The sequence below is a fragment of the Podarcis erhardii genome, assembly GCF_964252035.2.
Source record: "Podarcis erhardii genome assembly, chromosome: 5".
In the NCBI taxonomy this organism is placed as follows: Eukaryota; Metazoa; Chordata; class Lepidosauria; order Squamata; family Lacertidae; genus Podarcis; species Podarcis erhardii.
This window is the reverse complement of record NC_138509.1, coordinates 99,692,761-99,836,939: the sequence shown is the minus strand read 5'-3', so window position 1 is coordinate 99,836,939 and position 144,179 is coordinate 99,692,761. Positions and strand designations below refer to the sequence as shown.

The 144,179-nt window shown below is 47.2% G+C and overlaps 2 protein-coding genes across 8 annotated transcripts in view; one reads left to right on the top strand and one right to left on the bottom strand.

Annotated features, from left to right (window-relative positions):
- Positions 1-14,470, top strand: part of P3H2 (prolyl 3-hydroxylase 2) — a 117,650-nt gene extending 103,180 nt beyond the window's left edge. For both annotated transcript variants that reach the window (XM_081862420.1, XM_081862421.1), the window contains exons 9-15: positions 2,588-2,715; positions 3,325-3,420; positions 6,564-6,714; positions 8,185-8,302; positions 9,356-9,431; positions 11,575-11,715; positions 14,310-14,470. In XM_081862420.1, the coding sequence (XP_081718546.1) occupies positions 2,588-2,715; positions 3,325-3,420; positions 6,564-6,714; positions 8,185-8,302; positions 9,356-9,431; positions 11,575-11,715; positions 14,310-14,402 (803 nt within the window). In that variant the 3' untranslated portion in view covers positions 14,403-14,470. The remainder of the gene's footprint in view (positions 1-2,587; positions 2,716-3,324; positions 3,421-6,563; positions 6,715-8,184; positions 8,303-9,355; positions 9,432-11,574; positions 11,716-14,309) is intronic.
- A 26,231-nt stretch (positions 14,471-40,701) lies between these two features.
- Positions 40,702-141,225, bottom strand: LOC309342170 (tumor protein 63; the record flags this gene model as incomplete). 6 transcript variants are annotated; one of them, XM_081862506.1, is made up of 12 exons in its annotated part: positions 141,044-141,225; positions 117,459-117,713; positions 71,656-71,842; positions 69,927-70,042; positions 67,524-67,633; positions 66,451-66,644; positions 62,836-62,918; positions 62,341-62,483; positions 46,391-46,548; positions 45,354-45,498; positions 43,621-43,714; positions 40,702-42,872 (listed from the first exon to the last, which is right to left on the bottom strand). In XM_081862506.1, exons 1-12 carry the CDS (start codon positions 141,083-141,085, stop codon positions 42,576-42,578), a joined length of 1,824 nt encoding a protein of 607 aa, XP_081718632.1. In that variant the 5' UTR covers positions 141,086-141,225. The 6 variants fall into 6 exon arrangements, with proteins under 6 accessions (XP_081718632.1, XP_081718633.1, XP_081718634.1 ...); XM_081862507.1 differs by having other exon boundaries at positions 66,463-66,644; XM_081862508.1 differs by having other exon boundaries at positions 66,451-66,587.
- Between the last annotated feature and the right edge of the window lie 2,954 nt (positions 141,226-144,179).

Genomic DNA, 144,179 nt, shown 5'->3' with positions numbered 1-144,179 from the left:
ACTCTCAAGAGTCTCTTCCAGCACCAGAATTCAAAAGCATCCATTCTTCGGCAATCAGCCTTCTTTGTGGTCCAGCTCTCACTTCCATACATCACTACTGGGAAAACCACTACTGGGAAAACCATAGCTATATGGGCTAGGGTTAGGATTAGGCCCCCAATACCTGAGAGACCTTCCCCATCCCTATGGACCACCAGCATTTCAAAGTCTGATAATCATTTGTGCCACCATCGCCCCTTGCTGCCTCCTTGCCTCTTTGTACCACGCTAGGGAACCCAACTGCGCCCCAGGGGCGCTGCAGTCCAATTTGCAAACCACTGATCTGAGAAGCAACACACTGTGTGCATAAGCAGGGCTTTACTTGTGAGGAGGCCTCAGCTGGCCGCTGAGAAGTGCCCACTGCCTCAGGGCCCCCACCCCTCCATACAAAGGCCTCTGTCTCCTTCCTCTTGCACCTGTGGGTGTTACAAGGATGGGGCATCTCTGGAATGTGGAAAAGCTCATTGTCAAGAATCCCTTGTGTGTGTGTTGCTGGTGTGCATTTTGCAGATTGCATCCCGCTCTGTTGATACCTTGAACCATAGCAATACCCCACAACACTGCTGGGGAGGAAAGCCAGCCCTCCTCCCACCCAGCTATGTGAGAGTTTTGCCCAAGACCCCACATGACCTCACTGATCAGTATTTCAGGCCACGCTGGGCTCTTTGTCCAAATCTGCAACCCCTGCACAAAAGGCAACGCGGTTCAGCTAAAACGGAAGATGGTTTATACTGGCCAGGGTACAAAAAGTCCATTAGCTTTGTGTGTGTGTGTGTGTGTTCATCTCTGTGTGTCTGTCTGTGCATGTTCTCTCTCTCCTGAAAGATTCCAGGCTGAGCATTTCAGGCAATGTGGACCCATCTGTTTTCTGAAAAGTCAAAGGGGAAAACAGAAAGCCCCAAACCTCTTCCCCCAGATTCCCATCCTGCTGTTTCTGCCTCTGATCTTGGCTGCAGTTCCAGGTCCTCTACTCAACAATTTTGGCATAATGTGATATTTTTTTCCTGGGAAAAGCCTCTCCTCCAATATGCTGATTTAGCAGCCTTGTAAATAAATGCACAAAAGCCAGCTGGCTGCTGTTCTAATTGCCATTGTTTTCTTTTTTAATTCTTTTGGGAAGGTTTTGCAAGTATCCTTCCTCTCTGCCCCATATTCTGCACATAGAATAATAGAGTTGCACAGTAGAATCATAGAATCATAGGGCTGTAGACCTGGAAGGGACCGTGAGGATCATCTGGCCCAGCCCCCTGCAAGGCAGGAATCTCAGCTAAAGCATCCATGGTAGATGGTTATACAACCTCTGTTTACAGACCTCTAAGGAATGAGACTCCACCACCGCCCGAGGGAGTCTATTCCACTGTCAAACAGCTCTTACTGCCAGAAAGTTCTTCCTAAGGTGTAGTTGAAATCTCCATTCTTGTCATTTGAATCCATTGGTTTGGAGGTCCTACCCTCTGGAAAACAAGCTTGCTCTGTGATTTGTGTGGGATGCAATCCTCCAGAATGAAGGCAGTGAAGGTCCTGTGTGAGTGTCTGGAGGCGGTTGCAGGATGGATGGCGGCTAACAGATTGAGGTTGAATCCTGACAAGACAGAAGTACTGTTTTGGGGGGGACAGGAAACGGGCGAGTGTGGGGGATTCCCTGGTCCTGAATGGGGCAACTGTGCCCCTGAAGGACCAGGTGCGCAGCCTGGGAGTCATTCTGGACTCACAGCTGTCCATGGAGGTGCAGGTCAATTCTGCGTCCAGGGCAGCTGTCTACCAACTCCATCTGGTACGCAGGATGAGACCCTCTGTGCCCGCAGAGTGGTGCCTGCTTTGGTTATCTCCAGCTTGGATTACTGCAATGCACTCTGTGTGGGGCTCCCTTTGAAGGTGACCCAGAAACTACAACTAATCCAGAATGCGAGCTGTTTGACAGTGAAACAGTCTTCCTTGGGAGGTTGTGGACTCTCCTTCCTTGGAGGTTTTTAAGCAGAGGTTGGATGGCCGTCTGTCAACAGGCCTCAACTAGATGACTCTTGGAGCCCCTTCCAAGTCTACAACTCTATTATTAGATTTAAGCTACCGTGAGAGCATCATACAGCAACAATGCAACTCTGGTCCAGCCACAGCTGTGCTTGAGCCTCCTGTTGACTTTCACTGATGCTTTCGTGGCCTGATCCTCACCATGTGAACGCCTATCGTCACCACCACCATCATCATCAAGTTCTGAAGTGTGTGATTCAGATCTTGGTCTGTTACTGAAAACTACAGGTGTTCTGGCATTGTTTGCAGAGGAGGAAAATTGCTCGGCTCAGTGATGGCTGAGAGCCCTGTATGAATCGTAGAATGTTAGAGTTGGAAGGGACCCCTGGGGTCATCTAGTCTGACCCCCTGCCGTGCAGGAATCCCCAAAAAGGCATCCGAGTCAGTTGAATGGCTCATGGCCTTTGTCTTGCTCCTCTGCGTAAGCTGCTCCCAGCTAAGTACCTGAGGGTAGAGAGAAGCAAAAGCGAGCTCCTCTTGCAAAGTGATTTTCCATCTCTCTCGCTCTGTCTCTTCCCAGGTGGTCCCCTCCTCTTCAGCGATGTAAAATTTGTGTACAACTCAGAGCAGCTGAACGGGACCCAGAGGGTGCTGCTGGACAATGTGATCACAGAGGACGAGTGTCAGGAGTTGCACCGGGTTGCCAATGTGAGTAACTGGTGACTCAGGGTGCAAGAGAAGTTGGGGGAATGCACAAGAATGCACATTATTTCTGTTATTCTGTCCATAACTGGGGCATGGAGTGAGGATGTTTGTTGCCTTGGCTGTGACGGATGACTAAAAGTCTCGTGGGGCTTTAAGGCTTGCAGATTATTGCAGCAGAGCCAGCCTTCCCTGACCTAATGGTCTCTAGGTGTTTTGGCACCCAACGCCCACCTACCTTTGCCAATTGGTGTGGCAGCAGTTTTCTGAATATTTGCTGAAGAAATTGACGTACTGCCCAGTGTCAAAATACCACAGGACTGTGTAGAACAAAGTGGAACATCCATACACAACACAATATCCTTTAAAAAAAACACACCAGTTGTATAAATGCAATACAATTCACAGTAATACCTGCCCTAGACATTCTGCAGTTTGCGCCCCATGGGAAAGGCTGGTTGCTCCCTGCAGAATCTCCCATTAATCTCTTTGGGGTTTGCAATGACCTTCCAAGTGGATGGAATCCCTTGGTGTCATCCTTGAAGCTTGGAAGCTGGAAAGTCCAGTGTTGCGTCAACATATTGGAATAATCCTGATATCCTTTTTCTGCTTCAGGGAATTCTGCTGGCTGGAGATGGATACCGGGGGAAGACGTCACCCCACACACCCAACGAGAAGTTCGAAGGGGCCACCGTCCTCAAAGCTCTCAAGGTACGAGGGTTGCTGCTCAACTTGCAGTCAACTGGATTCTCTTCTTACCTGGGATCTCAGGATTCCTCTTTTAGCTCCTGATCCAAGCACAGTGGCATATGGTTTGGGGCAGGAGCACAGAAGCAGTGGTCTATGGTGCAACTCCATTCAGAATGCTGTGGGCAGTTCTGGTTGCCTTGCCTCGAAAAGGATACGGCAGAGTTGGAAAAGGTTCAGAGAAGGACAGCCGAAATGGCTGAGGGAATGGAGTGAAGAAATAATAATATAATAATATAATAACAATAATTTATTACTCATACCCCACCCATCTGGCCGGGACTCCCCAGCCACTCTGGGCGGCTCCCAACAGAATATTAAAAACACTATAAAACATCAGACATTAAAAGCTTCCCTGTACAGGGCTGAGTTTAGATGTCTTCTAAAAATCAGGTAGTTGTTTATTTCCTTGACATCTCACGGGAGGGCATTCCACAGGGCGGGCGCCACTACCGAGAAGGCCCTCTGCCTGGTTCCCTGTAACCTCACTTCTCACAGGGAGGGAACCGCCAGAAGGCCCTCAGAGCTGGACCTCAGCGCTGGCGTGAAGAAATGTTGCAGTGTTTGGGACTTTTCGGTTTATAGGAAGGGTGAATAAGGACACATCTATGCCTAGAATGAATGGGTTTGAGAGGCTTTGCATTTGCCCTGCAGCTTTTCCTGGGGAAACTCATTCTTTAGCGCTGAATCAGAACAAACAGCAATCCACATAAAACCCAATTTCCATTTGGTCCGATTCAGCAGTAAACCACAAGTTTCCCCAGGGAAAAGTGGTGGGGCAAACAACGGTGTGGATGAGCCCTTTGAGGTGACACGATAGCACAGGGGTCAGCAACCTAAGGCCCATGGGCCGGAAGCTGCCCGCAGAGGTCGTTTGACCAGCCCACAAGCCGCCCCCAAACCGAGCTGCCCACTCGCGCACTGCGCTAAAGCAACACGGTGCAGGGACTCACTTCCGTGGTGCCCAAAATCACATCTGCTCAGATGCCGAAAATTGTGGGCTCACACACAGGTGCAATCCAGCCCACAGTGGGATCTCTGCGGGACTGATCTGGCCCAGGCAAGATAAACCTTGTCGACCCCTGTGATAGCACTTTAAGAAACTGTGCATGGCACAGAGAGAGGGGATAGGGAGAAATTTTCCTCTCTCTCTCCGAACACTAGAACTTGTGCACATCCAACGAAACTGACGGTTGGAAAACTCGGGGTCGATAAAAGGAAAGTCCTTCTTCAAGCAGCACAGAGTTAAACAATGGAACTCCCTGCCACAGTGATGGCCACCAACCGGGATGGCTTAAATTGAGGATCAGATAGATCCATGGAGGAGAGGTGTCAGGGAATGGTCTGATGACGACCAGCTTCTCTCTGATTGAGAGCTGGAGGGGGAAGCGTCCCCCCCCCCGTCCATTGTGTGTTCAGAAGCAGAGAGAAAGACAGAAGCTGAACAAATTAGGGAGGAATTACCTAGTTGCGAGATAATGACAAGGGAGCCAGAAGGGAGGGGACAGCTAGAACAGACATCAATCAAGAGTGTGGGGGACCCCCTCTCACCACAGACTCAGAGGTCCGGACCTATCAGAGAGCAAAGGAGGCAGAGGGAGGGAGGAACTCCCCATTGATGCCTAAAGTGCTGCAGAAGTCAGAAGGAGGGTTTAGAGTAGGCAACTGCCCTCCTTGCGGAGAGCTGTATATTTGTGCTTGTAACATGACACCGTAATAAAAGAACTACAGTGGTACCTCTGGCTGTGAACAGGATCCATTCCAGAGGCCCGTTTGAAACATGAATAGAACACAACCCGCAGCGGTGCATCTGCGTACGCGCGGGTTGCAATTGGCCGCTTCTGCACCTGCACATGACATCATTTTGTGTGTCTGTGCATGCACAAGCAGTGAAACCCAGAAGTAACCCTTTCTGGTACTTCTGGGTCGCCCCGGGACGCAACCTGAAAAAATGTATCATGAAGCAAACGTAACACGAGGTATGACTATATAAACATATCAACTGCTTGTTAGTTCTTATCTGTGAAGTTACCAAAGGGAGAGGAGGACTCTCCATGCCTTACAAGGGGGCTGTCAGTGGCTCCTAGCCAGGATGGCTCTGCTCTGCCTCCACAATTGGAACAAAATTAAATTTAAAAAATCCTTCCAGTAGCACCTTAGAGACCAACTAAGTTTGTTCTTGGTATGAGCTTTTGTGTGCATGCACACTTCAAAAGCTCATACCAAGAACAAACTTAGTTGGTTTCTAATGTGCTACTGGAAGGATTTTTTTGTTTGTTTGTTTTGACTACAGCAGACCAACACGGCTACCTACCTGTATCCACAATTGGAGGCAGTGATGCTTCTGAACCCCAGTTATTGGCAACCACAAGGAGGGGGGAAAGCGCTTTTGTGTTCAAAACTTCCCTTGGGTTTCTTGCCGGGAACTGGTTGGTCCCTGGTTGGGAACGGGATGCTGGGAGAGTTAGGCCCTTGGCCTGATCCTGCAAGGCTCTTCTTGTGTTCTGATGTAGGAGAAGCCCCATAGAGGCAAGAGGGGGTTAATCATGAGCAACATGGCTTTGTTTTCCCCAAACACCCACCAGCTACTTCTTCCTGAGTTGTGTCTCTCTCTCAGGGCCGTCTTACCCATAGAGGCTAGTGGCGCGGGGTGCCAGGGTGCCAAGTTCTGGAGGGCACCAGGGAAGAGGCGGAGGCTGGATGCGGCACCTCCTGGCATCAGCTCACCGCCCTTGCCCGCCTCTGCCATGCCGCGCTGAAGCAGCGCCCCACCCGGAGCCGCCGTCTGCTGTGGCCACCGCGGCACAAAGCATCCAGCTGAGCCGGGAGGTGCCGCGACCAGCCTCCGCCTCTTCCCCGCCAGAGGAGCCGCCCTCCAGCTGCTGCCCACCTCCTTCAGCCCCGCTGGCAGCGCCATCCTCCCTAAAAAAAGGAAAAAGGTCGACAACTCTGGAAATCCGGTGTGTGTGTGCGTGCGCCGAAGGGAGCTTTGCATCACGGCGCCAGATATGCTTAAAACGGGCCTGAGGAGAAGCTCTCCACATTCTTGGTTGAAGGTGGGCTGGATTTGGAACTGAGGGAACAATTGCACTCTGGTTTGCCCGCAGTTTGGCTACGAGGGGAGAGTTCCCCTGGGGAGCGCCCGCCTCTTCTATGATGTCAGCGAGAAAGCCCGCAGGATCGTGGAGTCGTACTTCAGGCTCAATTCCACCCTCTATTTCTCCTACACGCACCTGGTATGCCGGACGGCTCTGTCAGGTAAGGCCTGCCTCAAAAAACTTTCCTGCCAAACCTCACTCCTGCATGCTGTTCAGAGATGTCGATTGAATTACGTTACGTAGAATGCAGAATTGCAGAATTATCTGTGGCAGAGGCATTGTTCAGGCTCGAAGGCGGTTGCCTCCTCACTACACGTTTATGTGGCTTCCCCCCAAGAATTTGTTGGTTCTTGTTTGCTGGGATTTGTAAGCCATTTGGAGATTTCTGTGGAGATATGAAGCGCTGTGAGCATTCACTAAGCAAATGAAATAGATGAACTTGGGAGGGAATCTGCTTTGTGCTTTGTGAAACAACATGTAAAGCAAAACACAGCTGTCCTCTGAAATCCTCCAGAAGAATGAGACACATTTCTCCAGGTAAATAAGGTGAACAGAATTGTGTGTATTAAGGGAAACCTTGCATAACAATACATACATTACTGAAAATATGGCCAGTCATGACTCAGTAGTTTGCACAGCAGCAATGAAATACCGTATTTTTCGCTCTATAGGATGCACCCGACCGTAGGATGCACCTTGTTTTAGAGGGGGAGAACAAGAAAAATAAATTCTCCCCCTCTCTGCCCAGCGCCCCTTCAGCGAAGCGGCAGTTCAAGGTGCGTTCAGTCACTTTCAGGTGGCTACCTTGGAAGCCTGGAGAGCGAGAGGCGTCGGTGCGCACCGATCCCTCTCGCTCTCCAGGCTTCGGGTTCCTTTCAACCTGCTCTTTGGGGCTGGCGGGGGGAAGCCCACCGCCAGCCCTAAAGAGCAGGTTGGGGAGCAGCGGAAAGGCGCACAGTCTTCTGGCTGTTCCACGAGCTTCTCAGGGCTGCCGGGGAAGCCCGGGTTCCCCCTCCCAGCCCCAAAGAGCAAAGAAGCTGCCATAGATGCGTGGAACCTCTCCAGCCGGGAGAGGCTGCACGCGGCTCTGGTTTCTTTAGCCCCGTGCACTTTCTCCCAGCTGGAGAGGTTGTACGCAGCTAAAGAGGCTTCTGCCATAGCCCCACACAACCTCTCCAGCCTGGAGAGGCTGAGCGGGGCTATGGCTTCTTTAGCCCCGTGCAACCTCTCCGGCAGGTAGAGGCTGCACGCGGCTACAGCAGTCCCCCCACCTCCCACAAAAGCCCACAGGAGCCGCACGCCCTTTAAGGAGCGCGCGGCTCCTGTGGGCTTTTCTACGAGGAGGGATAAGGGACTGACTGGCCGCGTCAGTCCCTTCTCCCTCCTGAGGAAAAGCCCGCAAGAGCCGCGCAGAGCTTGTGTGCAGCTTTTGGGGGGCTTTTCCTGCCTGCCTGCCCCCTGCATTCGCTCCATAGGACTCACACACATTTCCCCTTCATTTTTGGAGGGGGGAAAGTGCGTCCTATAGAGTGAAAAATACGGTAATCTGTTGCCGTTTATTTAGTGAGACCCAGGATGAAATGAGAGATTGCCAGCAAGGCTGAACCTCCCTTATCTCTGCCCTCTGCAGGCCACCAGGAGCGGAGGAATGACCTCAGCCACCCTATCCATGCTGACAATTGCCTCCTGGACCCGGAAGCCAATGAGTGTTGGAAAGAGCCCCCTGCTTACACCTTCCGAGATTACAGGTAGGTTGGGAACCCGCAATTTCCATGGGAAATTCTCTGTATAGGAAAACAATATATACTGTCTAAGTCGTTCATGCGCTCCCCAACCACTTTCTGCCACCCCATCGCCTAATAATAATAATAATAATAATAATAATAATTTATTATTTATACCCTGCCCATCTGGCTAGGTTTCCCCAGCCACTCTGGGCGGCTTCCAACAAAAGATTAAAAAAAATACAGCATTAAATGTTAAAAACTTCCCTGAACAGGGCTGCCTTCAGATGTCTTCTAAACTTCAGATAGTTGTTTATTTCCTTGACATCTGTTGGGAAGGCGTTCCACAGAGCAGGTGCCACCACTGAGAAGGCCCTCTGCCTGGTTCCCTGTAATTTCACTTCTTGCAGCAAGTGAACTGCCAGAAGGCCCTCTGTGCTGGACCTCAGTGTCCGGGCTGAACGATGGGGGTGGAGACGCTCCTTCAGGTATACTGGGCCTTTGAGGGCGTTTAGGGCTTTTAATGTCAGCACCAAAGCCTATATCTTAATCCAACCAAGTCCTTGAAATGTCATCATCATCATCATCAATCTTTATTACGGTCCAGAGACCCACCAAATCGTTACAAAGCAATACACAATTCATGCAGCCTACCTCCAGGTTAAACAAGCATTTTGTTCAGAATATAGGGATCATTGATTCTTGCAACCACCGATAAAAACTTTGCCACTGCTAATGTTCTAGCGTTTGTCCGGTCTTCCAATAGGAACCTGAAAGACCGGACAAATGCTAGAACATTGAAATGTTGCTTTAGTCAGCAAATTTTTACTGTACATGCAGACTCCTTCTTGTGCCTTCTCTGTAGATTTTTTTTACTTTATCAGTCAGTGTTCCTCCTAAACCGTTTATTACCAGTTTTGTGGTTAGACGGCACTTTTCCAAACACAACGGGGGCCACCCTGATAATGAGACAAACAGAAATTCCACTTCCGGCGCTATGAGAGGGACTTTCTTCAGAGCAGGTCGGAACCAGGCTCCCTCCGCCGAGTCTAACCTTCCCGCTTTCTCTCCTGCTAGTGCCCTCCTGTACATGAACAGCGATTTCGAAGGGGGCGAATTTATCTTCACCGAGATGGATGCCAAGACTGTGACGGTGAGCATTTAATTTGTATGCCGCCTTGCCATAGTTTGAAACTATGCTCAAGGCGGCTTACAACATGGCAAGATTTACATAATTACAAACATAGCAGAAGTCATAAACAATAAAAAACACATCAAAAAGTACACAACCAAGTGGAAACAACTTCCATGTAAATCATAAGATCTAAAACTAAAGATACAATGATAATATCAATAACAGCAACAGCTCTCTCAACCCTCCAGCCCGAGAATCTGTCCACCAGCCTCAGTTTTTGTAGCTGGAGTCAGTCCGCATTCCACTTTTCCAGGCCAGATGGGAAAAGGCCAGCAAGGCAGAGGCCTCCGAATGATCTCAGGGGGAGATTGCCAAGGGAGCATTGTGGAAGAGCTCTGTGTTATGTACTGAAGTTCTCACCCTGGGCCAGCAGTGGTATACTGTAGATAGTTTTCACTCAGGTCCACATATGCAAATAAGGGATTGAAAGTGACATTCAGTGATTGGATAGTTACAGAAAATGGTTACTGTTGCGTTCTAGTGGAGCTCTGTATAAGCAGGCTGGCTGAACCCTTCAGTTCAGTTCTGTTCTGGCCTGTGAATAAATAAGAGCTGTTTGAAGAATCGCTGTGTCGTCTGATACGTTCACCCACAACTTAACACTCTGTGCCAGATGCTAACCATAGATTGCTCTCCTACCATGAAAGGCAACAACATTTGGGTCTTTGGAGTTTAAGGGAAAACGGTGCAAGGGGACAGAGGCACATAAGATTATGCATGGAGCAGATAAGAGCTTTCCAAACACGCTTTTTAGACATGCTTCGTTCCACGACATAGTAATTCAGTTTTGCTAGCAAACCTGAGGCTGAACTAACCCCTTTCCAGGGAGGAGCGCAGGGAACATTCGCATGACAAACCCGCAGCCGACGCACTGATGTGTCTCGACACACAGTTTGGCAAGCTCTGGTGTAGAGGGATTACAGAGAGAGGCGGTCTTCCTCCCTCTCTCATAAAACTCAAACCCAGTGGGGATCCTCCAACGCACCTGAAAGGGGGGGGGGATTCAAGACAGATGAAAGGAAGTTCTTATTTGCGGTGTTAAACTGCGGAATTCCCAGCTGCAAGATGTAGGGGGGTGGCCACCTATTTGAATGATTTTTTATATATATATATAATAAATTTTTATTAGTTTTTTTAACATATTATTTCGAACAGTAATTGGACATACTTTTACATCTTATACAATTTTTTGACTTCCATCAATCACATCTGAAAATTTTCCAGTCTATTAACTTAATATACATTTCTTACTTTGACTATTACATTTAAGTCTCATAACTAATATCTCTATTCTTTCTCTACTTTGCAATGTTTCATGTATTTCTCCTTACAAAACTTCTTGTAGTCCTAATAGTGTAATTTGTTGATTACAGTTGCTCTTCAAATAGTTTGTATATTTCTTCCAATCTTCTGTAAATCTCTGGTCCTGCAGATTTCAAATCCTTCCTGCCATTTTATCTAAATCTGTGTAGTCCATTAGTTTTGTGTGCCATTCTTCTTTCACTATTTGCATGATTTTAAGGCCCATGGTGACTATAATAATAATTTATACCCCGCCCATCTGGCTGGGTTTCCCCAGCCACTCTGGGCAGCTTCCAGCAAAACACTAAAATACAATAACCTATTAAACATTAAAAGCTTCCCTAAACAGGGCTGCCTTCAGGTATCTTCTAAAAGTCACATAGTTGTTTATCGCTTTGACATCTGATGGGAGGGCGTTCCACAGGGTGGGTGCCACTACCGAGAAGGCCCTCTGCCTGGTTCCCTGTAACTTGGCTTCTCACAGTGAGGGAACCGCCAGAAGGCCCTTGGCACTGGACCTCAGTGTCCGGGCAGAACGATGTGGGTGGAGATGCTCCTTCAGGAATACTGGGCTGAGGCCATTTAGGGCTTTCAAGGTCAGCACCAACACTTTGAATTGTGCTCGGAAACGTACTGGGAGCCAATGTAGGTCTTTCAAGACCGGTGTTATACGGTCTCGGTGACCACTAGTCAGGGCAGTCATATGCCGACTCCAGGATCAGAGGCTCCTGATTCCAAACCCTTGGGAAGAGAAACAGGAATGTCCGCTAACATTTCCTGCCCTTTCTCTGCTTCCCAGGCCTCCATCAAACCCAAATGTGGCCGCATGATCAGTTTTTCATCTGGCGGGGAGAATCCTCATGGTGTGAAGGCTGTGACTAAAGGCCAGCGGTGTGCGGTTGCCTTGTGGTTCACCCTCAACCCTCTCTACCGGGAACTGGTGAGTTTTTCGTTATCATGTTTACATGGGAGAAGAGAGCTCTCTCACTCGATGAGAAAGGCCGTCCAATGAATCCGGATGGAAAGGAGAGAGCTGTCAGACCCACGCTGATGCTAGTACACCAGCAATTTATTTCACTATCTTCATTCTCCTCTTTTTTAAAATAGGCACAAATCTGTTGCAAAGATACTGCCCTCGCTTAGGTACAGTGTCTCTCCTATTATAGCCAAAGGGAATTAGCAGAAAGATCTTCGACTCGTTCACATCCCAAGCCAATTTTTTCCTTTTTTCCTTACAATCAAGATGTGTGTCCATTTTATGAAATAAATGAATAAATGTTGCACAAACAATATTCAGTGGCTGGTTTTGATCTGCAAACCTTCTTTTCAAAACTGATCCATGACATAATGGAAACCAAGTTTATTACTACAGTTATACCTTGGGTTACAGGCGCTTCCAGCTGCATGCTCAGATGTGGCGCTGTGGGTTGCGAATGCTGTGGGTTGCACACGTGCCTCCCGCACGGATCATGTTCGCAACCCGAGTGTCCACTGTACAGTACTGTCAATTCCAGCTAGTATTTGATAGGGCATCACTTAGATTCTTCTTCTTTGGTGATCCCTCGTAGCTGAGTAAGATTGTCTTCCATAAACACGGTTTTTTTAATAATAATAATAATAATAATAATAATAATAATAATAATAATAATAATTTATTTGTACCCCGTCCATCTGGGTGGCTTCCAACAAAGATTAAAAATACATTAAAATGTCACCCATTCATAACTTCCTTAAACAATCAGTCCATAAGTGACTGTGGAGGCCAATTCTGGATCCACACGTCCTTCCACAGTGGGGACATTGGTTTCTGGGTGGGAGTTAATCATGGTGAGGGTTTGCCAAGCGTGCCTTCCTCTTAGCACATGTCTCCCTTGCGTCCTGAGTTTGAGTATCTTCAAAGCCCAGGACACCTTTGGGAAAGGCTGTTCTCCAATTGGAGGGCTTACAGGCCAGTGTTTCCCAGTTGTTGGTGTTCATACTACATTTTTAAAGATTTGCCTTGAGACAGTCTTTGAACCTCTTTTGTTGACCACCAGCATTACGCTTTCCATTTCTAAGTTCGGAATAGAGTAGTTGCTTTGGAAGACGATCATCAGGCATCCGCACAACGTGACCAGACCAATGAAGTTCACTTAGATTAGGGTACTGCTGACACCTGGTGGTCTGTTTGTAGAATTAACCCGGGACACATCTCCCAAAATGTACATCACTATATAGCTTTCTTTTGAAAGAGAGTGCAATAGGGAGTTGTGGACCAACACACAACTTGATGAGAGCACATTTGAGTCACACAGAGCTCTTCAGCAAGCAGAGACGAAGAGTTCTGAGCTTAGTCTGTGGCTGAAAATGGCAACACTACGTGAACAGCAGCCTTATTGCAAAAGCTGCAATGCAGCCAAATTTAAGCACTTTTAATTTAAGCGGACCTCTCCAAACTATTCACTATCCCTGCTGTAACATTATTATTATCATGCAATTCCTGCGTTGTAGCAGGGTGGACTAGATAAGCCTCAGGGTCCCTTCCAACGCTGCAGTTCTTTGATGATGATGTTGATGATGATAGGCACCCCACTGCTCTGTGGAGGCTTGAAAGGCTGTCCCCGAAGCCAAAACAGTGAGAAGGGGTGCTGCGCAGCCCTCTGTCTCGCTGTTCTAGCTTCGGGAAGGCTGCGCAAAGCCTCTGCGGAGGCTTGAAAGGCTGTCCCCGAAGCTGCGCTCCAAAGGCTTCAGGGATCTTTGAGGTTGGCGGTGGGGAAAAGCAGCGCTTCCCCCCACCGCCAGCCCCACAAGCTTGGGGGGCAACGGCAAGGCTGCGTGCAGCCTTTGCGCTGTTCCCCAACCTGCTCTTGAACGCACCTTGTTTTTGAGGGAGAGAACAAGAATTTTTTTTTTTTTCCTGTTCTCCCCCTCCTATGGTTGGGTGCGTCCTATAGAGCGAAAAATATGGTATATTACTTTTCCAAGTTGAGGTCTTCACTAAGGTAAACTCCCATGAATTTAAAGGAAGAGACTCTCTCCACACACACACACCCCAATATACAACGGGGCTAGTTCCCCTCTCTTCCTCCGAAAGTCCAACACCATCTCCTTAGTCTTGCTAATATTTAGGTGCAAGTTATTCTCTAGGCACCATGCAGATACTTTTTGAACCTCCCCCCGTACGCTGATTCATCTCCACCTGTAATTAGACCCATTATGGTGGTATCATCTGCAAACTTAATAATTACAGTGGATAGATCAGATGAAATACAGTCATATGTGTACAATGAGTACAGGTAGGGACTCAGCACACATCCCTGTGGGGTGTTGGTGCTGAGCTTCAGGGAGGTAGATGTAACAGGCCCAATCCTCAATTTTGGAGTGATTCTGTGATTCTATGATTGCCCCCCGTCCTTAGGACTGAGAGACCCCCTTGTTCACCACCACATCCCCCAGCCACAGAATCCCTTGGGACGTGGTGGACCCTCCTTCATAACCCAGCCTCCACGCTCCCTGGCCCTCCTGACTCCCTCTTCTCTCTCCCCTTCCCTCCAGGAGCGGATCAAAGCTGACGAAGTCATTGCGGCCTTGAACCAGGAGCGCCTCGGACCCAGTGAATCCGGCATCAACCCCAGAGACGAGCTATGAACTAGGCCACGGACACGCCATTAAAAAAAAAAGAGAGAATATTTATTTAATATTTGTTCTAAATCTTATCAGCAGAACCCTTTATTTTTGTACAAATCCTCGGTATAAATTAACGGACAAGTTTCACAGGGGATATTGGAGGGGTTCCCAGGCTCTCTCCCCCTCCTTGTCCTCCTGCGCTGGGCTCAGCCCTCAGCTCCCGGAGACACGCTTCTCCTGGCGATCCCTGGAAGTCTCTGCTTGGGACCCCCTGCACTTTTCGGCACCCCACACTCTCAGCCGTGGACCACCGCTCTCGCCTTTGAGTGGCATCAGGAAGAAAGAGGCTCTGGACCTCCAAGCTGCCTCCTTTCTCTTGGACGCCTTCCTCCTAATCCCAGATTTCGGCAGGGCTCAGTTATGAGTGTCTCCACTGGCAAGGAACGACTCCTTTCCCAAAAGCCCAAATGCACTCTCTGCTCTGGCCCATGAAGATGGAGCTTGGGAGATTCAGGCCAGAGGCCAGAAAGGACTTCTTCACGTAGCGCAGAGTTAAACCAGGAGGCAGAGATGGCCACCAGCCCGTGTGGCTATACGAGAGCAGGCAGGTCCAACAGGTCGATTGCGATCTACCAGTCAATCCTGGGACATCCATGGTTGATCCTGGTTGATTGCATGATCCAGATCGACTGACCCAAAAGAAAAAGGGAAAGAAGTTCAACAGCTGTGGTCAACCCTCCCCTAAAGAAAGCTTAAGAGCTTTGGTGAAGGCTCTCCCAAAAAAAGCTCAAGAACTTTGGTCAATCCAATAGGTAGATCGCTGCCAATTTTTTTAATAGTGTGAGTAGATCACAGTCTATTGGAAGTTGGACATGCCTGTACTAGAGGACTGGACAAATTCATGGAGGAAGAGAGGGCTTGCCAAGGGCTACTAGCTGCAGGGGCAATGCATTCAGGCATCTGGTTGGCCGCTGTGAGAACAGGATTCTGGACTAGATGAGCCAGTGATTGGATCCAGCAGGCTTTTCTTAAATCCTTATGGGACCAGCTGGCACTTTGAAGGTGGGCTCAATAGTCTGACTTGGTTTAAGGCAACTGCCAATGAATTTAGAGAGAATCTTCCCTTTTGTTTTTGTTCTTCCAATTCTGGCACTTTGACAGACTGCCTCTTTGTACACAGTCATGTGTTGTGAGATCTACAGAGCCCATGGAATCATCCGATCCTTTGGTAAAGCCCATGGCATCCTGCAGCAGTGAGTTCCATACAGTAACCGTGAGCTGAATGAAGACTCTCCCTCTTGCGTTTCTTCTGATCGTTATGCCAGAATCTCATGGGATGGATAACCTGAAAATTAATATGAACTCTCTCCAGTTTGTAAAAGGGAAGAGTTTGAGGCGGGGGCCACACCTGTCTTTACCTCTCTTAGTGGATGAGGAATTAATCCCAACCAACAGTTCAGGAGCATCAGATGATGTCATGCGGCTGAAGCTTTTCCTTACGCAGGTGGGAGGAAACATAACACTGGAATCTTTACGTAAAATGCACCGAGCCTGTGAAGGAAAGCCATTAGATGGCATTGCTATTCACAAGACTTTTCAAAGTGAAACCTCCTACCTGTGGATTTGTGTTAGCACACACACGGTCCTTAGATCTGGAGACACAAACATACCCAAATTCTTCTGCATAAGCTCCACTTCTGCACAAGCTCCACTGAACGTAATAGAGAAGGAGAGATACTTTTCTTAATCCACTTTCTCCCTCATTTCATAAACCTCTATCATTTCACCCCTTACCCACCTTTTCTCTTAGTCCCAAATGAATTAGCCACTCCACGCCCTTGATCGTTTCGCTGACACTTTTCTGACTGAACGTTTCCCAGCTCCAACAATTTCCTTTTTAAGGTGAGCTGAGTGAAATGAATGAGAGCTCTTGCACACCCCATGAAGCTGGACCTTCGGAAGATTCAGGGCAGACAGAAGAAAGCGCTTCTCCCTGCAGCCCAGAGTGAAACTATGGAACTCACAAAGAACTGCCTGCCAGGGGCCCTTCTAGTCCAGCTTCCTGTTCTCACTGCGGCTGACCAGAAATCTGCAAACGGGACTCCAGCACAAGAGCAGCCCTCCTGTGGTTTCCTGCAACTGGGATTCAGAAGTTAGTAGTTACTGATGGCCCTCACCTCCATGAAGAGGCAGAGATGGCCATCAACGTGGATGGCTTTAGAAGAGGATTGGACAAATTCAGGGAGGAGGAGGCTGAGTCCTGTTTTAGGGTTTCCCATTGGGCATCTAGTCTGCCACTGTGAGAACAGGATGCCACAGTAGGTGGGCCATGGGCCTGATCCAGCAGGTTGCTTTTACTGTTCTCCAGAAAGCCCACAGTTCAGTTGTGAGAGCCTCTGCCTTGCATGCAGAAGGTCCGTTCCTGGTGATGTCCAGGCCGGGCTAGGAACGAGTCCTTCCTGAAACACGGAAGAGTCTTTCCCAGTCCGGATAGCTAGCTGGATGAACTACCTGACTCAGTAGAAGGCAGCTTCCGATGGGAAGCTTCTACAAGAGGGCAGGATGGAGTAGAATTGTGCTTCTCAAGCTGTCTCTTTGTGTCCCCCTCTGCTGGCCATATTTGCATCCCTGCATCCAACAGCTCAGGTAGCTTTCTCATCATGTGGCTGCAATGGTCTTTCCAACCTTCAGTTCCTTGTCATTTTCTCGGCTGGAGGGTCTTGGCATCACTGGTGTAAACAGCCCGCAAGCCCTCATTCCTCATTCCCCTTGTCTTAAAACCTGCACACAACCTGGCAACCCATTTGCACCCACCCAGCCCTCTGTCTCCTCCATGCCGCAGAGCTAGCCAGAGTCCTTCAGAGCTGCTGAGGAGCGTTTGATGTCAACCCCCAGAGCTGTGTCTAAGCCCGGGAGGAATAAACAAAATTCAGAAAACAGACCTACGTGTCCCCTCTGTTTTTATTGTTTCTTCTTAGTTCTTGGCAAAGGGAGAGAGGCAGGAGAGCCCATCATGGTGGCACGACCATCTTTCCTAGCCTTGAGTGAAGTGAGCAATGGTGAACTGTATTGAAGGGCGTTGTGTCGCTATTCTGTCCACAGTCAGCAGGTGGCACTATTACTGCACACAGTGCACCTGTAAGGAATACTGTGGATAGAAGGAATGTGTTGTGGCGGCGGTGTGTGTGTGTGCCTCGGAGGACCATGAGCAGTTGTGCAGGTACGCGCTCTGCTTAATCGAGCCCCAAGGATGGAAAACGCCCTCCCGGCCCACAGAGCTCCAGGGTGAGGAAAGGAGCCTTCGCTGTGAGGTTGGGAACTCTGCCGAACTGTCTGCCACACCTCGAGAGGATGAAAGATTTATTTACAACACAGTGCATTGAGTCTGAAGTCAACGGATTATTAAATCTGTCCCTGGGAGGTAAGCCACGGAGCGCTGCAGGAATCTAGCTGATCCCAAATGCAGCTCCACCCTGGGCTGAGCGGGGCAGGGCAGGACCCGGACTGGTTTGGTAACTTCGTTGCACAGCTACTGTGTGGATGATGGAGGGGGAAAAACACACCACAATGTTTTTGGGAGTTTGGGAACAAAATGGCTGAGTTTACAGGTGAGAGGGCAACCCGTCGCTGCTTGACTATCGAATTTGGATCTGGGGAAATCACTGATGCAACCAAGACAGAAGATTCTGCCATTTTGTGAGGCTGGGGGCCACATTCCGTGCCCCATTTTGACCAGGATGTTGCTTTCAAAGCTTCCTAATTCCCACCACCCTTCTGAGTAATACCCCTGCCCACCTTCTCACTATATAGAAGGGTCTGGTGACTTCTGTTTCAGTGTATCTGAAGAAGTGTGCATGCACACGAAAGCTCATACCTAGAACTAACTTAGTTGGTCTTTAAGGTGCTACTGGAAGGAATTTTTTGTTTTGACTATGGCAGACCAACATGGCTACCTATCTGTAACTCCTAATACCAGATTCTGGAAGCCACACGAAGGGAGAACTGAGCTCCAGTTCTGCTTGTGGGTTTCTATTTGTCGGCCATTGTGAGAACAAGCGGCTGGATTACATGGCCATGGGCCTGTTCCAGCAGGGCTTGTCTAATGCTTTTTCAAGATCTTTGTCCTCCCTCCTGCTTTGCCAACTCATCTCCTGGTTTTCCTTTAGTTGCACCTTCTAAAACCTAGGTAAAGGGACCCCTGACCATTAGGTCCAGTCATGGCCAACTCTGGGGTTGCGGCGCTCATCTTGCTTTATTGGCCAAGGGAGCCAGCGTAAAGCTTCCGGGTCATGTGGCCAGCAGGACTAAGCCGCTTCTGGCGAACCAGAGCAACACACAGAAATGCTGTTTACCTTCCCGCCAGAGTGGTACCTATTTATTTACTTGCACTTTGACGTGCTTTGACTGCTAGGTTGGCAGGAGCAGGGACAGAGCAACGGGAGCTCACCCCATCGTGGGGAATCGAACCGCCAACCTTCTGATTGGCAAATCCTAGGCTCTGTGGTTTAACCCACAGCGCCACCCACATCCCTACATTAGAAAAATAACGATAATAATAATTTTCTTATGGCCAGTGAAACGTTTTGCAAGATAGCTTTGCTCTTCCACCAGCTAATTAAGCTAAATCTGGCAGGACCCGAGAACACAAAACTGTAGCTTTGCTCAAAATTACGATTGGCCTTGCCAAACCTGAGCTACCAAACGGCTCACATCTTGGCCTTGCAACCAGCTGCAACTTTACGCAGCCTGTTGCAGCTTCGCTTCTCAAAGGCCATGTTCTGGGCTCTTCCAAAAAAATGTTAGCAGACCTAGTCCTTTGCTTGAAAATTCATGGTGTCTTGCTTAACCCAAACAGAAGCTGTTTCTGTGGTGGGACCATGAATGATGAGCTGACCCTATATATATATGGAGGTGGGAGGAGATGAGCAGCAGACACAGCCAAGGGAAACAGGTTTGCTCACTTCCTCAAGAGATGAGCATCTGCCTGCTTGTATTTCCAGCCTAACCAGGAACTATTTCTCCTGTGAAATCTCCCCCCACCATCTCCAGCTTCCTTGCCCCCGGTAGCCTCGAGAGGGGGGGCGCAAATCCTCACGCAATGTGAAAAGCCAGAACCGCTGAGCTATTCCAAAGTTCACATCTGAAACCCGGCCGCTCCTTGTCCTCTCCTGTCCAATCTCTTGGGTGGGAAATGGAGCCTTCTCAGTGGTGGCACCAGGCTGGATTCCACCGGTCCTGCCATCTTGAAGCGCAGAGCAATCCATTGCTCCTCTGCCCTGCCCCAAGGGATCCTGTGGGTGGGTGACATGGGGACAAACAAGGGGGTATCTCAGTCCTAAGGACAGGGGACAATTGAAGAATCACAGAATCTTAGACTTGTAGAACGGGGAGTGAAATATACTCGGAGTTGAGTGTGGATTTCATGCTCTTTATTCAGCTCATAGTAGTGAGGAATGAAAGTTCCCCCAAAATATCTGCTTTATATACATTATTTACACAATGGGCTGCACGTGATTGGCTAATTCTGGGATTCTCCTGTAGGCCAATCAGGTTGCGGATTCACTTCCACCTGGAGCTGGATTGGATGGCTCCTGCAGACCAATCATACTGCTGCATTGTTCTAGGACCAGACAGACTGCTCCATTCTGAATCCTATTGTTCTAGGACCAATCAGACTGCTTCCTTTTGGATCCTATTCAACCCAGTACATAACAGGGAGGGACCTCAAGGGTCATCTAGTCCAGCCCCCTGCAGTGCAAGAATCTCAACTCAAGCATCCCTGACAGTTGGCCACCCGACCTCTGCTTAAAAGCCTCCATTGAAGAAGAACCCACCGCCTTAAGTATAAAATGTCTGCTTTTCTTGCACTGTGGTTTTTCAGTTACAGATAGGTAGCCGTGTTGGTCTGAAGAAGTGTGCATGCACACGAAAGCTCATACCTAGAACTAACTTAGTTGGTCTTTAAGGTGCTACTGGAAGGAATTTTTTGTTTTAACTGTGGTTTTTCACATGCTCTTATTGCTGTTCTATAGCGAGTGCTGGTGCTGTGGTCTAAACCACTGAGCCCTTTGGGCTTGCTGATCAGAAGGTTGGCGGTTCAAATCCCCACCACGGGGTGAGCTCCCGTTGCTCTGCCCCAGCTCCTGCCAACCTAGCAGTTCGAAAGCACACCAGCGCAAGTAGATAAATAGGTACCACTCCGGCGGGAAGGCAAACAGTGTTTCTGTGAGCTCTGGCTTCCGTCACGGTGCCCCGTTGTGCCAGAAGCGGTTTAGTCCTGCTGGCCACATGACCCAGAAAGCTGTGGACAAACGCCGGCTCCCTCATCCTGAAAGTGAGCTGAGCGCCGCACCTTACCTTTTTATCATCAAGTTCAGTGATGCCTACACTGACTGACAGCAATGGGTCACCAGACCCACCTGGAGGTGCCTCTGGGAATTGAAATGGGGACCTTCTGCCTATACGGAAGATTCTCAAACCCTGTTTCCTCCCCAGTATTGCTACTTTGCATAGTGCAGTAGGAATACCTCCGCTTCTGCCCCTTTATCTTGTGATTTTTCAAGCTACTTTCCTGCCGACTCCTTTTTTTTACTTAGTTTGCTTTTCTTGCACTGTGGTTTTCCACATTGCTGTTCTTCACTCTGCAGCATGGGCTTTGCAAATCAGGATCCTGCAGGAGGGGTGCATGCATGGCGGTACCCGGGTTAAAAGAAGAGGAAGAGACCCAGAGGTTTGTGTACTGGTCAGAGTGTTGGACCAGGACCCAGAAAAACAGTGTTCAAGTCCCTGCTGAGCCATGAATCTCACTGGGTGTGACCCTGGACCAGTCACAGCCTCTCAGCCTAGCCCACCTCAAAGGGTTGCTGTGGGGGTTAACTGAGAAGGGGGAGAACCATGTACACCTCCCTTGAGCTCCTTGGGGGAAAATGATGGGATTTAAGTGCAATAACTAAATAATAAATAAAAAGAAAGACAATGAAGGGCATGTGACCTAAGACCCTCCCACCTTCCATTGCGCTTTGCAAAGGCAAGGGAGCTCATTACAAATGATTGGGGATTGTATCTGCTGAAAAGGGCAATGCAGTGATGCCTCACAGCAAGGGATCTACATAAGAAGGAGGAGGAGGAGGAGGAGGAGGAGGAGAGGAGTAGTAGTTTGGATTTGATATCTTGCTTTATCACTACCCTTGTACCTACGGGACCGCCTCTCCTGGTATGTCCTATGGAGGACCTTACGGTCTTCAAACAAAAACATCTTGGAGGTCCCGGGCCACAGGGAGGTTAGGCTGGCCTCAACCAGAGCCAGGGCTTTTTCAGCCATGGCCCCAATCTGGTAGAACTCTCTGTCACAATAGATTAGGGCCCTGCGGGACTTGACATCTTTCCACCGGGGTTGCAAGACGGAGCTGTTCCACCAGGCCTTTGGCCAAGGCACAGCCTGACCCCCCCCCCCTTTGGCAATTCTTCACAAAACTTGAGCCCAATGGTTGCCATCCATCTGATTTGAACTGATTTTATAATGAACTGATTATAGAATGTTGTATCATTTTACTGTTGTTAGCCTCTCTGAGCCTGGCTTTGGCAGGGGAGGGCGGGATATTAATTTATTATTATTATTATTATTATTATTATTATTATTATTATTATTATTATTACCCAAAGGAGTCTCAAAGTGGCTAACATTCTCCTTTCCCTTCCTCCCCCACAACAAACACTCTGTGAGGTGAGTGGGGCTGAGAGACTTCAAAGAAGTGTGACTAGCGCAAGGTCACCCAGCAGCTGCATGTGGAGGAGCAGGGAATCGAACCCGGTTCACCAGATTACGAGTCTACCACGCCTAACCACTACACCACACTGGCAGTGTGGTGCAGGCAGCCCCCTGGCTGCTGTCTCTTCAGAAGGGTGGTGGCCAACCAGGAGATCCATGATGTGAGATCCTGTCGTGATCGGGGTGTTCTGCCTTGCTGGCATTTTTATATCTGCCCATCTCTGCAGGCCCTCCGACATTCTGCACTCCTGCGCTCCTGAGTAAAAGTGGAGGAAGGAACAAGGGAGGAGAGGGGGAAGCAGGAAGCCTTGAAACCAGCTGAACACCTGACAACTCGGGACTTATGTGGTGCCAGCATCAAAGAGCTGAGAACCAGCAGCTGCCCTTAGTTACAGGACTGAGCAAAGCTTTCATGCTCCTGCCAGATAAAGGAGCTGGAAGAGATTCAGGGAGTAATCTGCTAAAGCATGATGAAGCTTCAAAGTGTGTGATCTTAGGAATAGTCAAAATGGTCCATTATTGGACTCCAATTCCCATCTATACTGGATCAGTTTAGGTCAGTGGTTCCCATTTTGGACCACCACCAGCCCTTGGTTCCATAAACTCTTCTCCCGTTCCCCATGTCCTATGAAGAGTCAGAACTGTGGTCTGCACTACCCACCAAGTGATAACGAAATAAACTTCAGATCAGTTAATCGCACATTTATTCAAAAGCCAGTTAAAACTATTTAAGTCAAGAAATGTTATTAATTTGAACCAGCGATGCTAGTTGTGTGGCGAGTTCCCGCCTCCAGTGGAAATAATGACACATGACACAATTATTAAGGTTAATGGGCTAAATAAGTCCACAACATTATTGGGTACAGGTGATGAGCAGTATTGGCTTAGGCATTGGACCTAACCGACTATATCTGACTTCAGCCCGTCCGCTTGAAGTCCGGGAAGGGTTAACCACCAGTAGGGGGAGTTCTGCTAGGAGCTCCCCCCGGGGTCACCAATAGGGGGCGTGCCTTAGGCCCTCACCTCCCCAGGCTTTGGACAGGGCCATGCCCCCTGGAATCCTTTATCGGATTACCCTTCAATATGTGGGGCAGGTGATGGCGTTACCTCCCCTCTTCCATCTACAGAACAATACCAATGCCTAACCGCCAATACCCAGAAAGTTGTGATGATTTGCTACAAGGTAGGAGAAAACCAAGTGGCTGGCCCCAATTTGCCAAGTGGAAAAATTCCTACCAGGCCCCTCAACGGCGACCAACCAAGGTCCATAGCAAGGTCAAGGAACGGAAACCTTATAGGGCGGGAGGGTGGGAAAAGCAGGAACAGCTGGCAGGCGGAAAAGAGGGAGATCCCCGGCCGCGTCCTGCTTTAAATAGGGCAGGCCATACCCCCTGAGCCAGCTGATTGGCTGGCCAGGGGGTGAGGTGGCCAGGAATCCCCCCAATTGTGCAGGGGCTGGGGCTTTGAAGCCCGCAACTCCACCTCCTCCAATGGGCGGAAGTGGCTCTTTCCAAAGTCTGGTACCCATTTAAATGTTGGCATCCATCTGTCTCAGGAGACAACGGAGCAGTGCACCTTTGGGGGTTAAGTCACACCGTTGGAGAAGTTACAGTGCTTGCTATAGAGATTGATACAGGAGAGACATGCTTTGTTGCAGCTGGGGCAGAGGCAGGCGTCTGGTTGGGCTGCTGCAGATGAACCATGCGTTTCTTCTCTCTGTGCTCCTCCCAGCAGTCATCCCTCCTCTGGTCACTGCTATGGATGCACAACCTGACTGGCACTGCAAGGGAATTCCCATATGGAAGCAGGGTGGATGTTGCCGGCATTCCCATACCGTCCAACTTTTTCAGATAGAAAACTGGAACATGCATCTTCTGGGATGTGCTCCTGGGTGAGTCATGTGACCTGTGCCATGATCTCACCCTGGGAAAAAAACACGCCTTTTTTGGGGGGGGGGGCAAGAGCACAGTTCAAGAGATCGCAGCACCCTTTCTTCTGGGACAATTGGCAGGTATGCCTTCATGTCAGGTTTGCAGACATCTTTGTTACACAGATTTGCTCTGCCAACAAGCCTGATGCTTGAAACCTGTTTCCCGTAAAACACATCCTTGGGGATCCTGCCCTCTTCCATTCTGTGGACGTGACCAAACCAGTGTCGACATCGCTGAAACAGGAGTGGGAGAGCACAACTTCGTTTGAGACTCTGCTCTGCCACGTGACGCCCCAAATCTTCCTGGTAGCCATTTACCCCTCCAGCATCTCTCTCCATCTCTGTCTCCTCTTGCAACACCCATATTTAGCATAAAGATGTTCCGCTGCTTTGACAGAGACGTACGATATCCCTGGAGGGTTTTGCCAAGAAGCACAAGATTTGGTAACCTGTAAGGTCCCCAGGGGCAAAGCAGAGGAGCCTAACAATGGGTGACGCATTGCAAAAATCCCATCTTTTTCAGATTAGCACACCATAGAAGGAACAGAGGGGAAAATCTGCTGATGAGATGGATGTGGGTGGTTGAGAAGCAGATTGCTCTCTCGCTCACTCACTTCATAGTTTAGGGGTGAGGAACAGGGCAGGGAAAGAGGCAGATGGATCAATGCCTGAGGATTTACCTAAAGTGTCTCATCTGGGGTGTTCTTGGCCATCTTACTAGCAACCAACCATCAGGATACAGCTTCCAAAATTGCCCTCTGAATGCCCACTCCAAGTCTGCTGAAGCCAATCACCCTCAGACTCTCCCTTTCTCTCCAAGGATGTGTGAGATTTTCTCCCACCCCACCCATTCAGTTTCTCAGTGGACACCATTAATTTTTAGCCTGGGTCCCTCAAGCCACACACGCTTCTCAGGAAGTGAGGAACATCTTGAGAACTTCATGCATGGCCTGGAGAAAGGTGATAGAGAAAGGTTTTCCCCTTTCTCATAGCAGTACAATCCGTGGGCATCCCATGAAGCTCAACACTGGAAGGATCAGGGCAGAAAAAAGACAGTCCTTCATGCAGTGCATAATCCTTCTTTTTTATTTATTTTTTGAGATTTTTCAAGTTAACAGAAATTACCTAATAACGAACAAGACACATAAGACACAACACCATAAGCTTAACCCCAGTCAACAGTGTGATGCAACAGCAAAAACCAGTATTGCTGTTCTAGGCTGCATCAACAGAAGTCTAGTGTCCAGATCAAGTGAAGAAATAGTAGCATTCCATTCTGGCTTGGTCAGACCGCACCTGAAGTGCTGGGTCCAGTTCTGGGCACCACAATTTAAGATAGTTATTGGCACCATTGCTGGCTGCCATTTTGACTTCTTTGCAGGTGTAGTTAGTGGTGTCAGGAACACAGGAACATAGAGTTTCTTCAGATGGTGGATAGAATAACCAGATGCACAAATATAGGATGGAAGACATCTGGCTTGACAGAAGTATGTGTTGAAAGAGGCCAAGGATCTTGGTAGGACACCACCTGGGCATGAGCCAATAGTGTGATGCAGGAGATTCAGAGTCAAAGCAGCTGAATGGTGTGACACATCACCAAAAACAAACAAACAAACAAACAAACAAACAAACAAACAAACAAACACAACAACTCATGGTCTTCTAGGCTGCATCAATGGAAGTCTAGCATCCCAATCAAGGGAAGTAACAGTCCCACTCTATTCTGCCTTGGTCAGGCCACACCTGAAGTCCTGTGTCCAGGTCTGGGTGCCCCATTTAAGAAGGATGTTGACAAGCTGGAACGTGTGCAAAGAAGGGCAACCAAGATGATCAAGGGTCTGGAAACTAAGCTTTATAATGAATGGTTGAGGGAGTTAGGTATGTTTAGGCTGGAAAAGAGGAGACTGAGAGTCATCTTCAAATATCTGAAGGGCTGTCCCATGGAAGATGGAGTAAGCTTGAGGACAAATGAGAGCAAAGGCAAAGAAGAAAAGGTGTGGCGCTGTTCTTGTTGTTCTCTGGTCCTACTTGTGGGCTCCTTATGTAACAGGAATCTGATTGGCTACTGCAAGAACAGGACGATGGTCCAGAAGAGCCCTTCTTTGGCCTTATCCAAAGGCTCCTTGCATGGTGAAAATGGGTGGAGGAATTGAGCAACTGAGAACTCAGCCCCAGGAACCAAAGGATGCCAAGAGGACTTTCACACTCTGCAAACAGGTTCAGTAAGTTTTCGGCAAGTTCTTTGGCTGTGCCAAAAATATATGTGCTAATCTGGAGGCAAACAACTAAATTTTTTTCTAAGCACCTATCCCCTGGTGGTCCTTCTCACCTCCCACAGCTGACGGAAAACCTTTGCTTGTCTTTTAAGAGGTCTTTTTACCTCCTCAGAGGAGGAGATCAGCTGCTGTTTAGGCCTGGCACAGCTGTGGGAAAGGTGGTGGCATTCCCGATGCGGAAGGTTGCAGCCAACTGCCTGCTTACCCAAATCCTGTGTGTGTGCCCACCTAGGTGAGATGGTATAAGGCTTAGGGACTCATAGAATTGTAGAGGTTTTTTTTGGGGGGGGGGTTCCAAAGGGACATCCAGTCAAACGCCCTGCAATGTGGGGGCACCTGCAGCTCTGCTTTTGCTCAGCAGTAGGTCACCTCCATTGGTGAGGCTGCGGAGGGTTGTCAGGTCTCCAGGGCTGACCTAAAGGCTCCAGTTTTACCTGGAGGACTGCAGGCGGCAGGTGTGTGTGGGGGGGGGGGTCGAATCTCCAAATGGGCAAGAGTGCAAGATTCTATACCCTTCAAGTTTCCCAACTTCCCCAATTGTCCCAGTTTTTCGGGGACAGTCTCGGAATTATGAAACCCACCCCAGCTTCACATTGGATGGTCTCAATCTACTATCCTATTTATGCTTGTTATTTCAACAACCAATATTTTACTTAACGCCATTCCTTCAAAGCAGTGCAAAATGGGGTGCAAAAAAGATAAACTCAGTTCTAATTCCATGCCCTATTGAATATCCCGGTGTTTTCTGTACTGGAGCATCTCAGAGGATCAGAATCTACATTTCACCCTTGGGAAACAGCCACCATGGGAAACTACCCAAGCTGGAATGAAAAAAGTTGTTGCTGTTTTCATCCCAAGGAATTAGAAGTTCATTGAGGGGGAAACTAGGGTTTATGTGGATTTTCACTGGTATTCCATCATTAAGGGGCTTTAGGCATCTGGGTGCCAATGGCTAGAAGCCACAGGAAGCGAGAGTGTTGCTCTTGTACAGGGGTCAGCAAACCTACTGCGCCTCGGGCCGGTGTCTCCAGTGCCAATCGTGTGGCGGGCCGGAGGGCGGGGGAGTGCATGCCCATACACGTGCGCACACGCTATTTCCGATGCACTTCCGGGTCGGAGGAGCACCGGAAACAGCTTGTGCGCATGTGCACGGGCCTCCTCCGACCCGGATGTGCACCGGAAATAACTCTTACACATGCACAAATAATGTTTGTGCACGCGCACAAGCTATTTCTGGTGCTCCTCTGACCTGGAAGTGTGCAGCTTTGCTGCGCAGCGCAGCGCCGGTAAGAGCGGGTGGTGGCAGCAGGCGGCGGGGGTCACCACGGGCCGGATAAACGAGTCCCTTGGGCCTTATCCCACGGGTCTTAGATTAGGACCCCTGCTCTTGTGCTTGGATCCTGCTTGTAGGCTTTCCCCTGGGTGCGTCTGGTCAGTCCCTGTGAGAAGAAGATGCTGGACAAGATGGGACTTTGGCCTGATCCTGTAGGCTGTTCTTATGTTCTGAAAAGCAGAGAGCATTTGCAGGCAGAGGGAGCATGTTTTTGTAGCTATCATTGTTGGCTGCCTGTGTTTGTATGTGTGTGTGTACATGTGCTTATGTGTTTAAAAGGCTTTTGTGAGTGGGGTTCCCAAATGCTCCACCTACGAGTCTTCGATGATGATTGGCACCCCTTCTAGATGCATGAGCTGTCACAGGAGACCTGGATGAAGCAACTGGCAGGTCCCGTCCCTTCTTCACGCCCAGGTTTTCTTCCTTTCTTTTCTTTTTCTTTCCCCATAAGAACATAAACAAAGGCCAGGACACCAAGAACAGAATGGGAACGATCAGCCTCCACCCAGTTCAAGCTATGAATCAAGCCAAACAAACCCAGGAGTTGGCATGCGCTAGGCAGACGTTTGCCAGATCTCCACTCCCATCCCTCTTGCCCCATGCCAAAGGCAGAAGAGGGATGGAACAAGATGGCTGGGACTGGTTTGGTGGGAAGGAGAGCAAGAAGCTGCCTTGCACCGAGTTGGATCGTCGTTGGTCCAGCCTGCTTGGCATTGCCAACCTTCGCCAGGGCTTCATGGAGGGTTGTTGTTTTTGTGTGTGTTTTTTCCCCAAGCGCTGCCTGGAGATGCTGTCAGGAACTGAAGATGGAACTGTCTGCCTACAAAGAATGTGCTCTACCTCTAACCTATAGGCCTTCCCTCCTGTGCTGGTTTGAATTCTCCTTCCAGGTTGAAATATACTCAGAGTTGAGAGTGGATTTCATGCTCTTTATTCAGCTCATAGTGGTGAGGAGGAATTGAAGTTCCCCCAGAATGTCTGCTTTATACACATTATTTACACAATGGGCCCCACGTGATTGGCTAATTCCGGGATTCTCCTGTAGGCCAATCAGGTTGCGGATTCCCTTCCACCTGGAGCTGGATTGGGTGGCTCCTGTGGACCAGTCATACTGCTGCATTCTGAATTCTATTGTTCTAGGACCAATCAGATGGCTGCATTCTGAATCCTATTGTTCTAGGACCAATCAGACTGCTGCTTTCTGAATCCTATTGTTCTAGGACCAGACTGCTGCCTTTTGGATCCTATTCAACTCAGTACATAACACAGGTGAAGCCATTGCCCCAAATAAAATAAGTCACCCAAACTCCTTACCTAAAGCAGTGTCAAAAATATGGAGATCCACATATATGGATTCAGAAAACCTAGCAAACTACCAGCCAGTTGCTAATCTCCCTTCCCTGGGCAAGGTTCTGTAGCGAGTGTCACAGACCAGATCCAGGCGCTTTGGGAAGAAACTGATTTTCTGGATCCGTTTCAATTGGGGTTTAGGCCTGGTTTTGGCACAGAAACTGCTTTGGTCACCCTGCATGATGACCTCTGTCAAGAGAGGGGGAGGGAAATGTGTCCCTGTTAATTCTTCTCAACCTCTCAGCAGCTTTCAATACTATTGGCCATGGTTTCTGTTATGTACTGAGTTGAATAGGATCCAAAAGGCAGCAGTCTGATTGGTCCTAGAACAATAGGATTCAGAATGCAGCAGTCTGATTGGTCCTAGAACAATGCAGCAGTATGATTGGTTGGCAGGAACCACCCAATCATGCTCCAGATAGAAGTGAATCCACAACCTGATTGGCTTACAGTAGAATTCTGGAATTAGCCAATCATGTGCAGCCCATTGTGTAAATAATGTATATAAAGCAGATACTTTGAGGGGACTTTCATCCATTCCTCCTCACCACTATGAGCTGAATAAAGAGCATGAAATCACTTTGCAACTCTGAGTATATTTCAGTTTCCTTCTGGATCAACTCTCCGAATTAGGGCGGGGAGGCACCGCTTTGTGGTGGTTCCAGTCCTACTTGGATGGTCGTTCCCAGAGTGTGTTGCTTGGGGAATGCTTTTCAGCCCTGTGGAACCATCCATGTGGGGTTCCACAGGGCTCAGTCCTACCCCCCATGTTGTTTAACATCCACATGAAACCGCTAGATGGGGTTATCTGGAGGTTCAGAGTATGTTGTCAGCAGTATGCCTGGGTATAGACCTCCGGGTATAGGGCAGTATAACAACAACAACAACAACATCTCGAAATAAAATTTCAGCATCCTGGATGATTGGTTGGCATCTGTCTTTCTCAGGAGACAATGGAGGAATGCGCCACTGGGGGTGAAGTCAAACAGCACCTGCTGTGACTATAGAGACCGATACAGGAGAGACATGTTTTGTTGCAGCTGGGGCAGGTGAAGGCGTCCGGTTGTGTTGCTGCAGATGCACCACAGTCAACTGGTTGTCCCAGTGGGAAGTCTGCAAGCAGGGACCTGGGTGCAAGAACACTCTCCCCTCCATTTGGTTTCCAGCAAATGGTATTATTCAGAAGCACATTGATCCCGGTCATTGATGCTGTGTGGGGCTCCTCTCCCTCAGGAAGTCAGGGAACCAAGCCTCACAGCTCATGAGGTCCTTTGGTTGGTGAAGTATTTCCCCAGGAGACTCCTTAGCGTAGTGATAAAGTGGGATATCAAATCCAAACTCTTCTTCCTCTTCCTCCTCCTCTTCTTCTTCTTCTTCTTCTTCTTCTTCATCATCATCATCCCAGTTGCTAGAAACCACAGGAAGGGATGTTGTGCTCAGATCTTCCTTGCTGCTTTTCCACAAGCTGATTTCAGACTAGATATGTCATTGGCCTGATCCTGCAGGCCCTTCTTACATTCTTAACCCCCTTGTTTAACTCCCCAGCACTGCAAAGGGGTGCAAAGTCCTCTTTTTCACCCTGGTGTCTGGTTGCAGCTTCTCCCACCTAAGATCTTACACCCAGCAAAATTAATTCAGCGTATCTGGGACAAGACTAGGTGGCATAATCTATATAATGGCATTTTTATCCATGGGTATAACTAAGCAAGGTGAGAACTTTCCCAAACCACCTCCAGCTTTGGAGAGCAAGCCAACACCCAAACATGGCAGATCTTCTCAGAGTAGGGAAGACGCTCTGTGACACCTGGAAGCTTGCAAAATCACTACGAGGAGAGAAATGCTTAGGTCCACCTGGAAATTTAGGGAGCGTTGAGTTCAGTTCAAGCTCCTTTGTCTGAGAAGGGTTTTTATTATTTTCAAGTCACCCACAACCTTTGACTTCACGCCCCTGGGACCTCGTGCGTCACGACGATTCCCTGTTCTTGGAGAAAGGTTCTTGCGGGAAAGGTTATTTGAGTCCGCAAGATGCAAATTGCTTTACTGGCAGATGCCAAAGAATCAAAGGGGATGTCAATGTGTTTAGTTTTGTTTTTAATTAGCCAGCTTTCCCCTCTGGCAAAACTGTTTCGGCTTAATCAGCATCCTCCAGCAGCTGAGCGTGGTGGGGTCAAATCGGTTTGTGGTGCAAGGCCTTATGAAGCAATATTACCCCCTTTGGGGGAAGGGTGTCTATTCTGCCCCCCTCCCCAACGTTCTGTAGTTCAGCACAATCTTTTGGTTATGAGTCACAGCTGCCGAAGGGAATGGTAGTTCTTGGCACCATTGCTGGCTGCCATTTTGACGTCTGTGCAGGCGTAGTTAGTGGTGTCAGGAACACAGGAACACAGAGTTTCTTCAGATGGTGGATAGAATAACCAGATGCACAGATATAGGATGAGAGACACCTGGCTTGACAGAAATATGGCTTGGAAGGGGCCAAGAGTCTTAGTACAACCTTAGCATGAGCCAATGGTGTGATGCAGGAGATTCAGAGTCAAAGCAGCTGAATGGGGTGACACATCAGCAAAAAAAACAACAACACGACAACTCATGGTCTTCTAGGCTGCATCAATGGAAGTCTAGCATCCCAATCAAGGGAAGTAACAGTTCCACTCTATTCTGCCTTGGTCAGGCCACACCTCAAGTCCCGTGTCCAGTTCTGGGTGCCCCATTTAAGAAGGATGTTGACAAGCTGGAACGTGTGCAAAGGAGGGCAACCAAGATGATCAAGGGTCTGGAAACTAAGCCTTACGAGGAGCACTTGAAGGAGCTGGGCTTGTTTAGCCTGGAAAAGAGGAGATACGATAGCCATCTTCAAATATCTCAAGTGCTGTCACATGAAAGAGGGAACAAGCTTGTTTTCTCCTGCTCCAGAGGGTAGGACTTGAACCAATGGCTTCAAGTTATGAGAAAAAAGAGTCTAACTAAACATCAAGAAGAAGTTTCTGACAGTAAGAGCTGATCAACAGTGGAACGGACGCCTTCAGAAGGTGGTGAACGCTCCTTCATCGGAGCTTTTCCAACAGAGGCTGGATGGTCATCTGTCAGACACACTTTGGCCGAGATTCCTGCATTGTAGGGGGTTGGAGTAGATTACCCTTGGAAATCCTTTTCAACTCTACAGTTTTGATTCTAGAAAAGACCACTCATTGACTGGGTTGGGAAGACATGGCCAGAAGGACCACAAATTTGTTTTGGGGGTATTTGGATCCTTCTCGGATGCCAAAGATGATGGCCCAGAACCAGTGCAATGGGATGTTTTGCAGCAACAGCCCCTTTGAAAGAAATAGGAGCCAGGCACGGACAAATCACCCAGGGATCATGACCACTGGTCTACCCAAGCATCCACCTCCCAAGGCTAAGCTGCACAATATGAGAGAGGTCTTTCTACCTTCTCCCTACCCTTTGCCCTTGGAAGGCTTGCAAGCTGCTGCAGCAGAGGGACTCTGATCAACATCGTGGAAGTGGGGGTTTCTAGGACCAAGCAGAAACCGTCAAGTTCCCTTGTTATTTTTGCTGTTGGGTGTTGGATATTATGCATGCAATCTTGTTATATTTATGGGACTGACTTGTTTCTTTTTTGTGCGTTGTTATGTTTGCTATTGCCTTGTTGTCTTCTTGCACCAGTTTGATTTTGTTTCCTGTTTACTTTGTTGCTAGTCATTTGGAGCGTTTTGTGTGCATTGAAAAGCGGCATGCAGATAAAATTGTGAATGAATGCTAAGGTCACTTGAGACCAAACACAATGCGCCATCCTACTCAGCAAACATTGCCAACCTGGTGCCCCCAGCACTTCCATCCCAAGGCACTTGTGCCCAGGTAAGTGCGGGAGAGCTGGCAAATATCTCCAACATATTTATAAAAATAGATCCATTAGATGCACTCCCAGGCATGCTCACACACGTGTGTGTGTGTGCTTTAACATCCTTCACCCTTTGAGTGCCTATTTTAATTAACTTATCTTTCTCCCTCCCTGAGGGAAAGTCTACCCCAATTTTTGAAGAGCGTTGGAAAGGCACTGTTTTTGCTCATGCATTTATTCATTTCCAAATAAAATATATATTTTGATGGTGTCCTGTTTTTGCTTCTCGCTACCTTGCTCCTGCCAACCTAGCAGTTCGAAAGCACGTCCAAGTGCAAGTAGACAAATAGGTACCGCTCTGGCGGGAAGGTAAACGGTGTTTCCGTTGACTGCTCTGGTTCGCGAGAAGCGGCTTAGTCATGCTGGCCACATGACCCGGAAGCTGGAGGCCGGCTCCCTTGGCCAGTAAAGCGAGGTGAGCGCCACAACCCCAGAGTCATCCATGAGTGGACCTAATGGTCAGGGGCCCCTTTATCTTTTTACTGAGGAATAGATAATATTGTTGCAGAGCTGTTGATTTGACCATAAAAAGGTAAAGTGACCCCTGACCATTCTGTCCAGTCATGACCGACTCTGGGGTTGCGGCGCTCATCTCGCTTGACTGGCTGAGGGAGCCGGTGTACAGCTTCCGGGTCATGTGGCCAGCAGGACTAAGCTGCTTCTGGCGAACCACAGCAGTGCACGGAAATGCTGTTTACCTTCCTGCCAGAGCGGTACCTATTTATCTACTAGCACTTTGACGTGCTTTCGAACTGCTAGGTTGGCAGGAGCTGGGACTGAGCAACAGGAGCTCACCCCGTCACGGGATTCGAACTGCCGACCTTCTGATCGGCAAGTCCTAGGCTCTGTGGTTTAACCCACAGCGCCACCCGCATCCCCTGATTTGACCATACTCCTGTCTATAAGTTTCTCCAAAAAGTAAACCGAAGATCAGGAATAAGGAACTTCTGACCTGCCAGATGTTGCTGGACTCCAGCTTTGTGGAAGAGACATTTGTCAATGGTCACTAGCCAGGATGGAGTAGGCTACACTCTGCTTCCGCAGTCAGAGGCAGTGATCCACAGACACCACAACCCAAACAGTTTGATTGCATAGACATAAGAATCATAGATTCATAGAATCACAAATTTGGAAGGGTCCACAAGGGTCATCTACCTCAGGGTTCCATCGTCTCTCCCATGCTTTTTAGTATCTATATGAAGCTGCTGGGAGAGATCATCAGGGGGTTTGGGCTGGGTGTCCATCAATATGTGGATGATACCCAGCTCTACCTCTCTTTCAAATCAGAACCAGTGAAGGTGGTGAAGGTCCTGTGTGAGTGTCTGGAGGCGGTTGGAGGATGGATGGTGGCTAATGGATTAAGGTTGAATCCTGACAAGACAGAAGTACTGTTTTTGGGGGGACAGGAGGGCTCCCTGGTCCTGAATGGGGTAACTGTGCCCCAGAAGGAGCAGGTGCGCAGCCGGGGAGTAATTTTGAACTCCCAATTGTTGGTGTTTATACTACATTTTTTAAAGATTTGCCTTGAGACAGTCTTTAAACCTCTTTTGTTGACCACCAGCATTACACTTTCCATTTTTAAGTTTGGAATAGAGTACTTGCTTTGGAAAACGATCATCAGGCATCCGCACAACATGACCAGTCCAACAAAGTTGATGTTGAAGAATCAAATATATACCATACATAAAAATATGCTAAGGGTTGGTGAGTTACAAAATTTTAGCAGTTGGATCCTTTCAGCTCTTCTGGAAGATGTGCTGAAAGCTGAAGCTGGTGATGGAGGTAAGTTTGCCAGCCACACCCAGGGAGTTGCCCTCGCAACATAGCCTTTCCTGGAGCGTTGGCTACAAGAACATCACACCCGGGGCATGAACGACTCCCTAAAGCTCTGCTGCATTTCCACCCCTTACCCCCCTTTCTCAAAAGCATCTCTTGCTTCATGGAAGTGTTGGTTGGTTCCCAAGAAGTTCAGGCCCGAGGAACTTAAGCAGGAACTTGGTGTGGGATTTGGCTCTGGGACAAAAAGGTTCTGATGTACCTGTTCTTCCCCTCAGGGAAGCCAGCATGGGCACCGCTTGTGGGAGAAAGGAGTGCCAGCTTGGCAGGTTGGTCACGGAAGGGCAAAGCATGATGGGAAATGAAAGATGGTCCAACAGAAGATGTTGCCAGCTGATAAGGAGAGGCGAGTGGGAAAGGTATTTCAACAAAGCAAGTCTTCAGAAGATTAGGAACTGTTCTGCAGGAGACCTGTGGTGTTCCTCAAGCTTTTGAGAGTTGGACACACGCACACATTCTGGATTAACAGCAATATAAGTAATCCTCCTGAATCAGATTAGCAGTCATGGGACAAGGCATTGGGTAGTCTTTTATTTAATGGAGGGGAGGTTGTAGCTTCTGCCTGCCCCTTCTCAATAAGGGTATCCTGTTAATGGGATCCAGGGGTTTGGATCCTGTCCGAAACCTAGACATGGGCTAGGGCCATGCCATGACCCAACGGGCACCCCTCAGGCTGCCCCTACTTGATGTATGTCAAAGGACTCCCCCTTTTGGTGGTTTCCCCCTTAGTTTGACTCCCTGCAGATGGACAGGAGTCAAGATATAGTCTGGCTTCACCCAATGCCTAAGCCAAACCACTCACATCTGTAACTTGTAAAGTTGTGGCCTGTTTTAGCCCATTAAGCTATATACTTGTTTCTGTACATTTATTGGTTCATAGGGAACTGCAGGGCAAGGGACGTTGGCACGCTAGAGGAGAGGTCCTCTGGTAGATCAGGAACTGGCTAAGTTGCAGGAAGCAGAGTCAGAATAAATGGATTGTTTCTGGGACACCGATGAGAAACTGTAGCCCTACAAGGATCAGTATTGGGACCTGAGCTCATAAACTTGTGCATAAATGATCTAGAGTGAAGAAAAAGCAGTGAGGGGGTCATGTTTATTGGGTGATACTAAATCCTTCAGGGTCATCAAAGCAAAAACGGGATTGTGAAGAGCTCCAAAAGCATCTGAAACTGAATCTGAGTTTCCCAACCGTAAAACGGCAAAAGCAATTCAATGTAAACAAGTTGAAAGTGTTGTATGCCAAGGCAAAATATAAATAAATAAATAAATAAATAAATAAATAAATAAATAAATAAATAAATAAATATTTCGTAAATGTGCTAATGGGGTCTGAACTGGCGGTGATTGCCCAGGAATGAGAGACTGGAACTCGATGAAAACATTGACTCATTGAGTGGCAGCTGTGAAAAAGGTGGATTTCGTGGTAGGGATCAGCAGGAAAGGAATTGAAAATAAAGGAGCTGATATCATAATGCCGTTATGCAAATCTATGGTGCAACTGAACTTGGAGTTTTGTGTGCAGTTCTGGTTGCCTCATCCCAAAAAGGATATTGCAGAGTTGGGAAAGATTCAGAAAAGGGTAACTAAAATGAATCAGATGGTGGAGCAACTCCCTTACGAGGAATGGTTACAACATTTGGGTTTTGTTTTGTTTTTAGTTTAGAGAAAAGCAGAGCAAGGGGAGACATGATAGCTAAAGTCATGCATTGAAGTACAGCGGACAGAGAAAAGTTTGTCTTTCTCTTTCCTAACACTAGAATTTGGGGCTATCCATTAAAGCAGAATGTCGGGAGATCCTGTTAGGATATTGATGTCCCGTTCCACCTTAAGAATAGGCATGTGAAGTTGTTATATGCCACATGTCTGTATATTTCCAGCACAGCCTGCTGGGAACTTCCGTTGTGTATAGCTTTTGCTTAAGCTTTTTGCTTGGACACGAAGGGGAACAGACATGTTTTTCCTTTGTCCTGATGCTGAATAAAATGCTTGTAAATACGCTTTGCATATGCCTCTCTCTGCCCTTCCATTGCAATGAGTTCTTATCTCTGCTGGCTTGCATACCCAGCTTCTAACGGCTTCTGAAGCTTGGGTCGCAGTTTTGATGCTAATCCAAGGACCGGAGTTTGCCCGGCTGCCGGCTGGTGGGCTGGAGCCAGCTGGGGGCTGCCAATTGCCCCCATTCCCTTGGACACATCCCAACAAATCCAGGACAATCAAGAGAAGGTACTTCTGGTGGCATAGAGTTGAATTTGCTTCTGCAAGAGGCAGGGATGGTCACAAACATATTCAACTGGCAAGAGGGGTTCGACAAATGCATGGAGACAAAACCTCTCAAAGACTTCCCATCTGCCTTTGTACTTTTACCATCAGGAATACCAGCAGCTCTCCATCCTATAGAATCCAAGTGGCCAAGAATTAAGGCAAGAGCAGACTGCATACCCACCAACATTTCTCTGATGAAAATTGGGACGTCCCATTCCATAATGATACTTTTACTGTTTGTACCCCACACATCTTCCTGGGTTGTCCCCGCCACTCTGGGCAGCTTCCAACGTATATAAAACATAAGAAAACATAAAACATTTTTAAAAAACAACTTCCCTATAAAGGATTGCCTTCAGATGGCTCGGGGATCAGATAACTCCATACCCTCCAACATTTTTCCGATGAAAATGGGGACATCTTAAGGAAAAGTGGGATGATTGTGGGGTATCCCTGATCTATCCTGATCAATTGATCACCCAAAAGGGTTCCCCAAAGAAGCTCCACAACTCTGATCAATCCAGAAAAAGAAGGTGAACAACTTTGGTCAATTCAATGGATAGATCACTGTCAGTTTTTTTACAGTAGGAGTAGATCGCAGTATCTTGGGAGCTGGACATGCCTTTCTTAGACTATTATTCTCCAGAACTGAGCTCTGCAATTGATCAGCTAAGGGATTGGCTCTTCTGGATAGAATCCAGAAGGGACCTGAAACTAATTAGAAACACCCACTTTCCCCCTTGGTATCCACTCTTGAGATCAGAGCATTCTAGAGCCAGTTACCTGGCCAAAATCTCACCAGTTTCCTTAAGAAATGCCTTTACTGAGCTGCATTTCCAAGTGATGTCCATCACAGTTTTGGATGATCACTGCAACAAGGCTCCTGTATGCAGACAGACTTTGCATTTGTGGTCAACCTCAGGTGGAAGACATCACTCAAGCTGTTGGCCTGCTCCTTATAGAGAGACCCAAGAGATCACTTTCTGAAACCTTTGTTCACACAAGCAAGGAAGTGCAATCAGGTAGAAAGTGTTAGGGTTGTTTTGTTTCTGTTTTTCTTGAGTGACAATAATAGCTCTGTAGCACACAGAGGGGCCCTCCTATGCACTGTCTGCAAAAGAAATCAAGGAAAAGGGAGTTAGATATAATCGCTATAAGTTGCCGTGGTGATTCAGAGGTTTAATCTGAAATCAAGCAAGATTCAAGCTCGTTGGTGTCTCTGGTAACATCCCTCTCTTATGTACTGGATCTTGACATATTATGGATGGGTGTTCTGTATTATCTTATGAATACTACTGTTACAAGTTTGTCATGGCCTCTGGCTACAAGAAGAACAATATGAATTGTGTGGGATGTAACATAAGTAGTCAAATACAACATTTCCTGTTTGCCTAGAGTGGACACAGACAGGGGGATGTTGGTCCAGCCAGCTGAACTTCCTGTTACACCTGGTCTGGAGCATCCTTCCTTTGCATGTGACCAGGTAGGTGGACGTGACCCTTCCAGACCCCACAAAAGGTCCAGTTATGCAGCCATCTCTCTTTTTTGATGCTCCTCTCTTCCATTTTGGCCACTGCTCCTGATGCTGTCTGCTGGCTCTCTGCCAGCAGCACATGGGCCCATCCTTACAAGGATGTAAGCCACACTGTATCTGTAACTACAAGCTAAAACCTGCCTTCAGGGATCCAACTGTGAACTGAATGTGAGTAAACTTCTTGTTAAACTTTTAAAAGAAGATTCAGGTAGGGAGCCGTGTTGGTCTAACGCAGTTGAAATAAATAAAAAAAATTAAAAAAATTGTCCAGTAGCACCTTAGAGACCATCTACCCAGAACAAACTTAGTTGGTCTTTAAGGTGCTACTGGACAATTTTTTATTTTTTATTTTTTAAAAAGAAGCTTCTTAGGTCTTTATTCTTTTAGGAGGGACTCAAAGGGGTCTTACCAGGAATAATAGAACTTAAGAGTTTCTAATGAATCTGCAACTAGCTTCCTGCTGTGTAAAAGGGGAAATGTACTCTGCTGTATGAATAAACTCACTAGCGTGAGTTAGGAAGGATAATATTTAATCAATATATCCTTCCCTGCTACCCACAACATTCCCACAAATTGAACTGCTCCCATAGTGTGGACTGTCTCAGTAGATCCCAAAGTATCCTTACTCCTGGATGGTAGCGCTTCCCGTCCATTGGCAGAAAACAAGGGGCAGTGAAACTATGTTGCACGAACCCCTTGCGCTATGTTCATGAGTGTCAGGGAACTGCCATCGGAGCCAGAGGCGGAGGGAAGGCTCCAGAGGGATGCCAGAGAGGGTCCCAGCAGGGAGAGAGGGAACTCATCTGCTGGGGAAGGAAATCAGCGTAACACCAGGGGTGAAGGGGGGCAGATGGGGGAATCGGAGAGAAGGTTCCAGGACTCTTCACCGGAGACCAGTGGGGAGAGCACAGGTACTCCGCTGCCTACGCCCTCCTTGCGCAGAAGGCTTTCGCGCAGGGAGAGTAGGAGGCGACTGGGCGTCAAAGAACTTTTTTGCTGGAAGAAGTTCAAGAAATGCCCACTGACAGATTCTGCCAGCAACTGAGACACCCATGAGTGCAAGGCTGTCCAGAGAGAAAGGGTTCAACTAGGCAACCTAGCCAGGAGTGGTGGCAACTTACACACGAGCAACCCCCTTAGAACCACTACAATGAGTTATGGATGTAGCTGGCATGGCAGCTTCTTTTGTCCAGGTGCCCTTCAAACTCTCACAGGGCTCTACTCCTGCCCAGAAACTGGGAAGCACCAAGTTCTGTGCTATCCCTCTCTCGGCATGTGCTTCATGGTGTCCGCAAATCTGGCCTGCTGGATTGGGGAAATATTTAGGGGGAGGGTGCAATAGGAGGAGATGGGCAGCCTGTTCCTCTTTGCAAGGAAAAATCATTGCACTGATGGGGCATTTGTCCTCACGATGCCTTGCAAATTCCTGGTGGGAGTGCAATTAATCCAGAACGCGGCAGCTGGATTGGTGACCAGGAGTGGCCGCCAGGACCACATAACACCAGTTCTGAGAGATCTGCATTGGCTCCCAGTATGTTCTGAGCACAATTCAAAGTGTTGGTGCTGACCTTTAAAGCCCTAAACGGCCTCGGTCCAGTATACCTGAAGGAGCATCTCCACCTCCATTGTTCTGCCCGGAAACTGAGGTCCAGCTCCGAGGGCCTTCTGGCGGTTCCCTCATTGCGAGAAGTGAGGTTACAGGGAACCAGGCAGAGGGCCTTCTTGGTGGTGGCACCCGCCCTGTGGAACGCCCTCCCATCAGATGTGAAGGAAATAAGTAGCTATCCTATCTTTAAAAGACATCTGAAGGCAGCCCTGTTTAGGGAAGTTTTTAATATTTAATGCTGTATTGTTTTTAACACTTGATTGGGAGCTGCCCAGAGTGGCTAGGGAAACTCAGCCAGATGGGCGGGGTATAAATAATAAATTATTATTATTATTATTATTATTATTATTATTATTATTATTAGCACCCCCAGAGTCCTCAGCCATGCAGAGGAGCCAGTCTGTTTTCTAGGGCGGCCATGTCCTTCCTCTGAACTGACTTGGGCAATGCACATGGCTTTGCTGTTGTGACCCACAATGAAAGACTCCTGCAGCCGCTTTGAATGCCAGAAACCATCAACATTGCTTTTGTAATCTGTTTTTATTTACAATGATATTGACAACAGAGTGCTTTTCATCCAATTAATACTTATTGCAAGTCACGGAGAACTTGTGGATGTGTGCCACTCAAACTGAGCAAAGGAACTTATTTTGAAATCTAGGACTCTTGAAGTCAACCCTCGGTGTCTCCCCCCCCCACCTCCCCCCGAGAGAGGGGTTTTTTGCAATCACTCCCCCCCCCTCTGTAATCGTGATTCATTAAGGTCAATATCACAAACACTTTGAAAGTCATTACACAGGTATAAGCCTTTCCCATAAAATGGTGTGGTTTGCTTCTTTCTTTAAAAAATAAAAAAATAAAAAATGCAAACAAAATGTGGTTCTGAAAAGCCCCAAACCCCAAAGAGAAATACATTTTTTTATCAAAAAAAAAAACCACCCCTCAATAAATGATTGACCAAGTACATGACAAAATTATACATAAAACAAAATTGTACTTACAATGTTTACATGAAAAATGTACTTTGACTGCATTCTAAGCATGAGAGGACCATATCTGCAAGAAGTCAGAGCTTACTTGGCAGTAGTGGGTTTGTCAGTAGGAATTTGTAGCCCGAGGATGTGTTGAGGAGAGGGAAAGTAGCTCAGGGAAAGACTCTTGCATGGTAGAATGAGATGAGAGAATAGTAAACAGGCATGAAAACACCAGGAAGATCTGCCCCATTGGGCATTCATGGTCTCTAGTGAGCCTTGTCTAGTGCAGTCAGTTTACAGCAGATGGCCCAGGAACTAGTTTTCCTGAAAGGCAGGTGGGGAGAAAGGGAGGAAAGAAGGGAAAATACAGATCTGCTGGAATCCAACCACAGAAGCCACCCTGAGTGCATTTATGTGGCAAGGGGATTCATGAAACCCAGGTCAGGAGTTAAGAAAAATCCAAAATCTTGCTCAAATAACCCACTTGTTGAAATGGTAAGTGAAATCTGACACAGAAGCAACTCTCCCCGTATTTATGTGCTAGCTTCAAGGGGAGATTTTGCAAGCCCAGATATAATGGGGGACGGGTGGGCATATTTGGTGATCTCAAAGGGAACCTGCTAAGGAATTGGCAGTCTGGGTTCCTGGTCAAGAGTTTCTTTGCATTTGCTGCTGAAGGAAGAATCAGCAGGGGTGAAGGAACAAAGTGGACTACCCCCGCCGAAAAACCATCGCTAACCCCCAAAAGCAAAATTAAAACTGAAAGGTTGCCCAGGAGGAAACCTGCTATGCAAAGCATGTGATGGCCAGACTGGTCATGGGGTCCAATGCACATCGTACCCCGTACCTCAGTGTTGTTAAGCCGTCATAATTCAAACTTGGGACTCATCAAACTCCAACCACTAGGCAATGCTGTCACAGATGAGAGGCCTCCCCAAAGGCATTGAATCCTTAAAACCCTCAAAACAAGCACCCGAGAAAGGGATCCACACAGAGAGGGATCCATACAAAAGTTTGCGTGGGAGATTTGATCTGGTCACATGCTGGGGCGCACTGTAGCTGGTCCAGTTCGGCGGAAAGGGTCAAGTGCCACAACTGGGGGAATCCGTGTTTCTCCAGACACCCACCACATCTTACAACATGCAGTCCTTGCCGAGCAGAAGCTGCAAAGGCCACCCCTCCCCTCCCCAACAAACGAAAGCTATGGCTTGCGAGAAAATACAAAATAGCTGCGCTTCCGGCAAAGCGTGGAGGCTGCAAGCTCGGAAGGACAGGTGCGGCTAGTGCTGAAGAGCACACGACATCCCCCCCATCCTCTCCAAGCCCCCCGCACCATCTCAGAGTAGCAGGGAGAGGCAGGAGCAGCCCAGAGGTCCATCGGTGTGGGGCGGGGGGCGGAGGGAGAGCCACAGGCCGCCTCCTCACTCCCCTTCCTCCTTGATGCGCTGCTGCTTGTTGCGGCGGGCATCCAGGTCGAAGTTGAAGTCGCTCCACTCGTCGCGGGGAGGGAAGGAGATGGTCTGGCGGAGGGTGAAGCGCACGGCGTCGATGACACGCTCCCCGCGGGTCTCGCTGGGGCCCACGCTGACTGCGGAGGCGGCCCCGGGGGTACGCAGGAGGTGGGGGGCAGAGGAGAAGTCGTGGATCTGCCGGTGGTCCATGATGCCTTTCCAAATGGCATGGCGGAACTGCTCCGGGATTTTGAGGCTCACCAGATCCTGGAAGGCGAGGAGAGGAGAGAGAGAGAATCAGCCACTCTTGCCAAAAGAAGCTACACAGGTTTCTACAGTTTTCAACGGGGGGTGAGTGGGGTTTTTGGTGACTATCTCAAGGGTTCTTGAGGTCTTGCTTGGCGGCGCTTAGCTTCAGAAGTGAAGATTCAGTAAGAAAATGGAGAGACCCTCAGCCCAACAGGCCAAACCCCAAGCAAGCAACACCAAAATCCCAGCAAAGCAAGAAGGCTTCAGGCGGGAGGGAGGAGGTGCAGAAGGAACCCCAGGAGACTTCAGGACAACCATGTCTGTTTCAGACCTGTGGCTTGCAAACAGTACAAGGCTCTTCCAGCTGGGCCTACCCACCTCCCCTTCATGCAAAACTCCCCGCTTTTACTGCCACACCACTGTTTTGTACCCATTTATGTTGTCCGGAACAGCGAGAGGCCTAAAAGAAGATGGTTGAAAGGGAGAAAGTTCAGCAGGAAAAGAGTCAGCAGGGGAAAGGATTGGGCCCTCCGTTCTCTGACGCCCCTTCGCCAACTGCAGTTCCCCTCTCTCCCGGGGGCACTATTGCAATGCCAAAGGGGCTGCCAAAGTTGGGTCACAGGCTGGCGAGCTGCAGTGTAACATGTAGCTCGCCCCTAAATCCGAAGCGTAGCTTTGCCCTCTCCCCTCCAGCGCAGAGTGCCGAGTTCAAGAAGAAAGGCCCCTTTCCCCCACCATGCAGCGAAAGGGCGAGGCAGTTACTTACATCCATGGAGTAGTGTTCAATCTGATAGATGGTGGTCAGCCCTTGCGCCGTGAAATAATCCACGCAGGAGGAACAGCCCAGCCTTGCTAAGAAACTGCAGGAGGAGGAGGAGGAAAGAGGAAAGGAGGAAAGAGGAAGAGAGAGAGAAAGAGAGAGGTTGAGATAAGAAGGTCACCCACACCAGGCGCTCTGCTACGCAAAAGCCTTGATTTGTGGGAGCAGGAAGGAACCCCCCTCGCCACCCACCCCAAACTCGTCACCGGGAGGAAGAAGGTGATATCCCCTGAGTGGGACACAGAAATCAGCTATCCCAAGCCTCGTGGAAGGAACAGGCAACAGCTCCCTCTCCATGCAGCACATAGTTAATCTGTGGAACTTGCTGCCGCAAGAGGCAGTGAAGGCTACCAACCTGGAGGGCTTTAAAAGATGATTGGACAAATTCGTAGAGAGGAGGAGAGGGCTATCGATGGCCATGCTCTGCCTCCACTGCTGGAAGCAACCATGTGAGAAGAGGATTCTGGGCAAGATGGGCCACTGGCCTGATCCAGCGGACTCTTCCTATGTTATGCTTCTGATGCTGGAAACCACAGGAGCAGAGAGGGGTCCTGTGCTCAAATCCTGCGTGCTGGTTTCCCACAGCAAGTGTGGCTGGCAACTGTGAGACCTGGATGCTGAACTAGATGGGCAACTGCCCTAATCTTCTGACATTCTTAGGCTATGCCATGGGGAGAGGGGCACCACATACTATGGCACCTTGGCCAACAGGGCACCTTGGAAGGGACCTGGAAGCGAAGAGGCAGCTAGCGCAGGTGCTGCTTGAGTGCTTAGTGTGGTCCTCCTGATGTTCACCAGGAGCTAAGCAGCAACATCCTGCAGTAGATGCAGCTTCTGATCCATCTTCAAAGGCAGCCGTACATTTAGAGAGCCACAGCAGCCAGCCCTGGAGATAAAAATAGCAGGGTTCAATGCTGCGATGTATCTTGGACCCGCCTTCGTGGGAGGTTGTAACGCCATGGTTGGGTGGCCATCTGCCAGGGATTCCTACGTTGCCCTCGGGGTCCCTTCCAACTCTACAATTCTACAACTGATTCTGCGACCTCGGAAGGTGGTGGACTCCCCTTCTTTGGAGGTTTTTAAGCAGAGGTAGGACGGTTATCTGTCAGGGATTCTTCAGCTGTGATTCCTGAGTTGCAGGAAGGTGGAGGAGATGCCCTTGGCCTCCCTTCTATAATTCTATCATTCTATTATCTCCCTTCACGGGAGGTTTTTAGGTAGAGGTTGGTCCTCTTCCAGGGATTCTCCAGCTGTAATTTCTGCATTGACGAGATGACCTTTGGAGTCCCCTCTAATTCTACAACTCTAATTCTTTTCTCCTGAAACCAGGGCAACAAATGCAGTTGATGTGAGTTACCCTTGGCTACTATTCCAGGGTTCTCCAGATGGAGAGATCGCCGCCCTATCCGATTCCATCACATGCAACAATGGGATTCTTCACCGGAATCCCCTCCGCCTCATTTCCTTCTTGCGTGCGTGGTAGGAGAAGGTCTGGGGGCAACGGCAAGGGGAGGCAAAGGCAGCGCGGCAAGCCAGCTGAAGTAGCTCAGCAGGTCTAACATGACCTGCAAACTGCTTCTTGAACACAGCAGCCCCAGACGAAGGACCCCACAGAACAGAGAAGCATGCTGCTGTCACCCATGGGGGGTGGAAAGCCTGCACAGCTACAGCTCACTCACCTGACAATGCTGCAGTCTGTTGGGTAGGGAGGTGGTGGGGTGCAGTGGGATGTCGATGGCATGGAGAGGGTGGGGGGCAACGTCTGGGTCGGGCTGAGCCCGTTCATGTCGCCGGCCATTGCCATGTGGGCCCCCATCATTGGAACTGGAACAAGGAAAGAGAGACCAGAGTTACAAAAACGGAGGCACCAATAGCTGGAACCTGTTCTCCACACCCCTGAGCTAGCCCATCTCCTTTCTTATATAGCACAATCTCACCTTGCTCTCATTTAAATGACTAAGGTGGTTTCAACCATATGTGGTTGAGGTCTGGCTGGTTGAAAGTGCGCAAGTTAAATCTGAGCAAGGCAGAGATTTTAAGCTCTCCATCTCCATCTTGGTGGGAGGCCAAGGCCTGCTTGGTGTGCCAGCTCTGGGATGCTCTCGTGAGATTTTGTGGGGCCATGTGAGACCCCACACGAGCCTCCAGAGCCTATGTGCTGAGTGCGCCTTGCCCCCAAGCGAGGCAGAGGGGTTAAAAGCTCTTTAGGCACCAGCTCCGCTTTCGGAGAACTGGATTGCAAAATTCAAGTAAGTGCAGGTTTTGCAGGAGGGCTGTTTTGGTTTTTCTATCACTCTGGATGCCACAAATTAGGTAGGTTCACCTTCAAATGAGAAGCGACTTGAATTCCCCCCTCCCCAGCTAGTCACTCCATCTCAGAATCTTCCCTGCATTTTGTAAAACAACCCTCCCCAAATTTCAGGTGGGGAAGCCTGGTCTGTCAACTCACAAGCTCCTCTTCCGGTGGTTCCAAAGTTGATTAATTAAATTAAACAGTTCTAACTGGGTTTGGGTTTTTTGGTTTTTTTTGAAGATATTCCAGATAAGGATTTCTGCAGGGTAGGGTAGCAGGCACTGGAGATGGCTTGTTTGAACCAAGAGGGCAGTGGCTCAAAAGAGTTTGGGAGGTTCTGCTCTGGCCACTATTCTGCCACCCCACTCATCCTAAGCTCCAGCTCCAGGAGGGTCATGGGGGGGGGGGGGAGAAGCCTCTTACTGTTGGCTCCCATGCTGTCAGGCATCGAGGTGGGGGTCAGAGCGTTTCGCTGCTGTGGGTTGATGAGCTGGCTGACAGAGGGCAGCTTGTTCATGCTGTTCATCTTGCCGAGCGGAGGAGAGGTGGACCCATAGGAAGACTGGGACTGGATGGAGTTCCTGAGAGAGGGTTGGAAAACAAGGGCAGAGAAGTCAGGCCCACGTGGAAAGGGAAAGGGCCAACCTTGCAACCTCAGCGCTTTTAATTAAATTTACTAGTTGCCATTTTTTTGTTTTTTGTTTTTATATAAATATTTATTAAGGTTTTTTTTTTTATAAAAGAAATGCACAAATAATAAACAACATTAGTTATATCATAACAAAATCTCATAACTTCTTTGGACTTCCTCACGTCTCCTGCTCCCACTTACATCGTTGAAAATTTTTTTTCAAGCAAATTATCATCTTGTTTATAATCTTATTTCCACTCATTTAAATATAATCTAACAATTCTCCAAAAGGTTTATGTTTTCCTTAATCTCACTTATCATCAAATTCCAGTCTAATTTAGTGGTGGCCAATTATTTTATGATCAAGCATCCTTCTTAACATTCAACCAAATTACAATATTTTTGTAAATAAATCTTAAATTTCTTCCAATCTTCTTCAATCCTTTCTTCTCCCAGGTCTCGGATTCTGCCAGTCATCTCCGCCAATTGCATATAGTCCATCAGCTGCATCTGCCACTCTTCCAGTGTGGGTAGATCTTGAGTTTTCCAATTCTTAGCGATGAGTATCCTTGCTGCCGTTGTTGCATACATAAAAAATGTTCGGTCCTTCTTTAGCACCTTCTGGCCGACAATACCCAGGAGGAAGGCTTCTGGTTTCTTAGTGAAGGTATACTTAAATACCTTTTTCAACTCATTATATATCATTTCCCAGAAGGCCTTCACTTTAGGGCAAGTCCACCAGAGGTGAAAGAATGTTCCTTCATTTTCTTTACATTTCCAACATTTATTATCAGACAAATGGTATATTTTGGCAAGTTTAACTGGGGTCATGTACCATCTGTATATCATTTTCATTACATTTTCCTTCAAAGCATTACATGCAGTGAAGTTCAGCCCATTGGTCCACAACCTTTCCCAGTCCTCAAGCATAATATTATGCCCAATGTCCTGTGCCCACTTTATCATAGCCGATTTAACCATTTCGTCTTGTGTGTTCCATTTTAACAGCAAGTTATACATTCTTGATAATACCTTAGTCTTTGGTTCTAACAATTCTGTTTCCAACTTCGATTTCTCCACCTGGAACCCTAACTTTTTGTCATTTTTAAAGACTTCTTTAATCTGAGCGTAATGTAACCAGTCTCGCACTTTATCCTTCATTGTCTCCAAACTCTGCAATTTCCAATTGTCTCCATCTTTTTCTAATATTTCCCAATATTTTGGCCATTTGGCCTCCATATTGGGTCTTTTTCGGGCCTTAGCTTCCAGAGGGGAAAGCCACCTCGGAGTTTTGTTTTCCAATAAGTCTTTGTATTTTGTCCAGACGTTAAATACTGCTTTCCTGACAATATGGTTTTTAAAGGCCTTATTGATCTTAACTTTGTCATACCATAGGTATGCATGCCAACCAAAAGCATTGTTAAAACCTTCCAGGTCCAGTACGTCAGTGTCTTCGAGAAGTAGCCAGTCTTTTAGCCAGCAGAAAGCTGCGGCTTCATAGTACAGCTTTAGGTCTGGCAGGGCAAAGCCCCCTCTTTCTTTCGCATCAGTTAATATCTTAAACTTAATTCTGGGCTTTTTGCCCTGCCAGACAAATTTAGAAATATCTCTCTGCCACTTCCGGAAGCACTCCGTCTTGTCCACAATTTGCAATGTTTGAAACAAAAACAACATCTTTGGCAATACATTCATCTTAATAGCAGCAATTCGGCCTAACAAAGAAAGCTTCAATTTTGTCCAACTGTCCAAGTCTCTCTTAATTTCAGACCAACATTTTTCATAATTATCCTTAAATAGACTCAGATTTTTTGCTGTTATGTTTAGCCCTAGGTACTTTACTTTTTTTACCATAGTTAATTCTGTTTCTCTCTGAAACCGTTCTGACTCTATGTCTGTCAAATTTTTTCCCAGCACCTTAGTTTTCTGTTTATTTAGTTTAAATCCCGCCACCCGACCAAAGTCTTGAATCAATTGCAATACTCTTTTCGTACTAGGTTCTGGCTCCTGCAGAGTCAAAACTAGGTCATCTGCAAAAGCTTTAAGTTTATATTGTTTCGCTCCGACCACTAGTTGCCATTTTTTTGGCCACAGCGACTCGAAGCAACAATATTCCAAGCAGAAAACAAGCACGTGCATCCATTAAAACATAAGAGGAACATTGGAACGGAAGAAGAGGAGGAGTGCAGGATCAGACCAGTGGTCCTTCTAGTCCAGCCTCCTGTTCTTACAGTAATTCCCAAACGGATTCCCATCATTTGAAACCAACAAGCAGGACTGCAGCACGAGAGCCCTCTTTCATCCTGGCATTCCCAGCAACTGATGTTCAGAAGCATTTACTGTCAATTCACATTTCTTAGTACAGAAAGTATTGCTCTGATGCATAGAGATCTTTCCTGTTCTAATTAATTCAAGAGGGTTCTGGAAGCTTCTCTGCATAAAAGAAAGAAGCAGAAGGTTCATGATGTTTGGGTTATTCCTTCAGAGAAGCTGAGTACAGCTGGCTTAACCTGGTCCTGTTATCTCTTCTGTCAAGGTCATGCTGACTATAATAGTGAGGCCAGAAGGAGTCGGGGTCTCTCTTTCTATCTCTCTCTTCTGATGTGGTGTTCGGCACATAGTGTTAAAGTTTCGTCTTATTATAAGTTATTGTAAGTTTAAGTTAAGTCTGCTGCATCTGGATTTCTTATGGACAGGGCCAATCCTGAATGTTTTGGATTTGTGACCATTATGCTCATTTGCCTTCAGTAGCAGTAAAGCTCTGCTGGATGAAACACAATGGCCTCTGGTCTATTTTGGGGGAAATCCTGCAACGTGTTTTTTTACTCTGCTAACTATATGTTGGAATAATAATAATAATAATAATAATAATAATAATAATAATAATAATAAAATTTTATTTATATCCCACCCTCCCCAGCCGAAGCCGGGCTCAGAGCGGCTAACAACAGTAAAATAATACAGCATTCTAAAATCAATTCATTATAAAATCAGTTCAAATCAAATTGATGGCAACCATTGGGTTGGAGTTCTGTGAAGGATTACCAAAGAAGGGGGTCAGGCTGTGCCTTGGCCAAAGGCCTGGTGGAACAGCTCCGTCTTGCAGGCCCTGCGGAAAGATGTCAAGTCCCGCAGGGCCCTAGTCTCTTGGGACAGAGCGTTCCACCAGATCGGAGCCGCAGCCGAAAAAGCCCTGGCTCTGGTTGAGGCCAGCCTAACCTCCCTGTGGCCCGGGACCTCCAAGATGTTTTTGTTTGAAGACCGTAAGGTCCTCCCTGGGACATACAAGGAGAGGTAGTCCCGTAGGTACGAGGGTCCTAGGTCGTATAGGGCTTTAAAGGTTAAAACCAGACCTTGAACCTGATCCTGTACTCTGGCAGGAGCCAGTGCAGCTGGTATAGCACCAGTTGAATGTGATCTCGCAGCGAGGACCCCATAAGGAGCCTCGCCCTGGCATTCTGCACCCGCTGGAGTTTCTGGGTCAATCTCAAGGGCAGCCCCACGTAGAGTGAGTTACAATAATCCAGTCTGGAGGTGACCGTCGCGTGGATCACAGTGGCAGGGTCAGGGCGAGAGAGATAAGGAGCCAACTGCTTAGCTTGGCGGAGATGAAAAAATTCCGTCTTTGTTATATCTGCAATCTGCGCCTCCATGGAAAGGGAGGTGTCGAAGATTACACCCAAACACTTAATGGACGGTGCTGGCACTAATTGCGCCCCCGCAAGAGATCGGAGTTGTTCCCCCCCCCCAATCCTATATCGTCCCAACCCAGCCAGAGGACCTCTGCTCTGGATCAACATTGAGTAGAATTTCAGTGACATTTACTGCCCCTGATTGTGGGGGCAGAGCATGGCCATTGCGGCTAGTAGCCATTGATAGCTCTCTCCTCCTCCATGAATTTTACTGATCCTCTTTTATAGCCACCCAGGTTGGTGACCATCACTGCCTCCTGTGGGACCGACTCTGTGCTGCTTGAAGAAGGACTTTGTTTTATCTGTCCAGACTCTTCCAACATCCAGCTCCATTTGATGTCCCATGAAATGCACAGCAGAGGACAGGCCTGCTGCTCAGCCCATTTTCCTACTTGGTGGGAGGGCAACTATGTTCCCTTGTGACCCGTTGGCATTGTTGCTCTAGCCACAGAGAGTGAATCACAGGTGATTTGCTTGCTTTGGGCTCAGAAGTGCATTGGCCCTTGTTGTGGGGATCCCTCCATGCCCATTTCCTCCAATGCACCCTTCATTCTCCTGCCACCCATCCCCCATGTGTGAATGTGCACAGACAGACACATCAGCTGCACAGACCATCTGGCTGTAGATGCACAGAGACCCACAGAAAGGCTGAAGGCAAGACAGAGTCCTAGCTATGAAACGACCACAGAGGACTGTTCGAATGAGCAAGAGCTCTGTTAAAGGTAAAGGGACCCCTCACAATTAAGTTCAGTTGTGAATGACTCTGGTGTTGCGGCGCTCATCTCGTTTTACAGGCAGAGGGAGCTGGCGTTTGTCTGCTTCCGCAGACAGTTTTTCCGGGTCATGTGGCCAGCATGACTAAGCCGCTTCTGGCGAACCAGAGCAGTGCATGGAAATGTCGTTTACCTTCCCGACGGAGCGGTACCTATTTATCTACTTGTACTTTGACATGCTTTCGAACTGCTAGGTTGGCAGGAGCAGGGACCGAGCAACGGGAGCTCACCCCGTCGCGGGGATTTGAACCGCTGACTTTCTGATCGGGAAGTCCAAGCGGCACAGTGGTTTAACCCACAGCGCCACCCGCGTCCCTAAGAGCTCTGCTACCTGAGACCATTGGAGATGTCAGGAAGTGACTATGGCAACTTCTGAAAGCAAAGCATGTCTTTGAAGAAGCACAGGGCCACAAATCCTTCTCAGTTGTTCAACATGGCAACTGTGGTTGGGATCTTTAGGACAGGTGAAAGAAAGGACAGAAAGAAGAGTCAAACTGTGGAACTCACTCCTGCACGAGTGATGGCCACCAACCTAGATGACTTTGAAAGAGGATTAGGCAAATTTGTGGAGGCATTGGATTTCTACTAGCCATCCTGGCTCTGCTCTGCTTCCCCAGTCAGGGACAGCAATGCTTCTGAATCCTAGTTGCTGGAAACTGCAGGAAGGGAGAGGACTTGTGTTCGAATCCTGCTTGCGGGTTTCCCTTTGGGGCATCTGCTTGGCCCTGGTGAGAACATGATGCTGGAATAGACGGGACACTGGCCTCATCCAGCAGGCTCTTCTCATGCTCTTAATGCTGTATTCACAGAGACTCTGGGGGTGCTTTCCTCTGTGTATTCGCTTAAGAAGAACAGAGGAATCCAACATTCACAGCGGAGAGGAGCAGTCAGATTGCTCACAAGATTACATTCCTTGCTCCATCCCCACCCTGGAATCTACAGAAGGGCTTCCCAGAATCCTGTCCTCTAAGATCATTCAGAAGGCTGGATGACAGAACGGTCATCTGGCGTATTTTGCCCCATGCTCATTTCTGCCATGGGGGTCCTCCATCTCCCCTAAGGGTGTGTGGAAGAAACTTGAAACCTGTGAGCTATATAATAATAATTATTATTATTTACTATTTATACCGCGCCCTTCTGGCTGGGTTTCCCCAGCCACTCTGGGCAGCTTCCAACAGAATATTAAAATACAATAGTGCGTCAAACATTAAAAGCTTCCCTAAACAGGTCTGCCTTCAGATGTCTTCTAAAAGTCTGGTAGATGTTGTTCTCTTTGACATCTTGTGGGAGGGTGTTCCACAGGGCAGGTGCCACCACCGAGAAGGCCCTCTGCCTGGTTCCCTGTAACTTGGCTTCTCGCAGGGAGGGAACTGCCAGAAGGCCCTCAGCGCTGGACCTCAGTGTCCGGGCAGAACGATGGAGGTACAGACGCTCCTTCAGGTATACTGGACCGAGGCCGTTTAGGGCTTTAAAGGTCAACACCAACACTTTGAATTGTGCTTTGAAACGTACTGGGAGCCAGTGTATCTGACACGACTCCCCCTTTTCCAAGTTCCCAGAAGTTTGCCTCAGGGTATGGTAAGGAGGCAGAGACAGTAGGCCCTCCCCAGCTCTCACTGGAGAACATTTTCCCTAACAGGAACTGGGACTAGAGAAGGAACCCAGAGTCATTAGTAGGAAACTGATTCTGCCTGTCTCCAAACCAGTGGAGTGAGAGAGGCCTTTGATACCCTCCCCTGGAAGACTCCTTGGAAATGATGGATGCAGTAACCATTTCCCACCAGAGATTAAGGGTTTGGCAGTCCCTTTCCAAGAGAAGTTCCACTGGGGTCCAGGGCGCACCCATCACCGCCTCCCACTATTAGTCCAGGTAGGTTTCTGGGTCCTCAAGTCAAGGTGAACACTGAATGCATGCAAAACCCTTGCTTGAGCCTGTTTGCAAAGGCTTGACCCCCTTCTGGGGTGAAGAGCGAGGCTGTGTTTGTGTGTTTGTGACTAGTGAGCAGGGCTGGGCAGATCTGTCCATTCCTGATTTTCTCTCTTTTTTGCAATCTTAAATTCAGGTTCACATCATTTTGTGCATTATTGTTATTTTAAACGCTGTCATGAAAATTCGCCAGCCTTTTAACGCACTGCAAAATTCAGAGAAATGTACGTTTCAAAGGATAACTGTGCTTCGGTTTGCATATTGTTTCAGAAAATTCAAGCTAGGTAAAATCACCTGTAAATGGAAATTGAATTGCACCTCCCCAATCCCTATTAGCATTTCCTCCTGACTAAGTCCTTCTCCATCTTCACGCTACCCATAATGAGAGGGAAAACGAACCAATATGGAATTGTTTGCACAAACCTGGTCTAAAACTTGGCAAGAGACAAAAGTTGCTTTTGGGAGCTGGTAAAGTCAGACGAGGGCGTGTTTAAAGGAGAGGAGAGTGAGTGATGAGAGCAGGAAAGGCAGCACATTCATTTGTTGTGAGAGGAGAAGGAAAAGAAAAATAGAGAGACGAAGGGACAGGAGGCCAGGCCAGTTAAAATCAAGATGCAAAAGTTTATTGAAAACCAGCACCACAAATTAAGAAGAGTAAGATGGTAAGAGTGAAAGGAATATTGCTCAGGGTGAAACCTTTTTCAGGGCTGACCAGAGGATGTGTGTGGTTTCCCAGTGAATGGGGTTCATCTCATAGAACTGAGGTTGGGAGGGACCCCCTGGGGTCATCCAGTCCAACCCCCCACAATGCAGGAATCGTGGCTAAAGCATCCAGGACAGATGACCACCCAACCTCTGCTTTCAAACCTCCAAGGAAGGAGAGTCCACCACCTTCCGAGAAGCCTGTTCCGCCGTCAAACAGCTCTTACCGAGAGAAAGTTCTTCCCAGAGTTCCCTTCCCAAAACATCATTTGGAACGCAGAACCCAAGCCACATCAAATGATGCTTAATGAATCCCAAGGAACATTACACCTTGGAATCACTTTGAACCCCGAGCCAACTCATTGCACTTTCCCATTCCTAGGGCTTAATGAGGTCAATTAACCAACTGCAGATGTCTTGCCTCTTGGAACTGCTGGCTGGAAGAAGCAGGAGGGTCTGTGGAGTGGGCTGGGGGTGCCTGGGAGGTGGCTCCAGGATGAGGCGGGCATGCCAGGGGCACGAGGAGTGGCGGGCAGGAAGAGCCCTCAGAAGGAGGCTCTCGTCACCTCCACAGAACAGGCCGACTTCGCACAGCACAGAGCCATTTCTTGTAAACAGAGGCAGAAGCCAAGTGACCTACTTCTACTTTCTGGGTTCCATGCCAGGCTGTGCCCACATGGCACTTTCCCACACTCTGTTGTCACAAGATTTAGGCGCAAACCAGAAGGGCAGGAAGCACAAAGCAGAAAAAGGAGGAGGCCCCAAGATCTTCTGCAGCTTGCTCATCCAACCCCACCCAAAGCTTCTCACTAGGACGTGCCACCTGGCCCACTTCCGCTTCAGTTTTACGAGAGTTTCCTGCTCTTCCTCACAAAGCAGACATGGCGCTCCTTTGGGTTTGCTAGTCACGTCCTTAGCTGCTTAGCTTCAGCTGGGCTACCTGACTGCACTCCCAATACACCAACAGGGTCAGTATGGTGACCACCACAATCCCTGCAAGGCTTGTTGAGGTGGACCGCACTGAATCAGCATAACTGACAACACACACACACACACACACACCTGGAAGAAACCACAACACACTGAGGTTTGGACTGATTGATTATGGAGAAAACATGAGGTGTCACTTATGTTTCTACAAAAATCTAATGTATGCATTAAGCACATAGACAATTGCGCCCACCAGCATGACTCATGTACTTCACTGGCTATTTAAGCACATGGTCTGAATCGCAGGTGAACCTGTAGCTGGCCTTTGCCAACCTGGTGCCCACCAGATCTTTTGGACTATGCTGGCTGGGGCTGATGGAACATCTGGAACTCAAGTTCATGTTATGCATTTGTGTAACTGTGCAAAACTCAGAAATGACTCCCTTGATTATGATGATGATGATTATATCGCAAGTCAACATCCAGTTTGCACCAGGAGATATTCATGGGGCAAATTTTTGTTCTTTCCTCTAAAATCTAGTGGAGAAAATAACCACAATTTCTATTATGGGGTTCTGGTCCCTGAAGAGAATGGGTAGTATCTTAAGACTATTGGTTTCAGCAGGTCTACTCTGCGATTTAGTTGGATATCAACCAGTGAGTACTGATAGCCAGTCTCAATACTCAGTAATGTTTGCATCTCTGCCTGGATGCTGACAAAATTCTCGCCGTCCAGATTTCGGGATCCTAAAATACCTGAACTTGTTTGTTTCATGAGTGGCACCAATCTGCTAAGGGTTCGCTCCTCTGTTTTGCTTTGTTTTAACTCCAGACAGTTCAAATGGGCATTGATTAAATCACAGAGCAAAAGAAAAAAGAAAAAGGGGAAAAACAGAATCTCAATGCGGCTGCATAGTCTTTTTTAAAAAATATGGAAGAACAGCAGATCCCAAAGCGATGTCTCACTACCCAAATGCCCCCTTCCCTCCACAAAAGGCTAACCAATGAAATGCATCTGCCCCTCTTGATTTCTGGGCTGGCCAACCACCATCAGCATCATAAGCCTGCTGAATTTGCTGGACTGTGAATAACTGCAGGTAAGGCTGTGTTCCATCATTTGCTACAAACTTGAGGCAATTCCTTGCAGTGAAGACAAAATGGGAACAAAACAGGAACTTTGGAGCTGAGCGCCTGATTTACAGCAGCAAAACCCAAGCAATTTCCCCACTCACTTAAGAGGTTCCTGTGTGATCTCTTTTGCAAACAAAGGTAGAAATGTTGTGAGTGGCGGCGTACAAATGCAACACCAACTCTGTAGGAAATAAACAGTTTCATCTGATCCACAATGTGCTCGTGTCGTCCGTCTGCCCAGCAGGGACAGGGCATCTCAAATTTATACACATTACTAGTCTCTGACCAGCATTAAAAGCACTTTACAGATTTACAATCAAAAGTTCTCAAGGCCGTAAATTGCGCTTCTGTCTTAGCAAGTAAACACACATCTTTAAGATAGGCTTGCAGACTGAGACCTGCTCAAAAGAAATCATCCGAAGGCTGACGGGTGAAAACAGAAGCACCACATTTTACAATGCAGGAAGAAGACAAGGTGGTTTGAGACCTGGAAATGGCTAAGTCCACAGCTAGGGTAGCTGCTGTTCCTGCAAAAGCTTGATCCCTTTGCAGCGGTTTGCTGCCTGCTCAGTTTCAATCAAGCCATTTTGCTCAGTTAAAGCCCCCCCCCTTTTCCTCCCATCCCCCCCCCCCCTTGCAACAAGGGAGCTGGACAAAACCTCTGCACACACACAAAAACAGCCTCCCCGCTTTGGTCTATGAGTAGACGGAAGAAGGGTTTGTGGGGCTGGAATGTCTGAGAATGGCATCGCTTCTTTTGGGGGGCTCCCTCCTCGTTTCTGAAAGCTCGCTCCTGAAGCACGCTGAGAGGAGGCTGTGGGGAAGGAACCAGAGAGAGGAGAGGAGATAAAGGAACCATCACCAAGTCTGAGCAGCCACAGAGAGAAATACCTTCATGATCAGAACCCGGAGGAGCAGGAGGAGGAAAGAAAAGACTGTGGCAGAACATGGGGTCAGAGAGAAAGAGCAGATCTTAGGAGCATAGGAATCTGTCTTATTCCAAGTCAGATCACTGGTCCATCCAGGTCAGTATTGGTTACTCTGACCAGTGCCAGATTTACATATAAGCTAAACAAGCTATAGCTTAGGGCCCCACTCTCTTGGGGGCCCCCCAAAATTTAAAGGAAATAAAACCTGGATGTACATTTCCAAAATATAAGATAAAAAAACAAAATAAAACCTACATACAGCAACTGTGTTTTATGTTGTGTAGGCTCCTATGATGTAAGTCATGGGCCCCGCCTGCTAGCCTGCTCCCTAAAATATCCCTGCTTTGCTCCTTTCTATATATAGGGTGCCTCCATTCTGCATGGACTGGTTGCACAGCAACATGTGCAAATGGCTTTAGTCACCTATGAGGTCCATAAATCACCATCTAGAATATATTCAACACAAAAAGTGACAATTTGTTGCTGACAAAGGACAGCTGGACATATGAAGGGCCCCATTACCTTCAGTAGCTTAGGGCCTCATCAAACCGAAATCTGGCCCTGACTCTGACTGACTGGGAGTGGCTCTCTGGGATTTCAGATGGGGGGGGGGACAATCCCCAGACCCACCCGGAGGGGCCATTAGAGATTGACCTGGGACATTCTGCATGCAGTGCAGAAGCTCTATCGCCCCAATCTGAAACCACAGGGGGATGTTTCCGAAAGGACTCCTGCAGAGGAGCAAAGGCCAAGTTGCTGTGAGAGCCAGAAACCCCTTTTGTTCTGTGGCTATCAGGGGATATAGCTGATTAATTTATGCATAAATTCCTGTCCACACGCAACCCGCATGTGAAACATGGATCAAGTGTCGGATCAATCAAAACAGAACATTCTGAGACTTGAGGTGGGGAAATTCTAGAACAGAGGTGTTATCCCAGCTGTGGGAGATGCTGGCAGAAATCTGGTTTGTAAGTCCACCTCAATACAGCAAATCTATTTGTTTCAATTACGGTATGTCCAAAGTCACTACTGAGCAGGTCTGGCACAGCTTGGGAGTATTTATTTGGCGATGTCCCTCGTGCCCTGCAATATTTAACAAGGGATGCACAGTTCCTTGTTGATGGTGTGATTTTCCAAGGGGTGGGGTGGCTTTAAGACTTAAAGACTCTTGTAAAGATAGTGTCTACCAAGACACTAGCCCAGCCCAGACACTTGCAAAATGGCGGGTGGGGTCATATTGGGGTCAAAGCACTTGGCAGGCTGCAATGCCAAACTAAACGGTTTGGGGTGGCAGCGGGCTCTGAATGGCGAAGACCCAGTGGGACATTCTGGCCTATTCTGGCAGTTCAGAAGGCTTTGAAAGCAGCTCAGTGGCACAAGCAGAGTGCAGACCTGGGACTCTTGCAGACATCTGGGTTTGCAATGTAAGCCTGCAAGGCCATTGCAGCTCCTTCAAGGCTCTTTTTTTTTTTATTGCACCAGCTGAAACCATCCCTAATGGACTGAATGTGAGCAAAGCGGGGAGGGGGGAGAATTGGCTGCATATTAAAGGAAGCCCAGTGTTGTTGGTGGGCTGTTTTAAAAGGCAGTATAAGTCTCCCCTCGCTGAGCACCTGCAGGGCAATGGCAGAATTCCAGAGAGAATCCTCTGCAACTTCAGCTGGCTTCAAACGGCAGCGTCTGAAAAAGCTTTCAAGGTTTGATTGGAAGCCACAGATCTTTAACTAAAGGCATTGGGATGGAAGTAGCACCCGGGTCTGTCCTCCTTGCCCTCCCCTGAACATTTGTGTTGCAGGAGCACAGTCCTGTGCATTCAGATGAGGAAAATAGCCCTGTTCAAAGAGTCACCGAGATCATGAAGGTATTTGACGCAAAGAAGAGCCAGAAACCCATGCACAGAAGGAAAATCATGCAAAAGAAAAAGCAGGCAGAATCCACTCTACCAGGCAAGACACAGGTGCAACACTCACTTCCCAAAATTTTGAAACCTGACCATCAGCGTTTGAAACTCCTGTTGTTCTAGGCGCATTTTGAGACAGGGAATTTAATTAGCGCGAGCAGTTTCTGATCTTTGGGGGCAGTACAGCACCTAATATTTTAGATTAAAACTGCAGGAAAGGAGGACCTTTTTCTGCCTCCCCACTTCCGGCTACTCTCTGAAGACTGGAGAAGAGACCCTCTTAAGAATATTAGGGGGGTGGGCAGGGGAAGGACCAGACCATGCGAAAAATGAACATAATATTTTAGCTGCAGTTCATTCCTTTTCAGCTTTGTATTCTTGTTATTAAAAAAGCATGCCTAGACATTCCATTGTTACACCCATAACCTAGGCTTAATGTACCATTAAGCCCCTAGCTTTCATATCTTGGTTTCTAACCCTGCTGACAAGCAGTGGCATTTGCACAGAGCAGGCAGCCTGTGATGGCCTGGGATTCGGACTCGGAGGCTGAACCTGAGGGATCCCAGCCTGCACAGGAGTCCCCACCTCCAGAACCAGCTGAGTCGGGGCTGGGGCTTGAGCCTGAAGGGTCCTCACCTGTGCTGGATCCTCAGGTTCAGGCATCAGCTGAGTCTGCTCTGGCTCCTGGGGTGATGGAGGACCCATTGCCTGCAGGTGCTCCACTCTCAGCCCTGTCAGAGGAAGCTGAGGTTGCCTCTGGGTCTGGTCACCCTCCAGCCTCTCCTGAGCTGCAGAGGCTCAGGGCAGAGAGGCAGAGGGAACTAAGTTCCCGCAGGAGGAGTGCTCGCCTCCAGGCCAGGAAAGGCGGGTCACCAGAGGATTGGGGCCACCCTATGCCTCGGGGCAGATAAAAGCCAGCCAGCCCCAGTCCCAAGTTGCGGGAGCAACGTTGCTGGTTGTCAGCTCCTGCCTGAACCCTGTCCTGCTTTCCTGACAGAGCTCCAGACCTCAACCGCCTCCCTGCCCTGCGCCCAGCTTCAGCTTCTACGGACTGCCTCCATGCTGCACCTTCGACCTCGGACTGGACTCGGACCTCGCCTCTCAGTTAGCCCACGGGACCAGCACACAGCCACACTGTCCTCCTGAGGCAACATCCCCTGGGCAGGACTAAGGGCTCGGCCACACTCCCATTTGTCCCATGCCTAGGAAGCACGGGCCCAAGCGGTTTTGCCTTTGCCCCAGAAAACCCACTCTCTAGTGCTAAATTGGAACAGACATCCACAGAAAATCCAATTGCTGTTTGTTCCGATTCAGCACCGGAGATTAGGTTTCCCTGGAGGGAAGCAGTGGGGCAGCTGGAAGTGCGGATAAGCCATAACATTTCCTGTGCAATGTGAGTTGCAAAAATGAATACATATAATTCAAACTCCCTTAATGGGGATTGAAGGAAGGGAGAGCTGCTCTCGTGCTGATGTCCTGCTTGCAGGCAACAGGATGCTGGACTAGATGGGCCATTGGCTTGATCCAGTAGGCTCTTCTTATGTCCTGATAAGAGACCTTGGAAGAACCTTGAAGGCTTTAGCATCCAGAAAACACTAGCTGTTTGTTTGTTTGTTGTTGTTTTAAAAAGGGGAAATTAGGGGAAGTACTTGGAAAGAACTTCAGGAAAGTATAACTACTGAGTGCACAGTGTGTGTTTGTGTTCACACACAGCTCTCCATTGCATTCATTCCAGCTTTGTACAAGAGTCTTGGTCTCTGCGTTATTCAAAGAGAGAGGATTCACAGCTTCACATTTCTGAAATCCCGTAGAAGCCTAGCGGTGCCATCAATGGAGCCCCAAATATAGCAGGTACTTGCAAGCATAGAAGCAACACACATTATCATCTGTAGAAGAGAACCCAGTGAGACCACTGAATCCAGAGCCTAGAATTACCTAACTGCACGACTAGTCTAGTTTTGCTATGTGCCTACTGCAATTGGATGCCTGCAAAGAGATTTTGGGGGAAAGGGGGAGGTTTGTTAACTAAGTGGATGGGTTGCTGGTGGTTGGTTTGTTTGTTTGCTTTTAAAGCAAACAGCCTTAAAAATGCTAGCTTTGCCTACCCGAAGAGCCAAAAACAATAATTATCACAAAGCAATTTTGTCAGCAGCAGCAAGTGGAAAAAGGTTCATTTATTTCAATGCATCTTCTTACGAGGAGACTTCTCCCTCCCCTGTTGGAAAACCCCTGTGCTTCAAGGGGAGTCTTCCAAACCACCTGAAAACAGGCATACGGAGGCCCTGAACAAACTTGAAGAACTCTTGTTCAGAAGGTACCAAGAGAGGGCTGGCTTCTGGAAAGTCTCTCCAGGGACTGAGAAAGATAAAACTCCCCGGGTGGTTCACAGTTTCCCAAATACAAATATCCTCTTAACGAATTCCAGCAGAAACAAGTGTGAGTGCCTGGAGGTGGTTGGAGGATGGATGGCGGCTAACAGATTGAGGTTGAATCCTGACAAGGCAGAAGTGCTATTCTTGAGGGACAGGGGGTGAGTGGGTGTCGGGAACTCCCTGGTCCTGAATGGGGCAACTGTGCCCCTGAAGGACCAGGTGCGCAGCCTGGGAGTCATTTTGGACTCACAGCTGTCCATGGATGCGCAGGTCAATTCTGTGTCCAGGGCAGCTGTTTACCAGCTCCATCTGGTACGCAGGATGAGATCCTACCTGCCTGTGGACTGCCTCGCCAGAGTGGTGCATGCTCTGGTTATCTCTTGCTTGGACTACTGCAATGCGCTCTACGTGGGGTTACCTTTGAAGGTGACCCGGAAACTGCAATTAATCCAGAACGCAGCAGCTAGACTGGTGAATGGGAGCGGCTGCCGAGACCACATAACACCGGTCTTGAAAGACCTACATTGGCTCCCAGTACATTTCCGAGCACAATTCAAAGTGTTTGTGCTGACCTATAAAGCCCTAAACGGCCTCGGTCTAGTATACCTGAAGGAGCGTCTCCACCCCTGTCATTCTGCCTGGACACTGAGGTCCAGCACCAATGGCCTTCTGGCGGTTCCCTCATTGCGAGAAGCCAAGTTACAGGGAACCAGGCAGAGGGCCTTCTTGGTGGTGGCACCCGCCCTGTGGAACGTCCTCCCATCAGATGTCAAGGAAATAAACAACTATCTGACTTTTAGAAGACATCTGAAGGCAGCCCTGTTTAGGGAAGTTTTTAATGTCTGGTGTTTTATAGCTTTAATAATAATAATAATAATAATAATAATAATAATAATAATGTTCTGTTGGGAGCCACCCAGAGTGTCTGGGGAAACCCAGTCAGATGAGTGGGGTATAAATATATTATTATTATTATTATTATTATTATTATTATTATTATTATTATTATTATTACACCTCTCTCTGCTAGCCACAGTCAGAGATAGCAATGCTTCTGAATACCAGCTCCTGGGAATCACACAAAGAGAGAGGACTCTTGTGCTCAGGTATCTGGTTGGTCCCAGAATCCCGCCCACCCACCCAAAACACACTTCTGCACAAAACAACAAGCAAATCCGAGCAGCCATGCTCATCGACCGACCATGTTAATAAAGCCAAAGGGATGCTGTCCTGGGTCAGGGATGCGCTAGCGGCAGGCAGCGGAGCAAGAGCGATGCTCTTCATGTGCGTGGAGAGCCCCCTGGCCACTGACCCCCTCTCCATTGCTCTCAAGCCCTCCAGGCCCAGATGCTTTGGGGGCAATCTGCAAATTGGCTTCCGAATACTCACTGTTTCTGCAGCAGGTGCTGGTGTTGCTGTTGTTGCTGTTGCTGCTGCCGGTATGTCTCAATGGTGTGTTGGGGCAGGTACTGCATCAGCTCCAGAGACTCCTTAATCTTCAGTAACATCTCATAAGTCTCCCGGCCTCGCACCTGAGCACAGACGAGAGGGAGGAAGAGACTTAACCGATGCTCAGGGCTGCTGGACCAGACCAGTCGCCCATCTTGTCCAACGCTTTACATATTGTTATCTCTGCTGGCTTGCGTGCTCAGCTTCTGAAAAGCTTCTGAAGCTCCGAGTCGCAGTTTTGATGCAGAACTGAGGACTGGAGTTCGACTGGCTGCTGGGTTGGAGCATTTTGTCACCCTTCTCAGTGGTGACACCCAGGGTGACCCGCCCCCACCGCACTCCCCTTTCTCCTCCCCTGCCCGCCAGGAAATGGTTCGGCACAAATGAGGCAAATGGTTTCTGCAAGGACAGGGGGGGCAGGCATGCCACACTTACTGGAAGGTATAGCAGCTCATCATCGGGGGTGCGCCGTTTTTTGACCGAAGTCATCTGAATGCCGTGTGTACTCTGCCGGAAGGCTGCCAAAGGGAGGGGGGAGAGAATGACAGCTGTCAAGCTAAGTCCAACAACCTATCAGGTGGCTCACAGCCACAAGGAACACGTTTCCTCTCCGTTCTGTTCTGCAGTGCGCATGCTGCACAGTGAGTCCGCCCCATGCTCCTATTTTTTGTGGTAAGGGTACAGTGCGAAAAGTCACATCACAAAATAATAATAATAATAAAAATGCCTCAAACTGTCTCAAGACCATTGGTCTATTTTGCCCAGTGCATTGGTACCTTGGAAGACGAACAGAACCCGTTCCATAAGTCCAAAACATTTGGAAACCAAGGCGCAGCTTCTGATTGGCTGAAAGAAGCTCATGCAGCCAATCGGAAGCCTCGTTGGACGTTTGGGTTCCAAAGAATGTTTGCAAACTGGAACAGTCACTTCTGGGTTTGGGGCGTTCAGGATCCAAGGTACTGGCTTCTCAGAGTGGTTACTTAAGAGTTTTCCAGGCCACTGGTTCTCAAAGGGTGTGGCAGGAGACAATGGCAAATGTGGCAGAGACACTCAAGAGCAATCTAAGACACATTTAAACATTTCAATGTAGTGTAGTACAGTAGATCATCAAAGTATTATTATTATTATTATTATTATTATTATTATTATTATTATTGCAGAATATGGACAGATATGTTTTTGAAATAAGAGCAAGAGCACTGATCCGCCCTGAGATCTTGCGATCAAGGAGGTGGGGTATATAAATTTAATAAATGAATATATATATATATATATATATATGCAGGTTTTGGTGTCCTCGGGTGTCTTCCCGTGTAAAAGTTGGGGTGTCTAGGCGACGTTTCGACGAGGTCTCACTCGTCATCTTCAGGCTGGTGCTTTCGGCTTCTTGTTACTGGAACAGAGCAGGATCTCAGTGTTTGAGTTCCTATAAATACTGTAGAGGGGGTGTGGTGTATAGCCTCCAATGTTCTGGGCAGAGAGGAAGTTCCCAGGCTAGTGTGCCTTTTCTTCTTTTGTTCCTTAATTACTTGAGAGATATCTTGAGTGATTTCTTGAGTGATATCCTGAGTACCACTTAGGTGGGTCATTAGGTGTGGATTAGTTGTTAAAGTCTTTGTGTCTTGACCTCTTGAACTTTGTGAAGAGTTTTCCTGAGAAGATGGCTGTACTGTACTTAGTTGTGCTCTGGCTTGGCTTCGTGTATAGGGGCGAGCTGTGGTTTTGTGGCTTGTGTCAGCCAGGTCTGTGTAGGGATTGCAGGGGGGTGCAGCATCCGGAGGTGCCACCATGGATTGGCTACTGGATGGTGTCTGTAATTCATCTGTGGAGAGGGTCTGGGTTTGGGTCTGGTGTGGTTGATTGGTGTTGGCGTTCTGTGTGCCTCTGGATCTGGTGTCAGTTTTTGTGGGGAGGGCTAATTTCCAGATGTCTGGCAAGCGGGATGTGTCGTCACGCTTGTTCATGTTGTGAGGGTGTTTCTCTATCTCGATGGCTTCCATGATTATCCTCTTGTGGTGATGTTCCGTGTTAAAGAGCAATTTGGAATCTGCAAAATTAATTTCGTGTCCTGTTTCTTTCATGTGTACACGAAGCCAAGCCAGAGCACAACTAAGTACAGTACAGCCATCTTCTCAGGAAAACTCTTCACAAAGTTCAAGAGGTCAAGACACAAAGACTTTAACAACTAATCCACACCTAATGACCCACCTAAGTGGTACTCAGGATATCACTCAAGAAATCACTCAAGATATCTCTCAAGTAATTAAGGAACAAAAGAAGAAAAGGCACACTAGCCTGGGAACTTCCTCTCTGCCCAGAACATTGGAGGCTATACACCACACCCCCTCTACAGTATTTATAGGAACTCAAACACTGAGATCCTGCTCTGTTCCAGTAACAAGAAGCCGAAAGCACCAGCCTGAAGATGACGAGTGAGACCTCGTCGAAACGTCGCCTAGACACCCCAACCTTTACACGGGAAGACACCCGAGGACACCAAAACCTGCATTCCTGTACCCGTGAAAATCTACGAAAGCAAATATATATATATATATATATATATATATATATATATATATATATATATATATATTTAAAAAGATCATCGAGTGATGCTGAAGGCAATATATTCGTAAACAAGGATTTTCAATTCTGAGGTTTCTTTGTGCTCTTGAGGAGAGGAGAGTTGGTTTGTCTCAAATGAGACCTCATCTAAATAAAATTATCCAACAAAAGCAAGCTCACGCCTCTCCTTGTCATTGTATACATACTTAAGATACACACGTAAGAGTTTAGAATTATAATTTGGGAATGGTTCCTGCTCTTTTGTGGCTGCGTTGTTTTGCACTTTCTGATGCCCCGTGATTTTTGCAGTTGTGTTCTATGTTATGAATCAAGCGCTGCTGGAATGTGATTCCTTTTGTTTCCCAGTGTATTTCTTATCAAAAGAAAACTTGGTGTGGCACGAGCAAATTGTTCTTCTGAAAATGTGGGCAGAGAAAAAACTTTGAGAACTGCTGGAGATTTCCCTGGAGATTAAACCTGGAGACTTTAGCCTGCTCCATGGCCAAGCTAAGCATATGCCCCGCTTTGAATCTGGGGTTCAGTGCTGACAGAGCAGATGTCATGGAACACCCAGTGCTTCTTTTAAAAGGTAAAGGGACCCCTGACCATTAGGTCCAGTTGTGGCCGACTCTGGGATTGCGGCACTCATCTCGCTTTACTGGCCGAGGGAGCCGGCATACAGCTTCCGGGTCATGTGGCCAGCAGGACTAAGCCGCTTCTGGCGAACCAGAGCAGCGCACGGAAATGCTGTTTACCTTCCCACCAGAGCGGTACCTATTTATCTACTTGCACTTTGACATGCTTTTGAACTGCTAGGTTGGCAGGAGCAGGGACCGAGCAACGGGAGCTCAGCCCATTACGGGGATTCGAACCGCCGACCTTCTGATCAGCAAGTCCTAGGCTCTGTGGTTTAACCCACAGCGCCACTCGTGTCCCGCACCACCTGTGTCCTGCATGCTTCCTTTACTTCCTTTACTTTTACGCAAACCAGGGGCATCTGGTGGGCCACTGAGAGAACAAGGTGATGGGCTGGATCAGGGGTCAGCAAACTTTTTCAGCTGGGGGCCAGCCACTGTCCCTCAGACCTTGTGGGGGGCCAGACTATATTTTGAAAAAATAATGAACAAATTCCTATGCCCCACAAATAACCCAGAGATGCATTTTAAATAAAAGGACACATTCCACTCATGTAAAAACACGCTGATTCCCGGACCATCCGTGCGCTGGATTGAGAAGGCGATTGGGCCGGATCCAGCCCCCGGGCCTTAGGTTGCCTACTCATGGGTGGGGTGGTCCACTAGCCTGGCCCAGCAGGCTCTTCTTATGTTCAATCTGTGCCGAAGGGTTCTGTGTGAACCGCAAAGCTTGCACATTCCTAAAGCACTGCCTCCACAAAGCCCCCTCCCCTCTGATGGTTCTCTGAGCCCCACAGCCATGCCCCCCCACCCAGCCACAGCCTCGAGCGCCCCCTTCTGGCCTACTTACGCCTCTTCGTACCATCACCGTTCTTTGTGCTGTCGGAGACCTGCTGCTTCCGAATGCTGTCCTCGTCGGCTTTGCGGTCCCTGCCTGGGCAAGCGCAGATCCGAGCCTCGAAGCACCGGCGCCCCAGGACTTGCCCGCTGGAGGATGGAGAAAACGGGGGGTCTGTTAGCTCACAGCCACGGGGAGGGCTGGCACTAAAATAAACACAGCGGGCAAGCATTTTATGCACGGCAACGGCAACCCGTGATGAACCTACATATCTGGGAGCCAAGCTCCGGGTTCGCAAACCACTGGACCCAACCGATGCCCTCCGTGAGCCTTAAACCTTGCCTACAGCTGGAGTCTGCCCCAAACACCAGCACATGAATGCATCTGTGTGCATGGCTCCTCTTTAAGATTCTAGCCTGTGTCCTTCGACCAATCCAAGGGCCTAGTCCACATCCTGGAGTCTTACTAACTGAAACTGATTTATATATATTATCACAGAATCGTGGAATTGTAGAGTTGGAAGGAATCATGAGGGCCATCAAGCCCAACCCATCTGGAATGCAGGAATCTTTTGCCCAACACAGGACTCGAACCCACAGCCCTAAGATTAAGAGTCTCATGCTCTACCAATGGAGCAATCCCAGCCTTGGACCACCCCCCATAAGTTATTAGCTTTGTATTCATGCAATCTTTTTATATGTAACTGTATTTTTGTAATATCTAGTTTAATATCTTTTTTGCAGACCACTTAGTGAAATGGCTAATATAGTAAGGGGTATAGAAATTAAATAATCAACCCTGCGCTGGTGGAACCTGCCATATTTTGCAGCAATTATGGGGCAGGACCTCCAGGCACGATTCTCTACTATCCTATGATTGTATGACTACACGCCCCTGTTTGTGAATTGGGAATTGCTGTGTTTGTGTGCAATGAAAACAAAAGCCCCTTCTGCTTCTGGATCAAGGTGTGTGGGTTTTTTTTTGCTTGGGACTCATTTTTTTTCATCTCCCATCAAGTTGCAGTGGCGTCCAAGCCAGGGTCAGGCCATCGCTTGCTACTCTGAGCTCCTGCTAATGGTACTTACTCTCTGGTTTCAAGTGTCACGATGATAAGAATCGGACGCCTGTTCATGCCCCCGACGCAACTGCTGTTGCACATGAAATTGTACAAGACGGTGGTGAATTCTGTGCCGACCTGGACAGAAGAAAAAAGGGGGAGTTATACTGAGTCAGCTCTGAGTCACGCAGGAAGTGATTGGTTTGCTGAAGGCTGATGCAAGACACACACGCACCCTCCATAAAGGATTCCTTCCCTTCCCCTCTCCAGAGTCTCCGAGAGAAACTCGTCTGCTTCAGATGTAACATTAATTCTGACACAGGAACTTTTTTTGTACCAAGTTGGGCTGCAGGTCTCCTGAAGCCCAGTCTTGTCTTTTTCTCTTTTTTAAAAGATATTTATTAAGATTTTGCATAGTAAAACAAATATTCAACAGAAACATTATAACACAATACAAAACGTATACGAATAAAAGAAGAAATAATAAGAAAAAAGAAAAGAAAAGAAAACAGAGAAAAAATAAGAATCTAGTTTTTTACTTACTATCTTTATAACCCTCTTTCCTGACTTCCTCCCATCTCCCTTTTCTGTGTTCCCCTTTACACAATCATATTCAGCAATTCCTTACCCTCTTTCCAATCTTATTTAATATTATACATTTCAACCTATTATGTCTTCGGTTTTCCTTTCCTTTTAAATCCATTTATCACATGTTCTTTGTAACTTAATCCCTTATGTCATTTATTAAGCTTCAACATAATTTTACTCTAGTCTTACCCTTTTTTCTTAAAACATTTTTGCATATTTCTTTTTACTATGTCACTGATGCCATATTATCTTTATATCCAACATCATTTTAACATTCAAACATTTTACAATGTTTTGGGAGATATTCTTTGAACTTTTCTTTTTCGACTGGCAGCAGATTTCCAGGTCTTTTAAGTGCGGCACTGGCTACACTTTGGAACTCCCTGTCTATTGAGATCAGGCAGGTAACTTCTCTTGTACCCTTTCAGCACTCAGATGCTTCAAAAGTTGCCACAAGTTTTAATCTGTTTTTAGTTTATTGATCACAGAATTGTACTGGTAAGGTAAAAGGTAGAGGACCCCTGGACGGTTAAGTCCAACCAAAGGCGACTATGGGGTTGCAGCGCTCATCTCGCTTTCAGGCCAAGGCAGCCGGCGTTTGTCCACAGACAGCTTTCCAGGTCATGTGGCCAGCAGGACTAAACTGCTTCTGGCACAACAGGGCACCGTGAAGGAAACCAGAGCACACAGAAACGCCGTTTACCTTCCCACCGCTGTGGTACCTATTTATCTACTCTCCCTGGCGTGCTTTCAAACTGCTAGGTTGGCAGGAGCAGGGACTGAGCAACGGGAGCTCACCCCGTGGCGGGGATTTGAACCGCCAACCATCCGATCGGCAAGCCCAAGAGGCTCAGTGGCTTAGACCACAGCACCACCCGCATCCCTAGAATTGTATAGGGACCCCCAAGGCTCATCAGTCCAGCCCCCTGCAATGCAGGAATCTCAGCTAAAGCATTTTAACTTTCCAAGGGTCTTAGATTATTATTTTTCTCATTGATTACTGCATTGTTTTCTCTTTTCTGTAGACCACTTTGAGGTTGGTTTACTTTCTTTCTTACAGTCAAGCAGTAAATAGATTTTATGAAACAAATAAATGCCACAGCACTTGGTTGCTTCCGCTTGCTGAAAGGAAAGAGCAAGGGGCAGCAGTGAAACATTAACAATTGTTTAGTGCAATGTGTGAACGGCCTTATTCTGTTGCATCTGAAGGGACAGTCCTGCTTAGAAGACCCCAGCCTCCCAACTTGTGGGATGTGATACATAAGTAGCAGTCAAGTACAACATTCCTTGTTTTCCTAGAGTGGACATGCAGGTGGATGTTTGCTCCAGCCAGTCGGAACTTCCTGTTTCCTCCTGGGCTGGGACATACCTCCTCTTGCATGTGACTAGAGGTGGGCATGGCCTTACCTGTGCAGGTAACAAAAGCACAAGGCACACAGCCCTCCTCCCCTTCTTTTCCATCTTCCTTTCGTCATGTGAACTACAGTGACGGCCAGCCTGCAATCACTGGGATTAACACCCCATATGGGGTAGATCCGTATGTACATATTTGTAACTAAGTCTGCCTTCTGGGATCCAGCTGTGAACAGAATGTGACTAAACTACTTTTATATGCTCTAAACAAGATTGTGGCATGTTTATTCGTTTAAGAGGGATATAAGGGAACTTACCAGGAACCAAATAGTGAGAGGCTTAAACAAGCCTGCAACCAGCTACCTGTTGTGCGTTTTAAGGGGGAATGTAAAATTCTGCTAAGTTATAGAGCTTGCTAGCACAAGTTAGGAAGGATATCAATAAACAATATATCCTCTCCTGCCTCCCTGAAGATTCCCACACAACTCACCTGTGGTGGCTCGTAAGGGACCAGGACACTCTGCCTGCCAGTGATGGGGTCTTCCACATACTGAGCATGGCTGTTTCCTTCCACTCTGATCAGGTGGCTGGGAGGAGCTATTTGACCTGCAGAAGCGTACGGGAAAGGAACAAGGTCAGCAAAAGAAGCAGTGTTTCGGAGAGAGTTAACCCGAGGAAAGCAAGCGAATTTCCACGGTCCAGGGCTCACGTCTTGCTGTAAAATCCCTGCACCTATTGGTGTACCTCAACTCCCCCTTGAAGAGCTTCCCTACTGACAGTGACTGAAATGGACCTGTGTTGTGCTCGCTGCTGTCAACTGGCCACTCTATAGCTATGCTTCATATTGTTACATAAGTGGGGTGCCTGCCCCTCTCTCTGCCAAGTGATGACGAGAGTCCACCAGGTCTGTGGTTCCTCTGGAAAATGGAGGCACGGAAATATGGTTTATTAGCCTATTTACTATTTACAGTCTTCATGGAGGGAGTCCAGCATGGCCATTTCAAGGGGAGATTGTCAGTTACAGCAGTGCAGTCAGGGAGTCCAAAGGCATCTCTCCTAGCCAGCCTTCAGCCAGCCTGCCCAAGATGGATCCCAGTGTTTCCTCTCCCCCTCCTCCTCCTCCTCCTCCTCCTTCTCCTTCTCCTTCTCCTTCTTCTTCTTCTTCCCATAACACCCTGCTTAAAACTCTCTTTTCCTGTCACTTCAAACCCACACCCCATCACCATGGCAACCTCTGTCTGCGTAGACTCTCAAATGTGCCATCAATCCATTTTGTCTTATTCATGCCTCTATCCCAGGTGAGGCCCTAGCTTGGAAAGGAATCTTAGCCTGTACTTTTCCACTGACCCCCAATCTTCTCTTCAATACTCCAAATAATTAAAATTTGTTCTTTGTTCTTTCTTCCTTTTCTTCCTTTTTCTTTTTCTTTTTTAAAAATATTAATATTTTTATCAAGTACAAATTAGAAAACATACATATTCACCACAAAAGAAAATACAAAAGAAAAAGAAAATACATCTAACCAAGGAAAAAGAATTAGAGAATATTTTGTCTCTTTTCATATTTACAAAACAAAACAAATTCCTTCCAGTAGCACCTTAAAGACCAACTAAGTCAGTTCTTGGTATGAGCTTTCGTGTGCATGCACACTTCTTCAGAAGTATCTGAAGAAGTGTGCATGCACACGAAAGCTCATACCAAGAACTGACTTAGTTGGTCTTTAAGGTGCTACTGGAAGGAATTTGTTTTGTTTTGACTATGGCAGACCAACACGGCTACCTATCTGTAACTATTCATATTTACAGTTATTTATACCTCTATAAAATGCTATTCACATTCCTTTTCTTTCATTTCTTTCTAGGTATATAAAATTTGTATATATTTTTTGTATACATGTTGGAAATTATATTACAGTAAGTCCTGTAATGTAATATGACAACGTTTACCGATGTAATATAAGAATGTTAACAAATAAATAAAATGCGTAAAAAAAAATAAAATCCTACCATTTATTAATTTCTAGGGTTTGGGAGGGGGGTCGCCTCCAAATCTATACAATATGATAAGGATATTGACAAGCTGGGAGGTGTGCAGAGGAGGGTGACCGAGACATGGAAACCAAGACTTATAGAGGATCGGTGCATGGAATTTGGGATGCTTAGCTTAGAGGAGAGGAGATATGAGAGCCGTCTTCCAAGATCTGGAGGTGCCCAACTCACCTTCGTTGAATTCCCGGCTGAGCTCGTGGTTGGGGCAGCGCTTCACCACCTCGGTGACGTGCTCCGCTTTCTTGTAGACGGGCATTGCACGGATGACGGCGCCCTGGGGAGGGGGGGTCATCACCTTGATCTGAATGGGACACGTCTTGGCAATCTGGCAGTACAGCTTCTTCAGTTCGGTGGAGTACTGGTGGGAGGACAAAGAGGAAGGGAGGCAAAGTCAGGAGAGCAGACGAGGAAGACCCGTTTTGCATGGGTAAGAACACTATCTTTTGGCAGCAACAAAACTCTGGAACTCCCTGCCTATTGACAAGAGGCAGGCGGCTTCCCTGCAGTCCTTCGGCAGCTGCTAAAAGTGTTGTGCTATGTGTAGCTGACTTTGTAATGTTTTATTTTTAAATCTTTAAGATATTATTTTAGATTCCTGTTAATTAAGTTGCTTTGAACGGATGCTTTATACGGACTTTCTTCAGCAGCGTTTTATTTAATGTCTTAACAGCTCTGAGAGCTTTTCCCTTAAAAAAATATAGTGGTATAGTAATGAAAAACAACAACAAAACATAGGCAAGCATGCTTAGAAAGTTAACGTGAGTTAATTCTTATTGTTCTTTTAACTTTTCAAAAGTTTTAAATTATTGTTGTTATTTTCTCTGATTGATACTGTTATTTTTAAATCTTTTTTTGGCAAACCACTTTGAGGCTTGAGTTTGTTTGTTTGCTTGACAGTCAAGAAATGTATACATTTTATGAAATTAAATAAAAGCGAAGTCACGAGCCACAGTGCCTTATCCTTCCCTCTGGGCTGCACCAATCCTGCTGAGGTCTCTTCGCAATACATGGGCACCAGGGCAGTCAACACACACTTAATCTTTTATTGATTATAGTTTAGAAATTATTTATTGTAACTGCTGAGTGGATTTCTCTTTAACTTTTATATGTTAATATTATTAGTTTGTACTATCCTAATAATTGTTGTTGAGGGACGCGGGTGGCGCTGTGGGTTAAACCACAGAGCCTAGGACTTGCCGATCAGTAGGTTGGCGGCTCGAATCCCCGTCACGGGGTGAGCTCCCATTGTTTGGTCCCTGCTCCTGCCAACCTAGCAGTTCAAAAGCATGTCAAAGTGCAAGTAGATAAATAGGTACCGCTCTGGCGGGAAGGTAAACGGTGTTTCCGTGCGCTGCTCTGGTTTGCCAGAAGCGGCTTCGTCATGCTGGCCACATGACCCGGAAGCTGCATGCCAGTTCCCTCGGCCAATAAAGCGAGATGAGCGCCACAACCCCAGAGTCGTCCACGACTGGACCTAATGGTCAGGGGTCCCTTTGCCTTTACCTTTAGGACTAATTCAGCCAGCTAGCCCTGGTGATCTAATATTTATTAGATGGATTTCCCCTAAATTGATTTCTGAACTTTGAATTTTATTGTTATTCATGTTTTCATACTGTATTTTATGCTGCTTTTACAATTAAGTGTTTTAAATTCGTTGTTAGCCACCTTGAGCCCGGTTTTTGAACCGGGAAGGGAGGGGTATAAATACAATTTTTTTATTATTTATTGTAAGTGCCTGGAAGGCTGCAGGAGCTTGTCTGTTGCTTCCACGCGGCATGGAAACCCCCTGGCTGCGGCAACCACAGAAAACTGCTGGCATTTCCTCCCTTCCCAGCTCTTGATGCCTTTGCACGGGGCTGGCGGGAAGAGTGCGCAGCAAGCTGTTTGCTTTCAGAGCGTCCCTTGAAAGGCTGCGTGCTCCCCGGCACGGTCCCAAATGCGCAAACAAAAGGGCCCGACAGGAACGCACACGTTAAACTGCAGCAAAACTCGCCCTTTGCATCCTGTCCGGATAATAGGCTCCTGGCAAGGCTGGTTGGTTAGGCAGGTGGGTGGCAGTGTGGCAATGGAGGGGATTAGCGATGGATATTCAAGGAGGCGGGTGGGAGGGATTTTATTCTGTTACAGGTTGCTCAGGTGAGAAAACATGAATCTGGGGGGAAATTCGAAGAACTGGCCAATTATTTTCAAGCCTGAACTGCGGCTCTCCTCTCTGCTCCACCCCACCCCTTCTCACATCGCTGCCCAAAGGATTTAGGTCATCGCAGCGAAAGGCACTGCTGCGAATACCTCGCGGTTCAAAGCCCTCTCTCGAACGCGACAATGTCGGATTGTGCAATCGCTTCTCTTTCTCGTGCCCGCAGGCTAAGGATTACGCACACAAAGGATTTACACAGCCTGCGGAAACGGGAGCGTGCCAAGCGAGGCAATATATTGTTTGAGAAAGAAGAAGGGGAAGAAAAAGCAGAGGAAAGAAAACCAGATTATTGCAACACTCAAAGCAAATTGTTGGAGGCGCGCGCGGGGGGGGGGGGTTGTCTTTAAAATAAAATAAAAAGTATTCTCAGAAATCTCTCATTGGAAAGCTCTCTTAATTAAAATGAACGCTGTTAATAAGGCACAAGACTGAAGTTTTAAGGAACTGGGCAGAGCGAAAGGAGACGGGGTTTTTTTGTGTTTTTTTTTTTTGTTTCTCTGCTAAGCACATCATGCCAACCTGGTCTCGAGACAAGAGATTCAAGATTAGGATCTTTGGCGACTTTAAGAAAGGAGAAATTGGAAGGGGAGGAGAGGAGAGGGACTGCATTGGGACGACAGTATCAGGCCAAGGGGTTTAAAGATTTTCCTCCTGGCCATTTTCAGAAATGGCCCCACTTTCAGTTGTCTGTGTGATCCCTTTCCGTTTCCCTACATGGACCTCAGAAGCTGGAGAGTGAGGAATTTAACATCAAGAAAAAAGTGGTGTTGAGATACAGGACTAACCCCCTTCCCACACTGCTCCCCTCGCAATCCTATCTGTTTCCCTATCGATTTTTTTAAAAATATATATATATATCATGGGAGATAGTAAGCACAGATTCCCCCACATCGCTGCTAGTTGCACCCATGAGAACGAAGCCAAATAGGAGGAGATCAAGGGGCTCCATTGCCCTGTCCATTGTTGTGGCCAGGTGTGTGCTTTGAACTGGGCCAGAGCGTTTCTCCATTTATCCTTGCTCTGCTTACTCTGACTGGCAGCTGCTCTCCAGGGTCTGAGCTCCGAGGTATCTCCCAGCCAGACCCAGCTATCTCGAGATCCTTTTAAATGGAGATGTCGCAGGAGCATAGGATGTCAACCAGAGACAGGCAAACCGATCAGGATAACGAAGAAGTTGATCCTTGTTCTGTGCAACAGGCCAGGATCTTATTTTATTTTATTGCAATTCATTCTCCCAAGCCACTGGGCTAGCTTGCAGAATCTTACCATAACCGGCAGGTGAAGACCTGAATTGACCGCCTTTAGTAAAAGGGCTGGCACTCTGCTGCTTTTATTTTAATCATCGGTATGTTTTAAACGGATTTTGCATATGTATATAGTTTTAACTCTATCAAGGTTTAATTGGTTTTTTAATGGTTGATTTCTGTATGTTTTTAGCAACAGAGAGCAGGAAGGAGCTGTAATCCAGGGCAGCTAGTCCTCCCCCTGGAGACTGTTTCTCTCCCTTGAGATTACAGCTTGGCTCGCTTACTTGAGCGGCCTGCCATTTTACTCCCCAAGCGACATTTTACGGGGCTTCTGTCCACCATCTGTAGCCTCCCACGGTAGTATGGATCGTCTTCAGGAAGGGCCAAAAAAAAAGCTTGGCATGCGAAGGATTTGGGGGTTTCTAACAACTTCAGTGCCCTACAGGGACGAAGTCTCATCAAAATGGGCAGGGACGAGGCTGCAAAGAGATGTTGCCACAAGGAACAAACGGCATCAAGAAGACCCAGCATGGGCTAAACATCCTTGGACGCTTCAAAATGAAATAGAAATCTCAGCCCTTTTGCTGTTCTTTGTGCCCAAATGCGCTCCACAGAGGGGATTTCTGAGGATATCAGCACACTGGCCCGTTTTTACCTAAAAATACGACTTGCAAGGAACACGGGGGGGGGGGGGGCATTCCAATGCCTGCCTCCCTGCCCTCGCCCCCTGCCCATGGCAGCAGGCTGTGTTACATACTGCTGGCACCCCGGCGGGTAATCCAGTCTCTCTCCGCGCACGCCCCACGCGCACGCCCCACCATCCTCCAACACCTGCCTGGTTTCTCAGCACGACGCTCCCCCCCCCCTCCGTTCCTTCCACCCACCCTTCTCCTGAAGGAGTGTTGACAAAGGTTTTCAAAGACCCACACGTACAGCCATTATTTGGGAGTGTCTATTTCACTCTTAACAAAGGAGAAGTCTGCCAGCGGAACACTTTCCTGCGCTCAAAGCGCAAGGAGTGAAAAAGGGGCACCGGGAAGGAAAGGGGTCTTGGTTTTTGCAACGGGAATCACCCGAGCTCACCTCGCAGGGGGGAGTTTTCGTCGGACGTGCACAAATGTGGAGCACGGGAAGAACCACACACAGACACACACAAATGCACAAACACACCGCCTCCTTGAATGTTGCAGATTCCTGTGCCAACGAAGAAACTTAAGGACCATTTATTCTCCTTCCTTGGAGATGTTTAAGCAGAGCTTGGATGGCCCTCTGTCATGGAGGCATTAGTTGAGATTCCTGAATTGCAGGGGGTTGGACTAGATGACCCCAGGGGTCCCTTCCAACTCTACCATTCTAGGATTTTAGGATTCATTTTGGATATTTCACAGCAGCATCCTCAGTTCTCATTGGCCGGAATCATGGAGGGGTTTGTAGAGCTTCTAGTCCGACCCCACTTTCCCACTTTGGGCAATCCAGAGGTCTAGAGTGGGGGTTGGGGGCCTGGAATTCCCCAGGGGGGCACTAAGAGGCAAGAGGGGGGCAAGTGACTATCAGACTTTGAAAAGTGGGATCCCTAGATTAAGTTCCTCAGTGGTGCGCTCAAAAATAGAACCATACATAATAAAGCAGGCTTAGAATTATTTAAACCAATTCATGAGCCAAGAACTTATACATTGACCACTAATCATGAATCATATTTTGTGGATTTTACTCCACATTTATTATGCTATTTTTGTGATATACAAACGGCATGAGAAAACACGGTACACTTATTTGTAGAACATTATTCTTGTTTATAAAACCCAATAAAAAGTTATTATAAAAAAAAAAATAGTGGGAACATTGGTGAACGAGGTGAGAGAGCCCTTATCGCAGAAAGGACCCCCCCCCCCCGTCTGGTGAACCCCGAGTAACTGAGCTGCAGTTAAAAGCCCCCTTGCTGTGAAAAGGCCATGGTGCCATTTCCAAGTCGAAGACTCTTCCAGGTCAGGCCAAACATGGAAGGTTTCCCATGCAAAGACACAACAGATGTTTTTTGGATTATGGAAGTGTGCTTAGGAAGCCCTCCCACAGCATAATGTAAGATCAGGCCAGGGGCCCATCTAGTCCAGCATCCTGTTCTCACGGGGGCAACCAGGGGCCCCAACAGGAAACCAGGAAGCAGGACCCAAGTTTGAGAGCCCTCTCCCCTCCTGCAGCCTCCAGCAACTGGACTGCAGAAGCATTGCTGCAGAGGCAGAGCAATAGCCACCCTGGCTAGTGGCCACCCAATACCCTTTTATAGCCACCTAGGTTGGTGGCACATCATTGCCTCCTTTGGGATTAAGTTCCACTGATCTGTGCAGGGACTCCTCTGTGGTGGCTCCCTGTTTACAGAGACCCTTCACTAGTGAACTGCACTTAATCCTCAAGTTATCTTAGTTATTTTATTTATCTGTTCCATCGCTCAGCTATGTGCTGCTTGAGGAAGGACTTTCTTTCACCTGCCTGAAATCTCCTAGCATTCAGCTTCATTCATCCCTTCTAGTGTTAGGAGAAAGATGTGAGGGAAGGGGACTTTCCATTATCGAGTTTCACCCTGCCATGAATAATTTTATAAACCTCTATCATGCCACTTTGCCTTTTTTTTCTAAAGCAAAATTCCCAAATGTTTCAACCTTTCCTCACAGGAGATTCACTCCATCCCTTGGATCATGCTGACTGCCCTTTTCTGAACATTTTCAAAATCTCCCATGTCCTTTTTGGGGCGAGGTGACCAAGAGCTAGACCAGATGTCTAGAACCCATCGATAGCCTCACCCTCCACGATCCTAATCCCCGTTTATAGTTAAAGCTCTGGTTTTCCCAGTATGTATGGAAGTGAGAGCTGGACCATAAAGAAGGCTGATTGCCGAAGAATGGATGCTTTTGAATTCTGGTGCTGGAGGAGACTCTTGAGAGTCCCATGGACTGCAAGAAGATCCAACCTCTCCATTCTGAAGGAAATCAGCCCTGAGTGCTCACTGGAAGGACAGATCCTGAAGCTGAGGCTCCAATACTTTGGCCACCTCATGAGAAGAGAAGACTCCCTGGAAAAGACCCTGATGTTGGGAAAGATGGAGGGCACAAGGAGAAGGGGACGACAGAGGACGAGATGGTGGGACAGTGTTCTCGAAGCTACCAACATGAGCCTGACCAAACTGCGGGAGGCAGTGGAAGACAGGAGGGCCTGGCGTGCTCTGGTCCAGGGGGTCACGAAGAGGCGGACACGACTAAACAACAGAGGACGCTGGCCATAGCTGCCTCCTACAGAGGCGAGTCCCGCAGTTCCACAATGCGCTGCGTAATCCGCATCCCGCTTCCTCTCGCCCCCTTCTCCCTTTCCAGAGGGCTCCTCGTTCCAAGGAACCCCCGGAGACCACAAGCTCTGAGCACCCTTTCTTGCTGGCCGCGACGGAGGACCCCAGCCAAGGGCCGCCTGTTGCCACCTGTCAGTTGCGGGGATTAATTGCCGGAGCAAGAGCTGGGAGCGGCGCATTCCTCCCCCTGCCGCGCCCACAGGAGATGTTGACACCAGGCATGTCGCCACCCCCTCCCCGTGTACCTGAGCCGGTGTGAACCGCAGAAAGGGGAGGCGCAGAGGGGAGAGAAAGATCTCCGCGGTGGAAGTTTGGGAAGGGAGAGCGTTGACGCTGCAAAAACCACAAGGGGCAGAGGCAAGGAATTGTCACACTGGTTCCCTTTGTTCCCTCTGGGTAAGGGTTGGGGGGGGCTATGCAGAATGCCGGGCCGGACTCAGGAGGCAGCTGGCTGTGCCCTTCCGGGAGGGGGGGGGGACACTCCCCGAACATGAAAAGCTGGGTTGCTTTGGTAAACTGGCCAGGGAGGGGTGGTGAGGGAGGCAGCCAGGCAGGAATTGGGGAGAAGAGAGCAGGCTGGATTCTTCTGCACCACCTCCTCCAACTGCCACCCTCACCTGAGCATAGTTGGCAGCACGTTCATAGGTTCTTCTTCTTCTTCTTTTTGGCGATCCCTCGTAGCCAAGTCAGATTGTCTTCCATGAACACAGTTTTAAAAGTGAGTCCATAAGTGACTGTGGAGGCCAGTTCTGGATCCACAGTGGGGACACAGGTTTCCGGGCGGGAGTTGACCATGGTGAGGGTTTGCCAACCCTGGTTTCCAGGATCTAAGTGTGACATTCAAACCACTTCTTCTTTGGCGATCCCTCTTAGCCAAGTAAGATTGTCTTCCATAAACACGGTTTTTAAAGTGAGTCCGTAAGTGACTGTGGAGGCCAATTCTGGACCCACACGTCCTTCCAGAAGTGGGGACATTGGTTTCCAGGCGGGAGTTGATCACGGCGTGGATTTGCCAAGCATGCCTTCCTCTTAGCACTTTTCTCCTTTGCGTCCTGAGTTTGAGTGTCTTCAAAGCCTATGACACCTTTGCTAAAGGCTGTTCTCCAACTGGAGTGCTCGCAGGCCAGTGTTTCCCAGTTGTCACTGTTTATACTACAGTGGTACCTCAGGTTAAGTACTTAATTCATTCTGGAGGTCCGTCTTAACCTTAGCCTGTTCTTAACCTGAAGCACCACTTTAGCTAATGGGGCCTCCTGCTGCCGCCATGCCGCCGGAGCACGATTTCTGTTCTCATCATGAAGCAAAGTTCTTCACCTTGAAGCACTATTTCTGGGTTAGCGGAGTCTGTAACCTGAAGAGTATGTAACCTGAAGCGTATGTAACCCGAGGTACCACTGTACATTAATTTTAAGATTTGCCTTGAGACAGCCTTTAAACCTCTTTTGTTGTCCACCAGCATTACGCTTTCCATTTTTAAGTTTGGAATGGAGTAGTTGCTTTGGAAGACAATAATCAACATGACCAGTCCAATGAAGTTGATACTGAAGAATCATTGCTTCAACACAGGTGATCTTTGCTTCTCCCATTCTTAGAGAGCCAGTGTGGTGTAGTGGTTAAGAGTGGTAGTCTCGTAATCTGAGGAACCGGGTTCGCGTCTCCGCTCCTCCACATGCAGCTGCTGGGTGACCTTGGGCCAGTCACACTTCTCTGAAGTCTCTCAGCCCCACTCACCTCACAGAGTGTTTGTTGTGGGGGAGGAAGGGAAAGGAGAATGTTAGCCGCTTTGAGACTCCTTAAAGGGAGTGAAAGGCGGGATATCTGGGATAAATTGGCCCTAAACGTCAGAAATTACACTCAGTAGTAGAGATTGGGAATGGCAAGGGAAGGAATTTTATGTAAACCTATCTCATTTGCACATCCTGGAAAGAAAATGTGGTCTGAAGTGGATCTATCCTTCGAAATCCACACCTCTCCAAATTCTGAGATGCCAAATAACATGACCAAAAATGTGAATGTTAGAGGAGGGTGTACATAAAAATGCATTTATTGGTGGCAGCATTCAAAAATGGATTATGGTAGTGAAAACCCCTTGCAAAGGTGTGCAAATCAGGAGGGGTGGGCACTCAAAGGCTGGTGAATTTTTGCAGGTTGGTGTGGAAATGTTGTGTGGTGAAAATCAAAAACCCAACACACAGACACACACACACACACGGATGTATAAAAATATAGGGTGGGAGAAGACACAATACAAGTTCTTTCTTGGGGTACTAGCCTCACCACTGTGAATACCATGGGAATCTGAACCCATTCTCCCCAGTTTTTAAGCAAGCTCTGAGAATTATTATTATTATTATTATTATTATTATTATTATTATTATTAATTATTATTATTATTATTATTATTATTATTATTTCACAGGGCTTTATGGATGATTTGTTCTATTTGTTTTTGTGTTTTTATGCTGATGTGCTTTTAACCTGCAATCTTATTTCTTTTCTTTTTTAATTGCCCTGGAAACAAAAACAGAAACTTTTTAAACGAAAAACAAACAAGGTGGGTCTCGGTGTTTTTAAAACACTGTAGAACGATCAACCTCTTTAAGGAGAGAATTGACACAGTATGGGTGGTATCTGTCTGCTGATGAATCTGGAGGTAGATTTTGTGCAATTTTTGGCAAAAACAAACCATCCAACCCTGCAGGCCCCCTCCAATCCATCCCAACTCTTTGAAGATTTCAGGGAGGCAAAGAAGGCATTGGGGGAATAGACAAAAAATGCCCCCCTCCACCATTTTCCTGGCAAATTCCTTCCATTAGCACATACTAACAGCCCTGTTTTATCACCAGAGTGGTGCATGCTCTGGTTATCTCCTGCTTGGACTACTGCAATGCGCTCTGTGTGGGGATACCTTTGAAGGTGACCCGGAAACTACAACTAGTCCGGCAGCCGGGACCACATAACACCGGTCCTGAGAGATCTGCACTGGCTCCCAGTATGTTTCCAAGCACAATTCAAAGTGTTGGTGCTGACCTTGAAAGCCCTAAACGGCCTCGGTCCAGTATACCTGAAGGAGCATATCTCCACCCCCATCGTTCAGCCTGGACACTGAGGTCCAGCTCTGAGAGCCTTCTGGCGGTTCCCTCCCTGTGATAAGTGAAGTTACAGGGAACCAGGCAGAGGGCCTTCTCGGTGGTGGCACCTGCCCTGTGGAATGCCCTCCCAGCAGATGTCAAGGCAATAAACAACTATCTCAATTTTAGAAGATCTGAAGGCAGCCCTGTTTAGGGAAGTTTTTAATGTCTGATGTTTTAATATATTTTTAATATTTTGTTGGAAGCTGCCTAGAGTGGCCCGGGAAAGTCAGCCAGATGGGAGGAGTATAAATAATATATTATTATTATTATTATTGGATCAGGCCACTGTTCAATCTAGTCCAGCATCCTGTTCTCACAGTGGCCAACCAGATGACTGTGGGAAACCAGCAAGCAGAATTCGAACACAAGAGCAACTCTTGCTTCCTGTGGTTTCAGAAGCACTGTGACTGTGAAGGCAGAGCAGAGCCACCCTAACTAGTAGTCATCAGTGCCATCTCTTCCATGCAGTTGTCCAATCCTCTTTTAAAGCCATCCAAGTTGGTCGCCATCATTGCTTCCTGTGGCAGGGAGTTCCCTTGGTTTATGCATCAGCAAGGACTTCTCTGTAGTGGCTCCCTGTTTGTGGAGACCCTTCGCTGGTGAACTGCACCCAACCCATAGGTAAAGGTAAAGGGACCCCTGACCATTAGGTCCAGTCGTGGCCGACTCTGGGGTTGCAGCGCTCATCTCGCTTTACTGGCCGAGGGAGTCAGCGCACAGCTTCCGGGTCATGTGGCCATCATGACTAAGCCACTTCTGGCGAACCAGAGCAGCGCACGGAAATGCCGTTTATCTTCCCGCCGGAGCGGTACCTATTTATCTACTTGCACTTTGACGTGCTTTCGATCTGCTAGGTTGGCAGGAGCAGGGACTGAACAACGGGAGCTCACCCCGTTGCGGGGATTCGAACCGCTGACCTTCTGATCGGCAAGTCCTAGGCTCTGTGGTTTAACCCACAGCGCCACCCGCGTCCCTGCACCCAACCCATAAGTTGTCATAATTATTTTATTCATCTGCTTCACGAAACTGGCCTCTGGCTTCATTGCAGAAGAAAACCTCAAAGTGGTTTGCAAGAAAGATAAATAATAAAAAAAAATTCACTGGATTTTTTCTTTTCTTTTACAGCTGTGATTTAAAACATTCGAGAATTCAGATGCAATGTGAAGACGTCTGTGTTCACTCCGGCATTTAGCACTGGAAACGGCAGCCCAGAAAGGTGTTTTATCTGTTTTGAGGTTTTTAATTAAGATGTTTTATGGATGCTGATGATGTATGGCTGCCCTGGGCTCCCGTGGGAGGAAGGGTGGGATAAAACCTGAATGAATAATCTGCAGCAGCAGACAGATGCAACCCACTGGACACACACACATTTATATAAACCAAACCGCGATCGTCAGAGCAAAAACTGCAGAGCAGGAATGGGTGAGTTTTGCCTTTCTGTACCAAGTGCAAGAGCAAATATGTTCTCTGCACACAGCAGCAACAAGGGAGATTCCTCCTTCATGTCGCACAGGCTTCTTTAAGGCAGCAGAACAAAGTAGTAGTATTATTATTCTCAAATCCTCCTTTTTGCAAAATTAAATTAAAAATCTTCTTCAATAAACTAGCACATCACATTTAAGCAGAGGTCAGGTGGCCATCTGTCTGGGATTCTTTAGTTGTGTTCCCCGCATTCCAACTCTACGATTCTATGATACTATAACGGATGTGGTTTCATACAACCTTCTTTAATATCACATTTTCTAGCTACCAACCCAGTTGCAAAATGGTTGTTATTTGCATGAAAACTGCAAGAGATAGAAATGGCTATCCTTTCATAATATGCTTGCCTCCTGACATTGTCTGACGGGTAGTTGGCGAGGGCAGGCAACATGTTGTTTTGCTGTCCTTGGGCTGAGGAACTCCCTGCCACAGTAGCAGCAGTGCACACTGCCAAGTATCTAAAAACACTTTGGGGCTCTGTTCTGATGAACAGCAGGGGAAGAGGTACATCTGTCCTCCCCACTGCACCCCTTCAGACAAGTCTCACCTGAGAAAACACTCCACCCCCCCCAAAAAAAAAGCTTCCTGGCGCACAGAAGGGCCAGGGGAAAGATTAAGTGCGAAGGACCTTTCTCCCTGACATGCTTGCTTTCCGAGTGCAGAGTTTTCATTTCGTTTGGTATTGATGAAACTTCAGTATTGAGAGCCTGAAACATTGCAGGGCAGAGCAGGGGAGAAGGAAGGCATCGTGACACCCGGGGCAGGCATCGCTACATAGGGCGCATGTGTGGCATCGCTATGTACAACGCATGCGCCATATGTAGCGACGCCGCACATGCGCTGTACATAGCGGTTTGCTGGCGGCGCTGCTCCAGCGCCATATGGACGGTGCTGGGATCCTCTGCTTGTGGCTGTAGCTCTGGAGCGCCAGTGGCGGCAAAACGCTATACAGCGCATGTGTGGCGTCGCTACAGCGCATGCGTGTGACGCCACACATGCGCTGTACTTAGCGGTTTGCTGCCGGTGCCGCAGTCCTCTTCTCACAGCTGCAGCCGCAAACGGAGGATCCTCCACATGTAGCTGCGCCGCCACGAGCCCCCATGGGGTGACTTATTGTCACCCCCCCGACATGGAACCTGGGGCGAACTGCCACCCTGCACCCCCCATTGTGACGCCACTGGGGCAGAGGAACTCGTAGACCACGTCTGTGTCTTGAGAACTAGGCCCTAAGGCAGCTTCGCCCACATCTGGTTCTTTCCAGATGTTTTGGAATGCCAAGCTCCAAAGCGACTCTCCAAAGGTGATAGGATAGCTGTTTTCAAATATCAGAAGGGCTGTCAATCGTAAGATGGAGCAAGCTCACTTCCTGCTGCTCCAGAAGGCAAGAGCCAAACCAACAGATCCAAATAACGAGAAAAGGGGATTCTGAAGAACTTTAATGATGATACTACTTCTACTGCCTATGCTGCTACTAATTTTATTACTTCTATACCACCCATCTGACTGGGTTGCCTCAGCCACTCTGGGAAGCTCCCAACAAAATATTGAAAACACCATAAAACCTCAAACATTAAGAACTTTCCTGTACAGGGCTGCCTTCCATCATCATCATCATCATCATCATCATCATCATCATCATCATCATCATCATCATCTATCTGAAGAAGAAGTGTATCTGAAGAAGTGTGTATCTGAAGAAGTGTGCATGCACACGAAAGCTCATACCTGGAACTAACTTAGTTGGTCTTTAAGTTACAGATAGGTAGCCGTGTTGGTCTGCCATAGTCAAAACAAAAAATTCCTTCCAGTAGCACCTTAAAGACCAACTAAGTTAGTTCTAGGTATGAGCTTTCGTGTGCATGCACACTTCTTCAGATACACTGAAACAGAAGTTTCCAGATCCTTCTATATAGTGAGAAGGTGGGGAGGGGTATTACTCAGAAGGGTGGTGGGATTGGGTGATTGGCAGATGGCTGCGATGAGCCTGTTGACGACTCTTAACGACTGCAATAGGTCTTACAGGAAAAAGCAAGGGGTGAGAAGGTGAAAAAATGGCTTTGTCATGTATAATGAGATAAGAATCCAATGTCTTTGTTCAGACCAGGTCTCTCCACGGTTTTAAGTTTGGTAATAAGTTGCAATTCAGCAGCTTCTCTTTCCAGTCTATTTCTGAAGTTCCTTTGTAATATAACAGCTAGTTTGAGATCTTGTATAGAATGTCCTGGGAGATTGAAGTGTTCTCCTACTGGTTTCTCTGTCTTGTGATTCCTGATGTCATCTGAAACCAGTAGGAGAAACCAGTAGGAGAACACTTCAATCTCCCAGGACATTCTATACAAGATCTCAAAGTAGCTGTTCTATTACAAAGGAATTTCTGAGTAATACCCCTCCCCACCTTCTCACTATATAGAAGGGTCTGGTGACTTCTGTTTCAGTGTATCTGAAGAAGTGTGCATGCACACGAAAGCTCATACCTAGAACTAACTTAGTTGGTCTTTAAGGTGCTACTGGAAGGAATTTTTTGTTTTGGTCTTTAAGGTGCTACTGGAAGGAATTTTTTGTTATAATAATAATAATAATAATAATAATACTTTCTGACAGTAAGAGCTGCTTGACAGTGGGACGGACTCCCTCGGAAGGTGGTGGACTCTCCTTCCTCGGAGGTTTTTAAGCAGAGGGTGGATGCTTCTGTTGAGATTCCTGCATTGCAGGGGGCTGGACTAGATGGCCTTTGGGTTCCCTCCCAGCTCTAGAATTCTGTGATGCTACTATTCTCATCAGCCTTGGTGAGCAGGACAGTTTGGGCAAGGTTGCTTTGATGCACATCTCAGAGAAGCGCAATGCGTGCAAAGGCCACTTGGAGCAATAAGGCAACTCCAAAAGGAACTGGAAAAACTGAGCTGTCCAGGAGTCCTTCAGCTCCTGCCTGCAGACCCCTCGGCCTGGAATGGATGTCTGCAAATTGCACCACTCAGCCAGTAAATTTCCTGTCGACTTCAAACGCATTAACCCTTCCTTCCCCCTCTTCTTCTCTCTCTCTCTCTCCCCCCTCTTTGCATCTCCGCTTTCCACCCCCAACTAAGACGCAGGGCAGGTCCTGTCAGGTTTGGGTTTGGAGCGAGCAGCAGCAGCAAGCCGTCCCCCCCCCCATTTCCTCAGAAGCCCTGCAGGCTACAGCGCAGAGGCAAGTCCCAACCCAGCACACACCAGCTTTCAAGCACTCGGCGCCTCTGGTCTTGTCTCCGCGCATAGTTTGCAAGTAGCATCACGCCTCTCTTCCTCCGGCCCATTTCATGCGCTGTGCATGCACGCCAGACGCCTTGAAATTCTGCTTTGATTTCACAAAAATAAACCCAAGCTGGGGCGGAGGGGAAGGCAGAGGCCTACGAGCTGCAGAGGCAAGAGTGCTGCTCCCCCCTTTGTTCTTGGTTCAGTGTCCGAAGCCTTCTTAATTCACATCTGGGATCGTGGACCATAGCCAGGGACCAGTGGCCAAGATTCTCAGCATGCTATAACCAGACCCAGAGACAGGCCACAGCAAGCCACCTCCTCGATAAGGCAGGCACTCTCTAGTTTGGTCATGCCCTGTTTCCCGAATTTGCTCTAAAAAACAATAATCCCCTCCCCTCACAGCTGCCCCAGATGTTCCTTTTCCACTTAGGCAGATGTTGGTGTGATGGCCTGGGACTGGGGCTCAGACTCAGAACCAGAGGAGACTCAGTCTGCACCAGATCCTTTGCCTCAGGCATCACCTGAACCAAGTCTGGGGCCTGATCCTGAAGAGCCCCAGTCTGCACAGGTTCCCCTGCAGCAAACACCAGCTGGTCCGAGTCAGGGGCCTGAGCCTGCCCTGACTCCAGATGCGGGGATGACCTCGTTGCCTCCAGCTGGGCCATCACTTACAGCTGTTCCACTACCGGTTGGGTCAGGTACTTGCAGGAGGAGTGCTCACCTTCGGGCGAAGCAGGGAGGTGAGTCGCTGGGGGATCAGGACCGGCCGCTACCCTGACAAAGATAAAAGGCTGTCGGACCCCGTCCCAGGTTGCGGGAGCAACATTGCTGTATGCTAGATCCTGCGCCTGTCTTTGCCTGGTTTCCTGCCTTGGCCCTGTTGGACTGACTCCCAGTGGAACCTTCGGATTCTGGACTGGTCCTGGACTGTGTTTCACGGGTTACCCCCCAGGCCCAACAGAGTTGGTAAAACAAGAGCTCCGTTGGAAGGGGGCAGGCAGGGACAGATGCAAGGGGTCTGGTCCTTTGCCCTCACGGAGAACATCTGCACTTTGGGTCTATGAACCAGTGGCATGCTGTGAAGTTTTTCATAGGAGAACAGTTAGGGCTAGAGGCACACGCTTGCAAGGGCACTGGGGATGCTGTGACGACTCGCACACGAGAATCGTGCCTCCCCCCCCCCCTAAGCTGGGCAGAAGCTTCCCAGGGTTTGGGAAGGAGGTGCCGGGGGAACATTTGTTGACCAGGCTAGTCTTCTTAGTCCACTGACCAAACGTCGCTGCCATGAACCCAATTGAGTTCAACGCCAAGGCGGCTGGATCTAGGTTCAGATCCAAGTTTTGAGGTGGGCTCCGAGTGAGTTCGGAGAAAAAGCCGCCTAGTGGTAGGAACTCAATTCCACACCTCAGTTACCTCTGCACTTTCCAGGCACGGTCCGCACTTTAAAGCTCTGTGCCAGAGCGCTTGTGGTTGCTGTTTGTCCTTGCGCATTCCCACGAAAATTCACTCTTTATTGCTGAATCAGAGCAAACAGCAATCCATGGAAGACCCCAATTGCCATTTGATGCATTTCAGCTGTGAAGAGTGGGCTTTTCTTTGGGGGGGGGGTTAAGCTCCGGGGCAAATGAAAGGGTGCCCCTGTGTCTAGAAAAAGCAGTGCGGATAAACACTCAGGCACAGCTTCGCAATGTGTGTAGCACAATAGATAGGAAGTCTTCAGACTTCTTAACTATTGTGCTATAAGCTATAGGTCTGTGGATGAATTGTAGAATTACAGAGTTGGAAAATACACTGAGGAGCATCTAGTCCAATGCATAGCTGCCCCACACAGGGATCGAACATGCAACCTTGGCATTATCTAACCAACTGAGCTAGCCAACTGAATAAAAGTTCTCAGAGTGCATAGGAAACTCTCCCACAGTTTGTGGGAAGCTCAGAAAAGAAAATTCTCAAGATCAGATATTTATTCCCTTGCTTTTTTATTCAACTTTCTTCTGTTTCTATCCTGCCTTTCTTTCCTTGTGGAACCCAAAACGGCATGAGCGTGAGTCCCAGACAGCCACCTCTTTGACCAGGTGCAGACCTGCTTAGATTCAGCCAGGTGATGGTCTTATGTGCCTTCAAACCATCTAAGAACATAAGAAGAGTCTTCTGGACCAGACCAAATGAGGCCCATATAGTCCTCAGTCCTGATCTCACAGGGGCCAACACAACAGGATCCAAGCACAAGAGCCCTCTCACCTCCTGTGGATTCCAGCAACTGGATTTCAGAAGCGTTGCTTTCTCCAACTTTGGAACGCACAGCCGAGCCATCCTGGCTAGGAGCCACTGAGAGCCCTCTCCTCCATGGATTTGTCTAATGCAGTTGTCTAAAGCTCAGCACTGTCCATCTACAGAGACTGGCAGTGGCTCTCCAAGGTTTCAGAAAGGACATCTTTCCCCAACTCTACCTGGAGAGACCAGGGATTGGACTTGGGACCAACTGTATGGAAGCAGGTGCTCTACCATGGAGCTACAGTTCTTCTCAGAAGTCTACAGCTCCACGCTTGACTCATACATCCTCTGCAGCAATGCGGTCGCTGTTCCAACTCTGTTTTGCATGGTTGGGAGCTGGGACGTCACGTGGTCATGGGAACTTCTGAATCAGCTTCTCCATGAGGTTGGTCAGATCACATCAAAGAGTAGCCTGGCAGCTTCCAGGAGAAACTGGCACTTGGCCTGAACCTTACAATCCTTCTGAAGCTTTAGGGAAGCGGATTCAGGATGTTCCTGCATGTTCCATGTTGAGAATTACAGTGGTGCCCCGCAAGACGAATGCCTCGCAAGACGAAAAACCCGCTGGACGAAAGGGTTTTCCGTTTTGGAGGTGCTTCGCAAGACAAATTTCCCTATGGGCTTGCTTCGCAAGACGAAAATGTCTTGCGAGTTTTTCCGACTTTTTCCCCTTCCCCCCTTTTTCTAAGTCGCTAAGCCACTAATAGCCGCTAAGCCGCTAAGCCGCTAATAGCGCTAATCCGCTAATCCGCTAATAGGGTTGCTTCGCAAGACGAAAAACCGCTAGACGAAGAGACTCGCGGAACGGATTATTTTCGTCTTGCGAGGCACCACTGTACACTTTCCAGGACAGGCCAAGAAGAAACCAATGTTAAGTCTGCCATGGGCATATCCCATGGGTAGACAAACTAAGGTCCAGGGGCCGGATCCAGCCCAATCACTTTCTAAATCCAGCCCACAGACGGTCCAGGAATCAGCGTGTTTTTACATGAGTAGAACGTGCCCTTTTATTTAAAGTGCATCTCTGGGTTATTTGTGGGGCACAGGAATTTGTTCATTTCCTCCCCAAAAAATATAGTCTGGTCCCCCGCAAGGTCTGAGGGACAGTGGACCAGCCCCCTGCTGAAAAAGTTTGGTGACCCTTGGCATCCCATCCCCTCAAAACGGCATCCATGCTCCAACATCTCAAGGATGCACAATGCAATATCTGCATGGAAAGAGTTGGGAAAGTCTTGGGTCCCCAGACTGTTTTTGCTCTGTGATTTGCTGGTTCACACACCCATGACTGTGAAATAATTAAGTTTTCAGATGGGTACAAAGACAAAGGCCTGTAAATCTTTACAAACAAACCAACATGGCCACACCTCTCTACGGGATTAGGAAACAAAACAAAAACAATCTCTCTCTCTCTCTAGTGAAGGAAAAAGATCAGGCAAAACAAGCACCTCTCTTGGCAGTCCCAAAGCTAGCAGCACATCTGGTGCAAAGGGATTGGTAGATTGCTTACCCAGTTTGCAACATCTTAAAGACTCTGGCTGTTGATGCGAAGGAGGAAGGGCCTCCAGAAGACTGAGAAAAGAAGACTTTGGTGAATGGCTTGTTTTGCTATTTAGGCCATCAGTGTCACCACAGGTCAGCTGGGTATAGAATCATAGAGGTGTAGAGTTGGAGAATAAGACAAGGGTCATTTAGTCCACCTCCCCCCACCCTGCAATGCAGGTAATTTTTTCCAGGCGAGTAACTGGGTGTACAGTGGTACCTTGGTTCTCAAACGCCTTGGTTCTCAGACAACTTGGAACCCAAACACTGCAACCCCGGAAATAAGTGTTCTGGTTTGCGAACTTTTTTTCAGAAGCCAAACATGCTCCGTTTTGAGTGTTACGCTTCCATGTAGAGTGTTACACTTCCAATTTGAGTGCCACACTTCCATTTTGTATGTTACACTGAGATCTGTCTGTTTTTGCTATTTATTTTGTGCTTCTGTTTTTGCTGCTCTTTTTTTGTTTTGTTTTTGTGACTGGGTGGAACCCAGTTCAGCTACTGATCTATTGATTGATTGTGTGGCTGCAGTACATTGTTTATTGCTTTCATTTTATGGATCAGTGGCCTCGTTAGATGGTAAAATTCATGTTCAGTTGCTGTTTTAGGGGTTGTTTTTAAAAGTCTGGAATGGATTAACCTGTTTTGCATTACTCTCTATGGGAAAGAGCACCTTGGTTTTGGAACGCTTTGGTTTTGGAACGGACTTCTGGAATGGAAGTCTGCTCTGACATCTAGCACATCATTAGAGGAATCCTGGACCCTGACGTTCTGCAGGTCTAGGTGCAATTACCGAAGGGAGGCTCAAAAAGCCTCGTTCACACATCACGCCAAACAACACTTAAAGCTGCGGCTCTAAATTATCTTACTTGCATCAGCAAAAAAAAGGAAAAGGAAAGAAAAAAGATTTGGAAATTGCTGCATTTGCCTAATATTTATTTGCCGTTGACATCCATTCATAGCTACTAATGAGCTCATGGAACCAAATTCTCTGCAGAATGAGAAAAGAGCTGCATTTGTTTTTTAATGCAGAAATTTCTGTATTTGGAAATGTTTCTGTCCCACTTGCTTGACATGCAAACAATGTACGCCACCACTGAGCTGTTATGGCTCTCTCCCCATATATATTGGATATGACGGAAAAAGCCCCATACCTGAATTTTGCAGGTAGCATTTGTTAAGCTATTTCTGTCTCAAGGTTTTGTGCTCAATCTTTGCAGAAGGCGCAAAACTCCTACAGGGCTGTAAGGTCTGCTTCAGGGGGCAACTTGCCCCCACCCGAAGCTTCTGTATTTCTTTGCCTCCTTTAATAGACTTTCACTAACCAGTAATCATCATTAATGCTTGCTCATCACCTAAATAATTTCTGCTCTTCAACCTGAGGCCTTGGATTCCCAAGTTTGCCTTCAGTATCTGATGCCCAGTGGCAGCCGTTACATTCCCAGTAAATTGTGTGGAAGCCTGTTATTTGCACATTTCACCACCTCCTCCTTGTTTAAAGAACGAAAAGGGGTAGCAAGTTGAGCAAGGAAAGGTTGTATGCGAGCATCACAGCCAGTTGGGACAAACAGTTCATTGCTTGTCTGTGTAGCTTTGCTCTTCACTCTGCCCTCCCCTCAAATAGGTTTGCTTCTCATTTCAAATACAGTGGTACCTTGGTTCTCAAATGCCTTGGTACTCAAACAACTTGGAACCCAAACACTACAAACCCGGAAGTAAGTGTTCTGGTTTGCAAACTTTTTGGGAAGCCAAATGTGCTCCGTTTCGAGTGTTACGCTTACAATTTGAGTGTTACGCTGAGGTCTGTCTGTTTTTGCTATTTATTTTGCTGTTTTGTGGCTCTCTCTTTTTGTTTTTGTGACTGTGTGGAACCCAGTTCAGCTTCTGATGGATTGATTGTGTGACTGCAGTACATTGTTTGTTGCTTTCATTTTATGGATCAATGGCCTCGTTAGATGGTAAAATTCATGTTCAATCGCTGTTTTAGGGGTTGTTTTTAAAAGTCTGGAACAGATTAACCTGTTTTGCATGACTCTCTATGGGAAAGAGCGCCTTGGTTTTGAAATGCTTTGTTTTTGGAACAGACGTCCAGAACGGATTAAGTTTGAGAACCAAGGTACCACTGTATATGAAATTCCTCATTGACGCCTTCTCCCTTAGCTTTGAGCTCTGCCCCAAACTCATTTCTTTCCTGAAAAATTGACCCAAATGTAGACTCGGTATGCCATTCCTTTCTCACATTGTTGTCTCCAGGTCCTCAACCCCCTTCTCTTCTCGGTCTTCAGTCCTCCCTTACCTCCTAGACTTCCATCCCCTCCAACATTTCCCCGATGAAAATAGGGACACCCTATCCATATTTGCTATTAAGTTTCCAAAGTTTAACATAGACATTTCAATGCACAGTAATTGTTTCTTTCATTTTCTCGACTTCCCAAGCCATTTCCCACAGTGTTTTTATTCCTCTCCCTTTGCCGTATGCTCTCTTCTATCTTTCATATCACAACAACATTGCTATACTCTCTAATTTATTCTCTGGCTCGTAGTTCAAATCCTGCTCATCATGTTAGAATGCTTTTTTAAGTGATACAAAAAAAGGCTTCCCTTCTTCCAATCTTATCTTGAAGCCATCCAAGTTGGTGGCCACCTCTGCCTCCTGTGGAGCCTGCTTTGCAGGTAGCCAGGCAAGTCGCAGACTACAGGCACGTGAAGGAACTTTTCATGGCAGTGGGTTGGACTAGAGCAGGGGTCAGCAAACATACTGCGCCTCGGGCCGGTGTCTCCAGCGCCGATTGCGTGGTGGGCCGGAGGGCGGGGGAGCGCGTGCCCATACAAGTGCGCACATGCTATTTCTGGCACACTTCCGGGTCAGAGGAACACTGGAAATAGCTTGTGCGCATGTGCACAGGCTTCCTCTGACCTGGATGTGCACTGGAAATAATGTTTGCGCATGCGCACAAGCTACCGTATTTTTTGCTCTATAAGACTCACTTTTTCCCTCCTAAAAAGTAAGAGCGAATGTGTGTATGTCTTATGGAGCGAATGCAGGCTGCGCAGCTATCCCAGAAGCCGGAACAGTGATCCCTCTTGCTGTTCTGGCTTCTGAGATTCAGAATATTTTTTTCTTGCTTTCCTCCTCCAAAAACTAGGTGCGTCTTGTGGTCTGGTGCGTCTTATAGAGCGAAAAATACGGTATTTCCGGTGCTCCTCCGACCTGGAAGTTGGAGCTCTGTGGGCTGGATAAATGAGTCCCTCAGGTCTTATCTGGCCCACAGGCCTTAGTTTGGGGACCCCTGGACTAGAGGGACCCCCTTTGGGTCCCTTCTGACTCTCCAGTTCTATGACTGACGTCAGCTTTGCATCTTCTAACTGTTTGTCCTCCAGACTCTCTGCCACATTTCCCTGTGCAAACTGGATACGCCCTCTGTGAACCAGGGACATTCTTCCCAAGGCTTGGTGGTTAGGAATACAAGACACAATCTGAAAATCAATGATGTTCCAAGTTTTTCCCCCTCCCCCAAACCCAAACCCTTCCACTGAACAACAACTGTGAGGGCAGGCCAGCCACTCCCTCAGGAATACACAATCTGATCTGATCTTCCAATTAGGCACCTCCCAAATTATGTGCCATCATTAGGGATGGTTATCGCAGCCCTCTGGCTCTTCAATCTCCGTTGATGTTGGTTCTTCCTCCCTCCCTCCCTCTCTCTCCCAACCCACAGGAGAGTTAACATCTTTTTGACTGGAAGGTACGGGGAATCTGACAAGGCGCACCTGCAGAAAGCAAGATGCAAAAACACTGCCATGTCGTAGGCGACTCCTCTGCCCACGCTGCCTTGCGCACAACGCAGGGGACGTCTTGTGCCCGGGGCGCTTCTGGGAAGACTCGTGCCAACACAAACACTCTTGCAAAGCTTGAACCCAAGACCCTAAAGCCACCTCGTACAGGACCAGATTTAGGCTTGATGAGGCCCTCAGCTCCTGAAGCTAATGGGGCCCTTTATATGTCCAGCTGTCCTTTGTCAACAACAAATTGTCGCTGTTTTTTGTGCTTAATATATGCTATATGGTTATTTATTGGCCTCATAGTTATCTAAAGCCATTCACACATAACAAAATATCTATTTTATCAAAGTGATAGTTGAACTGAAATACAATTAAGAAGTATATTAATAGTGAAATACAATTAAGAAGAAGTATATTAATAGTGATAGTGATATTTTAGGGAGCAGGCGAGCAGGCGGGGCCCATGGCTTACATCATAGGAGCCTACACAACACAAAACACTGTTGCTGCATGTAGGTTTTATTGTGTTTGTTTTTTATCTCATATTTTGGAAATGTACACCCAGTGTTTGTTTTTTCCCTTTAATTTTTTTTGGGGGGCCCCAAGAGAGTGGGGCCCTAAGCTAGAGCTTGTTTAGCTTATACGTAAATCTGGCACTGACCTCGTATACATGGTAGGGAGTCGGGAAGGAGGAGGAGAGCACGATGTTCAAGGGAGAAGAACTAGGCATTCATTAGGTCTGCTATACGTCCAGATTTCACCCTGAACATTACTGGGCTTTCAAAGGCGGAATTGATCTTAGGCAAGTCAATTGAAAAACTTTGGGGTTTTCCTGAAAAAAGCTCAACAACTTTTGGGGGGATGTCTCTTGTTTTAATATGGCAACCCTACATTCATGGCAGGCCTGTGGCTGCTGCTGAAAATGGTGCCCCAATTTCTAGTCCTTTCCCCCCCAACCCCAACCCCCAACTTCCTGCAGTTTTTGGCATGAGGTTCCTACACTGTCCCAGTCTCTGCTCCATGCTTATGTATTTGCTTATTGCATTTCTACACCCCCAATATGGTGGTTCTCTTCTCCTCATTTTATCTTTCCAACAGCCCTGTGAGGTAGGTTCGGCTGGGAGAGAGTGGAAATGCAGAAAATGATTGAGAAAACGAGAATCTGAGAGAAAACATTTTTTAATTGTTGCAAGCTGGCCTGGGAACCACTGGTGAAGGGATAATAATAATAATAATAATAATAATAATAATAATAATGTTTATTTAACAAAATTTATATGCAATTTGATTGTAGGATAACCTCCAAGTTAGTTGATATTTTAGAATGTAAAAGGCTATTTTGTTTATTGATTTGTTTTACCTTGTGGGCTTGTGGCCGAATAAAGTACGGTATTATCTATCTATCTATCTATCTATCTATCTATCTATCTATCTATCTATCTATCTCCAAGTGGTTTAGAGGGGAAATTAAAATTAACGAAAGAAAGAAAGAAAGAAAGAAAGAAAGAAAGAAAGAAAGAAAGAAAGAAAGAAAGGAAGGAAGGAAGAAAGAAAGGAAGGAAGGAAGGAAGGAGGGAGGGAGGGAAGGAAGGAAGGAAGGAAGAAAACAACACATCAACATCTATGTGTCTAGATAGAGTTGCCTAAACAAAAAAGTTTTAAACATGTGCCAAAAAGAGAATGCCAAAGGCCGTTTGCCTGATTTCAATAAAATAGCCGATTAAACTCGCGCTGCAGAAGCAGGCGGGTTGCCTGATCTCTGCACCTTGAGCTTCTTGGAGGGAGGGTAAAAAATGTAGAAAAAACCAAGTCTAGAACATTCCTAATTTCTGGTTATGTTCAGCACTGAGCATCTCTTTGCCTGAGTCCACAAATTTGCAGAGAATGGAAGTGGGGTTGGGATGGTTAATTCTAAGGCTCTTGTGGTTTTGAAAATATTCTTCTTAATTTTATTTTTCGGTTTCCAAAAATACATGTAACAAGCAACCCCCAGATACCTCCGCTCCCTGCGAGAAACATTCCAGGCATATACAATGTAGATGACACAGTCAACATTAGGCTGCTCTCCATCCTAACAGGTTATCCCAGAGTGAGCCCTGGGTAGCTGATTTTGAGGGTGCAACACTGTCTTTCGCAGAGTAAGAATGAGCAATGCAGTTTCAAAATTGCCTTTGGTCATTTGGCATTGTAGGGGTCTCTTGGGGTCCCTCCCACCTCTGCAGTTCTATGATTCTATTATTGCCTTCCTGAGCATCCAAGATGTTTCATGAAGTTTCTCCACAAGGGCAATATTCCATTGTCTATCCCATTGTCTATCTATAACTACCAGACTTTTAGAAGACATCTGAAGGCAGCCCTGTTTAGGGAAGCTTTTAATGTTTAATAGATTATTGTACTTTATTATTCTGTTGGAAACTGCCCAGAGTGGCTGAGGAAACCCAGCCAGATGGGCGGGGTATAAATAAATTGTTGTTGTTGTTGTTGTTGTTGTTGTTGTTGTTGTTATCATGCCTTGAGTTAGCAGCTATTTTCCAACACTGTGCTATTATGTATTTGTAGTTGCAGATATGAAAAGGGCTAGTGGGTTCTTAGACAATCGGGTTAGCCTTGGGGAAGTTAGCCTTGGGGAAGACTTGATGTTTTTATCCCTAAAAAAGTTTTTGATCGAGTTCCACTGAAACAAGGCTGCATTTTAATGTTTAATGTTGTATTTTAATTTTGTTTTTTAAGCTGTATTCTAATCAATTGTTTTATATTTGGTCTTAGACGCCCTGAGCCTGGTCTTGGCTGGGGAGGGCGGGGTATAAATAAAATTTATTATTATTATTATTATTATTATTATTATTACGGCCATCTAAAAGCAGATTTAATAAAGTGAGGTTCTTTTCTAAGACTCTTGTCTGTAAGGGAAGCCAGATCTCTTATGGAACGGGGAGGTTTGGTGAGCAAATTCCAAGAGGGTGGAGACATCAGGGATGGGCACTTGGAGAAGAAGAAGAAGAAGAAGAAGAAGAAGAAGAAAGCATAAAGCATAAAGGGGGGTTTTAATTTTTTTTTTTAAGAGAGAAAAAATAAACCCTATAATTTTAGCAAACTCAGCAGAGGCTTTCTTGCTCAAGACATCCATCACCACTTAAAAATGAAAAAATAATAATAATAAAGAAAAAGGATTCTCCCAACAAGGAAGAGAAAGAAAACCCTGTAGATTTTTAGAACCCCAGCTGACAAAAGATTTCTTGTGAGATAGGAAGCGAGATTGCTCAAGGCAGCAGCATCAAAACACAGTCCTAGATGAGGTAGGGCCATATCTCCCACCCCCTTCTCCAAAAGAGGGGGTGGAGAAGAATTGTGTAACCATTTTATATTTTTTTAAGGCAAAGAAAACTCCTCATCATTTAAGCAGAAGCTTATGAAGCATCAATTTGCTTTGGGATGGCATTTCCCACCATGGTGCCCTCGAGATGTTTTGGACTACAATTCCCATCAGCTCATCGTAGAGTAGATGAGAGTGGCTGTCCAAAATAACCTTGAAGCTGCCAGGCTGGGGAAAACTGGCGCAGAAGCTGAGAATGTCAACCTGTCAACCGCAGAGGCGGCTCCGCTAAACTTGCCCCAAGGTCCCCTGGGCTTGACTTAAATCTCCTGTGTCAACGAGAGCAAAGTCTGCAGGTATTGTGCAGGCTGCCCATGCAAATGTCTCTGTTCTCCGCAGTCCACAGCATCGTAAGAACCTAAGAACGGGAAACCCGCAAGCAGGATTCGAACACGAGAGCGACACTCTCCCCTCCTGTGGTTTCCAGGAAGCATTGCTGCCTCCCAGTTTTGGAGGCAGAGCTGAGCTATCCTGGCTAGTCGCCACTCATATCAGTAAAATGGTTCTGAGTTCTGAAAGGCAGGAGAACACAAGAGCAGTTCTATAGGGTAAGAGCCAAGTGAAGCACAACAATGGGGCCAGTCAAAAGTCTATGGGAAGGATACTGCATCTGGTCTTCAGAGATAGACTGCACCTGAACACGGAAGTTCTACGGAGCCATCAACTGTTAAAGCAAACACCCTCCTCCTCCTCCCCTTCCTCTTCCATTTTCTGATTTCCTTTCAAAGGCACCATAGCCAATGGCCACCACCAGGTAAACTGCGCAGTAACTGAACACCCCTTGCTCTTTGGGGGGAATGTAATGGAAAGTTGACCCTGGACCTAGCTCTAAACCTAGCCGGACATTGTCGGTTGTGTTCTGGGAGAATCGCTCCAGCTGCTAACACACACACAGATCAAACTGGGAGGCAAGAGAGCCAAAATTACCCAACATTTCATGTGTTACACAACTTGCCAGATAAATAAAACAGGGAGCTCATAATGAGAAAGCAGGCAAAACGGTTGTTATCAGGACAAGACGGATGAACTATTTAGAAAGGGAGCCTTTGGGCTTGGAGGGGCAGCTAACACAGGGTCCCAAACACCTGGGGGGCACCCCTTCCCATCAGCCCCATTCGGCAAGGTCAATGCTCAGGGATGCTGAATGTTGCAACCCAAAGCATATAGTGGGCACCATTTTGGACACCCTTGCTGCATTATTCTTAATTCTGAGGGGTGGGGAAGGAGGGACATGAGAGCCACCCAAGGGCCAGCAGGTATGATATGCTGGCTCAAGGGATGTGGGAACAGTGTGATGCTGAAAACCACACAGGAGACAATTGAGAGGTTCAGAGCTGCACCGGGATAACTTCTGACCACTCCCCAGCTACACCGCCTGCGGCTATCTTGGGCAGGGCTCCTCCACATACAAGAGAACAGAGTGTGCCAAAGCTGAGCCACAGGATCCAAGGAACAACAACAACCCTTTCCATAAGATGAAGCCACTCTGGGTACAGTTTCTCACCACTGCTGAGAGAATATGGGTAGTGCTATGGGGCATCAGGCACACCCGAAAAAGGAGGTCCCTTCCTCTTGACCACTCATCCGTTGACACAACCCCACTGTTCTCCCCTTTTACCTCCACTTATTTTTATGGCAAAACCACCTGTGTGGGTCTGTGCGCATGCACAAAACAAGCAGACATGCAAAACATTGGGGATCCTTTCGCTTCCGCGCCCCATATTCCAAGCTCTTTTGCAAAAGGAGTAAAAGCAAAGGATCCCTTCCCCAGAATTTTGGAAGGAAAAAAGTCTCTGCTCTCCAGCCAACTCTCTTTCTCGTCTGTGCTTCTCCCCCCCCCTTCCACTGCCGCTGCTGCACCGCACAACAAGTTTGAGCAAGCCGCAGGACACAAACACGTCCCATACAGAACGGATTGGTTGCAGATGTTCCCCAGCAAGCTCTGTCTTGTCTTCTGCAAGAACATTCATCTCCAAAACACACCGTTTCACCTACATCGCCCGCAGCCCAAACTCATAGGATTAGGAAAAAATAAAAATAAATCACTTCTTCTTCTTCTTTAACTCTTGATGAACCCACAAAGTGCGTGAGCAAGAGGGGGAAGAAAATGCACCTGCTTACTCAAGGCACGGCGGCAAGAGCAACGCTAACTCGGGGGGCGGGCGAGAGGGCAGAGAGTGTGCCAGGGAGCACAGTTCATGGCCTGGGGCAAACCACGCTCTCCTTCAGCCTAGCCTGCCTCGCAGGGCTGTTGGGGAGAAGACGAATTAGCACGAGTTGGGTAGGGAGAAACTACATGCACCAATCTGAACTTCTTAAAGGAATCCGCTTTTAAAACTACCTACATTAATGGTTATAGCTACCTCCCATGGATAATGATCAAGTGTTTGGGTTTGTTTTCCAAAGTTGTTCATCTCTTTCCCACTGCTGAATGAACAGAGCGCCCTTAACAAGCAAACACGACAACCCACCGCTAGATGGGGAAGCCATCTTTAATAGTTTTGCCTCTTCTTTCCCTGTTATAAAAATGTGCTATAAGTCTCGTTAATGATCAAAGCCTACAGAAGCATTACAGACAGAAGAACGTAAAAAGAACCAGCCTGATCAGGCCAGTGGCCCATATCTACTGATGCTCAGATGGGAAATCCGCCATCAGAATTTGAGTGCAAGAGCAACTCATGACACATGTCATGGAATCATAGAATTGTAGAGTTGGAAGGGACCCCAAGGGCCATCTAGTTTAACCTCCTGAGGGAGACAGTTCCACTGCTGCCCAGCTCTTACTATCAGAAAGTTCTTCCTGGTGTTTAGTTGGAATCTCCTTTCTTGCAATTTGAATCAGTTGGTTCAGGTCCTAGCCTCCAGAGCAGGAGAAAACAAGTGTGCTCCATCTTCCAGGTCCACAATTTCCAAACTATTATCAGCTCAAAATGGCCCCACCAATTAATCAGCATCTACAGATTTTCCTGCTCCCCTTCCTTTTAAACTTTGCTCTTAGAGATTTCTCTGGTGCTCCTGGTGGTGCCTGCCACCCCACTCTCAATCATGGCCATTTTCCATCATAAGGAAATATAATCTGGTGACGTCCCAAGCAACTGCCAGGTGGACCAGCTTCTCAAATAGTGATGGCTCCAAGGGCCAGGGATGGAAGAGAAATTCTGCTTGGTCTGTCACTGTAATGCAAACACGCCTTATCCACACTTCTCAAAACAACACACCAACCAAAGCACGGGTCTTCCATGAAATTTGCACTCCCCTGAATTTTGCGATTGAATTTTTCATCCCAAAAGATTAGTAAAGGTAAAGGACCCCTGACAGTTAAGTCCAGTCACAAACGACTCAGGGGTTGCGGTGCTCATCTCGCTTTACTGGCCAAGGGAGCTGACATTTGTCCGCAGACAGTTTTTCCAGGTCATGTGGCCAGCATGACTAAGCCGCTTCTGGCAAAACCAGAGCAGCGCACGGAAACGCCGTTTACCTTCCCACCAGAGCGGTACCTATTTATCTACTTGCACTTTGACATGCTTTCTAACCGCTAGGTTGGCAGGAGCAGGGACCGAGCAATGGGAGCTCACCCCGTCACAGGGATTTGAACCGCTGACCTTCTGATTGGCAAGCCTGGGGCTCTGTGGTTTAGACCACAGCGCCACCCGCGTCCCAAAGATAAGTACTAAGGCACACATATTACCAGAAATGTATGTTAGCAGAAGTGCCATTTGTTTGCAGATAATGTCGCAAACTGATGTGAGCAATCTGGAAAACTGAGGGGTAAAAGAGAAATACATTGGTACCTCGGGTTAAGAACTTAATCCGTTTTGGAGGTCTGCTCTTAACCTGAAACTGTTCTTAACCTGACATAGCACTTTAGCTAATGGGGCCTCCCGCTGCCGCCGCCACGTGATTTCTGTTCTCATCCTGAAGCAAAGTTCTTAACCCAAGGTACTATTTCTGGGTTAGTGGAGTCTGTAACCTGAAGCGTCTGCAACCTGAGCTACCACTGTAGAGAGAACCTGAAATTGACCGATTTGATAATCCCTGTCAATAGCACACATCAGAGGGTGGAAGAAGATCTGCTCTGTGGTGTAGAATATGCAGGCATACGTTCTGCATGGTTTAAGGGGAGAGCTTTCCCAATCGCCTTTTTTTTTACTCATTCCAGGTAGGACGCAGTAGACAGACATTAGCTCATAAAAGGGACAGATGAGTCAGTAGCCAGGTGGAAGAGAGTCTTCTTTCACATCACTTCCAGGGAAAACAATACCAAGGTATCATAGCCATGTTCCCAAGCCTACGAGAAATGACACTGCTATGTTGTTGTCACCCATCTGTGAAGATTACTTCAGCACTTTACGATGAACCATGGGGGGAAATCATCTTGGTTTTTGTTTTGGTTTTGCCATGGAGGTTTTTTAAAAAGCAAATGGAGGTGATAAACAGAACATAGATCCTATACCACACAACACTGAAATGTTTAAATGTTTATTTGATTGTCCTTGAATCTTCCCACAACACTTGCCTTCCTCTTCTGCCACACCAGTGTGGAGCACCACACCCTTTGAGAACCGCTGTGATAGAAGCTTATAAAATTTGGCATAGCACAGAGAAATTGGAACGAGAAAAGATTTTCTCCCTCCAAACACTAGAACTCAGTGAAGCTGAATGCTGGAAGGTTCAGGACAGAGAAAAGTAAGGACTTGTTCACGTGATGCAGAGTTGAACTATGGAACTCCCTGCCACAGGGGCCAGTGATGAACACCAACCTAGATGGCTTTAAAAGAAGACTGGGCAATTTCATGTAGGGGGTTAGGGTGCCCTGCCAGTCTTGGCACCTGAGAGTGTCTGTAGGGAAGGAGAAGGCCTTTCAGCTATTTGGGGCTTGAGCTGTTTAGGGCTTCAAACAGATGAAGAGAACGCAGTGGATGTAGCCTACCTTGATTTCAGCAAGGCATTTGACAAGGTGCCCCATGATATTCTTGTAAAAAAGCTGGTAAAATGCGGACTTGACTATGCTACCACTCAGTGGATTTGTAACTGGCTGACTGACCGAACCCAAAGGGTGCTCATCAATGGTTCCTCTTCATCCTGGAGAAGAGTGACTAGTGGGGTGCCACAGGGTTCTGTCTTGGGCCCGGTCTTATTCAACATCTTTATCAACGACTTGGATGATGGACTCAAGGGCATCCTGATCAAATTTGCAGATGACACCAAACTGGGAGGGGTGGCTAACACCCCAGAGGACAGGATTAGAGAACTGGGCCAAAACAAACAAGATGAATTTTAACAGGGAGAAATGTAAAGTATTGCACTTAGGCAAAAAAAATGAGAGGCACAAATACAAGATGGGTGACACCTGGCTTGAGAGCAGTACATGTGAAAAGGATCTAGGAGTCTTGGTTGACCACAAACTTGACATGAGCCAACAGTGTGATGCGGCAGCTAAAAAAGCCAATGCAATTCTGGGCTGCATCAATAGGAGTATAGCATCTAGATCAAGGGAAGTAATAGTGCCACTGTATTCTGCTCTGGTCAGACCTCACCTGGAGTACTGTGTCCAGTTCTGGGCACCACAGTTCAAGAAGGACACTGACAAACTGGAACGGGTCCAGAGGAGGGCAACCAAAATGGTCAAAGGCCTGGAAACGATGCCTTATGAGGAACGGCTAAGGGAGCTGGGCATGTTTAGCCTGGAGAAGAGGAGGTTAAGGGGTGATATGATAGCCATGTTCAAATATATAAAAGAATGTCACATAGAGGAGGGAGAAAGGCTGTTTTCTGCTGCTCCAGAGAAGCGGACACGGAGCAATGGTTCCAAACTACAAGAAAGAAGATTCCACCTAAACATTAGGAAGAACTTCCTGACAGTAAGAGCTGTTTGACAGTGGAATTTGCTGCCAAGGAGTGTGGTGGAGTCTCCTTCTTTGGAGGTCTTTAAGCAGAGGCTTGACAACCATATGTCAGGAGTGCTCTGATGGTGTTTCCTGCTTGGCAGGGGGTTGGACTCGATGGCCCTTGTGGTCTCTTCCAACTCTATGATTCTATGATTCTATGATTCATTAACTTATGCCGCCGTCAAAGTGGCGTGGCTCCCCCCGCCCAGAAGCAACCCAGGAGCATTGGGCAACAGTGCCCAGTCCACCAGCCACTCCTCCACAACAGTGCCCAGCCTCCCCCAAGCCGCCAAATTTTAAAAGTGCGGCTTATTTGCAGGTGCGACTTATATTCGGTCCAATATGGTATGTTGATGCCTTTTGGACCAGCTGAAGTTATCGAGTCCCCTGTGGAGTGTGTTGCAATAACCTGGAAGGTAGCACAGCAAAGGCACAACTCTTCAAATACGCCTGAATCCCCCTTTCCCCACCCTCCCTCCTCCTTCTCCTCCTCTTAAGCGGAAACAAGATGCAAAGCAGGTTGCTCCATCGCGTTGCAACCAGCTCTTTGCATCACCTCTGGAGGAAAGCTCCCACAGGATGGTCAACGGAGGAGAAGAGTCACAGCGCTGGAGCCCAGGGCAAGAAACCTTACGCCGCAGCAGCCAGGCTCAACAGAAGCACCGATGTTTCCTCTGGGTTGGTGACGGCAGACAAAGAGGCAATCGCTGCCCCATCTCCCGGTCTTGTTTTGAGTACATTTCACCCTGCAATTAACAGCACCCAAACTGTGACTCACCGGAGAAGCAGCGTGTGAACATGGAACAGTTACAAAACGCCACTACGGGACTCCTGAGGTCAGCCTCCCCCAACCTGGAGCCCTCAATATGTCCTGGACTGTAGCCTGTGCATGCGTGCGCACACCCACCCTCCCAGACCCGGGTAGCGCAGCCTAACACAGCCATTTTATTGCACCACAAGCCACCTAAGTTGCTAGTTCTCAAACATGCAGTGAGATTTTGGACGCAAGATCTACCCACTCTGGAAGAATGGCAGATGAAGGTGATAGACTATATGGGACTGGCAGAAATGAACGGCAGAATCCGAGACCAGGGGAAAGAGACGGTGGAGGAAGACTGGAAGAAATTCAAAGACTATCTGCAGAGGCATCATAAAATTAATGGACATTAGGGTGATGTTGGATAAAAATTAAGTGGTTACCAGCTGTACTGTAGAGGCCGAGTAATAAGTCATAATAAGTTACAACAAGTTATAATAAGGATTTGCTGAATTAAGAATTTGAATTGGAATACAAAAGGGGGAGGTGAGAGGAGGTCTGGGAAACAGGTTAATGGAAATGAGTAATGGAAATTATATTTGTTTTAATTGTTCTTTTTCTTTTTGTATTTTTATTATTTCTTTTTTGTGTGTATGTTTATTTTTTTGTATTAATTGGAAACTTTAATAAATATTATATATAAAAAACAAAAAACAAACATGCAGTGAGATTTTGGCTGCAGCTAACCTTCATGACTGCTCCCCTGGAATATAGACAGGGCCGTCTTACCCATAGCTGCTAATCCGGGGCCCGAGAGTTGAGTCCGTGGAAGAGCCTGCTAGCCTGGTTGGCTCTTCTGCTGCGGGTGGCTCTGCACCGCAAGTTCGGGGGTGACCGAGTCAAAGAGATGCTGAGGCGGCCAGCCGGAACTGCCCTCCTGTGCACCTGGGACAGGGCAATCTGGGACTGGGGGCACCAGGCGGGTCTTTGCACCACGGTGCCTCATATGCTTAAGACAGCCCTGAATATAGATCAATGCATCAGTTCTCTTGGGACTGCTGCTTTTGTGGTGACTTCCGAGGAGTCAGGAAACTATTTCTGCAGGCTGGGATCAGCACTGAGAAGGCTGCTACCACCACCAGCCCACCTCCAGAAAGACTTCATCTAATCGGGTTTAAAAACAACAACTGCTTTAATCGCTATGATTTTCAAACTGGCTTGTTTTAATGTATAAACCTGGCAGAGTAAAATTCCGCCATGTTAAAAGTCTGCACATTTATATCCTTTATATACTGTTTACATGTCAAAATGACTTCTAAGAGGTTTTCCAGGTATCAAGTGAATCACAAAGACCATGCAGATCACTTTATTGATTTATTCCATGGAATTTATACACTGATTGTAGAAAGTACCTCCAAGTGGTTTTACGCAATAAAAAACCACCATAAAACAATCGATTCAAAGCAACAAAATATCCAGAATTAAAATATCCATTAAAACAAACCACGGTGATGCTTATTGCGAACATGGGGTGATGGTTTTGTTTGTTTGTATTCCCTTTTCACATGTGCTCTTTCGCCTTTTTCTCCCCTTTCTCTGATAAAGTTGCAGGAAAGAATCAACTAAATGTACTGTAGAAAATCAAAATGTGTGTGTGTGTGTGTGTGTGTTTGTGTGTGTGTAGGGGGACGGACCCATTGAAGTGGACTCAGCACACCCACAACCCCGTCATCAGTCTGGAGAAGGAAGAAACAGCTACACAATTTAGGTGGAAGATTTGGAAACTTCCCAGGAACTGCTCTCCACTGCATCAAGGTGTCTTGGAATTTTACACTTCTGGACACACACAAAACCCTACTGAGGACCTTAGGAAATGCAGTTCCTTTACCCAGGCCACATCCGGCCATCTGAACAAAGCTGGAGAGCTCCAGGGCACCATTTTCTAGGAGCAAATGAGGGGTGGGGATGTCCGGAACGATGGCCCTCCACCATCAGAGGAAGGAGCCACAAAGCCAGCAGAATCTCCCTGCCTCTTGGGCAACTCATTACGCCGTAAATTTTATGGCTGGTATATTTGGGTGGCCAGTTGCAGACACCTCTAGCTCAAAAGGAAGTCTTTCCTTCCTTCCTCAAGAGGAGGACCCAGCTCTGAAACAGCACCCGCCATCTCAAAAACAGGAGGGAGAAGAGAACACAGCTTACGGGTGACTATCAGGCTGCCTGAAGTGTTGCGAGGATTAGTTGACAAATGTTTGTACAGGACTTCACAAAGTACAAACACACACAGACACACACCCCTGCACTGCATCAGATCATTTCTGCCAAGATAAGCCAAGCTTTTACTTAAGAGGAAATGGCAGGAGAGAAAGAGAAGGAGATGGAGCCAAGCTTTGAATTGTTTTCTTTTGCCTGTCTCAAATCTTCCAATGTTCAACTTTATTGGATGCCCAAAAATTCATGTGCCTGTTTGGAGGCAATCAGACAAGCTTGGGATTTTTTTTGGCATTAACTCGTGACCCTGATTTGCGGTGTCAACTACTTAGTTTTTTTTGGGGGGGGCAGCGCAAAACGCGGGGTTTGCAGTGCAAAACTAGCACTAAACTTTGGCATTAGTTTGGCGGGGGTGGGAGGAGGGAATCCAGAATTTCAGGGTCACGCATTAATGTTACAAGAGAGGGAGATAAACATTTATCTCCTGAATTGGAAAGGAAAAGAATGAACTATGCAATTTGGTGGGGCATCCTGTTTTCACAGGGGACAACCAATTGCCCCAAAAGGGAAACCCGGTATCAGGTGTCCACAAGTTGTCTTGTTAGGAGAGAGGGGGGATAACTTTTCCCTATCCACGTTGTCAATGCCATGCCTAATTTTACAAACTTCTATCCTCTCACCTCTTCCTCTTCTTTCCTTTAAACTAAAAAGTCCCAAACTCTGCACCCTTTCTTTCCACCCCCTTGATAATTTTGGTGGCCCTTTGCTGAACCTTTTTCCAACTCCCTTCTGAGGTGAGGCAACCAGAACGGCACACAGTATATTCCAAAGGTGGCTGCACCACAGATTTCTATAATGGCATTATGATACTGGCAGTTGTACTTTCGATTCCTTTCCTAGCAGGGAAATTCCCCTTTCCACGGCCGCTCTACATGGGGTCAAATTGCCAGAGGAATAAACTAGGGGCCCTTCGGGTGGGGGGGAGGGCCGTACGGAGAATTTGTGCTGATTTTTGTTTTGACGGAAGGTTATGTGGCATCACCAAACATTGCTGCCATCCCACCCTCTCCACTGCAAAATGTGTTCTTGGATGCAGTGGGGTTCAGATTCGTGATGCAGAGCCACCAAGGGCTCGTCCAAACTCTTGCTTCTCCGGTGCCTAGAAAACCCAGGTCCAAGCGGTTTCCCACTTGTCTCTTGCTTTCTAGACAGAGATCCAAGTGGTTTTGCCTATGACTTGCCGCTTTCTTCCAGAAAATCCACTCTCTATTGCTAAATCGGAGCAAACAACAACCCGCCGAAAACTCAATTGCTGTTTGTTCCAATTCAGCACTAAAAATTGGGTTTCTCCAGGGGAAAGCGGCTGGGCAAACAGAGGTGAAGATAAGCCCTACATTTGCTTTAATCGCACAACCTAAATTTGGCTGGTATATCATTGAAGCATTCCTGCAAAATAGTGAGAGTCTTGGAACAACCTAAGCGGTGGGCCAAACTGCCAGGGGATAAGAAACCTTCCACAATGGGCTATATATCACCTGCCCCACTTTTGATGGATTATCAAGCAAATGGTAATTTTGCATCTTGAAGGGGCAAGAGAGGTGCCTCTGACCCCAAATACACCAGCCTAATAATAATAATAATAATAATAATAATAATAATAATAATTTATTTAGACCCCGCCTATCTGGCTGGGTTTCCCCAGCCACTCCTGAGCACCAGAAAAGTTGAGAAATGGCAATAATCCCAGGAGGTCTTGCCAAAGGATTTGGGTTGCCATAATTGCGGTTGAGTTTGAGCGATTGCGGGTCTTTTTGTGTGTGTGTTAAGGGAGGAAAACATGAGTGTGTGTGTGCGCGCACTTGCACTATTGAACCCAATGCTTCACGAACTGCCACCCGTTCCCGAATTCGGATCCTTCCAGGAGGTTATGGCGCACTGAATGAGTCAGTTTTGACAGCCGGGTGCCAAGTTTTGCTTGATCTTCCCCTTTGACGAAAAGAGTCGCTTTGACCTTTTCCCATCAACACCCCCTTCCTCGCTCTTCCTTGTCAAAACTGGTTCATCCTACAGATCGGCAGCCCCGCCTGCCACCTCTGGCTCATGACTCTCTGGTTGGGTCTCTGCAGGCCGCGCTCCAACAGGTACAGACTCCGCCTCAAGCCCTGTGCAGCCCCCAGAGGAGGCCCACCCCATGTTCAGCAGGGGCGAGGAGGATTCTCTTTGCTGTTCCTGTGGGGTTGTGGGCTGGTTTGCACCCGGTAGGTACCTGTTTTCTTCCAAACTCCACAACAAGGCAGTTAGGAAACAGGTGAAGGTTTTCTGAGCCATGAAGCTAGCACAGGAGCCCTGCTTGGAGCCCCCCACACCTGCCTTTCCCCCCTTTCAGGACCACCTCCTTCCCAGACACTGTTCAATGACTTCCCCAATATGTGTGGCTGTGTCTACAGAGCAGCAGATGGAGATCGCTTTGTCCTAGGGTCCAGCCAGCCTCAGGAAAGGGCAAAATTGGCTCCATCGCCTGCTCCCTCAGATTCCCTGGGCTGTGAGGGTGAACACCTCCCAGGGGGCACAGGAGGGACAGGTGCTGCTCCTTGGAAATCCAGAACGTAAGGACTCAGGGAGGATGAAAGAAAGTCCTTCTCCAGGCAGACATAAACTGTGGAACTCCCTAAGGCAGGAGGCAGAGGTGGTCACCAAGTCTGATGGATTTAAAAGAGGACTGGATCCTGCTTGTGGACATGTGGTTGGCCTCTGTGAGAACAGGATGCTGGACTAGGTGGGCCATTGGCCTGATCCTGCAGGCTCTTCTTCTTATGCTCTTAGGGGCCCAAACATGCTGATTGGCTCAGATGTTCCCGATTTGCCCTCTTCCCCGGGGCTTCCCCTGGATTCGCACCAGGGACTCCCTTGCCTGTAGAGCTTGAGCTGTTCCACCAGACCAGGGATCTTCCAGAGGACCTCAGGGATGTGGGTAGAGAAGACAAATTCATTCTCTTTCTCTCTCTCTTTATATATATACTCTTGCTCAGACCTATGACAATTTAACATAACCTAAAGAACCGAAACAAAATATAACTGGACCCCTCCTGAACTGGTTCTCACCGGACTCGCCTGACCTAAATTTAAGAGTTTCCTCAAAGAGGGAGAGAGAAAGAACTTCTTTTCATATGTTTTTTAAAAACCAACCAGACCACAAGTCAGATTTCTGGTCTTTCCAGGTAGTCATCATGTTTCACAGCAACAGGGGATAAATTTTGTAAGACCTCAAAGCTGCCTGCAAACCTCATGCATGTCTACATTTACCAAAAGTCTTGGGTGCAATTCTGGTGCAAAGAGGCTTTGAGTAGGGTGAGGCATTTTTACTGCACTGAACCCCCAGTTCCCACAGCTTAGAAGGTCCTCGCCTGTTGCCCAGATTCACCTCCATGACCTTCTGCCATGTCCTTCACCTACCTTGGTGTATTTTTTTGCATCCTCTTTAATCCACAATGTCCAAACTAGAACTCAGAGCCCTCTCCACTTTGCTGTGTCTTCGACTACCAGCTGACCACACCACTTTTGCTTCTTAACCAACAACACCCAAAAGCCAACGGCAACACATTTGGGGTCCATGCGATGCATTAAAAATGTCATTTTCCTGTGGAAGAAGCTTCTCTAGATTGGCTTGATGGTGGCTTGCATGTGTTGCTTTTTATTCCGTTGCGTTGTGAGTGTTTGCTTCTGTCTTCTGTGCTGTTAATTGCTTTATTGATCTATGCTGGTGGTTCCGAAACCTTCAGGGACAACTGCCCCCTCAGTTCCACAGGCTCATCCCGTGCCCCTTTCCCCATGAAAAGGATTCTTCAGACTGGTGGTTTGCACAGCCCAGTCAGGAAGACCATAACCCAATAAAGATCCAAACAGTAACAACAAATAATACAATTACTCAAAATCCAAATGATGGTTCGAGTGTTGAACTATGACTTGGGAGAGCAGAGCTCCAATTCCCACTTAGCCATGGGTGACCTTTGGGCCAGTTGCCATGTCTTCATCTAGCCTACCTCACAGGACTGTTGTGAGGATGAAATGGGGAGGAGGAGTAAGGATAAATTAAGAAGTATGAATTTGCTGAACCATTTTTTTAAATGGAATACATAAAAGGGAGGTGTGAGGAAGTCAGGAAAATAAGTTAATGAATGGTGAGAAATTAAAAAGAGGGACTTTTTATTTTTAATTTTTATTTTTCTCTTTATGTTAAATTTAAATTTTTGTATTTTTGTGTTTTTGTATTTCTCTTGTGTATTTTTTTTTGTTTATTGTCTTGTAACTTTCTTTTTGTTAAACACTTAATAAAATATCATTTTTAAAAAATGAAATGTGGAGGAGGAGAGACATGTACACCTTGAGATCCTTCGAAGGAAAGCTGGCGTATATATGTAATACACACACAAAAAAGTACCATATTTTTTGCTCTATAAGACTCACTTTTTCCCTCCTAAAAAGTAAGGGGAAATGTGTGTGCGTCTTATGGGGCGAATGCAGGCTGCGCAGCTATCCCAGAAGCCAGAACAGCAAGAGGGATTGCTGCTTTCACTGCGCAGTGATCCCTCTTGCTGTTCTGGCTTCTGAGATTCAGAATATTTTTTTTTCTTGTTTTCCTCCTCCAAAAACTAGGTGCGTCTTGTGGTCTGGTGCATCTTATAGAGCAAAAAATACGGTAGTTCAATTAATGCAAGAAAATTGATGAACTTGATCCAGGGATGTCTGCTCTTTGGTAGTCATTTACACCTCTAACCCCCTTGTTTCTTAGTCCCCTCTCCCTATAGGTAAACCCCTGCAGGGGCTGGTATCGCCCATTTTGGGAACAATTGGTCTACCTGGTCTAAAGACCCATTGGAAGAAGCATAGGATGGAAGAACAGAAAAGCAGACCTCCTGGATCAGGTGAGGGGCCATCGGATTGTGGAGTTGCAAAAGGCTTCGTAAGCTATTTAGTCTGACCGCACCCCTCTCCCTGCTTGAGCCCCACTCCCAAAAAATATATAGCTGACCTATAGCCCCTCTTTGAAGACACACATTCTTCGGCTGTTAGCAAATATGAGCCGCTGTTGCATAATGGTTAAGAGTGTTGGACTACGGCCTGCGAGAACAGGGTTCGAATCCCCACACTGGGTGACCTTGAACTCCTCCACCTTGAGATTCTTGGAAGATAAATAAGAATGAAAAATAATAGCAAAGGCACTTAAACAGTGGAAATCATTCCAACACCGTGAAACACGAGAGCCCACTGGTCCTCTAGGTTACTAAGTCCCGCTGCTCTTACCAGTAATCTCCTAATTTCCAGCCAAAAATCTACCCTCTTGTAGTTTCATAGAATCGTAGAACAGCAGAGCTGGAAGGGACCCTGAGGGTCATGTAGTCCAAGCCCCCGCCATGCCCATTTGATGTAAGGCTGACACTGGAGCGGGAAGGGGGGGGTTGTCTTTGTCCTCTTCAGTGCCCTTTAGGTATCCGAAGGGCATATGAAGGCAACACCACCCATCTGGCATGCACAGGCAGGGTGGATAAAAATCAATTATATATTTTTTTTAAAAAAATTAAAAAATCAGATTTTTTTATTTAAATCGGATTTTTAAAATTTAAATCAGATTTTTTTAATTAAAATCAGATTTTTAAAATAAAATGCTTTTGGAGGGAAAATCTTTCTAAAGATAGTTTTCTATTTAAGTTACCTTATAGCTTTAAGTTTTTCATGTGTGCTAAAATCTAAGTTTATGTGTGTGTGTGTGTGTGTGTGTGTGTGTGTATGTTTACCCACATCAGTTAACAAACATGGATACATATGCTATCATGTTATTGCTTTCATTAAATAAATTGTTTAAATTGCTATTAAGGAAATGATTATTTTTCTCCTTCCAATAAAGTACAGCAGAAGAGTTGTCCAAACTTCTTAAAACTCACAATAACTTCATAATTATCTGTCTATGTATTTCTAATAGCATAAGCAAATCATTAATTTTTGATATAACTGTAGAAACTACTCTGAAAGTTTATTATTCCAAAAATGAAACCTTCGTCTGGTTGTAAATATTAAGATTATACCAGCAAGAATGAGTCTTTCTGTGAAAAAGGAAAAGAAAAAATTAAACCAAGTCTTACTGACTAGTGACTTAAATTAAGTCTTACTGACTGGTGATTTAAATTGATTTGAGTCTTGGTAGCCACTGATAAGAGTCCACCTTCTGCTTTAACCCACACCCATATTTAATTGACTTTTGCTCAGCCTTCTCAGGCTGGATCCTCTCCTGCAAATAACATTCAAAGTGTCAGAAAAACCTTAATTCCTATTGTCTGACATTTTAATCACAGGCTGTTGTTGTTTTATAAAAGCAGCCGAACCAGATGCAAACACGCACCTCGCCTGGCAACAGGAACACAAAGGAAAACAGCGGCAGAGCGAAGAACGTGGGTTTAGTCATCTTCAGGTACGCTTCTTATCAGTCTGCGGGGATCAGGCTTAGAATATCACATTTTCACATGCTCACTCCAAGGATGGGTGGGGAAAATGGATAGGGCACCCCACGAAAGGGAAAGCAGAGATGGGGTTAATCCCAAAGGATCACTTCCTGCCTCTGAAGAAAGAAATCTTTGGATCTAAGGGACCAGCCCATCTGAATTCGAATCCTGCAATGGGTTCTGCCTGCGAGAGGCAATTGACTTTCCCTTTTGCAATGGGTGGAGGTGATGGGAGAAGAAAAAAGTCTCTCCTCTTTGGGGAAAAACAACAACAGCCACCATAGGCGCAGGGCTTTCGAAATGCCTTGTTTTCTTCCACATGGGGGGGGGGGGAAGCACCAGGAAGAAGCAGAAAAGAGGAGGAGGAGGAAGGCACTCCTGATATATGGGAATCCAGCAAGTTCTCAGATCCCACAATAAAATGCCGACACACCATTTAAAGCTGATTACAGCTTTGCTTCCAATTGCAAGAGACCTCACGCAAAAGCGTCGCAGTAAACACACCTTTATCTGCTCATGACTCAAAGAGCACAGCTGAATCGCTCTCACCTGGATTTTCAGACCATTTTCATCTCATGTGAGAAGAGTGGCCTTCAACCGTCAGGTGCCCTCACCTCTGTCCTTTCCCGTTTTGCTGCAATTTCCCCAACATTTCTTTTCCCTTCTTTGTGCGGAGGCATGCAGCTTTGATTCACAGGCCAAACAAACCCGACTTGGGCATTTTACACGAATGAACCTCAGACTCAAGCACATCCTTCTCCCCACTCAAATGATCCATTTTGATCCGTTACACCCACTTGGGAAGAAAGTGCAGTTTGCCGTTATGTCTGAAACAGCAAAGCACCGTCACGTGAGCTTGCGAAAAACTAGACAAGCCTACCGATATATTTAGAGAGCTGCCACTTGTTTTAACCTGTTTTTAGTTTTTTTTTTAATTTTTCGAAAGTCTCAAATCGTTGTTGTTAATTCTTGGTACTGATAATGTTATTGTTTTACACATATCATTGTAAACCACTTTGAGGATTATTATTTTTCAATTCAGCAGTGTATTAATGTTGTGAATTAAAAATAATAATAAAGTCCTCCAGATTCAGGAAGGCTAGCTTGGATCAGGACCTGGTTTGAAGGGATATTTTTTTGCTGGTTCAGATGTAATTCCAAACTGTGCTTTCCACGAAACCAGATGTAAGAGAGAGAGAGAGAGAGAGGAGAAGAGAGGAGAAGAGAGGAGAAGAGAGGAGGGAGGGAGGGAGGAGTAAAAGGGAGAGCAGAAGGTTTGTTCACACATGTTCTAAGTCATGATGTGATGTCCATTCGGCCCTCTCTCTTGTGATGACAGACCATAAATTGGTGAGAATCAGACCTGGAAAGTGTTGGGATAAATTGGCCGCAACAGATCAGAAGTCACACTCAATAGCAGAGACATCAAGAGCATTCTGACAACCACTAAAACAGGCACAAAAATTGCTGGTGTTCAACAGGAAATCAATCCAGTTGAATACAATCAGCATCTGCCATTGCTTTCAGTCTGCAAATTGTGCATAACTGACTACCTTTCCCTCCCACTTGCATTGTGTTTCCTTTGCGTTGTCATGAACGGGGTGGAATAACGTAACGGCAATGCAAATTACAAAATCAATGATGTAAGTTATGTGATTTTATCATTTTGCCACAGTTGAACAGGAAAACGAATAGCACAGCTTTGGGTGGAAGCGAACTGCAGCAGAACAGAAAGAGCATTGCGGGGGCCCAATACAGGATGGAATGAAAAAGATGGCAGCTTGAGAGCCAGTGTGGTGTGAGAGCCAGTGTGGTGCAGTGGTTCAGAGCAGTGGATTCGTAATCTGGTGAACCGGGTTCGAGTCTCCGCTCCTCCACATGCAGCTGCTGGGTGACCTTGGGCTAGTCACACTTCTCTGAAGTCTCTCAGCCTCACTCACCTCACAGAGTGTTTGTTGTGGGGGAGGAAGGGAAAGGAGATTGTTAGCCGCTTTGAGACTCCTTCAGGTAGTGATAAAGAGGGATATCAAATCCAAACTCTCTTCTATGATCTTATAAGCTATTAGGGTGGTGTACAACTTAATGTACACAATATCATAGAATCATAGAATTGTAGAGTTGGAAGAGTCATCTAGTCCAATACCCTGCAGTGCAGGAATCACAGCTAAAGCATCTCTAATAGGCGGCCACCCAACCTCTGCTTAAAAACCTCCATGGAAGGAGATTCCACCACCTTCCAAGGGAGTCTGTTCCACAGTCAAATGTTTCTCACTGACAGAAAGTTTTTCCTAATGGATGCATATTGCTGCTTAACTATGAAACTTAAAATAGTGGAATTGCTACTAGTATTGTTTAGTTCTGAGTACAGAATCTGCTTTGCATTTTCATATTGTTATTTTATGTTGTTGTTATACAATGGTACCTTGGTTCTCAAACGCCTCGATTCCAAAAGTAAGCATTCAGGTTTTCGAACATTTTTCAGAAGCCGAACATCCGATGTGGCTGTTGGCTGTTGTTTCTGGGAGTCCTGCACCAATCTGAAGCTGCGCCTTGGTTTTCAAACATTTTGGAAGTAAATGGACTTTTGGAAGGGATTAAGTTTGGCACTTTTGTTTTTGCTATTTATTTTGCTGTTTTGTGGCTCTCATTTTTTGTTTTTGTGACTGTGTGGAACCCATTTCAGCTACTGATCGATTGATTGTGTGACTGCAAAAATTGATAAAACTCCCCATCCAAACAATGACTATCATCAGTGCAGGTAAGATTTTTTTATTATTTTAATTTTTTATCATCTACAATACTGTCTTATTTTATAGTGCAGTACATTAATTATTGCTTTCATTTTATGGATCAGTGGCCTCATTAGATAGTAAAATTCACGTTAAATTGCTATTTTAGGGGTTGTTTTTAAAAGTCTGGAAGGGATTAATCCATTTTACATTACTTTCTATGGGAGAGCACGCCTTGGTTTTGGAACGTTTTGGTTTTGGAACGGACTTCCGTAACAGATTAAGTTTGAGAACCAAGGTACCAATGTACGGCATTTTATATCGCTGCTGTTGTGATATGTAAACTGCTGAGATATTTTGTTCAAACACAAAGCGGTATAAAAAGTTAACTAAACAAAGTCACTTAGTAGTAAATCTGCAGCCACACCCTTTTAAATTTTGGGACTATGCACCAGAACAGCAAAATCTAAATGCAGTTGAAGTTTGCAACCTCTCTTGGTCTCTCTCTCTCTTGGAAAGAGCCAGCAATTCTTGGCCCTCCCATTATAGCCTTGGGAACTAAACACATCTTGGCTGAGTGGTTTCCTGAGAGGGCCCTCCTATGGCCGCATGGTGCTTTCCGAGAATAAGATGATCAACCAGTCAAGGGCCTCTCCAGTTCTCAGCAAGACCAAACAGTCCTCGAGGGAATAGTTACCAGGGGGTAAAAGGCGGAGATTCTGCAAGGTGAACGCCTTATTCCCTCTGCCAACGCCCTTTGGTAACAGCCAGTGAAAGCTGAAAGAACACTTTCAAATTGTGTTACTCTTTGCAAGGGTGGGGCATGATGCAAATCACAATTTTAATAGGTCACTGTAACCGAAGAAATCCTTCCAGTTGGGTTGGTTCCTAAACTGTCATCAGGGAGACAGGAAGGTGACAGGTATTCATCAGAGAGCCCTGGAGTCACATCAAGAGGCGAAGGCAAAAGAAAGAGCAGTCTCCTGATGAGATCTTAATTCCTTCTGATTGTGGTGCTGGAGGAGACTCTTGAGAGTCCCATGGACTGCAAGAAGAACAAACCGATCCATTCTGAAGGGAATCAGCCCAGAGTGCTCACTAGAAGGACAGATCCTGAAGCTGAGGCTCCAAGACTTTGGCTACCTCATGAGAAGAGAAGACTCCCTGGAAAAGACCCTGATGTTGGGAAAGATGGAGGGCCCAAGGAGAAGGGGACAACAGAGGACGAGATGGTTGGACAGTGTTCTCGAAGCTAGCAGCATGAGTTTGACCAAACTGTGGGAGGCAGTGGAAGACAGGAGTGCCTGGCATGCTGTGGTCCATGGGGTCACGAAGAGTCAGACATGACTAAATGACTAAACAACAACAACAAGGCAACCTCAAGAAGATCCGGGGGGGCTAAGATAGCCCCCAGCAATACAGGAGCCCCTGATAGAGCCAAAGATACCAAGAGGAGGTAGACGATCCATCTCTGGTTCTCAGCAGGTCAAAGGATGCAGACCCAACGAGAACTTGGCCAGCATTGGCTCACACTTGGGAATTGTTTTATTTATTTATTTACTTCATTGAAAGATTTTCATGAATAGCAAAGGTACATATAAACACTTCTGTTTTCAATTCACAGAGTCCTTTCGACACATCAGCTACATTCGGTGTGAGACATGGTTGTCGCGGGCATTGTGAGGATGTGGGGGGAGAGAGGAGAGGGGAGACAATGATCTTGCTTTCTTTTGCATATGTAGGTGCAGAGTTGGTACCCACAAGATACAAGAGACTACTCCCAGACCCTACAAACCTCATCACAAGCAAAGAGGGAGCAATGGGAGCATGACACAGGTTGCAAAACGAACCCTACCAAATGATTTCATTTGTGTCTAAACCACCTTTGGGAAGTGTTTACAAGTGATCTGGTGACATGAATCGGGACTTAGGAAAATATGAAGCTTTAACCCTTGAACTGTGCCCAACGGAACTGCATTTTGCATGGGGCATTTAAATTAAGTCCGGCTACCAGTGGACTTTGGAAAACTACTATGCCTCTTGAGCAACTGTGAATTACTGCAATCTAATGACTCACCACCCTCATTCTACCGCTCACATTCCCAACTTCCTCCAGTGGAGGAGTTGTTCCATCCAGTCGATGGGACAACATGACCAGGAACGACCCATGCCCTACCTTTGGAACTCAGTTCCTTCCTAACAGGGAAAACATTTGGCTACAGCTTCCCAACTGCCACCATATTTCACGCAACAGCCTTCCAGTGCCGCCCCCCCCCCCCAGCCAGACCCAACTCTTACCGTCCACGTGGCCGACTTGGCAGTGCTGGATTGTTGAAATGAGACATCAAAGCTGTGAGGTCCTGGGTAGTCTGTGTTGGAGGGGATGGCGGGCGACGGCGAGAGGGCGTCAAAGGTTGAGCTGGGCTGGGCGTAAGGGGAGGGCGCCGTCACGCTGTTCTGAGCGTGGTCTGTGTTGTACGGGCTTGTGGATGAGGAGCCATTTTGTATCTGCTGGTCCATGCTGTTGAGGAGCCCCAGGTTTGTATACTGTGGCTGAAAAGGAGAGAGAGAGAATGCATAGATATGTTACAGTAAGGCAAAGAACCCAGCCTCTGTTCCTCTGGAAATAATTCCAGCTCAGCTATCAGTGTTTGGCTATCTATCTATCATCTATCTATCATCTATCTATCTATCTATCTATCTATCTATCTATCTATCTATCTATCTATCATCTATCTATCTATCTATCTATCTATCTATCTATCTATCTATCTATCATCTATCTATCATCTATCTATCATCTATCTATCTATCTATCTACACACACACACATTTAGCATCTTTAACCACCTTTAAGTTTGACACAATCTTGAGAATCACAGAATCATATAATTGTAGAGTTGGCAGGTGTCCCCAAGGGTAATCCACTAGGAATCACAGCTAAAGGATCCCTGGCCAATGTCCATCCAACCTTTGATTAAAGACCTCCAAGGGACCCCAAGGCCCCTGTAGTCCAACCCCCTCTGATGCAGGAATCACAGCTAAAGGATTCCTAACAGATGTCAATCCAACCTTTGATTAAAGACCTCTGAGGAAGGAGAGTTTGCCACCTTCTGAGGCTGTCTGTTCCAAGAAGGTTATTTCCTGGGTTTCCTCTGCTCCATGGAAATAGCCAGGGAGTTATGGTGCCACCTCCAGCCATACATTTCGTTCAAGCTCAAAGATCCTTCCGATTGCTCTTCTTCTCCTGCTCCCTCCTCACCAGTGACATCTTAATCCTTCACCTCACACTATTTTACAACAGGGAGGGATAAGTCATACTTTTTATTTTCCTTGGCTGAAATATTTAATTGTATTCCACTCATAAGGCACATCCATCAGATTATATTTTTTTGAAGACTACCAGATGTAAGAAGAATCTCAGCCCTGACCCAGTTTGGACAATCACATCTCGGATTGATAAACCAAGACTCGGATTGAGTCTTTTGAACATGCATACAGAACTTTCACAACCAAACCAGGAAGACTGTAATTGACCGTAGCTTCTCATTGCATCTGAACTGGAGAAACTCTGGTTAGCAGCATGAGAATGAGGCAAGATCCTAAACCCACTTCAAACCACGGTTTAGGATCCTGGCTCGTTCAATGTTAGGGACCAAGGTTTCCTGGTTTGGATGAAACAGGAAGCTATGAGACTTCAAGATCTGCTTGCCAAGTTACACAACGAAGATGAAAAGATCTCGGCCATAGGTGTCCATTTAGCATTGCTTTTAAGCTGCTCTTGGGTTATTTCTGTAGATGTTTTGATTCTAGTTCACCCATCGCCCGGGGACATCTGTGGAAGGCGATTAATAAATAGCAACAAGTGAGCAGAGCTTTAGTGGGTGAGCAGGTGCAAGCAGCTTGCTCACATTTTGGTTTATTAAGCTGAGATACGATTGCCTGAACTTGGCCACCGAAACGTGTTTACGTTGGTAAAGAGAGAGGACAGTAGAGGAACCAATTCATTCAGAGAAGAAACCAGCAAGTTTGGCAATGTCGCTCAGCACGCACCCCTGGCACCGATGCCAAGAGAAGCAGCCAGCCCTTTTGCCTGACAGCTGGAGCACCTTAATCCCTAAACAAAGCCACCACCGCCTTGAGGGGCACCCTTGCTCAAGCAACACAGCCCTTTCCCCAGCAGGCAGGCAGCTCAGCCCTGAGAAAAGCAGGCCCTTCTCTTGGCCACCTAGATTTGCTCCATTGCCACAGCACCCTTCCAAGCCTGTCTTGCTTGCTCCTGAAAGGGATGGGCCACCCAGTCAATTTCAGGTTCTCATTTTCCCAGCCTCGATTTAGCCACATTTCCACATCGGTTTGTGATTCATTTTTTGTCTAAAAGTCCTCCTGAAAGCTGGCTAGCGTCCTGGCATTCGTTTCTCCTAGTATTTGTGTTTTCGCAAGCCATTTCCCCATATGCAAATCATTTTCGTCGCTTGTTTCAACAAACACATGCATTCCAAAGCACACCTTCCCCTTCAAGAACCCCAGATTTGTATTTTAATTTTTTTAAAAAAAATTGTGCCAAGAAGTCCCACCAACATCCCACTTACTGCAAAATCCCAAATGCAATCTCTGGGAGTTCCTTCAGGCAAAACCATCTGAGGAAGCACCAAAATTTGCAAACCTGGCAAACTTTCTCAAGGGGGTTTGGCACGTCTTTGATTTGGTTGTCAGGAATGTGGCAGACGAGTTTGTTTTAGCCGTGTTTATTTTTTTTAAAGTGTTTAATAGGTATCTTGCCTCTTAAAATGGCTGTTGCACAAGCAGTCGCCCTCCAGCAGGCATTGGGCAGCAGATCAGATTAGAAATCTTAATCGTAATAAAGAGGAAAGCAAATTGTAAATACGGCAGCCTTGTCATTCCAAGCAAGCCAGGAGCCATCTGTCTGAATGGCGAAGAGGGGAAGAGCCATTCCTCTGCCTTGATCCGGCCACATTCCACAGCCCTGCACCCCCTCCCAGCTTGCTATTTAAATAGCGATTAATCCTCGCCTTGACATGAGCAGCTGGGAGGCTGCTTCGCTCTCCCTGTTCCTCCTGTGATCCTCTAACCCTTTGGCCCACTCCAACCCTGCCCCAGACAGGTGCATCAAAATGTCCAGGTGAGAGGAGGAAAGTTAAGACACCCAGGGCCAACGCTGGGTCTGGGCAGCCGAGCCCCAGGCCAGAGAGGTTCGGAGGAGCGGTTTGCACCCAGAGGTCAGCGTCTGAGTCGCTCGCGAGCCCTGGGGCAGCCATCAGATAACTCTCTCGGAGGCGTACGCCTCCTGACAAGGGAACAATTAGAAGGGGGCAGCCGAGCCAGGGGGACAAAGGCGCCACGGAATTTGACTCGGAATTTGGCTTCCGATGAAAACACCCCTTGCCCGCGCTCTCGCTCTCCTTCCTTCCAAAGGCCACAGAGTCACTTCTGAGAACAACAAAAGGCTTCAGGTTCTTGCTTGACTGGCCACCACACCATCAAAAGATTTGGAGGAGAAAACGGGGAAAGTTGTTTGCTTGTTTGCAAATTTCAGGTGGTCTGTGTTGGTGATGCAACAGAGGCTTGCGCTGTTCTGCGCCTCCCCCCGAATCCTACCCTAGGCGCTCCACTGGGGCACACAAGATGGGGCAAATTCACGTGTGTGTGTGTGTGTGTGTGTGTGTGTGTGTGTGTGTAACTGGGACAAATGGCACCTGCTCAGTTCCCCCTCCGAATATGACCATCTGAACACAGTGCTCTACCATGATTCACAGCCACCGTGTTTCAGCCAGACTTTTGCAAAACTCCACCTCTCTGCTTCCGCACAAAACGACAGGAGACCGTTTTTTCCTCTTCGCACTGAGGTATCTTTATAAAACTGTACTTGATGAAAAGTACAGATAAAAGAAAGGACTTCTTAATGCAGTGTATAATTAAACTATGGAACTTGCTCTACCGGGAGAAAGTGATGGCCTTTGAAAGAGGGTTGGGCAAGTTCATGCCAAAGGGGTGACATTCTGGATATCGCCAGCTTACTATTCATGAACACAAACCACGTGTGCAGAAGACCTGTTAACAGGGAATTGGGAGGAAGGAATTATGGGATGATGGCAATCATGCCGCCTAAGTCAAGATTAGCATCAGGAGACGCCTGGGTAAAGAAGAGATCATGCAAAACAGTGCACCAGGGCTTGTGAACCAACAGCAGGTTTGGGAAGCTGGTTTCTTGGCCATTCCAAGACTACCAACGGACTCTTTTCTCTGATTACAGTCAAATAACACCAAATATTCCATGAAACAAAGATTTTCAGTTAGGAGTACCAAGAATTCTAAGCAGATCTATGGCAGGGGCATGGCACGGGGGGCTGCTGGGACGATGGCCCCCGGAACATTTTTCTGGGGGTGGTGTGCACGCCGCCATGACAGCCTTGCAAAGCAGCTCAGGGCTGGCATCAGTCTGGTGACATCGATGGCACATGCTGGGCTGGCGTGGCAAGTTCCATTCAACCTCTGTGTCCTGGTGCCCCAGCGCCCGCCACCTGGGCACCAGCAAACCACACTATGCCACTGATCTACGGCCTCATTCAGGCTTCTTCTTGTCCTGCTACTTTCCCCTGGGAAAACCCACTGAATCTTTACCACTGAATTGGAGCAATTGTCAATGGGGTTTTCCGTGGATTGAGGTTTCCTCCGATTCAGTGCTAAAGAGCAGCTTTTCCAGGGGAAAGTCATGGGGCAAGCAGAAAACAACTCGGACCCATGCTCTCTAGGCACAAGACAAGCGGAAGTATGAACAAGCCCATAAATATGTAGGGGTTTTGTTCTTGTTTTTATTGTGTCTTTTTTGCTTTTATATTGTATTTCACATTGTGAACCGCCCTGAGATCTACGGATAACAGGCAGAATACAAATTCAATAAATAATAATGACAGTTGCTGATCCAGAGATTTGGAGTTTCTTTTAGCTATGTTTCATAAAGCTGCAGCAAGCTAGATTCCTTCACACACACACACCCCCCCCGCCTGACAGCAGATATCTTCAGGAAGGTACACCGCCCATCGCAGAAGGGTTAAAGGCAAAAACACATTGCAGGGGGGTTTGTGTGTGGTTTTAGCATAGCTTGCTCCACTCATCTGTTACCTGTAGATTTATCGCATGATGACAATTGCACACAGTTTGATAAATGAAGAGAGATATTTTTTGCTTGCACTCCAGAGCTAAGTACAGCAATATCCACCCTATTAGGAAGCAATCTGGTAACCTTAGAAGATTTCTCTCACTGAAGCAGCAAGAAGAGATATCCATCTGCCTCTTGTACAAACACAGGCAGCAGCGGCAGAAGGAATGAACTTTGCCTTTCCAAGGTACTCAGTAATGTTGAGGGACCTGCGAGCTCCATTTGGCTAAAATGCTGGTTGCGTGTCGAGGTCCCCAGGTCCACCCCAATAACTCACACATCACACAGAAATTTTTGTTTAAGATTTTTGGCATAATTTTGGCCACAACTTTATTAAAATACAAATTTGTGAGTGGTTGTGTAGGCATTGGTTGCGACTATCTGCCCCCACCATGGGGGACAGACTGACATTCCGCACAATGCGAAAGTCAGAATGGGGGAATACACTTGGGGGTTACGCGGAGCAGGGAACCTGCCCTCACCCCAAATGCAACCAGGAGCTCATTGCTATGGCCCGAGCCCCCTTGACAGAGTGGACAAGCAATAGCTAGCTCCCAATTCCTTTAATGGAATCCCTTGCAGCAGCAGCAGCATTAGGGGGCAGGCACAGCCAATCCATGCCCCTCAACCAAGCAAACCATAAACCAATGCCTAACCGTGAACCTTACAAGTTGTGACGATTTGCTACGCAGTAGGCAAAAACCCAATGGCCCCAGCCAATCAGCCAGATGGACAAAATTCCTACCAGGCCCCCGCTCCAAAGCAGACGACCCCATGACAGGCATAGCAAGGTCAAAGCGAACAACCCTATTCTAGGGAGGGAGGGACGGGCAATCCAATGCACGGGCGCAAAGAGGAAGCCCTAGCCTCGTGCAAGGAGTTTTACTATTTCTGGCTGTCAATCAATAAATGGCAACATAACTTCATCCCAACAACAAGGGAAGCCCCAATCGCATCAGTGGCCAACAATCAATTAGCCCGCCCCCCAACTTTGGAGTGTCCTGGCAGCCCCCACCGCAACACATGCTCTCCATGAAGGAGAACACGCTATGTAGCAATATGCCCAAGGAAGGGCCAATCGGAATAATCACGTGCTTCATTATTCTCAGGGACTGTTTCACTTCAGACTGGGGGTAGGGGTTGCACGTCTGAATGTGTGCCTTCATTTTAAAAGCATGGCATCCCCGCATGCAGAAATCTAGCACAGCATAGGGAGAAATGTTTTAGCTTAGTGCTTTCAACTAGTCTTCTGCATTTAAAAAGTCATAGGTGAATATTAGTAAAAATACAACCACCTCCACCTGCAGTCTGGGATAGTAAAACCTCGACCAAAGTACTTCAGGTTATATCAACAACTGAAGCTCTGTAATTGGCTCATCCAGGTCAGTATTGAAGGAGCGTCTCCACCTGCCCAGACACTGAGGTCCAGCTCTGAGGCCCTTCTGGCAGTTCCCTCACTGCGAGAAGCCAGGTTACAGGGAACCAGGCAGAGGGCCTTCTCGGTAGTGGTGCCCGCCCTGTGGAACGCCCTCCCACCAGATGTCAAAGAGAAAAACAACTACCAAACTTTTAGAAGACATCTGAAGGCAGCCCTGTTTAGGGAAGCTTTTAATGTTTAATAGGTTATTGTATTTTAGTGTTTTGTTGGAAGCCGCCCAGAGTGGCTGAGGGGACCCAGCCAGATGGGCGGGGTATAAATAATAAATTATTATTATTATTATTATTATTATTATTATTATTATTATTATTGACTGCTCTGACTGGTAGCAGCTCTCTGGAGTTTCAGCCTCGGGGGTTTCTCCCAGTTGAACCTGGCATTGCCAGAGACTGAAACTGGGCCTTTCTTCTCTGTCACACACACCTCCAGAAACTGAAAGCTCAGCACAGCCCTTTGCCAAGTAAATCCTGGATTTGCACAGATACCTGTCTCAATACCATTGATGCACGGAGCTACAAAGAAGGGGGGGGGTCAAGGATGAGCAGGCGATTTCCCGTTCCATTTTGTGATTGTTCAATGGGTTGGGCTGCTCTCCTTCACTTTCTGTCCCGTCAGACTTTGAAGAATCTCTGAAATTTATTGTGAAACGGACACATCTGCAATTTGCCAGCTTCCATGCCTTGTTTTGCCATGCAGTTTGCGATGCACACAAGCAGGTGAGCACACGGGAATACCAGACAGCAATAATCCCTCAAAGCACCCTGGGGGATGTGTACACAGATTAAATCACAGATCGAGAATGGATTCCAGTGCATTTGTATTGCTGCATCACGATTCCTCTGCTATAAGTAAGATCTCACTTTGGACAAAGGCTACATCGAATCCCAAATTTAACTGTTATATACAGTGCTTTTTTCTTTGAAAAATTATTTAGGGGTACTTTCATCTTGACTCAAGAAAATCACTATTTTATAGTTCAAATCAGGAAGAATAAATACAGTAAATGGACAAAAGTACAAAGATTCACAAAATGTTTAGGGGTATGCGTCCCCCTGTGCTCCCCCCCAAATAGCACTTGTTATATATCTCTATTCCAACGAGAAATGCAAAAGACCACTCAGATTCCCTTCAATAACAGTTAATTACTTCGTACCTGTACACATGCAAAACTGTATCACAGATTTGGCTAGTCCAATTTATTTCCTCGATACTTCACTTAATCCGCTGTTGTAAATTGCATCCCACATAGCTGTGATGTTTAATTAAAAATGGTGCTGCAATCCATGTGCTTTGGCAGCTTGGCAAAGGGGAGGAGGCACATCGGTCTGATAAATAATAAATAAATAAAATGTGCAAGCGAAACGAAAACCCCAGCAAACCGTACATGTACAGAGGTCCAAACAAACAGCCAAGTGGAAAAATGACGGCTTCGCAAAATTGCTGGTACAAGATTAGGTGGGGGGAATGGGAGGCAGAACTGTCAGAGCACCACAGAAATGTGAGGTTTTAAACCTGAGTAAAATGGATAAGGCAGCGCTTGCCAATCTGGTGCCCTCCAGATATTTTGAAACAGCCACAGCCAGCACAGCCTCATGGTGTTTTGGGTGATTGGAGCTGTGATCCAACAGTTTCAGAGGGCACCAGCTTGGCAAAGGGCGGAATAAGCTGTCTAACAGAATGGATACCCATGTTTCAATGGCTGAAATTCACTGGTAAAGGTCTGAAAGACTTTACTACTTCAGGGAAAGCGGCGTGGCAAAGAGCAGGAAGAGGAAAGGGTCACAGAGATCACACAGACAAGTACATATTCTAAATCCACAGCTGAGCACTAACAAACCCTCACACTGCAATTCAAAACTGGGCACAGTCAATTATTGGTTTTTTAAAAGTTTGTTTTAGGACTAGCGTATAAGTTTGTTTGGGAAATGCAGAATGTGTGCAGCATGGCAAAAAGAAGTTTAACCAAGAAGCATGGGTAGGTAAGTTTTTGAAAATTTAAGAAGAGGAGCAGAGGAGAGAGAGAACGAGGAACTCCTAATCGTAACTACATAAGCCAGGATAAGTAGCTGCTATTTAGGACTGTACACAGTGTACATTATATGAGCTGCCTGCGCCTTCCTTGCCAAGATCAAGCTTAGACAAACTAGTTCTGCCTGTATGCAGCAGAATCTGTCTGTGCACAGCACTGATTGGCTAGCACCCGAGTTGTCATGAACTCCTTCCCACTTCTCCCTCCCTCTAGAGCGCTTTTGCAAGTTCCCTAAGTTGGCAATCAAGCAAAACGCGGGGGTATAAAGTAGTCATCCTGCCTGAAATATGGAAGGGAGAGCGAGGCTGATGGCTGAATTACCCTTTGAATTGTGTCCAATGCATTGGTAACCGGTTGGGAGGGTGGGGAGAAAGATGCAGGAAATCACCTTTTTCATGCACCAAATCAACGCCCGGTCTTGCCTGAACGAGAAGAAGGAAGTCAACTTGAGATGGCTCCCATCATCACAGACCAACAGAGTCCAACAAGATGCGAAGGGCCACACACATACCCCAGCCATGGCTTAGGGGGCCAATTCAGAGAACCATCTGAATGCCTGGCTGCCATAGGATGGATGCCAAGCTGACTTCCTCCTGGTTCAGCCAACACTGATTTAGTGTGCGTAAAATGTCCATTTCCCAGATGCTATCTGCTTGCTGCTTTCTCAAATGTCTGCTATCTAAAGCATGAAAATCATGCAGACAGTTAACAGTCATTTGCAAAAGAAAAACCCTATGGCACAAATGATCTCTCACACACATCCTTCTGATGCAACTAACATTTCTGACCTTTCAAACATGCAGTTGGTACTCAGTACACCAATACACATCAGTGGTTGTCCTAGGAGAAGGCTGCAGGCTTCAAGTTGAGGGTTTGGGTATTTGGTCAAAAGAGTTTTGGTCCGTTGACCCATCAAATATTGGTTAATACTGGTCAATGCTGATGTGGAATTTTGAAATCACCCTTTTCGTTAGAACAGTGTGTGGGAGGAGCTGAATCCTCAACAGGTACGATGCTTTTGCTAATTACAAAAACAAATCAGTTATGTCAAATGGTGAAAGTTATTTTCTTTTTAACAGTAAATAACTCTCAAAATATGTAACCGATTCTAACTTTAGGTTTGGTTTCTGTTGCATGGTTCACAGAATAATTCTCCTCTGACTTCTACCCTGGAATAACAAGGTCAGTTTACCTTTCTGTGTGTGCTTTAAAAAAACAACAACAAAAAAACAAACAAATAAAAAGCAAAACGTGGCCACAACTATTAAAAAACACAGAGGCAGTTTTTAAAAGGAGGATAAAGCAGGCCAGTTCTTCAGATGTTATGAAATACCTGGCTCAACTAAGCAGTGTGCCAACTTCATCACATGCAAACTTACTTGGAAGTAAGCCCCATTGAACTGAGTGGGATTGACTACAAAATAAACTTGCTTAGGAATGCAATGTTACTCAGATGCAAGGTTAATACAAGACGGTAGAGGCTCAGGTTGCATATGGAGACAGAATTTAGCTGCAATTTTCTGCACCCCATTGAGCTCAACGCACGTTTCTTCTGGGATGTTAAGACTTTGTAGACACCTTACAGTATTTCCTCCCCTCCTTAAAACCTCAAGGCTACTGCTATTTTAACCACCTCCTTCCCAATCTCCCCCACAATATTCTGACATTCCAGTGCTATATTACTTTCTGTTTTTAAGGCTGGCTGCCCATTCCTGAAATTGGGGAGGTGGGAAGTTAGAAGTGCCAATCAATGCCAATCTCTCTGCTTTCACCCTTTGGCAAGAGGAATATATGGAATATTTCTGGTCAAGTCGTTCGTGTCCAATCTGAGTATGGGGGATAAGGTGAAGGATAAAATATTTATTTCTTTAAAAAAATCGGGCACAGAAGGCAACAACGGCGTTGCCGGGGTCTTTAAAATTACGAACTCCAGACAGGTTTTCCAAAATGATCTAAGCCTCTGCCCGACACTGTCTGAGACACGAATTACCTGCTCTTAACCCAACCCAGGTTCTGCAACATAAGATCAATTGAACTTTTTCCCCCTTCCTCGCAGGAGACCCTGTCAGCAGCATCAGAAAACCATCCAAATAAACAGCGCCCCAGGGCAAAATACTTGCCATTTTTTGGGTCTCTCTCCTACCACCTGCCTCTGGTTCACAATAATAAAAAGGTACAATTTGTTTCAGGCCAGGATGATCAGAGAACAGAACAGAACACACACACACAAACACACACTCCCCAGTGGGGAATCATCAAGGACAAACGACTTTAGCCGAAAATCTGTGGGGTTTTCCCTCTCGCACTTTACTCCTTTTTCAGTTGTAACAGGAAACATTTATTTTTAAAGCAAAACAGCCAGCCCGTGACAGCTGGTCAGTGGAAAACAAGACGAGCTCTTGCCCCAGACGGCAAAATGTTTTGTTTTGTTTTAATATGAGGACTCTGCATCAGTGTACGGCAAGGAAATATTTAGGAAAGATATCAAACTTCACTTTTGAAACCCAGGAGCTCAACACTCCCTGAGTTTTTGGAACTGCAGGCATAGTATGGATGAACCCACTCTTTTATGATATATTTTATGATACATTTCCCTGTTTAGGGAAGCTTTTAATGTTTGATGTATTACAGTATTTTAATATTTTTTTGGAAGCCACCAAGAGTGGCTGGAGAAGCCCAGCCAGATGGGCAGGGTATAAATAAAAATTATTATTATTATTATTATTATTATTATTATTATTATTATTATACTTATTTGGCTCTCTTTCCCTACAGATAAAGAGACATACATCAGTCCTGACTGACTGTGCTGTGTGCGTAGACTCATTTTCCCTGTTACACAAGTCCTTTTCACCCCAATCTGCAAGACAGCTCTCCCCACATAGCAGTGATCTCTGCGATCTCAAAAATAACTGTTTATAAAACTGTTTCTAGGATGTGTGTATGTTATCCCTACCAAAGTTTGTTGCAAGCATTCATTCCCATTGCACAGAGCAGGACTCAAAACACAAATAATTTCATTTTAATGCGGACCCGTTCACAAGCAACTGGTATGTCAGGATTCGAAAATTCCAAGATCCCTTTATGTTTGGAGCTTACAAACGACCAAACACACACAAAGACACAAATTAGAAAAGAAAGTGCAAGCCCTTTAAAAAAATAATCTGTCCAGTTTATCAATATGATTGTTTATCAACTGTAAGTAAATATATATTTTACAGAGCCTCGCTTCATTGTGAAGTACGGCATGTTTATCCTTTTACAGATCAGAAAACGTGTCCAAAACCTTACAAGGAATTCACGACAGAGATGTGCAGCCCTAGCTTCAGAAACACACAGTCCTCAAATTACCTGCCATTTCTACATTTCCAGGTATAAATAAACATGGGGGGGGGGGCAGGATCCTGCCTACAACATGTAGGCTCCATGGAGATCACAGCAATGCCAGCAGATGGGATTCTGCTTCCCCACCCTCCCATTTTTAATTTTATTTAAATTTCTGCCCAGATGAGTAACTGGGCAGAGTTTAAGAAATCCTTCTTATCATCATCAATTATCAGTGCAAAAGGATAATGAGGTATAAATGATGGGAGGGCTGGAGAAGAGCTTTCTGAACCTAAAGCAATGCCTGGCACACAAATATGTATGTTTGGATGCAGAAAAGCAACTGTCTGCCCAAATCAGCCCTGGCAAAGCTGCCGCAATCTCAGCGAAGCTTCAACAAGTTTGGGTGGCAATCTCCGAGACAAGAGCGAAATTACCTTCAGATGACCGAAGGCAACTCTTTTTTTATAAAGAGAAGGGAGAGCTGTATCGGGAGATCAGAGCTGAAGGAAAGTTGGAAAGGGTTCGTGGGAAGGGCGAACAAGGAAAGCTCCATTGCCAGGGGTTTATTCGCCATTCCCCTTTCATTCCATCTTTTGTCAACTGTAACGGTTATCAGCAGCCATCTCCCATTTTATTGCAATGGGCAAAAGCACATCATCACTCAGGGCTGACAGGAGGAGGGCCCTGCATCGACCACAGAGGGAGGGGGAGCAGATTATGTGACCTCAGGTGAAGCCTGGCCGGAGGGCGACGGGATGGGAAGACTCGAGCCCATGACAAGCGTAGGGGCACACATCTCAGGAACAACACATCTCTCCAGATATTTATAGCTGCCAGGAGACAGTGTGTTTGGGCATGTCATCTCACCAAGCCCAGAGGAAGAGCAGATGCATTAGCAGGCCTCAGTTCCAACCTTCGCCATCTGCAACTAATGGAAGCCAAGAAGCTTCTCTATCCTATCTCACACCATTGGTGCATCTAGCTCAATATGGCCTACACTGGCTGCCAGCAACGGCTCACCATGATTTCAGGCAGGAGCCTCTCCCAGTCCAACCCACATATTCCAGTGGGGATTGCGCCTGGGAGCTTCAGATTTTCTTCCTGTGGCCCATCCCCAAAGGAAACCAAAGATTTCTGCCAGCGTGCGCAAAAAGCAGGGTAGCAGTTGATGCTCAGAGCAGGTGGACCAGAACCTCCACTGCCCTGGATCAAGTACCGTATTTTTCACTCCATAAGACGCACTTTTTTCTTCCTAAAAAGCAAGGGGGAATGTCTGTGCGTCTTATGGAGCGAATGCGTGGTCCCTGGAGCCGAGTTGCCCAGGGGCAAAAAGCAGGTCATGCTTCTTCTTTTTTGAAAGAGGGAAGTGGGTGTTGAAACAAAGCCTCTGATCGTTTGCCGATCAGGGAGAGAGATAAGGAAGCTAGAGGTAAAGGAGGCTGCCTGGGTGGGGGGAGGTAAAGACAGCAAACCTGCAAAGGGGGGGAACAGGAAGACTAAAGCAATAAGGAGAGAAATTAGAAGAAAAGGAGGAGCGAAAAACTGCTCCAGCTAAGGAAAAGACACTAAGGCAAACAAGAGGGAAGGGAGTGTTGAAAGGAAACAGCTGATCGGTGGGATCGGGAGAGAGATAAGGGGCGCTAGCGATAAAGGAGGCTGCCTGGGAGGGGGGAGGTAAAAGCCCATGGATCCTCAGCATTCTTACATTGAGTCACCCCAAATTCACCATCAGATCACATGTCTGTGGCCACAGCATGAATCACAAAAATCATACATCCACTGTTTCGTTCAGAATATTTTTTTTCTTGTTTTCCTCCTCTAAAAACTAGGTGCGTCTTATGGTCAGGTGCACTTATGGAGCAAAAAATACGGTATTTAGGGCTACACCAACTCATTGCCATTGTCTCCTTCAAAATAGCACAGGGCAAGTGGCCAAATGGGTCACTTCTTAGCTCAGGACATCTACCTCGCTAGCCCCAGATGCATCGCCGCGGGAGAGCCCTTTAAAACAAATCATTGCGGCTGGTTGTTTTGTCTGCCCAGCTCCCCGAGATGGTTTCCTGGGTTCTAAAATTCTCTCGCCTCCATCGGCAGCTTTAATGTCAATGTCATTTAACTGCCAGGGAGCCCTCCAGAAGCAGATAGAGTTTCATGCAGAGATGCTACAGATCTGCTGACAGGGCGAGATGTCAACTTGCAAAGGACAGGCACACATTCCTCACGGAAAAGTCCATCTCTTTCAAAGAAGAAGTTGCCAAGGGAGGCAAAACCTCCTTAATTCCCATCAACTCCTCTTGCGCATTCACACAACCATTTCAAAAATGCTTGGACCCTCGGGTCAGAATCCTCACCCTCTTGCCTTTTCCATTGCAAAGATTCTCAGAACTTTTTCCATTCTTTTTTTTAGGTATGCATGAAAAATTTGAAGGGTCTGCAATGCACCAGAACACATGGCACAATTTTAACTGCTAGTACCTTGCACTTCCTAAATACATAACTCCAAAACATGAGTCTCTTTCATCATTCCTGGCCATAGTGGTACAGAGGGAATCATCTCCTGACCTCTTAAGAACTGCTACATTATTATTATACAATAATACAAATTGAGAACACAAAATAAATGGTAAAACAAGAACAAAAAAAAACCACCCAACCCAAACACAGATTTTTAGCTCCTGTGAAGGCTCTGGGAGCTACCTGTGGGGTTTTCACACACACACACACACACACACACACACACACACGTGCCCATGCCACACATTCTTCCTACACAAATTCCTTACTCCCATCTCTTTTCAACACCAACTGTGGTGTAGCACTGCACATTGCCAGTTAGTGAACGAGTCTGAAATCAGGGTTCGAAGCTGGTTGGCAAGCCCTGGTTAAAAATTAACCACATTTAGCATTATCCCGGTGCAGACTGTTATATATTCAATGGTCTGTGTTTGCCTGAGCTTGAGTCTGGACCATAGCTGTCAACTTGTCCCTTTTCTTGCAAGGAATCCTATTCAGAATAAGGGAATTTCCCTTTAAAAAAGGGAAATGTTGACAGCTATGGTCTGGACTAAGGATTCTGAGCTCCTGTGTTCTGATTCGATACATAATGTCCAATCACAGAACATTTCAGGATTTGGGCCTCTGCCATTGGCTCCTCAACTCTGAGTCATGATTCGCAGCTTGGAAGTTAAGACAGCCAATCACGTTGGGAGTGGGAGTGGCCCAGGCTTCCAGGAAAGTATATAAGCAGTTGCTTTGCCCCTGTTTCCCAGTTATGTAGTTCAGTGAAGATTTTGTTGTTATCGCTGTGTCTTGCCTCATGGGAACTGACCTACACTTCACAGACACAACACTATACCGTGATTAAGTGGAGGAAGGAGAGGGAGGGAACCCACGCCAGATAGTTAAGGGATCAGGAAATGACAGGTGCACACTAGAACAAGAGACCAGCTCCCTCCTGGATGCTTCACTTGAGATTCTTGCATTGCACAGGCTGTTGGACTAGATGACCCTCAGAGTTTCTTCCAACTCTACAATTCTATGATCCTGTGACCCGAGAGCATTAAAGCAGATGGGGGAGAGAAACATGAATGGAGGATATATCTTTATTGGAAGTCAGGGATGCAACAGACGAAGCTAGGATGCCAAAGCACAACTTTGAGAGCGGCACCTCCATGACACTGCAAGGGGATCTGCTGCAAATCCTTGTGGGTTGTCTGCTACTGGAGAATGTTCTGGGGTCAGCCCTGAGAGACAGAGTGAAAAGGTATTTAGGGTGTGCAAAAAAAGAGAGAGAGATTTTTTCAATTTAGCCTTATCAGTCAGAACAGAAGAGCCTGTTGGAACAGGCTAATGGCTCAGCTGGTCCAGTCTCCTGTTCCCACAGGGGCCCACCAAATGCCCCAATGGGAAACCCACAAGCAATATTGAAGCTCTCTCCCCTTGTACGATTTCTAGCAGCTGGGCATTCAGAGGGCATTACTGAATCCAGTTGCAAAGGCAGAGCAAAGCCATGACGGCCAGCAGACATCAATAGCCTTCTCTTCCTCCAGGAATCGGTCCAATCCTCTTTTAAAGCCATCCAAGATGGTAGCCATCACTGCTTCTGGTGGGAGGGAGTTCCACGGTTTAACTAGGCGCTACATAAAGAAATCTGTCCCAAATCTTCCAGCATTCAGCTTCTTTGGATCTCCATGAGTTCTCGTGTTTTGAGAGAGGGAGAAAAACTTTCCTCTACCTACTTCCTCCTTTATAAGCTTCTATCTTTTCGCCTCTTACTCCCCTTTTCTCTAAATTAAAAAGTCCCCAACGCTGCGACCTTTCTTCCTAAGTTGCTCCATGCCCACGATCACTTTGGTGGTCCTTTTGTGAACCTTTTCCAACTCTGCAGTCTTCTTTTTTAAGTGAGGCCACCAGAACTGTACACGGCGTTCAAAATGTGGTTGCACCATAGACTTGTAGAACGGGGTTCTGATGTCTGCAGCAGCTTGGTTCCTATCCTAATGATGCCTAGCACAGAATTCGGCCTTTCCCACAGTGCCTCACCCTGGATCTCTAAGGGCTTTAGGGACCTCCCTGGAAGTTCTCCAGATGTTCTGCAGCTCAACACCCACCAATGGTGGCTGGTGAGAGTTAGCCTCCCAAACATCTGGAGGGGGCAGGTTGGGGGAAACTGCTCTGATGATTCATCCCAAAAACTATTGCTACACCTTTGCCTTGCAACCTGCCATACACTATCCTGATTTGCAATTTGAACTGAGAGCCAAGGCGAATGGGGCAGCTGTACTGGCCTCGCCGAACCTGCATTCGTGACTCAGTAGATAAAAAAAACCACCACCCTCCACCCGGAAGTGCCCCAAACCTATTGTTTTGTGAGGTTCCCATGAAGTGCTCGTTCCTTTTCTGAAGCCAGCCCCATAATCCCTGCCGTCGATCACTTGCTTAGTGCTCAAAGGCGCATTAATATCGATGTACACAAGCCCAGGGCGTCACAACAAGGTGTGAACATTTCTCAGAAATCCCTTTGTGGCAAGGAAGACACAACTAGGGGAGACCTAAAGCAATAGCAGGAAGGGGTTTTTTTTTGGGGGGGTGGAAGTTTGTAAAAAGAGGGAGAGGAGCATATATTTTTTTCATCAGTGAGACAAAACCCACCCATGTAATTAATTGAAGCAGAAGCTGCAGGTTGACTTCAAAAGAGGGTGTGGTTGGAGATCCCTGGGGATTTTGAAGACAGGTAATTTTAAAGACACAACATAAGTAACAGTCTAGTTTGGTGAAGATTCCTCTAAAGCAGAGGTAAGCAATCTAAGGCCCAGGGCTGAATGCGGCCCAATCACCTTCTCAATCCAGCCCACGGACGGTCCGGGAATCAGTGTGTTTTTACAATGAGCAGAATGTGTGCTTTTATTTAAAATGCATCTCTGGGCTATTTGTGGGGCATAGGAATTCATTCATTCCCCCCCCCAAAAAATATAGTCTGGCTCCCCACATGGTCTGAGGGATGGTACACCGGCCCACGGCTGAAAAAGGTTGCTGACCCCTGCTCTAATGTGATGTTTCAAAGGTGAATCTGGTGAGAGATTTGCTGACGAAATTACATTTCGAGCGAAGCAGAAGGATAGCTTTGATGAGACAGAGAAATGTCGGCATTGAGGGAGGTTTCCATATATCCCAAGGTTTTGAGTTTAGATATGGGGAAAAATTCAATTCCACTTGCGCTTAAACGCAACTCTGCCTCATCTGCAGTTTCCAAAGTGATGCGTGAACCAAAATGCAACCATCCCTCAAAATTCACACTTATCCAAATTTTGCAATACAATTCTCCGTTCAAGTAATTCATGCACAAGCACAAGGGTAAGAGAGGTGTGGGGGTGAATGCATATATTTGCATTCACATATATGCGAAAAATTGGCACTAAAAGGCTGATCTTTTTGTGTGTGTGTGAGGACTTTTCTTTAAAAAAGTAACGGATGTGGAACTGTGGAGAACTGGGCACGAAGTTTGGGAAAATGAGAAGCAAAGAGAGGCTGCAATTGTCAGATTCTCCCATCCCAATGCTTGTTTTTGAACTGCACTGTTGCAGTTGAGCAACTGATGCCATCTGCAGAACAAGGCGCAGTTCTACCTTTGGCATATGACAGTGTGCAGAATGCAAAGTACAAAATGCAACGCAACACCCAGGTCCACAACAGGTCCTGCGGTGTGCGCTTGGCCAGTAAAGACTGCTTCTGCCGGATTTTGACTGCCTGGTGAGAATCAGCCTGCATTTGTACAGCTTAACCAACATGGCAACCCTCTTTCAAAAGGAGCTGGGACTATTGCACTTGCGACTAAGAAGGATTCTGAGTGCAATTCTTCTCTGAAGGCAGCACAAAGGCACAAAGTCCAGATGAGCCAAAGACAAGCGGAATAGAGTTCAAAATGTGTTTTAGTGGCAACTGGCTTCCTTCACCCACACCCACACCCCCCCAAAAAATCAGCTAAGCAACTAAAAAATGCTATGGAATGGGTGAGAGATTCCAGAGCAAAAATTAAACCACAGGGCAGTTAATGCAGCTCCAGATCATAAAAGGAAACGGTACCCAATTTAAGGTCAGAGTGGGTCCTTCCCAGATTTTGAACACTCAACTTCCTTTGTCCGTTTCAAACAGCCGGGTGTGTGTGTGGGGGGGGTGATGAGAGGAGAGAACGAGGAGGGAAGGAGCATCAGTGTTTGTATAGCCGCAATAATTTCCTTGTCAGCACCTTCATGGTGGTGGAACTCATTCCACTGAATGATTGGTTAAGTCTCTTCCTTTGAAGACAGAACTGCCTTCCCCCTTGGAAAGGGGCCAGGGAACATGGGCTGTGGGGGGCAGAGGGGGAGAAGAGGAGGGGAGGGAGGGGTGGAGAGAGCTGTCTGCAACCTGGCTACAGGTAGATTTCCTCCCCGTACTTCTTTCTTTCTCTCTCTCTCCCAAATATAGCTGTTTGAAAGCAGCCCTTGAGTTTAAAGCTAAAATACTTTTAAGTATTGCAATTGCATTGTATTATTGCATTTTAACCCCCACTTTTTCCCTCCAGGGAGCTCAACGTGGCACACATGGTACCCCCACATTTCATCCACACAACAACCTTGTGAGGTAGGTGCAGATGAGAGGCAGTGACAGTGGTCAGGAATGATGGGAGTTGCAGTCCAACAACATCTAGGGACCTGAGTTTGAGAAAGGCCCTGTTCTAACCACTACACCACACTGCCTCTCAAGATGGCTGTCCGAGAATGAACACCATTAAGCCCAGAGTCACAGGAAGGAGTCTGGCTAGGCGATGGATTTTTGCCGGGGAAAGTTAGCTGCACTAGAAAACAAACGGCTTCCAGTTTGCAGGTTAAGGCCAGGTTTGGCCCGTGCAGGAACATCGCCCGACACTCAGCCAAATGTCTCTCTGTGTGTTTTGTCTGTTGTGGAAGGAGATTAAGAGGATCCATCTATAGTCTGGACATTGGCTTCCCACGCTGGGCAATCAGAGGCCCCCACTCCAGAAAGTCAATGAGTAGGACCTGGAGGCAGAAGGCATTGTGTGTCCCCTGGCACTCAGAAGTCTTCACTGCCCCTGACCATGGAGGTTCTCCTTTAGCTCCTTGTGCCTGGATTATTATTATTATTAAAATTTATGAGAGAGGATTCTGATAGGTGCCTTGCCTTTCGAGTCTAGCACAAGCAACTCTTTTGATACGGGGATTTAAGGAACAGCATTCCCAGGACCGCAGTGGTGCACTCCACGCTTGGCTGTCAACGTTTCCCCTTTCTTAAGGGAAATTCCCTTATTCCAAATAGGATTCCTCACAAGAAAAGGGAAAAGTGGACAGCTGTGGCTCCATGTTGCGAGCTACCCAAGGCACTGTGGCGTACAAACGTTCTCGGAAACTGCTGTACACAACAGCCCTGGGAAAATGGCGCTGCAGAGGATTGTGTGTCAGGTGTCCCGGGTTCAACAACCTCCTGAAGACACAGGGAGAGGAGGGCGGAGCCTTCCCTTCACACCGTGTGCAGCCTGTAGATCTCCTCCCTTGCTCTCCCCCCTTCCAGCATTAAAAAAACCCTAAGTGGCAGATGTCTTGCTTGTTGCCTAACCACGCCAAATGCTCAGCAGGGTGAGGGAGTTCAATGTCTCACACCCAGTGGCTTTCAAGCACATTTCCCCCTCTTTCCACTTGGCCAACGGCTGCAACGAGGTCGCCGGCACCCTGCTCTGGGTGAGTCAGGGCCAAGGAGGAGTCGGGTGTCTGTCTGGCACAGGCGAGACCCGCCCCTGCATCTTGCCTCACTTCTTCCTCTATGACATCAGCAGCCCCTGAGCTCTGGCACATGAATGGAGGCACACATTTGAGCATTGGACTCCATGAACTTCACAGAAGAACATGAGGAGCCCACTGCATCAGGCCAATGGCCCATCTAGTCCAGAATCCTGTTTCCACAGGGGCCAAATGCCCCGAGCAACATTGGAATATCGATAGAATGCCTCTGGGGCTGGAGGTTCCATCTGAGCATCAGAATAGCCCCGACGCAGGCCAATGGCCCATCTGGTTCTCGCAAAGGCCAACCAGATGGGAAACTTGCAAGCCATGGTTTCCTCAATGGGAAACCTAAAAGCAGGGTTTTCCCAACTACTGGTATTGAGAAGAGGCAGAGCACAGCCATTGTGGCTTGTAGACATTCATAGATTTCTCCTCCATGAGGGGGCTGCTGTGGTCTGAGCTCTTTGGGTGCAGCACAGCAGGGGCGGCGTCTTCTATGGGCACCCCCAGCCCAGCTGATCGCTCAGGATTTGGACTTCAGCGGCGAAGGGAGCATGGCCAAGGAGCACAAGGGAGCGCAAAGGCCTCTCCTCTGCAGAGGTACCTGGGAGGGCTCTGTTCTCCGCAGGCCCTTCATTAGGACTTGCACAACAGTTCTGCCTCCCAGGCTCTCGGGTGGAACTCACTCACAGGAAACCCCTGGCCGGAGAGGAATGAGTCACAAGGAAGAAGAGGCAGTGGGAGCCAGAAGGGTAGGAGTTGCAAAAACTGAATCATGGAATCAGAAAATGGTGGAGCTGGAAAGGATCCCCTAAGGGTCATCTAGCCCAACCCCAGCCATAACTAAGAAGCCGACACCCATTCTCCCACCTTTCTGTAGGCCTTATGACTTTGTAAAGAGTCACAGCCACTGATCCTCAGTAGGCCAGATGGCCAAGCTTTCCTTCAAACCTATTCCTTGACCTCTTATAGCCCCATAAGAGCATTACCAACAGTGTAAGAAGGGGCTCCAGTCACAGTGGCCAACCAGGTGCCCACAGGAAGCCAGAAAGCAGGACCTGGGCCCCAGAGCCCTCTCGCCTCCTGTGGTCTCCAACAACTGGGTTTCAGAAGTGTTTGCTGCCTTCAGTTGTGCAGGCAGAGCTCAGCCATCCTAGCTAGCTGCCATTGAGAGCTTTGTTCATCTGGGCAGAGCTTCTCTCCACTGCCTCCCACCTCCAAAAGTTCTCCAGCTCCCCTCACTCCAGCCCTTCCACTCCACCCTTCCTGACCCATCTCCTCTTCTTGCTCCTCCAAATCTAAAAGATGGCAAAATCCCTCTTAGGCCAGGTGTAGGCTGCTTCCGAAAGGTGGTCCAGCAATTGGTGACACTCAACATGCAGAAGCAGAAAACATCTTTGAAAGGAAGTCCTCAGGCCCAAACAAGAGATGGGTTGTGCAACCCTGGCCCCCCGAGTCTGGATATTTTCACAGCCGGGCGGTGGTGGTAATGGGTGGTTGAGGCAGCATTCCTAAAACTTTGTTAAAAATCAGCATTTTCGCTTCGGTTTCTGTCACCCGCTTCTAGGACTCCGGAACAATGTCAACCATTTGGAATTACATGATTTTCACGTCCCACCGGAATTGCAAAGAAAATGGTGCCGGAGCCAAACTGTTGCAAAAAATAGCGCAAAGCGCTGTGATTTCCCCCGCCGTGTAATTTTCTCAAACTGCAAAGCGGCTTCCCTCCCCCCCAGTCTTAATTATGGATCTGGTGGTTCAGAAGCAGAAATGAACACCGTTTGCTTCGATCCAGCCCCCTCCTCCTCACTCTCCTCTTTCCACACCAGGAGAGCAGCATCAAAAGACCAAAAGTATTTTGCGAGGCCTGCACGGTATCAACGCTTAAAAGAAAGAAAGAAAGCAGCCCTGACCAATTGGACACAGAGCTAAAGCTTCCCCTCTTCAACAAAGGGACCCCGCTAACTCTGCAATGCATGAAACATTTGAACCCGGTGACTGAAGGGCCATTGGGAACCGTCAGGAGGACAAGGGGAAGAAAGCCTGGAAGAATCACATGTGATGGAGTCCCCTTCTCTTCTGAAAAGAGGTAACGGACATGGATCAGAGCTGGCCAGTGTGGAGAGGCACAAGAACAATGGGGAGCAAGAAACAGCGACAGATAGATTCACTCTACACAGGCAGCAGAGATGCAGAATTATTCCCAAAAGACAACGCAAGAGGCCATCAACATAGAGCGTCCATGCTGTGCTTGGTTTTTGGGTAAATTTTGCCAAGACCAGTCCAGGATGGAGTTAGATGTACCTCCAGCCCTAGCCCCAGAGAATCAGGGTCAGAAGACGTGTTCTCACTTGGCTACATCGGGTGGTCTTTCCATTGTACAGATGGGCAACTGAGGCATGGAGCAACGTAACCAGAAAAAAATCACAGCTGAACAAAGAGGCATCTCTGCCTGGCCACACCTGGAGAGAAAGCAAGACACTAGCTGGATGGGGAAGGGGGTAAGCCAGCAGGGGCCCCCTTGTGATAGTCTTCCTATTTAAGCCTCTCCCAAGTTTCTCCAGTCCAGCCGTGCCCAGCGAATGCTCGCCCAACTGTTTGGAGCCGTTTGCACAAAAATAAATTTGCTTTCTTGAACCATTTCTTCTTTCCATCGACACACTCTAGGACAACTGCTATCCCGCCTACCGGAGGAAGGGAAGGATATAAATTTAAGAAATAAATTAAATTCAGTTCTCAAATGGGCCCACTGATTATTATTATTATTATTATTTAAACTATCTGGGCAAGCTGCAGGGAGATTTTCCTCCTCCGGGAGGCTTTCTCAAATCACAGGGTTCCGCTGCCTCCTCTTTTCAGATGGCGTGTCAACACAGCTGCCCTCTCCTCTGGAATGTAAGCTAATATTGTTGTCAACCTGGAACATAAGGGCTAACTTCCTCTGTGTGTAGCTTCCCCCATAAACACACACACACACACACACACACACACACACGTGCGCGCGCGAACAAGCATCCCGAGTCTCAGATCAGCCCAACATTTCGTGTGCATGCTCTGCGCACACAGACTCCCTCTTGCACCCAGACAGAAATAATGGCTCTGCAAACAAGGAATCCAGGTGATGCTCAGCACACACATTTCAGCCGCATTATATGCATGGCTTGTTGACAGAGATTCAAAAAGGGCTTTTCTCCGCCTGGACGGGATAATTAGCCACCTTACGGAACAGGAACACTAGCTCCATTAACTCGCTATCTGCAAGCAATCTGGGCTCCAAAAGAACCTCTCTTTGCATTGCTTTTCAAACCTAGTCAAGTCCTCCGCAATGTGCTTCTTCGCACCCAATCATCTATTGTGGCAACAGAAAGACAGTTACAATGGTTTACAGTCAACAACAGAGACCAAAGCACCCAATTTCTACAAACTTGGGTATTTATTTATTATCATTATTGCAATTCTCAAAATGCTGCAGCACTGTCCAAACCCCAAATATTAACCACCCCTGCCCCCCAGTTAATGAAATGGGAGGGGAGGGGAGGTGAAAAGAAAGCTTTCTAAAGCCTCCCAGACTTTCTCCCTGGAAGGAAGGGAGAGAGAGAAATGTTAGCAAAGACTCCTGCAATGTCTCCTTACCTCACTATACTGGGACTGGGCATTATTCTCAAGGTACAACATGTTAGCAGTGAGGTTAAGCAGCGCTGCTGTCCTCTCCTCGGGCTCCAGGGTGCTGCTCCTTTCCACCAGTCACCCCCCACCCCCAATAAGACCCTCTGGGGTAATGTGGGCGATCCCGCTTGCAAGCTGTCAGGACAAGAGTGTGTGCTCCTCTACATAATTTAAGGTTGCCTTATATACCTCTCTGGGCAAGGAGGGGGGTGTGGGTGTGGGGCGGGCCTGCTTGGCTGTACCTGTCAAAATGTTGCACACCTGGGCTGCTCCACTCCAATGGAGGGAGGCCTCTCCCAGCTCATTAAGTGGCGAAGGAATCCTTATCACCAATCTCTAAAAAGGAAAGGAGGAGAAGAGGGGACAGAGGGAGAGGGAGGGAGACAGAGAAAGAGGGAGCACGCCAGACAGAGGGCGGGACGTAAAAAGAGCTTGGAGGGTTTTCCTGGTCACTTCTTGCAATGTCTGGAGGGAAAAAAGCAGGCAGAAGAGCAACAGCATCCCGACAACTTTCTTAAACTTCATACAAAACAAATTGCGCCTAATGTTCAGTATTTATTTTTGCAAAATGCTCCAGCCAAGCTGCACAACTCGTTTAAGGCAAGAGTAGGTCGCAAATCTAGCATCTGCTGTTCCCCTTGTCCTGGTAAGACCATAAGAACATAAAAAGAGCCTGCAGGATCAGGCCAATGGCCTGTCTAGTCCAGCATCCTGTTCTCCCAGGGACCAACCGGATGCCCATTATGGGAAAGCAGCAAAGCAGAATTCAAGCACAAGAGCAACATTCTCCCCTTCTGGGGTCTCCAACAATAAAGACTTCTGCTTGCCCCATGTTTTAGTAAAAGTGGGTTGCTGTGGTTTTGCCCTTGCCCTGCTTTCCCCAAGAAAACTGCTCTCTAGTGGTAAATCGGGACAAATGGCAATCTTCAGTACATCCCGAATGCTGCTTGCTCCGATTCAGCGCTTTCCCTGGGAAAATGGAAACGGGGAGAAGAACTAAGAGCCAGAGAAAAAGCCTTGTTCAAAAGTTATTTACCCATAGTTATTTGTCGCGGCAGCTAAAAGAATCTGACAAACTGAGAAGGACACTGACAAACTCAAGAAGGACACTGACAAACTGGAACGTGTCCAGAGGAGGGCAACCAAAATGGTCAAAGGCCTGGAAATGATGCCTTATGAGGAACGGCTAAGGGAGCTGGGCCTGTTTAGCCTGGAGAAGAGGAGGTTAAGGGGTGATATGATAGCCATGTTCAAATATATAAAAGGATGTCACATAGAGGAGGGAGAAAGGTTGTTTTCTGCTGCTCCAGAGAAGCGGACACGGAGCAATGGTTCCAAACTACATGAAAGAAGATTCCACCTAAACATTAGGAAGAACTTCCTGACAGTAAGAGCTGTTCAACGGTGGAATTTGCTGCCAAGGAGTGTGGTGGAGTCTCCTTCTTTGGAGGTCTTTAAGCAGAGGCTTGACAACCATATGTCAGGAGTGGTCTGATGGTGTTTCCTGCTTGGCAGGGGCCCTTGTGGTCTCTTCCAACTCTATGATTCTATGATTCTAACCTCCAGTGTCAAGAGCAGTATACCTTTGGCACCAGTACCTGGGAGGTGGGGTGCACAAGTACGGAGGGGCAGGTGTTGCTTTCTCTGTGATCTCTGTGGCCTTCAGCTGGGTGTCCAGTCAAATCCAGCGTCCTGTTGGAAACAGCGGAGGCCAAGCAAGGATCTCTATGCTATGCCAGACAGCAGAGGAAAGGCTGATTTCAACCCTGATTTCTCTGACCGAAGTATAACTCATAATGGGTCCTCAGGGTTTGGAAGGTGGGAGACAAGCGAGGGAAGGTTTATTTACTCCTGGGAGGGGGAACCGTGTGCTGCACAGCACAGTTCAGTTTGGAACAGAGAAATCCAGAAGGACTGGGATGGGCACCACACACAAGCTTTCGGATGACACACGGTTCCTCACCAAGTGAAACAGAATAGCTGGCTCTTTGGGGTAGTGCTCTACAACCCTTACAGCTCATAAGAATAAGAATAACGGCCATTTAAATATATATTGGAATTTCCCCACACTTCCTTTCCTCCCGGTGAAGAGATCTGTGTTAATACGAAACTGACTCCCATTATTACAAGTCTGCAAGGAGACCAACGTCCCTGACAAGAGACATCTCTCGTATCCCTAGATTATTACACTGACGCATCAGACGTAATAATAATAATATGCGCAGATACACATTTCATTAAATGCATTTCATCAACTATGAGCCTTAGTAAGAGTTGGTGCAGCCAGCTCATTAAGACGATGAGCAAGAGGCCAGGAATTCCCCCAGATCTCACCTCTGACGTGAACTCTGCACTTGGCCTGAGGAAACTCACCTCTCAGCCTCAGCTGCAACATGGAGGAAAATACTGGCAGACTTTATCAGGCTGTTGTATAGATTACAGCAATAAATAAATAAAATTCTGTCTGGAATATCACTCAGAGACTGCTGTAACAAACATGCTTTGAGAGCCGGTGTGGTGCAATGGTTAGAGTGTTGGACCAGGGCCTGGCAGACTAGGGTTCGAATCCTCGTTCGGCCAAGAAGCTGACAGGGTAACCCTGGGCCTGTCAGGTCCTCTTGGCCTAATCTACCCCACAGGGTTGTTGTGAAGGTTAAATGATGAGGGCAGAGCCAGATTTAGGTTTGATGAGGCCCTCAGCTCCTGAATGTAATGGGGCCCTTTATATGTCCAGCTGTCCTTTGTCAACAACAAGCCGTCGCTGTTCTTTGTGTTGAATATATGCTAGATGGTCATTTATGGACCTAACAGGTATCTAAAGCCATTTGCACATAACAAAATATGTATTTTATCAAAGTAATTGTTGAACTGAAATACAATTAAGAAGAAGTATATTAATGGTGAAATAATTATTAAGTGCTAACTTAAAATGATTTTTTATTCATAACAAACTTAATAATGCAAACACATTGGCATTTGGCAATAGCAAAAGTTTAGAAACACAATTTGGGGGGTGCGCAGTTGAATAACCCCTCTTTCTCTCTGTCAGAAGTTGGGGAATCCAGAAACAGAGAGGAGGGAAACACCCTTGTCTACGTAAGCT